We start from the raw sequence: 144,179 nt of genomic DNA on the forward strand, positions 1-144,179 counted from the left end.
ACTAAGTACATGGAGGAGTAAGCTGTCTCATCTGTGCAGAACGCTCCTGTCGACGACCCTCAGGCTGGCCTGAGCTCTTCCCCGGTCCTAACTGAATATAACGATCAAACCGCTAGCCCTGCATCTGTGGTGGGAAACTACCTACTAACCGAGGTGGATATCGATGGAGTGGGGGCCTAAAATCAACTCGTGGCTCCCTATAAGACCCCATAGTACGAGCCCTCTTACTCTGCTCCCTATCCCTGCAAGTATCACGAATCCGACGGGAAAGGTCCTCTGTAGTCTGAGCGAAATCATGTATGCGGGAAATATCTACATCATCCGATAGGGATGCAACCCTACAGTCTCTAATCAGATAATCCCCCAAACCATCCACATAATGATGAACTCTAGCCCTCATGGTACGTACTATATCTGGTGCATACCTTGCCAAAGAATTAAACTTATGGCTATAATCCCTCACACTCATATCCCCCTGCTTTAGGCTAAGAAACTGGTCAAGACGGGCCTCCCGAACCTCCCGTGGCAAATAATGGGCTAAAAAGCCTCAGAGAAGTCCTCCCACTCTGCTGGCGGAGCATCAGGTCCTCTAGATCTCTCTCATGCCTCATACCATAGGACGGCTACATCACGTAGTCGAAAAGAAGCCAACTCTACAGCCTCGGTGACGGAGGCATGCATCACCCTCAATACTCTATACATATGGTCTATAAAGTCCTGGGGATCCTCAGTGGAACTAGATCTTGTAAATAATGGCGGGGCCAAGTGAAGAAATTCTCGTACCGTCGAGCTTCCTATCCGATCTCTCCGGGCATCTGCTCCTGACTCTAGCTGTCGCTCATGAATAGAAACCATCCTAGTCAGCAACTGAACAGCCTCCCTCATCCCCTGCTCCCCAGTCTCTGATGGGGGAACAATAGGTGCTGGAGGTCCTGTGTCTCTAGCTGCCTCAGGTACCAATGGAACTGGTGAGGCTGGGGGTACTGCATCTCCCTGGGCTACAACAAGTGCTGGGGAAGCTGAAACTAGGGGTACTGGAGACTCACTGTGAGCCTCTAAGGGAAATCTATCCCTCTGACCCGGTGGGGAACGACTGGTACCTTCTCCCGGATCCATACCTATCTCTCGTTGTGCCATCTCCTGAGCGTAGGTAGCATGTTAGATAGGAAACACAAAGCACGATTTAGATTTCATATGTTCTTATAACTTCGCTCTATAGCACGATCTATTAATTGAAAGAAATGTACCCATTCCTAAATGCCTCATAGCCTCCTGATTATAAGTGTGGTGCACAACACACCCATAAGCAAGACTCTACTAGACACGATTTGTGGACTCCTTGGGATACGACCTGCTCTGATACCAAGTTTGTCACGCCCCAAACTAGGGGAGGCACGACTGGCACTCGATACTGTATTCGATCGAGTTAGCCACTAAACATACTAGCTAACTAGACTGGGAGCCCAACAGATCGGGCAGCACAACATCTGAAATACTAAGCCTGGACCGTAAGGTTATGACATGAATAACAATAAGCCATATAAACATAGGTAGACAAGCCAAAATAATAAAATACTAGTTGGCTGACGAGGCCGCGACTGAAGACATACATGCCTACACACCTATATATACATGCCAAGCCTATGGGCTGGAGACTGAAAGCAGTGAAAAGAAACCCAGAATATTGTGTCCACAATAGCCTCTAAGAGTGTCATAAGCACTGTCGGGATAAGGCCCCAACTATACCCAAACTGTACAACAAAAGTAACCATCCTATGAAAGCTCCAGGAAGAGGTGGAGCTTACCAACTCACAGCTGAACCCCGAAATCCTAGCGGAGGGGTCGATCAGAGTCCCTACCTGGACCTGCACGCACGAAATAAAAATGCAGTTTCCCCAGGCAACGGGATATTAGTACGAATAAAAATGTACTGGTATGTAAGGCAGAAAGTAGAATCATACATAGCTGATGTAAAAAGGTAATAAAGATACCACCTGACACTGAAACTCTGATAGCCTCCATGGCCGACATCCGACCTCATAGTAATAAAATATGCATGGTATGCTCGTGTAATCGTATGTCGTGAATACATATATATTGATGTAAATGCATGACATACCCAACCAAATGCTAGCAATGGCGGTCTCTCCCGGTAGCTAACTGGTATCATATTGCCAACCTGTGGCCATCTGTACAATATATATAGTCTTTCGGGCAAATAGGCCCCTTACCTCCGATTATAGCTCGAAGTCCATGCATAATATGTCATGTATGATATGAACTTTGAATGCACATAATAGGCCATAACAAGAACTTAGCCAACCTTGGCTCATTGGTACTCTTATTCTCATAATCTCATAATCACCTTCGTATCGCATACAAATGTCTCGTGGAACCTCATATCTTTTTTAATAAGTTTGAAAACTTAACTCGACTTTTAGAAAGATAACTTAACTCTGAATATGTTCATAAAAAGCTTAAGGTGCTTCACTTAGTCCTTATACCTGATTTCTTGATAATTAGTAAAAGAAAGTATTTCAAAAAAAATCAATTATTTTAGTAGTTTAAACATAAAAATTATATTTGAGAATTTTGAAATCGACGTGTCACTTTAGAAATTTTAAAATACACTTTAACAAGGAAGAAGGACTGATCGCAAATACTAAATGCCTTTATTTTTCAGTCACACAACCCAAAGACGAATAAGAATTCATATATATGGACATATATTTAAGAAAAGCGACAAAATGACATATATAGATGTCGAATACCCTTTTTAATCGAACGAGTGGAATATCAACCTAATAGCATCATGAAAATACTTCAGCTACGATACCAATGCCTTTCACAGAAGGTCTTTCTAGCAACAGAATAATAAAATATCACATTTGGCGTCTTAGGAATTTCCCAAAATTCGTGCTAAAAGGAAGGACGAAGCTTTGCCTTAACATACCTCTCCAACGAACGTCCGAATGCCTGTAGTTCCTTCATGAAAGTTGTTCCTTACATCCTAAGCTTCGAAACCATTATATATATGCAGCTTATACGCACATATAAACAGTTCATAAATGAGTTTAAATCGGTAGATTTGCCATATGACCCTAACTTGACGAAACGCCCGTAGAACTTTGTAAAAACGATCATAAAAGAGTCCCAAGATGATTACCTTGGCAAACCAAGTATAAATCCTGAAGAACCAGCAAGAACAACAATTTCCTATCTTCCAAAAATAGCTCCAAACACAGCTAATAGAAGGGGAAAACGATTGCAAAGCGTAGAGATTGCGCTTCTAGGCACGGGGGCAAACTTTAACGATAGAAATCGTTAAAAATGCACCTTAATCACTCAAGAACACCATGAAACCCTCTCTTAAGATTTCTCACTGTTTTGGGACGAAGATGAAATGTTTTAGGGTCTTAAAAGTCGGATTTTCCGACTTATACCACTTGTTTGACCCGACCCGGTTTCCGACCCGATTTCAGCCCGGACAGTCTGCGGTAAAATAGTTATAACTTTTTACTCCAATGTCGGTTTGATGTGAGATTTCTTTGGTTACAAACTAGACTCATATACCTTCGATTTGGTAGGTTGTGGGTCCCATAACTGTTTATATATTGGGAGAAATAATCTGATATATTTGACCCAAAGTTTAGAAACTTTATTAGAGAAAATTACAATAACTTTTGCCGACCTTTATTTCGCAACTTGCTTGACTCCAAAACTTAACATGTGACCAGTGTGATATTATAATACCTCATAGCACATTATTCTTAGCATATTATACACTCTTAGTCTTATCCCACATGTGCAAGTTAACTTAAACCTTCCGAACGCGCGGGGTGCTACTCGAGCCATTTCTTTAACCATGAACATTTATTTAAGGGATTCCTTTGACTTAAAGCTTTAGTTTAGTTCCTTGATATTACCACACATTTTCAGTCTTATTCTCCCAATGTGTTATACCCAATCATATATACCTAATATAACCACGCTACGTTACGTATATTACATAAGAGAAGAGAGAAACACCTGGGGTCTCACAGTCTCCCCCCCTTAAGAACATTCGTCCGCGAATGGGTCAAGTCAATTCTTTGGTTTCATTTCTTGTCCGCTAATACGTTATTTGCGAGGCTATATTTGTTACATTTGCAAATCATAAATCAAATTCTGAAGATTCCAACTACTAGGCTTCGTATAGCTATCTCGCAATAAGAAATTTAAATTGCACTTTCAAGTCATTTAAAATTCAATTAAGTTGCTGTAAAGAAATAATTGGCAATTATTTAAATGCGACTCACCTTAAGTCATAAATAGGTGGGGGTACTTCTTCCTCATTTCCTCCTCAGCTTCCCAGGTCATTTCCTCGATGTTGTTATTTCGCCATAACACTTTCACGAAAACCACTTCTTTAGTTCGAAGCTTCCTACCTGCCGATCTAAAATAACTACTGGTACCTCTGCATAAGATAAGTCTTCAGCAATGTGAATATCCTCAATGGGCGTAATACGTGAAGGATCTCCAATGCACTTCCGCAACATAGATACATGAAACATAGGATGGACTGCTTCCAATTCTAAAGGCAAATCAAGCTCGTACGCCACCCTACCAATCCTCCGAATAATCTTATACGGTCCAACATACCTGGGGCTGAGCTTCCCCTTCTTTCCAAATCGTATGACGCCCTTCATAGGCGATACTTTCAGGAAAACCCAATCTTCTACATCAAACTCTAAGTCTCGTCGTCGAACATCTGCATAAGACTTTTGCTGACTTTGTGCTGTACGCAGCCGGTCTCTAATAAGTTTTACCTTTTCCATTGCTTGCTGGACTAAGTTAGGACCTAGAAACTCTGCTTCCCCGACCTTGAACCAACCGATCGGCGACCTACACTTCCGCCCGTATAGTGCTTCGTAAGGAGCCATCTGAATACTAGCTTGGAAGCTGTTATTATAAGCGAACTCAATAAGAGGTAGATGATCATCCCAACTTCCTTTAAAATATAGCACGCAGGCACGTAACATATCCTCAACTGTCCGAATAGTACGCTCTGCCTGTCCATCAGTTTGCGGATGAAAAGCGGTGCTAAGATTTACCTGCGTGCCTAGACCCTTCTGAAGGATTTCCAAAAATATGCTGTAAATTGAGCCCCTCGATCAGAGATAATAGATAATGGCACTCCGTGAAGGCGAACAATCTCTCGAATGTAAAGCTTGGCATAATCCTCGACTGAATATGTTGTCCTGACTGCAGGAAACGAGCAGATTTTGTAAGCCTATCAATAAATACCCAAATAGAATCATACCTCCGTGGAGTGCGAGGCAAACCAGTGATGAAGTCCATATTTATCATGTCCCATTTCCATAATGGAAGCTCAATACACTGAGTTAGGCCTCCAGGCCTCTGATGTTCGGCTTTAACTTGCTAGCAGTTGGGACATTGGGCAACCATCTCCGCGATATCTTTTTTCCATTCCATTCCACCAATAGATCTGTCGAAGGTACCGATACATCTTTGTCGCTCTGGGATGAACTGCATATCTAGAATAATGGGCCTCCGAAAGATTCTTGGCACGGAGTTCTCCTACTGACGGTACACATAAGCGGCCCTGGTATCTAAGGACTCCATCTCCAGTTAGCTCAAATAAAGGTTGTCGCTGCTGTGGAATACTTTCCTCAGTTTTATAAGCTCAGGATCCTCGTGTTGTCGCTCTTTCACTTCAGTAACAAAAGAAGATTTTGCCGTATTCTGAACGAGAATGCGTCCACCCTCTGCATCTACCAAACGCACCTACAAACTAGCTAGCTGGCATAGATATTTGGTCATCTTGACCTTATCAGCTTCAACATGGCTTAGACTGCCCATGGACTTCCGGCTAAGGGCATCAGCAACAATATTAGCTTTGCCGGGATGATATAAAATATCAACATCATAGTCCTTTAGTAATTCTAGCCATCTTCTTTGTCGTAGGTTCAGCTCCCTCTGTTTAAATAAATACTGAAGGCTCTGGTGGTCGGTGAAAACATCAATATGAACCCCATATAGATAATGCCGCCAAATCTTTAGGGCAAATACAACTGCGGCAAACTCAAGATCGTGTGTAGGATAGTTCTGTTCATGTTTTCGCAATTGTCTGGAGGCGTACGCGAAAACCTTACCATGCTGCATAAGAACACAACCTAGGCCAATTCTCGAGGCATCACAATATACACCATAACCCTCGGTTCCATCCGGAAGAGTCAAGACAGGTTCCGTAGTAAGCCTTTTCTTTAGTTCCTGAAAACTTTGTTCACATGCCTCAGTCCACTGAAACTTAGCTCCCTTATGTGTCAGTTTCGTCAATGGTGCAGAGATAGAGGAAAATCCCTCCATAAACCTTCGGTAATACCCTGCCAAGACTAAAAATCTACGAACCTCTGTCGGATTCAAGGGCCTCGGCCAAGTCATCACAGCTTCAATCTTTTGGCCATCAACCTTGATACCATTGCCGGTAATAACATGACCAAGAAAAGCTACAGAAGTTAGCCAAAATTTACATTTAGAGAATTTAGCATATAACCTGTAGTCCTGGAGAGTCTGCAATACAGCTCGCAAGTGGTCCGCATGCTCGGCTTCTGATCGTGAATATATCAGGATGTCGTCAATAAACACAATCACAAATTCATCCAAGAATGGTTTGAATACCCGGTTCATAAGATCCATAAAGGCTGCTGGGGCATTTGTAAGCCCGAAAGACATGACAAGGAATTCAAAATGGCCATACCTCATCCTAAATGCTGTTTTTGGGATATCAATATCCCTGACTCGTAGCTGATGATAACCGGATCGCAAGTCGATCTTCGAAAAGCATTTGGCACCTTGTAACTAGTCGAACAAGTCATCAATCCGTGGAAGAGGATACTTATTCTTGATAGTGACTTTATTTAGTTGCCTGTAGTCAATGCACATCCGCAAGGACCCATCTTTCTTTCGAACAAAGAGCACCGGAGCACCCCATGGGGATGTACTTGGCCTAATAAAGCCTTTATCGAGCAAGTCCTTCAGTTGTTCCTTCAATTCCCTTAGCTCTGCGGAGCCATTCTATAGGGAGGAATGGATATAGGTTGCGCATCAGGAAGCAAATCTATAGCGAAATCGATTTCCCTTTCGGGGGAATTCCTGGAAGCTCGTCAGGGAATACCGTCGGGAATTCATTCACAATAGGAACCGACTGAAGAGTCGCTGGCTCCTTATCTATATCCCTAACATGAACCAGATGGTATATACAACCTTTAGCAATAAACTTCCGATCCCTAAGGTATGAAATAAACTTACCCTTGGGCGTGGCTGCATTACCTTTCCATTCAAGGACAGGCTCACCAGGAAAATAAAATCGGACCAACTTTGCACGACAATCAATATTAGCATAACAAGCTGCCAACCAATCCATACCCATAATGACATCGAAGTCTAGCATAACCAATTCAACTAAATCAACAGAGGTTGGACGGTCATTAATTAACACTGTACAATCTCGATAGACATGATTAGCTACAATAGAGTCGCCAACTGGCGTAGACACCTCAACTGGCTGTGGCAACAACTCAGATCTCATGTCAAGCTTACCAGCAATAAATGGAGTAATATATGAAAATGTAGAGCCGGGATCCATCAATGCATAAATGGCATGAGAATGTATTGTCAATATACCTGTGACAACATCTGGGGATGCCTCTAAATCCTGTCGGCCTGTGAGTGCATAAAAGCGGTTCTGGCCACCACTAGAACCTGAGGTGTCTCCTCCACCTCTCCCCCTACCACGGCCCTGAGTAGACTGTGGACCTGGTCGGGGAGCACGGACTGAGGGTGAAGAGGCTGTTGTGAATCCTGAAGGCTGAGCTGGTGTACCTCTGCCTAACCCCGGGCACCGGCTAATATAATGTCATGTCTGCCCACAATGAAAACATGCACTCGAACCCTGTCTACATTGCCCGGTGTGCAGCTTACCACACTGAGTACATGGAGGATTAAGCTGTCTCATCTGTGCAGAATGCTCCTGTCGACGACCCTCAGGCTGGCCTGAGCTCTGCCCCGGTCCTGACTGAATATAACGATCAAACCGCTAGCCCTGCATCTGTGGTGGGAAACTACCTACTGACCGAGGTGGATATCGATGGAGTGGGGGCCTAAAATCAACTCGTGGCTCCCTATAAGACCCCATAGTACGAGCCCTCTTACTCTGCTCCCTATCCTTGCGACTATCACGAATCCGACGGGAATGGTCCTCTGTAGTCTGAGCGAAATCCTGTATGCAGGAAATATCAACATCATCCGATAGGGATGCAACCCTACAGTCTCTAATTAGATGATCCCCCAAACCATCCACATAATGATGAACTCTAGCCCTCATGGTACGTACTATATCTGGTGCATACCTTGCCAAAGAATTAAACTTATGGCTATAATCCCTCACACTTATATCCCCCTGCTTTAGGCTAAGAAACTGGTCAAGACGGGCCTCCCGAACCTCCCGTGGCAAATAATGGGCTAAAAAAGCCTCAGAGAAGTCCTCCCACTCTGCTGGCGGAGCATCAGGTCCTCTAGATCTCTCTCATGCCTCATACCATAGGACGGCTACATCATGTAGTCGAAAAGAAGCCAACTCCACAACCTCAGTGACGGAGGCATGCATCACCCTCAATACTCTATACATATGGTCTATAAAGTCCTGGGGATCCTCAGTGGAACTAGATCCTATAAATAATGGAGGGGCCAAGTGAAGAAACTCTCGTACCGTCGAGCTTTCTATCCGATCTCTCCGGGCATCTGCTCTTGACTCTAGCTGTCGCTCATGAATAGAAACCATCCTAGTCAGCAACTGAACAGCCTCCCTCATCCCCTGCTCCCCAGTCTCTGATGGGGGAACAATAGGTGCTGGAGGTCCTGTGTCTCTAGCTGCCTCAGGTACCAATGGAACTGGTGAGGCTGGGGGTACTGCATCTCTCTGGGCTCCAACAAGTGTTGGGGAAGCTGAAACTAGGGGTACTGGAGACTCACTGTAAGCCTCTAAGGGAAATCTATCCCTCTGACCCGGTGGGGAACGACTAGTACCTTCTCCCGGATCCATACCTATCTCTCGTTGTGCCATCTCCTGAGCGTAGGTAGCATGTTAGATAGGAAACACAAAGCACGATTTAGATTTCATATGTTCTTATAACTTCGCTCTATAGCACGATCTATTAATTGAAAGAAATGTAACCATTCCTAAATGCCTCATAGCCTCCTGATTATAAGTGTGGTGCACAACACACCCATAAGCAAGACTCTACTAGACACGGCTTGTGGACTCCCTGGGATACGACCTGCTCTGATACCAAGTTTGTCACGTCCCAAACTAGGGGAGGCACGACTGGCACTCGATACTGTATTCGATCGAGTTAGCCACTAAACATACTAGCTAACTAGACTGGGGGCCCAACAGATCGGGCAGCACAACATCTGAAATACTAAGCCTGGACCGTAAGGTTATGACATGAATAACAATAAGCCATATAAACATAGGTAGACAAGCCAAAATAATAAAATACTAGTTGGCTGACGAGGCCGCGACTGAAGACATACATGCCTACACACCTATATATACATGCCAAGCCTATGGGCTGGAGACTGAAAGCAGCGAAAAGAAACCCAGAATATTGTGTCCACAATAGCCTCTAAGAGTGTCATAAGCACTGTCGGGATAAGGCCCCAACTATACCCAAACTGTACAACAAAAGTAACCATCCTATGAAAGCTCCAGGAAGAGGTGGAGCTTACCAACTCACAGCTGAACCCCGAAATCCTAGCGGAGGGGTCGATCAGAGTCCCTACCTGGACCTGCACGCATGAAACAAAAATGCAGTGTCCCCAGGCAACGGGACATTAGTACGAATAAAAATGTACTGGTATGTAAGGCAGAAAGTAGAATCATACATAGTTGATGTAAAAAGGTAATAAAGATACCACCTGACACTGAAACTCTGATAGCCTCCATGGCCGACATCCGACCTCATAGTAATAAAATATGCATGGTATGCTCGTGTAATCGTATGTCGTGAATACATATATATTGATGTAAATGCATTACATACCCAACCAAATGCTAGCAATGGCGGTCTCTCCCGGTAGCTAACCGGTATCATATTGCCAACCTGTGGCCATCTGTACAATATATATAGTCTTTCGGGCAAATAGGCCCCTTACCTCCGATTATAGCTCGAAGTCCATGCATAATATGTCATGTATGATATGAACTTTGAATGCACATAATAGGCCATAACAAGAACTTAGCCAACCTTGGCTCATTGGTACTCTTATTCTCATAATCTCATAATCACCTTCGTATCGCATACAAATGTCTCGTGGAACCTCATATCTTTTTTAATAAGTTTGAAAACTTAACTCGACTTTTAGAAAGATAACTTAACTCTGAATATGTTCATAAAAAGCTTAAGGTGCTTCACTTAGTCCTTATACCTGATTTCTTGATAATTAGTAAAAGAAAGTATTTCAAAAAAAATCAATTATTTTAGTAGTTTAAACATAAAAATTATATTTGAGAATTTTGAAATCGACGTGTCACTTTAGAAATTTTAAAATACACTTTAACAAGGAAGAAGGACTGATCGCAAATACTAAATGCCTTTATTTTTCAGTCACACAACCCAAAGACGAATAAGAATTCATATATATGGACATATATTTAAGAAAAGCGACAAAATGACATATATAGATGTCGAATACCCTTTTTAATCGAACGAGTGGAATATCAACCTAATAGCATCATGAAAATACTTCAGCTACGATACCAATGCCTTTCACAGAAGGTCTTTCTAGCAACAGAATAATAAAATATCACATTTGGCGTCTTAGGAATTTCCCAAAATTCGTGCTAAAAGGAAGGACGAAGCTTTGCCTTAACATACCTCTCCAACGAACGTTTGAATGCCTGTAGTTCCTTCACGAAAGTTGTTCCTTACGTCCTAAGCTTCGAAACCACTATATATATGCAGCTTATACGCACCTATAAACAGTTCATAAATGAGTTTAAATCGGTAGATTTGCCATATGACCCTAACTTGACGAAACGCCCGTAGAACTTTGTAAAAACGATCATAAAAGAGTCCCAAGATAATTACCTTGGCAAACCAAGTATAAATCCTGAAGAACCAGTAAGAATAACAATTTCCTATCTTCCAAAAATAGCTCCAAACACAGTTAATAGAAGGGGAAAACGATTGCAAAGCGTAGAGATTGCGCTTCTAGGCACGGAGGCAAACTTTAACCATAGAAATCGTTAAAAACGTACCTTAATCACTCAAGAACACCATGAAACCCTCTCTTAAGCTTTCTCACTGTTTTGGGACGAATATGAAATATTTTGGGGTCTTAAAAGTCGGATTTTCCGACTTATACCACTTGTTTGACCCGACCCAGTTCGCGACCCGATTTCAGCCCAGACAGTCCGCGGTAAAATAGTCTTAACGTTTTACTCCAATGTAGGTTTGATGTGCGATTTCTTTGGTTACAAACTAGACTCATATACCTTCGATTTGGTAGGTTGTGGGTCCCATAACTCTTTATATATTGGGAGAAATGATCTGATACATTTGACCCAAAGTTTAGAAAATTTATTAGAGAAAATTACAATAACTTTTACCGACCTTTATTTCGCAACTTGCTTGACTCCAAAACTTAACATGTGACCAGTGTGATATTATAATACCTCATAGCACATTATTCTTAGAATATTATACTCTCTTAGTCTTATCCCACAGGTGCAAGTTAACTTAAACCTTCCGAACGCGCGGGGTGCTACCCGAGCCATTTCTTTAACCATGAACCTTTGTTTAAGGGATTCCTTTGACTTAAAGCTTTAGTTTAGTTCCTTGATATTACCACACATTTTCAGTCTTATTCTCCCAATGTGCTATACCCAATCATATATACCTAATATAACCACGCCACGTTACGTATATTACGTAAGAGAAGAGAGAAACACCTGGGGTCTCACATAAACATTTGGGCCTGCTGAATCCCTAAGGAATTCAGGCCCAAACCAGCTTTGCTGCATCTTTGGAAAATCCAGTCTTGCCATAGCCACACCTCTCAGATTGTTGGGCCTACCTTATTGAGGCCCAATCTTTAGAGTCTAGTCTTCTCCCTTACTCCTTTCATTACTGCCTATTATTTCCATAGCTTAGTTTACTACCTTAATTATTTTCGCTTGTTGCCTTTGCTATCTTATTGCATTTTTATTATCATGTATTAACACTCATATATTAGAATATGTGTTTTCTTTTATGCTCTAGTATTACATAAAACTTAGGCAAACCTTAATTAATATAAGATTTAAACGGAAATAGCTAGTAATTGATTCTCCGCCTCCGTTTAATTTCAATCTGTTACACTCACTCTTCTTTAAGGTTTTGAAGCTCAGGCCTTTAATTAGAATGGCCGCCAGTTTTCAAAGAAAAATAGGAAAAGAATCACTGATTTTTTACCAACTGGGAATGAAATCAGATTTTTCATAAAAAAGGGAAACGACAGTAACGAACAGTCTCAAATGAATTTCCAAAGACTCGCTTCTTCCAATTTTTGAAAACCTAGGTACATTTAAGAATCATCTTTCTTAAGAACAACTCTTAAGATTACTCTAGCATCTATTCTTAAAAAATAATCACTTTTCCTAATTTTTTAATTCAAACTTTAAAATATAAACTACTTTCAAAAATTCTCAGAGCCTCCAATAACTCTTTTGTAATCCCATCCCCTTCTTAAGTCTTACACACGCATTTCCTTTAGTATATAACGAGCCCTACCTTAGTAATAATCAAATCATTGTGTAAATAACTATGTCCTTTAAAATTAGTCTAAATCTTATGGAGCTACCTCAAGTAGATTTTAAGGAGTGCCTAACACCTTCCCCTTAGAAGATCAAAAACCCTTACTCATAATCTCACCGGTTTGTAGACTTGTAATGGATATAACTTAGTAAATAAATAGATACCCTAGTATACCTTTAAATATTAGGTGGCTACTCTCTTTCATCAACAACAGAGAAATCACAAGTTGAATCCTGTCTTGACTAGTGCAAAATAGGGTGCAACAACATGGTGACTCCGCTGGGGAAACCCCTTAAGTCACCTTATCAGACTTAGACTAATTTGGCATCTAGATTTATTTGTACCTTACTTTGATTATAATTGAAATTGCAATTACATGCTTACATGCTTTATTTGCTCTTTATAATTATTTGCTCTTTATGATCACCGTGCTTATTGTTGCTACACCCTTGTCTGTTACTGCTTTATATACACCGTCATCAATATCTTCCAATCGAGTCTTGGACGTACACTATCACACACAATGGCATGTGAGGGTTGTCTTTTACACCCCTCCGAACCTTCTTTTCAAAACTATCTACTTTCAAAGAATGGCTTTGTCAGGTCAACTGACATAACTTCTCGCATCTTTCAGTCCATTTCAAAAGTAGGAAACACTCTACTCTAGTAAAATAGGTCATACTGCATAAATCTTAGGTGAGTTGGTCCCTGGCACCAACACACAATTAGGAAAGCCACCCTGATGTCAACGGGTCATGCACCCAACGACATAATTTATGTGGAAAGACAAACAAACATGACAAGACACTTAAGGATCTGAAGCTAATACCTACCCAAATATTTTTATTTTACCCACCTCAGCAAATGGAAATCAACCAAAACATCCCTGAAATTAGCATGGTAATGGGAGCACCACATAAGCTGAAACAGTGGTGGAAGAATATTCATCGGGAACACGGAGACGAGGTTCAGACACACGTAGGGGCATTAACTGCATTGATGAACATCCGAGCAAATATGGAGCTCACTCGCATGTTGATAGAATTTTGGGATCCAGCTAAGGTGATGTTTAAATTTGTTGACTGTGAGCTGGTACCGATATTGCAAGAAGTCACAAGTTTTACGGAGCTTCTGTTCAACAGAAGAAAGCCAGTATTGCCAGTTGCTATGTCCAGTTATCGGTTCTAAAGACGGCATTCAGGACTCGCTACGGTCACTATTAGTTCCTTGTGATGTCTTTTGGGCTGATCATTGCCCCAACAGTATTCATGCATCTAATGAACAGTATATTCCATCCATATCTTGATTCATTTGTTATAGTATTTATTGATGATATCCTGGTGTACTCACGTATCCAGGAGGAGCATGCACAACATCTGAGGATTGTACTACAGAGGTTGAGAGAGGAGAAACTTTATGCCAAGTTCTCCAAGTATAAGCTTTGGCTCAGTTTGGTGGCGGTCTTGGGGCATGTGGTGTCCAGTGAGGGGATCAAGGTGTATCCAAAGAAGATAAAGGCGGTTTAGAGTTGGCCCATACCGTCTTCATCTACTGAGATTCAGAGTTTTCTCAGCTTGGTCGGATATTATCATCACTTCGTGGAGGGTTTCTCGTCCATTGCAACGCTTTTGACCAGGTTGACCCAGAAGGGTGCTCCATTCAGGTTGTCGGATGAGTGTGAGGAGAGATTTCAGAAGCTCAAGACTGCCTTGACCACAACTCCAGTTCTAGTTTTGCCTTCAGCAATGGGTTCATGTACAATATATTATGATGCTTCTCCGATTGGTATTGGGTGTGTCATGATGTAGGAGGGTAGAGTGATTGCTTATGCTTCACGCCATTTGAAGCCTCATGAGATGTCACGACTCCAAATTCCCTCCGTAGGATGTCGTGATGGCACCTAGTCTCTAAGACTAGGTAAGCCTATCAATGCAGAATAATAATAAATATCTGAAATAAGTAAACTATAATTCAAACAATTTCAACTCCCAAAACCCGGTAGAAATAAGTCACAAGCTTCTAAGAATTTATCCTCGAAGTCTCTATATAACAGAGTCTAAAGAAAATAAGGAAGCAACATAACAAGAATAGAAGTGGACTCCGGAGTCTGCGGGCGTTGGCAGATATACCTCGAAGTCTCCTCGTACAGCTAGTTTACTGATGCGTGGTCTGATAAGATGTACCTGGATCTGCACAAAAAGATGTGTAGAAGCATAGTATGAGTACACCACAGCGGTACCCAGTAAGTGCCAAGCCTAACCTCGGTAGAGTAGTGACGAGGTCAGGTCAGACCCTACTAGAAAATAAATAATGGCATGGTAAAATATTTAAATAAAATTATAAGATAAAATGACAATGAAAATGAATCAAGTAGTATGTCACATTTAATGACACCAAATAATTGCAAATAATATCTCGTGGAATCAAAATAGAATTTTCTTCAACTTTATGAAAATTACAACAATTAATCGAAGGCAACTATGGCCATAAACCAATATCAACAAGGGAACTACCGAGGTACCGCCTCGTAGTCCCAAATTATAAATAATTTCACAATATCAAATTTAATTATCTCACCGCGGGAGCCTTCACAATTTATTTTAAAGAAAATATTTTTTCCGAAATAGCATCCCGCGTTTTAGCCACCCTTATCACACCGCATGACTTCTAGTAGTCACCCCTACTAGCCACGCTTATCAAGCCACCCTTATCTCACCACATGCGTTTCAATACCCTGACCTTATACCACTACATGCGTATTAATATCACAATATATCATAATTTGCACCTCAAGTGCCTAATATTTCAATTTTCCACAATAAATTAACAACAATATTTTTCAATAATAAAGAGCTCACGGCTCATGCCAGAATAATCCAACAATAATATTATTTCCACAATAAAGAGCTCTCGGCTCCATCACAATGAGTACCAAAAACAAATCTTACGAAAATATTCAAGAATAAATAATTCAGGAAAATAATATTTCAAAATTTTAATACGTTGTCTCAATATCAAATTTAAAAATGTCAAATAATTCATATTAATAATATTTAATTTAAAGAAAATCAACCTTCAAATAATGCACAGTATAAAAGAAACCAAGTTTCAATTAAACAGGTAAAACAATTAGCAAGAAAAGGTCAAACAAATTTAAAATATATATCACAGATTAATGATGAAGAATATAACAAGATAAAATAATTTAATAAATACGCAACAATGATCTACACAATTTAAAAATATAATCTTTCACATTTAGCCTGTGTACACACTCGTCACCTTATGTACACGACTTTCAACACATTTCAATAATCACATTAATATCAATTCTAGGCCCACACAAAGTTAGACAAGTCACTTACCTCGACTTGCTCCAATTTAACCAAGTATTATGCTTTTTCCTCGATTTTTCGACTCCGATCGACTCGTATCTAGTCATAATTAATTCGATATAGTCAACAAAAATTATTGTAATCAATTTCATAAGAAAATATTATATTTTTCAATAAAATCCGAAATTAGCTCAAAATTTGTCCGTGGGGCCCACATCTCGGAATCCGGCGAAAGTTACGAAATATGAACGCTCATTCAACCACGAGTCTAACCATACCCAAAATGACTAAATTCCAATAACGATTTGACCCTCAAATCCTCAAATCTATCTAAGAGGGCTTTCAAATTTTTCCAACTTAAATCACCAATTAAATGTTAAAAACAGTGATGGATTCGGGTAATCTAACCAAGATTGAGTTAAGAACACTTACCCCCAATGTTTTTCCTTGAAAATATATCAAAACTTCGCCTCTGCTCAAGCTCCAAGTTGTTAAAAATGGCGAATAGGACGAAGCCCCCCTGTTTTTATAACTTACGGATCTGTCCAGGCTGATCTCGATCGTGGAGTCCGATCCTGGACCTCGATCATGGGAGTCCTATCATGGCCCTCGACCCTGGGGCTCGATCACAACCGTCGATCCTGGCTATCGATCATGGCTTCGATCTTTATAGCCTTCGATCACTGGCCTTGGTCATAGCCCTCGATCCTGGGGCTTCGATTAGTGGATCTCGAACCTGCCTTCGATCCTCGGCTCGATTTCCTTTTTTTCAGGAAGTTCAATTTTGACTGCATTTCCAACAGAAAAATTGCAGCAGCTAAGTCCCACTTTTGATCCGTTAACCATCCGAAACTCACCTGAGGCCCTCGGGACCTCAACCCAATACACCAACAAATCCTAAAATATCATACGAACTTATTTGAAACCTCAAATCACATCAAACAACGCTAAAATCACGAATCACACATAGATTCAAGCCTAATGAACTTTGAAACTTTCAATTTCTACAAATAACACCGGAACCTATCAAATCAAGTCCGATTGACCTTAAATTTTGTACGCAAGTCATAAATGTCATAATGGAGCTATGAAAATTTTCAGAATCGGATTTCGACCCAGATATCAAAAAGTCAACCCCTCGGTCAAACTTCCCAAAAATTCAACTTTCGGCATTTCAAGTCTAATTCCACTACGGACTTCCAAATAAAATTCTGATCACGCTCCTAAGTCCAAAATCACCATACGGAGCTGTTGGAATCATCAAAATTCTATTCCGGGGTCATTTGCATATAATTCGACATCCGGTCACTATTTGAACTTAAACTTTAAATTTTTCATCAAAATTTCATATCTCGGGCTAGGGACCTCGGAATTTGATTCCGGGCATACGCCCAAGTCCCAATTCACGATACGGACCTACCGGAACTGTCAAAACATTGATCCGAGTCCGTTTGCTCAAAATGTTGACCAAAGTCAACTCAATTGTGTTTTAAACATCTAATTCGCATTGTAATCCATTTTTTCACCTGAAAACTTTCCGGAAAATTTTTTACGGACTGCACACGCAAGTCGAGTAATGGTAAATAGTGTTTAGATCACATAATTAATCATTAAATTTAAAGATGACATTTTGGGTCATCACATTCTCCACCTCTAAAACAAACGTTCGTCCTCGAACGGAGTTAGAAAAAGTACCTGAGCTGGTGAATAAGTGTGGATAACAGCTGCGTATATCATGCTCGGCCTCCCAAGTCGCATCCTCGACCGGATGAGCCCTCCACTGAACCTTCACGGAAGCAATGTTCTTTGACCTCAACTTTCGTACCTGTCTATCTAAAATAGCCACTGGTTCCTCAACATAAGATAGATCATTGTCCAACTGAACCGAACTGAAGTCTAACACATGAGACGGATCACTGTGATATTTCCGAAGCATAGAAACATGGAATACCGGATGAACCGCAGAAAGGCTAGGTGGTAGTGCAAGTTTGTAAGCCACCTCTCCAACTCTCTCAAGAATCTCAAAAGGCCCAATATACCTAGGGCTCAACTTGCCCTTCTTCTCGAACCTCATCACACCCTTCATAGGCGAAACCCGGAGCAATACCCGCTCACCAACCATGAATGCAACATCGCGAACCTTCCGATACGCATAACTCTTCTGTCTAGATTGGGCTGTACGAAGTCGATCTTGAATCATCTTAACCTTTTCCAGGGCATCCTGAACCAAGTCTATACCCAAGAGCCTAGCCTCGCCCGGTTCGAACCAACCCACTGGGGACCGGCACCACCTACCATACAAGGCCTCATACGGAGCCATCTGAATGCTTGACTGGCAACTGTTGTTGTAAGCAAACTACGCAAGTGGTAAGAACTTATCCCAAGCACCCCCAAAATCTATCACACACGCACGAAGCATATCCTCCAGTATCTGAATAGTGCGTTCGGACTGCCCGTCCGTCTGAGGGTGAAATGTTGGACTCAACTCTACCCGAGTACCCAACTCACATTGTACTGCCCTCTAGAACCGTGATGTAAACTGCGTACCCCGGTCAGAGATGATAGATATCGGTATGCCGTGAAATCTGACAATCTCGCGAATATAGATTCGAGCCAACTGCTCGGAAGAGTAGGTAGTCATCATAGGATTGCAATGAGCTGACTTGGTCAATCTATCCACAATCACCCAAGCTGCATTGAACTTCCTCTGAGTCCGTGGGAGCCCAACAATGAAATCCATAGTGATCCTCTCCCATTTCCATTCTGGAATCTCTAACTTCTGAAGCAATCCACTCGGTCGTTGATACTCATATTTCACTTGTTGACAATTTAGACACCAAGCTACATACTCCACTATGTCTTTCTTCATCTTCCTCCACCAATAATGTTGCCTCAAGTCCTGCTACATCTTCGCAGCACCCGGATGTATGGAGTACCGTGAACTGTGAGCCTCTTAGAGAATCAATTCACGAAAACCATCTACATTAGGCACACATAGTCTGCCCTGCATCCGTAATACACCGTCATCTCCAATTGCGACTTTTTTGGCATCACCGTGCTGAACTGTATCCTTAAGGACAAGCAAATGGGGATCATCATACTGACGCTCCCTGATACGATCATAAAGAAAAGACTGAGAAACCACACAAGCCAAAACTCGACTCGGTTCAGAAACATCCAATCTGACAAACTGGTTGGCCAAGGCCTGAATATCCAAGGCCAAAGGCCACTCTGCTACCGGTAAATATGCTAAGCTGCCCAAACTCTCCGCCTTACGACTCAAGGCATCGGCCACTACATTGGCCTTCCCAGGATGATAGAGAATGTTGATATCATAATCCTTAAGCAACTCCAACCATCTCCGTTGCCGCAAATTAAGATCCTTCTGTTTAAACAGATGTTGTAGACTTCGGTGATCGGTGTAGACCTCACAATGGACACCATACAAATAATGCCGCCAAATTCTTCAAGGCACGAACAATAGCTGTTAACTCAAGGTCGTGGACCGAATTTTTTTGTTTTTTTTTTCTCATGTACCTTTAACTGTCTGGATGCATAGGCAATCACCCTACCATCTTGCATCAACATCACGCCGAGACCAATACGCGACACGTCACAATACACAGTATAAGACCTTGAACATGTAAGTAATACCAACGCTTGTGTCGGAGTCAAAGTGATCTTGAGCTTCTGAAAGCTCAACTCACACTCGTCTGACCCTGTAAATGGGGCACCCTCTTGGATCAATTTGGTCTTAATAGTTGTTCATAATCAATTACAGAATTGTCATTTAACCTCATGTTAACAAAAATCTCGTTGCAAACCTTCACAATACCGATAACTAGATGCGAGGTATGAAGACCTCATAATTATTTACCCGAATTAACGAGTCACATTTAACGCCACCTAGGCGTGCACCTACCTCGTAGGTTAAAAATTAATAATTACAACACGAATTTGACAACTATGCACAGAGAATTTCATATAAGAATTTTCAAATAAGCCTAATAGGCATGACTCCATATTAGTACTATAGTACAAATTTAATTTCACAAGGGAGAACTTAAACACAAGAATTTTCCTCACAAGGATCTCGTCCTTATATAACTTCCACTGCAGCTCGTAGCCCGGTTTAAACATATCAATTTATATAAAAATGTGAGGATCTCGTCCTCAGTTCTGATTCACAAGTAATATGCAAATCGTGCCAATTGAAAATTTCCATTTTCTCCTTTTAAATAATTTCGGTTACACCAAATCACAACACATAATGAACCCCTCATCGGTAGGGCATATAATTCACAATTTGCAATTAATTATTCGAAATTTACATAAAAATTTACCGAAATGAGTAACAGAAAGCCACATTTAGCCTCGCAACTCTTATTAGTGACCAACACAAAATGATAGGCATAGTTATCTCCATAAAATCACCCAACAGGGGTAAACACATAAGTAGATTATAGAATTATGAAGCTCACTCATAAGTGGAGCACAATAGGAGGACTCTTTTCGATATTGAGAACCGAATCAAGTTAAGGAAATTATTCCTTTATATTAAATCGAGGTCCTACCTGTAACGACACCATCTGATGTAGCGACCTCCGCCATATCGTAAAACAAATATATCAATGGTTGGGTCTCCACCTCTAGGACGCCTTCTACCCGTCTGTACTCCACCCCTAACTAGTCGTGTGGGTGGTGTAGTAACCGTAATGGGGTATGTAGCCTTAGTGCTTTGATGAAATAAGTCTCTCCCAAGTTTGGGATAATTTTCTCACGATGTGCCTAGTATCACCGTATTCATAACAACCCCTTTGCGGGTTAGGCTGCTCATATTGAGTCTGTGCCAGATAACTGGAATAACCATTGTAGGAACTCATGTCTGTGGTGCATTAAAAGAACTTACTGGAGCACCCCGAGTAAACCGATGTGCGGACTAGGCTGCCCGACTACCCGAGCCCCCTCCATAATGATTTATACTTGCAGAGTAGAATCTACTAAATCCCCCAGAACCTCGAGACATCTTGGTCTCCTTAGTTTCCTTTATTCCTCACCCCGAACATATTCTAATATCTTGGTAATTTGTACAACTAGCAGAAATGAAGTATGACGGGCTAACTTATTGAACTTGATGGCATATTCTGACACCATCAATGGTGATCTGACGCAACCGTTCAAACCATATATGCCACGCATTACGGAGAGTCCGGGAAACAAACTCTTTCAAAAGCGTTTCTGAGAACTGAGCCAAGTGGGCGGTTTTCAATTGGTTAGTCTGCCCTCTTCATAGTCTTGCCATGAATACTGGTGGAGAATTATCTCTCCCAAGGCAAATTTCTTCTTTGTTATGCTGACTCAATACTGTTGAGCTGACCAATTTCTTAACATACTCTTCGATTCTTCTTTGGGGTAACCCTTACTCCTATTTATATACAACGATCACAAAAGTAGAGCTCCATACAGACAAATATTGTCACGAACCACATAGTCCAGACTCTCGTCAACAAGTGTACTTCCTCCGAAGCACCCCAAAATCCGCAACAGTGACGTCCACGCTGAGTAGACCTTCTACAAATTTAGAGTTATTTCTATAACTCTTTTGGTATTGAAGTATAGGATTATTAAGGAGGCGGACATACCGCAAGTCCCAACCTTATCCTCTACAAAATCTCATGTCTTAAACATGTGTAAATTTTAGGGAACCTTTCAGTACCACATATATACATTTCTTGCCAAAACTAATATAATACATGACCCCGTAATCCACCTATTGGTAGTGGACCCCCCTCCCCCCCAACTCGGCGCGAAGTCATAGGTCACAACGTCCGATGATCCACAATAATAAGCTTCACAGCTTGTATAAATCAACCAGACGCCAACGTCCGTTGCACCCCCACATGATTCACTAGGTGATCTCTCAATACGCCCGCATCTTCAGTCGGAACCACACGTTGAGGCAATGTTTGAGCATCTTTGGCCCCCTCATAGTCCATCTACGGCATCACGAACCATCGACGCACAACTAATACCGAGTGCGCAATGTCATACACGAGTGGATACAAAGGAATATAAGATATATGTTTCAAGCTAAATCAATGCCGCACGATAAGGAGTCAAAGAAGTGAATATTTCCTAACAGTTCCATATATTCTCGAAGATAAGTACAGACGTCTCTGTACCGATCCGCAAGATTCTACTAAACCTGCTTGTGACTTATGACACCTATGAACCTAGAGCTCTGATACCAACTTGTCACGATCCCAAATTCCCTCCGTAGGATGTCGTGATGGCTCCTAGTCTCTAAGACTAGGTAAGCCTATCAATGCGGAATAATAATAAATATCTGAAATAATTAAACTACAATTCAAACAATTTCAACTCCCAAAACCTGTTAGAAATAAGTCACAAGCTTCTAAGAATTTATCCTCGATGTCTCTATATAACAGAGTCTAAAGAAAATAAGGAAGCAACATAACAAGAATAGAAGGGGACTCCGGAGTCTGCGGGCGTTGGCAGATATACCTCGAAGTCTCCTCGTACAACTAGTTTACTGATGCGTGGTCTGATAAGATGTACCTGGATCTGCACAAAAAGATGTACATAAGCGTAGTATAAGTACACCACAGCGGTACCCAGTAAGTGCCAAGCCTAACCTCGGTAGAGTAGTGACGAGGTTAGGTCAGGCCCTACTGGAGAATAAATAATGGCATGGTAAAATGTTTAAACGATATTATAAGATAAAATGACAATGAAAATGAATCAAGTAGTATGTCACATTTAATGACACAAAATAATTGCAAATAATATCTCGTGGAATCAAAATAGAATTTCCTTCAACTTTATGAAAATCACAACAATTAATCGAAGGCAACTATGACCATAAATCAATATCAACAAGGGCACTACAGAGGTACCGCCTCGTAGTCCCAAATTATAAATAATTTCACAATATCACATTTTCTTATCTCACCGCGGGAGCCTTCACAATTTATTTAAAGAAAATATTTTTTCCGAAATAGCATCTCGCATTTTAGCCACCCTTATCACACCGCATGACTTCTAGTAGTCACCCCTACTAGCCACGCGTATCAAGCCACCCTTATCTCACTGCATGCGTTTCAATACACAGACCTTATACCACCGCATGCGTATTAATATCATAATATATCATAATTTGTACCTCAAGTGCCTAATATTTTAATTTTTCACAATAAATCAACAATAATATTTTTCAATAATAAACAGCTCACGGCTCATGCCAGAATAATCCAACAATAATATTATTTCCACAATAAAGAGCTCACGGCTCCATCACAATGAGTACCAAAAAAAAAATCTTACGAAAATATTCAAGAATAAATAATTCAAGAAAATAATATTTCAAATTTTTAATACGTTGTCTCAAAAATCAAATTTAAAAATGTCAAATACTTCATATTAATAATATTTAATTTAAAGAAAATCAACCTTCAAATAATGCACAGTATAAAAGAAACCAAGTTTCAATTAAACAGGTAAAATAATTAGCAGAAAAAAGTCAAACAAATTTAAAATATATATCACAGATCAATGATGAATAATATAACAAGATAAAATAATTTAATAAATGCGAAACAATGATCTACACAATTTAAAAATATAATCTTTCACATTTAGCCCGTGTACACACTCGTCACCTCGTGTACACGACCTTCAACACTTTTCAATAATCACATTAATATCAATTCTAGGGGAAATTTCCCCCATACAAGGTTAGACAAGTCACTTACCTCAACTTGCTCCAATTTAACCAAGTATTATGTTTTTTCCTCGATTTTTCGACTCCGATCGACTCGTATCTAGTCATAATTAATTCGATACACTCAACAAAAATTATAGTAATCAATTTTATAAGAAAATATTATATTTTTCAATAAAATCCGAAATTAGCTCAAAATTTGCCCGTGGGGCCCACATCTCGGAATCCGGCGAAAGTTACAAAATATGAACGCACATTCAACCACGAGTCTAACCATACCCAAAATGACTAAATTCCAATAACGATTTGACCCTCATAAACTCAAATCTATCCAAGAGGGCTTTCAAATTTTTTCTACTTAAATCACCAATTAAATGTTAAAAACAGTGATGGATTCGGGTAATCTAACCAAGATTGAGTTAAGAACACTTACCCCAATGTTTTTTCTTGAAAATATATCAAAAATTCGCCTCTGCTCAAGCTCCAACTTGTTAAAAATGGCGAATGGGACGAAGCCCCCCTATTTTTATAACTTACGGATCTGTCCAGGCTGACCTCGATCGTGGAGTCCGATCCTGGACCTCGATCATGGGAGTCCGATCATGGGGAGTACGATCATGGCCCTCGACCCTGGGGCTCGATCACAGCCGTCGATCCTGGCTATCGATCATGGCTTCGATCTTTATGGCCTTCGATCACTGGCCTTGGTCATAGCCCTCGATCCTGGGGCTTCGATCAGTGGCCTTCGATCATGGCTCTCGAGCCTGCTATAGATCATGGATCTCGAGCCTGCCTTCGATCCTCGTCTCAATTTGTTTTTTCCAGGAAGTTCGATTTTGACAGCATTTCCAACAGAAAAATTGTAGTAGCTTTTGGAGCAGCTAAGTCTCACTTTTGATCCGTTAACCATTCGAAACTCACCCGAGGCCCTCGGGACCTCAACCCAATATACCAACAAGTCCTAAAACATCATACGAACTTATTTGAAACCTTAAATCACATCAAACAACGCTAAAATCATGAATCACACATAGATTCAAGCCTAATGAACTTTGAAACTTTCAATTTCTACAAACAACACCGGAACCTACCAAATCAAGTCCGATTGACCTCAAATTTTGTACGCAAGTCATAAATGACATAACGGAGCTATGAAAATTTTCAGAATCAGATTTTGACCCCGATATCAAAAAGTCAACCCCTCGGTCAAACTTTCCAAAAATTCAACTTTCAGCATTTCAAGCCTAATTCCACTACGGACTTCCAAATAACATTCTGATCACGCTCCTAATTACAAAATCACCATACGGCGCTGTTGGAATCATCAAAATTCTATTTCGGGGTCATTTGCACATAATTCGACATCCGGTCACTATTTGAACTTAAACTTTAAATTTTTCATCAAAATTCCATATCTCGGGCTAGGGACCTCGGAATTTGATTCCGGACATACTCCCAAGTCCCAATTCACGATACAGACCTACCGAAACTGTCAAAATACTGATCCAAGTCCGTTTGCTCAAAATGTTGACAAAGTCAACTCAGTTGTGTTTTAAACATCTAATTCACATTTTAATCTATTTTTTCACCTGAAAACTTTCCGATTTTTTTTTACGGACTGCACATGCAAGTCGAGTAATGGTAAATAGTGCTTAGATCACATAATTAATTATTAAATTTAAAGATGACATTTTGGGTCATCACATGAGAAGAACTACCTCGTTCATGATTTGGAGTTGGCAGCCATCGTTCATGCATTGAAGATTTGGAGGCATTATCTCTACGGTGTGTCTTGTGAGGTATTTACGGATCATCAAAGTCTTCAGCACTTGTTCAGGCAAAAGGATATAAATTTGAGGTAGCAGAGATGGTTGGAGCTGCTAAAGGACTATGATATCACCATTTTGTATCATCTTGGTAAGGCCAATGTGGTGGCTGATGCCTTGAGTAGGAAGGAGGTGAGTATGGGTAACCTCGCAAACATTCTTGTTAGTGATAGACTGCTTGCATCAGATGTCCAGGCCTTGGCCAATCAGTTCATGAGGTTAGATGTTTTGGAGCCTAGTCGGGTTCTGGCTTATGTGATTTATCGGTCTTCCTTAAATGATCACATCAGAGAGTGTCAGTATGACGGCCCCCATTTGCTTGTCCTTAAGGACACGGTTCAGCACAGTGATGCCAAGAAGGGTTCTATTGGGGATGATGGGGTGTTGCGGATGTAAGGTCGTATTTGTGTGCCCAATATAGATAGATTACATGAGTTAATTCTTGAGGAGGCCCACAGTTCGCGATATTCCATTCATCCGGGTGCCGCGAAGATATATCAGGACTTGAGGCAGCACTATTGGTGGAGGAAGATGAAGAAAGACATCGTGGAGTTGTAGCTCGGTGCTTGAATTTTCAGCAGGTGAAGTATGAGCATCAGAGGCCGGGTGGTTTGCTTCAGTGGCTTGAGATTCCGGAGTGCAAATGGGAGCATATAACCACAGACTTTGGCTCCCACGGACTTCGAGGAAGTTTGAAGTTATTTGGGTGATTGTGGATCAGTTGACCAAATCCGCGCATTTCATTCCAGTTGGGACTACCTATTCATCAGAGCGGGTTGCTGAGATCTATATCTGCGAGATTGTTTGCCTTCACGGTGTACCAGTGTCCATCATTTCAGATCGGGGCACACAGTTCACATCACAGTTTTTGGAGAGCAGTGCAGCGAGAGTTAGGCACACGGGTTGAGTTGAGTACAACATTCCACCCTCAGACTGACGGACAATCCGAGCGCACCATTAAGATATTGGAGGATATGCTACATGCTTGCGTCATGGATTTCAGGGGGGTTCTTGGGATCAGTTTCTGCTGCTTGTAGAGTTTGCCTACAACAACAACTACCAATCGATTATTCAGATGGCTCCGTATGAGGCCTTGTATGGGAGGCGGTGTCGGTCTCCAGTTGGTTGGTTTGAGCCGGGTGAGGCTAGGCTATTGGGTATTGACTTGGTTCAGGATGCTTTGGACAAGGTTAAGTTGATTCAGGATCGGCTTCGCACTGCACAGTCTAGATAGAAGAGCTACGCCGGTCGGAAGGTTCGTGATGTTACTTACATGGTGAGGAAGAAGGTATTGCTCAGAGTGTCGCCCATGAAGGGTGTTATGAGGTTCGGGAGGAAGGGAAGTTGAGCCCTCGGTATATTGGGCCTTTTGAGGTGCTTGAGAGGATTGGAGAGGTGGCTTACAAGCTTGCATTGCCACCTAGTCTATCGAGTGTTCATCCAGTGTTTTGTATTTCCATGCTCCGGAAGTATTTCGGTGACCCGTCTCATGTTTTGGATTTCAGCACGGTTCAGTTAGATGGGGATTTGACTTATGATGTGGAGTCGGTGGCCATTTTGGATCGACAGGTTCGAAAATTGAGGTCAAAGAACATAACTTTAGTGAAAGTATAGTGAAGAGGTCAGCCAGTCTAGTAGGCTACAATCTTTCTTATAATGGCCCATTTTACCGCAAGTATAACACATCCCCTTCTTATTATTAGAAGAATTTTCCTTTGGAGCAGCCTCAAACTTTCTCTTCTTTCTAGACTTATTTCCAGAATTGTTTGCCTTACTAGACTCAACATAATTCACCTTTGAACCAGTTTCTGCAGCATATTTATTTTTACATTTTCCGTGTCTCTTCTTCAATTCGAATATGCTTTGTCAAGTGTTCCACATTAAAGTCTTCGGAAGAATGTAATAATTTCTTACTATAGTCATTCCAAGTGGTTGATAGTTTTCCAAGTACAACAACCACTTCAAGAGATTCAGAAACATCGATTTAAAATCTTTGAGTTTAGAAATCTAGACAAGCAACTCATCAACCTGTTCCATAACAGATTTTCCATCTACTATTTGAAATTCAAAATAAATCATTCCAAGGAATCTGTCTGTTCCTTGTTTCGCAGTAGTATATTTATGCTCCAAGGCTTTCCATATTTCTTGTGGTGATTTGCGAGGACGAAACAAATTATATAAACGATCAGAAAGTGAGTTTAAAATAAAACCTCTACAACGCACCTCATCATTTTCACGTTTTTTGCGTGCCACTTTAATTTCGTCAGAATCTTGAGCAGCAGGTTCTGGTATTGCAGGAAGATCATAACTCAACATATATGCTCTTCCCAACTCCGTGAGAAATAACAACAATTTGTCTTTCCAGCGGGTGAAATTCGAACCATCAAATCGATCCAGTTTTAACACTTCGAACACCTTATGAAACCAGAATCACTACCAGAAGCCTCCATTGCAGTATTGATTAAATTTTCTTAAGATTGTTAGAAAAATAACGGGATGAAATAATCTTGCTTCGATAGTCTAATCACCGTCCTTAAAAAATTTAAGCTTCATACTTTGTCGCTGCAGGAATAATAGCAGAATTCTTCCAAGATTTTACAAAGCCTCTGAAATTCGAGTTTCAACAATTAACTCGAATTTTTCACAAGAACATAATATTTATGAGTTGAAAAATAAAATAAGTAGAAGAGAAAGAGATATAAATTTTCATATATTTTTTTCGTTTTGGAGGTGATATGGATATTATAATACCTCTAGGAGTCTGTTGGAGTTAACATGCTCATCTCTTCATAACAGACACCTTTTATAACTAATAGTCACCTATTTTGAATTTAAAAAAAAAAACTAGTAAAAAAATATTTTCCTGAAATTAATTTAAAAATGTTGTTAATTAATAAAATAATAGGTGACTGAAATAATAATTTCGGGCTACATAATTGGCCCAAAGCCCAATCTTAATTATTAATAATAATATAGTAAAATTCTAATTTCCCTCCAAAACATCATTTAAAAAATTCAAACTATATAAGACAAAGAAGTGCTTTTAAACGCTTCTTCCTTTCTTTCTTTTTCCAATGAGGGTCAAAACAACCTCTTTTCAAATACTCCTATCAAACACTAATTAATCCAACACCCCTCTATTCGACCCTACCTCATCAGTCCTGTTAATAGCCTGTTTGGCCAAGTTTCTTCAAACCCAGAAGCATTTTTTTTCTTCAAAAACAATGTTTTTTTTCAAAAAAATATTTTTTTTTTCAAAGTTGAAATGTTTGGCCAAACTTTTGGAAGAAAAAAAGGTACTTTTGAGGAGAAGCAGAAGCAGTTTTGGAGAAGCAGAAAAAAGTAGCGTCTCTCCAAAAAGACTTTTTTTTAAAAACATTTTTGAGAAAATATACATTTAGAATCACTCTTTAAAAGCTTGGCCAAACACTAATTGCTGCTCAAAAGTGTTTTTCAAATTAGTTAGTCAAACATAAATTGTTTTTCATCAAAAATACTTTTGACAAAATTATTTTAAATTATTATTTTTTTTAAAAATAAACTGATTTTAGAAACTTGGCCAAATAGGCTATAAGAGCCGTGGCGGTCCGGACATGAGCCAACCCAGCCCAATTGAGAGGCTTAACTGGATGCTATTATTCTAAATAAATAATAATTCCTAAATTACGTAAAGTATAATTTGTCAGCCTACAAGCATCGAATTAATTGACATGTACTATGAGAGCCTTTATCCACTCCTTGTGTTGCACGTCAATCATTTTTCCCGCCGCCAAGAGGTCTGCTTTCTACGTGGCAGCTTCTTATTAGATGTCAGAAATGCCTTCGTGCATACAAGAAACGTGTAGTAGTTTCCCACAAATATTTCTCCTTCCCCTAATTTATCCCTAACCTTTCCCTTAATTCCATTCATATCCTCTTTCCCCCATCGAAAACCCACCCCCAAATACAACACCAATTTTCAGAATCTCTCTCATCTCTCTCTCTACATCTCTCTTCTTCCTAACCCACCCACCCCTCAGTCCTACCCCTATTACTCTTTCCCTTCGTTCGTGTGATCGGACGGTAGTTCTATCACCAAGCATGACCATGCTGAATTCTCAACCGTTGGATGTGAGTCTTTCTTTCTCCTACATTACTAACTCTCAATTTTCATTTTTTACTATCGTTATGTATGTGTTTGTTGGCCGTGAAAATATTAATTGCTGCTGGTATTTTGCTTGATTGCGTGTACATGATGGGGGAGGGGGGAGGGGGGAGGGAGAAGGCTGAGGGGTAAAGTGTAGGGGTGGGTGGTGTGTGATCCTTTTTGGTTTTGGTTGTGAAATTATGGGTTTTGGAGTGAATTGAATTGAACCACTGTGGATAGAGAAAAATGTAGGTTTTCTTTTCTTTAAAATAAATGAATTGAATACTGTAGGGCTCTTGAATCAGGGTAAGAGGGTTAGGGTTTTAAAGGATCATAGATTTTTGAATTCATTAATCATTATATGCTTTTGTGAGGTTTTTGATTTTCTTGTCCATATGTTTTTTTTTCTTGCTTTTTGTTTAATTATTTTAGCAGTTAATGAAATTCCAAAATGCAGCATCAAGAAGAGGAGGAGATGCTGGTGCCACGTGCAGACATGGTTGAAGGTCCTCAACCCTTAGTTGAAGGTCCTCAGCCCATGGAAGGTTGGGTCATCTTGACCATTTAGCTGTCTTGGTTTATCATTATGATTATTGTTTTGATAATGCAAGTTATTTCCTTCATTAATAAGCACCAATTCGGTGTAAAAAAATTAACTACAAGTAATTTTCGCCAAGTTTGAAGAACTGTCCACACACCATGGTTTCTTCTCCTTGTACCAAAAATACAACTGAAACAAAGAGCTTTCTTAATGCTTTCTGCACTGTTCTCACTAGTATAATATAATCTCCTTTTTAGTTTGCTCCATATACCGCAAAACGGACGAGGTGGCACCGTCTTCCATGCTACCTTCCTTTCATTTCCAATCCTCTCCAATCTCTAACTTGCGATTGCTTTCTCCACTGTCGTTGGCAACATCCACGACTATTTGTCATTGTCAATCAAGTTTTGATAGTTGTGAAGCCTACTTGCAATGCAAAAAGAGATGATTAGTATTTTCTCCCGATTCTTTGAATATGCAACACCAACTCACAACTATCCTCCTCTTTCTTGAGTTATATGCCGTTAAAATAGCATCTCACACAGAACGCTAAACAAACTAAGCTACTTTCTAGGAGATTTGGTGCTCCAAACTTTTTCCTACACATCTCTCTTATTGCCCCTTTTTGACAACTTCAGATATTTAAGATTTAATTATAAAAGGTTTTGCTCCCACCTCCTTGTATTATTTTAGCTCTGCCTGCATCCCTATTACAAAGAATATTATAGGTTTGAGTTGATCAGGGTTATGCTTAGAATTGCCATGTTTATATTGGTCAATGTGATTTTCAGTGACGCCGACTGAGAATGCTAGTGCAGTGGAGAATCAAGCCGTGGATGAGCCGCAGGCTTCGCGGTTTACTTGGACAATTGATAATTTCTCTCGGCTATCAGTGAAGAAGTTATATTCTGAGGTTTTCAATGTTGGTAGTTATAAATGGTTAGTGAAAAATTATCACTTATCTGAGACTTCCCTTAAAAAAAGGGAAGTATATCAGTTATCTTGGTCGTTAAGTTTTGTAATAAAGTGTTATAATTGGTGTCCGTATGTCATTGGTTTTTTTCAGGAGAGTGCTAATATTTCCAAAAGGAAATAATGTGGATTGTTTGTCGATGTACTTAGATGTAGCAGATTCAGCTGCACTTCCATATGGGTGGAGTAGGTATGCCCAGTTCAGCTTAGCTGTTGTGAATCAAGTAAATCCCAAGTATACTGTGAAAAAAGGTATTATCTTGTGCAGTTCAAGTTTGAATTCCAGATCTATTTATGTTATTAATGTGGTATTTCAGTGTGCTTTGCTCTTCATTGCCGTTTTATATATTAGGAAGCCTTCTTGTTTGAAGCACTTACTGGGATTTATTTTGGAAGAAAGTATGAAATCTCACTTTTTAACTGTAACTCATTCTCAGTTGTACCTTTATGTTTGTATGCTATACGCCTATCTTAAACTTTCTTTAAAAAAAGGTTTCTTTATCATTTCTCGCATTTTCTTAGGGTTGTCAAAGGACATGTCTTTTAAGTATACCTTCATTTAGAGCTTATGGATATGATGCTTGGTGAAATTTACTATCTTTTTCTCATTGTCGAGGTTTTTTGTGTCATTTTATCATTGAATAAAGTTGGTTCCTTATCTCTCTCAGAGAATGTAAGTTTACATCTACTAATTCGATCATACTATGCTGCCCATTTTCTGTAGTATCTTGTCTGGAGACTACATATATTATGCTTTTGACGAGTAATGTTGGGGCCAAACGCACACGCAAGTATACGCGGTCGACAAGTAATAAAGTAGTAAGTAGAGTATCATTCCCACAAAGACTTATGACTAACCATTAACTAAATTAAACTCAAACTAATTATCTATTCAAGTGGTTTTACTCAAAGTGTGTTGGTGATTAATTAACTACAAAAGAAACTGTACAGCAATCAAGTAAACTAGAGATCGAATGAAGCACGTGGGCAACTTGGGATAAAAATCAATGAGAGAAGATATTCCAGGGTTATAGGCTAACTAACAATCCTGTATGCGTTCTCTGCTTAAACTGACTAATTGATTTATCTGGTTTGTTGATGTTACTCGTAAGAATCCGTCGAGTTCTTACTCGCCTATTCAAGTTAACCTAATGCCTATATGTCTATTAAATTAGGACTAACAAGAACACATTTATAATTCCTGTATATCAACCAAGCAAGACAATTAGGTATATGTCGATCCTAACCGCGAATCCATTCCCCGATGTCCAGGTTCAAGAACTTGCTCTATTTAATCCTATATGCAATTTAGAATTCTCATTTTCGAGTTCAACTCTAGAATCGTAGATAGTATTTCACGGTTAGCTACGCAACAAATAATTAAGTGCATGATTAAATAAACAAACCAATATGATAAAATCAAAATTGTCAATGCAAACTTCAAACATCAACATTCATGTAGCACTCGTAACCCAGAACATAAAGAACTAGCCACTCATAGTCATGCTAATCATCATAAAGAATGTTTGAAAGCATAAAACTACAAGTAGTAAGAGAAAGGAAGAAAAACTCTATGATTTTCGGCTCCTAAATTGCCCGACAACATTTCTCCTTTGCTAGGGTCACTTCCCTAAAAAATTGAGTTTAAAGACTATTTATATGTGTAGGAAAAGTCCTAGACGAGTCCAAGCAAAATAGGAACAACTTGGCCTCCGAAATGCCCGGGGCGCGCCACACGGATGGTAGCACTGAAATTGAGTGCTATGGTGACTGCTGGGCATTGGGGATAGCACTGGAATTCAGTGCTATAGTGGGTGCGAGGCACTGGCTATGTCACTGCTTTATTCTTTTCTCCACTCTTCTTCCAACCACTCCTACACAATCAAATAACATGATAAAGCTCAAGACTTCATAATGCACATTAACTATCACTATTATTACACAAGATGTGAGGCAATTATCATCGTATTTTTTACTTCTCTTGAGCCGAGGGTCTTTCGGAAGCAACCTCTCTATCGTCATAAGGTAGGGGTAAGGTCTGCGTACACTTTACCCTCCCCAGACCCCACTTGTGAGATTTCACTGGGCTTGTTGTTGTTATCAAGTAAACTTAGATACTTTCTTTAATTTTCCTACCTATCGAGGTATCTATTTCTGCTCAATATAAAAAATTACACGTCACAAATCAGCTTAATTTAGAAAAATTTATCATCCAATCAGCTTCGTCTCATCCAGAAACTGCATAAGAGCAAAATGATTAGCCGGAATACTCTTTATTCTCCATGGTCAAGAGAATCGACACAATTGAATAATTAAATCTGCTCAAACCATCTTTATTGTGACCTTTTATTTCGTTTTAAAAAATCTGTTCAGTATTACCATGATATCAAGTTCTCTATCTTGAATTTTCCTTGTTTCTCCATCTTTTTGTTCGGACTTGGTAGATGCTCCAGTGTTATGAAAGGCGAAAAGCGCAAAAAAGCTCTAAGGTCCGTTGGGGCTTTAAGCGCAAATAATGTGTGGGCTTTAATGAAGAAAGGCGCAAATGGAAAAAAAATACAAATATGTATGTGTAGTGAAGTCCAAGACTAATAGTTTTTTTTTTTGATAAGTAGTCCAAGACTAATAGTTATAAGTTTGAATAACAAATATATGGACAAAGAAATTGAAAAAGAATTACGATAGTGAAATATCAATTGTTTAGTGTCGCTTCTTTAGAATCACGCTCAATTGCAAGGAAAAGTATGCCTTAAAGCCTTGATGACAACGCTGAAGCACCCGCAAAGCGAGGCGAAGCGCTCAACATGTTTTGAGCCTCGCTTCAGGGCTTAAGCGCGCCTTTGACAACACTGAGATGCTCAACTCGTTTTTTGGGTAAATTAGTGCATAGACACAATAAAGAATATAGAGTTTTCTTGAGAAAGTACGACATAGTTTTATTAATGTAAAAGCACCAAGAGGGTGCCATATACAATATAAGAGTTTAAAATAGATTTCATCTATTTATAGAGTTAAAGAGTTTGTATTTATCAAAAAGAGTTAAAAAGTTACTCCCCCTGTCCTAATTTTTGTATCATATTTTCCTTTTTAGTCAATCCCAAAAATAATGCCATACTTCCTTATTTAGAAATAATTTCTTTAAAATTTCTACTTTACCCTTAATGAAATGATTTACAGCCACACAATATCTATGACTTATTTTAAACCACAAATTTCAGAAGTCTTCCTTTCTTTCATAAACTTTGTGCCGAATCAAACACCACATGATTAGGAATGAGGTTATTAGGGACAAGGTAGGAGTGGCATCTGTGGAGGACAAGTTGCGGGAATCGAGGCTGAGATGGTTCAGGCATGTGAAGAGAAGAGACATTGATGCTCCGGGTCTGAGGAAGGGAAGGGGTAGGCCTAAGATGTATTTGGGAGAGGTAATTAGGCAGGACATGTCATTGCTTCAGCTTACCGAGGACATGACCCACGATAGGAAGGTGTAGAGGTCGAGGATTAGGGTTGTAGGTTGACAGATAGTAGTGTGTTCCTCCTAGGCCATTCAGTAGTACTAGGACTATTTTTTGTAAATTTCCTATTTATGGTTCTTTATTATGCATGCTGTGGCATTCACGCCCGTTACCATGTTGCATTATTGCTAATATTCTCTACTACTTGGTTGCTTTATCTTCATTGTTCCTTGAGCCGAGGGTCTATCGGAAACATCCTCTCTATCTCTATGAGGTAGGGGTAAGGTCTGTGTACACATTACCCTCCCCATACCCCATTTATGGGATCAAACTGGGTTTGTTGTTGTTGTTGTTGTTCCCATCATTTAGTTAACACCAACAATTTAAAGGATGTATACAGTAATATTTTAGTTGAGTAATATTTTAGTTGATGAAGTGATCTGCTTTTGCCTTAAAAACATCTGGTGTTTCTCTCTCCCCATATGGTCCACGGGATGCACATATTATGGTTTCCCTGATGGCTTTTATATCCCTTTTCTGCTTTTTAACTTCCCAAAGCTTTAGAAATATTGACATTTGAATGTGCGCATCACCCATTAAACTTACAAAATGTTCAAGAACATTTTGCAGAGTTCTGATATTATTCTGAAGTGCAGAAATAACTGATCTACATCTTCTGTTTCCATGTTGCACATGAAGCATCTGCTGCACAAATAAATCTCACTATTCATAAGATTCTGAGTTATACATGCTTCCTTTAAAACAATCCAACCAAAGCATGACACTCTAGGGGATGCATTACATTTCCAAATTTTCTCCAAGGCCATCCTTATTCCCAGTAATAAAGATATTTGTTTAAATCTCTGTGCGGATATAGTCAAGAGGAAGACTCTTTATAGAGAAGTACCACAAAGAAGTATGGAAAAAGTGATAGCTGGTGCATTAGCAGAGTTGGATCCCACATGGTCATGGATTGTGGAGATATATTAGTAGTCTACGGCATGGGTTTCAAATTAATAATTCTCTGAAAGTTGTGGATGAGCAGAAGAGTAGATTCTAGAAGGATATTTGGTTGGCCAAACTTTCTGAAGAATGATTATCCTGATATTGTTACATCGAAAGTTTATCCTAATGCTACTATTTATCAAAAACAAGTTCATCCTAATGCCCAAAAAAGAACAAGTTCATCCTAAAAATATGTTCATCCTAATGCGACTACAGCTCAGTGTAGGCTGGACAAGTTGGAGCATCTTCCTTAGAAGGAGTTTCCAAGATTGGGAGTTAAAGAGCTTGATTCAGGTTATCACAAAATTAAAGAATAGCAACTGGGTGATCAATGGAGAAGACTTTGAGATGGGCTCATGATCGAAAGGGGTTGTACTCCGTTAAATTGGGGTGTGGAATTCTTTCCCTAAATGGTGACAGAAGGATAGAACTCTGGCGATACTTTTTGAGTGTGGGGGTGGAATGTGCATCCTCTTCTTTTGCTACTGTAGGATCAACAAATTAGATTAGAGTGGAAAACAGAATTAAGAGGGAACAGTAACATTAGTTTAACCTTCTTCTGCCAGACCAAGGCCAAAGGTATTGCAAGTGTTTCTGTTTATTGCATAAAACTTGCAAAAATTTTGTGTTCTTAAATTAAAGATGTGATGCTTAATCTTGCTACATTAATTTGTGTTTTTTCTAAATAAATAAAGTACTTCCGCTGTCCTATTTTATGTGACACTCTTTCTTGTTTAGTCTGTCAAAAAAGAATGACATCTTTTTACATTTAGAAACAATTTTACTTTAAATTTTTTATTTTACCGTTGATGAGATGATATATAGCCATACGAAGTCTATGACTTGTTTAACACCACTTAAACTCCGTGCCCAATCAAACACCGTACATAAATTAGGACGGAGGGAGTAATAAGTTTATTGTTGTTGTGAGCAAGTGCTAATATACAAATGGCATTCCAAAATAATGGAGGACCTATAAAAAGATATAGTTCTCTACACAGTGACACCAATTATCTACACTAACAAGGACCTTGTCGGCTCACCAAGTATGCACCAAAAAGAAGAGACAACCACTAATACAAGAGATCATTTTTTCCGAATGCCCCTTTGTATTCTTCTATCTCCAATGTACCCACATAAGAGCTACAGGGGCTATGTTCCATGCTCGACATCTCCTTCTAGGTTTGGTTGTCCAGCTATGAGCTATGTATCGTATCCTGAATTATACTCCGCATTGACCACTATACTCTAAACAGGTTCAACATTGTCCACTAGAACTAATTTTAGACCTGGCCATCCACAATTCTCACTTAACTGTTAAAATCTTTTTTTTTTTCTCCTTCACATTTTCAACTATCCGAACCATCACTCTTCTTGCTAGCCACGAGAACATGCCTTTGCATCATGGGAATTCAAACTGAAAACTGTGGGAAACATAATCTGGTAACATTTGTTGCGATAGTTTTGTGTTAGCTCTCCAATATTTTGTATACCATGTGTGTACCAGTGTTTGCCCGCCGTCAAAAAGTTGTTATTTTGTCCAATATATATTGCACAATTAATACACACACACACACACACACACACACATTTATTTATATTTATACTATACTAAAAGTGGGAAGGCCTTAAGTCAAAAGTTGAATTACAAAAATATGCTTCAAATTTTATTGATCTTTTTGGCCTTCACCAAAATAAAAATTACCTCATACTCAATGTTTAAGTTAATTAATATACATTAAAGCAAACTAAATCATACCAACATGACTTTTCGTAAATTTGAAGAATTGGCGGCTCAACAGTATTTGTGGCCTAAAGCCAACATTGATGAGAGGCGTTAAGCTTTATTTTAAACAAAATCATATATATATATATATATATATATATATATATATATATATATATATATATATGTATATATATGCACACACACACACACTTAATTGGATTCTATTTTCCTAACATTTTGAGATGCAAAATTATTAATAACTTTTTATAATCGATTTCTCCTAATAATCTTTTTTGGGACTATATTACAATTTTAACTCTATTCTTTTGGTTTTGAACAAATTGATTCATATTGTTTAGTTGACATATTTAAATTCCAATAAATGATTAAAAAGACTATATATAACTATCAACTATGAGGTAAAAATAACAAAAATAACAAATATGAGATAATAATAACATCTGAAGTTTAGAATAATAGAATTTAATTCAAAAAGAATTGATGACTTGATTCTAAAATATCTTATTGCTCCTTCAATAACTCGCAAGGCTTGAAACGCGGGGAAAAAAAGAGTGGCGCAATATATTTTATCAATAGTACTCTTAAGCTATGATTTTTCTAAGAATAATACTACTAACTTATCATACAAGAATTCGGAAAAAGCAAGAAAGAGAATATAGAAGAGTATAAATGTTATGTGAGAGATTGACTCTTGGACAAACCAAGAAAGAGAGTGAAGATTATAAAAATATAATTTTGTACTACATATTTTCTGATGAAAAAAATAAAGGTAAGAAGTTGAATATAGTGATTTCACTTGTTAGATTTTTTATCCACCGAAAAAGTTTGGATAAGTGATTCACATTTACCAAACTTTTACTCAAATCTACTCCTTCCTTTTATAAAAATATCTACTTTTCTATTTAAAAGTACTCATTATTTTCCAAAAATATTAACCTATTAGCCTATGTTTGGTAAAAATGGCCCCCCCTCAAATTTGGGGGCCTCAAGCATATGCTTTAGTTGCTTGATCCTATTGCCAGCCCTGTAAAGATCAAATTCATCTACCAAATGCAACTTATAATGTATTTCCCATCCAGGTTTATCTTTTCGTTTCTCATTTTCAAAAACCACACTATATATCTTTCTGCAAAAATACTTGTTTTAGAGGTGTGAAATAAACCAGCTAAGTTGTCCGGCGTAAAAGTTTGAAGCACTTTAGATTTTCGTGTGATTGGTTGAAAAACTTGCCGCTTCATACTCTGTACCAAAAGTCACAATCATTTATTGCAAACCTATCTTCTTCTTAACTTTGAGATTGAATTGCCACTCCCATTTTTAACCAGCAGGGGCAAAACTACGTTAAGGGAGGGGGTGCAATTGACAATCCGCTTTGCAAAAAAATATTTCAATTTATATGTATAAAAATATACTGCAAAAAAAAGACAAAACTCCTTATATATAGTAACTAATGAACATGCTTGACATCTACAATAGTTGTGGAGCAATGGTTGATCGGGTTCAAAATTTCCATAAAGTTGTGCTTTTTAATTTGTGCTGATTCATTTTTCCTCCCCTTTTCCCAATTATCAAGTTTCTTTTTTATACATATAAATTATTGATATTTACCTTGTTGAATTTTGAACTTTTGTTTATTTGAGAAAAATAAAAATTATAAGCCCGCGTATATGGTTTACTAATCCGTTACTGACCTATATATTTCCTTGGATAGATTATATAATAATGTATATATTTCCCGCCAGCAAAACTTTCTTTCTTCTATAGTTCTATTGCACTTTCTTAGTTGTATTTACTTTATAGCTCTCTTTTTGTTTTGTGTTACTTTAGTTTATTATTTATGCTCTTCGAATTTACTTTAGAATTTTTTAGTACGTTATAATTTAACAAATTTAAAGTAAAAAAACTAGAGTAATGTTTTTAAAGAAATATGTATCAAAATGCACTTTGTTTGCCAAAAAGGACTACTTTACATTTTTATAGTGGTTATAGATCATAATTTTAATTTTTAACGTAGTTTTCAGTTTTAGTATAGAAAATTAAAATTTGTACTTTGTGTTTTCTTAAATCAGGTTCTACTTTCTTAAGTTCACTTATTATTTTCTTATCTATTACTACTTCATGTGACTTTTGATAAAGTTCAACCTCTATAAATAATAGGGTAGACAATCACTAAAGTGACGATCTCAAGATATTTAACTGAACATACATCTGTGTTATGATTACGATAATATATGTTTAAAAGTTGTTATTATTATTTCTTTGTCATAATGCAAATTAGTTGACGTACATATAAAATACATGCATGAAATCATATAAAAATCACTTTCAAGTAATAGAATTATATGCATGGATGGTATTATTCGGAAAGATCATATCTCATACTTGAAAGTTGCTATGTCATTTGAGATTACAACAACAAGAACAACAACAACAACAACATAACTAGTGTGATCCCACAAGTGGGATTTGGTAAGGGTGGGGTGTACGCAAACCTTATCCCTATCTTGTGTGAAATAGAGAGGTTGTTTCCCATAGACCATCAACTCATTGATATAATATATAATACTCAGCAAGTTGTAGAGTTCTCAAAAGGGACGGGACTAAAGTCTCACAATAAGTAATTACTTACTGTGGCAACCAACCTTTTTAATACGTGATCCCAAAATCACATGTATCTAATTAAACTTTAATTATTTATTTTGTAGGTTTAGACAATATTCAATCATCTTGATCTTGACAAAAAAAGTCGTCATATGATGATCCATTGATCATTAAGAAAAGCTTCTATTTTATCTTTTCATGTATAGTTATTTATCAATTTTATTTTAATAATATTTAATATTATTTTACCAAAGCGTGTACTATATGACTCGGCATACACGTGCGTTTATATTATTTTACAAAAGCGTGTACTATTATATTCTTATTCAAAAGCGTGTACTATATGACTCCGCATACACGTGCAACGCACGTGCTGAGAAACTAATAATATATATATAAATTTGTGTGTGTATATATATATACACACACACACATACATACACACACTTACATAACATATGGAGAACTTTGTGTGTGGACCTAACCTTTGAAGTAGAGAATTTCTGCTTCTTGATTCAAGATCTTATAAATTTGTAAACAATGCACTTTAAACGGAAATTTGCAAGAAAAAGGCTCTTGAGCATTTGACTGTATCCAAGCAATTGCATTGTCTAGTGAAACTTATGTCGGATTAGTGTTTACGATTTTGTATAAAAGATTGGCCTGATTGTGAGAATGCAAACCAAGAACATCCTGCTCATTTTGCTCTCGGGGAAGCCTAAAATGGCAGTTAATGTAGAATGATCGTGTCTTTTTCATCCTCATTTCATTTGGACTCTTTTTGGTTTGCAGAGACACAACACCAGTTTAACCAAAGAGAGAGTGACTGGGGCTTCACATCTTTCATGCTTCTAAGTGAGCTTTATGATACCAACAAGGGATATCTCGTAAATGATAGAGTTGTTATTGAAGCTGATGTTGCTGTACGTAAGGTCATTGATTACTGGACATATGACTCGAAGAAGGAGACTGGATATGTTGGGCTTAAAAATCAGGGAGCTACTTGTTACATGAACTCTCTCCTACAAACCCAATACCATATTCCCTACTTTAGAAAGGTTGGATTGTGTTTTAAGTTAGTTAGAAATTGTAGATTCTTGGCATTGGTTTTCTTGAATGAAGTGATTCTCACCCTGATTATAATTCATCAGGCTGTGTACCATATGCCGACTACAGAGAATGATATGCCTTCAGGGAGCATTCCATTAGCTCTGCAGAGTTTATTCTATAAGCTCCAGTACAGTGATACGAGTGTGGCGACAAAAGAATTAACAAAATCCTTTGGCTGGGACACTTATGATTCATTTATGCAGCATGATGTGCAAGAACTAAATAGAGTTTTGTGTGAAAAGCTTGAAGACAAGATGAAGGTATAATTCAAAAAATATGACTTGCTCATTCTCGACATCTTGTTAGATCTTCTAATAATTGCTTTGGTCAGGGCACGGTTGTGGAAGGGACAATTCAGAAGTTATTTGAGGGCCACCACATGAATTACATCGAATGTATTAATGTGGACTTTAAATCGACGAGAAAAGAGTCATTTTATGGTATCTATATATACTTGTGTTTTCTGTAGAATCATAACTGGCCTGTTCATAGACTTACCTTTACTCATTTTATGCACTTCTGCAGATCTTCAACTTGATGTCAAAGGCTGTCACGATGTTTATGCCTCTTTTGACAAGTATGTAGAAGTTGAACGTCTAGAAGGCGATAACAAGTACCATGCTGAAGAACATGGTTTGCAGGTCTTGTACTCCTACTATTAGCATTTAATTGCGCTTTATTTGGTGGGGATGTCCCTAGCTTTAATCTTAACTATGGTGACCATTTATTTTCTCCAGAAATACGGTATTGTAAAGTAGAAGCTTAAGGTGGTGGTTGGATACTTCAAATCCAAAACCCCTGAACTTGAGCTCATGATTTATTAATAACCTTACACATGTGATATCTTTGTGAGAAAGCAATAGAACTTTCAATCTGCTAGACTGGATAGGCATAAAATTTTGGAGCCTGATTCCTCCCTTCCTTTTCCTTTCAGTCGTTTGGGGGATGGTGGGGGTGCAGTTGTACGGGGTATCACATGTAACTGAAGATTGCAAAATGCATGGGGAATAATATGTTTAGTCTAAGGGGAGACATCTTATTTGAGGGGACTGAGGTGGAGGCTAAGGTTGGGGGACTGAGGTGGAGGCTAAGGTTGGGTCTAAAATGCAATTGTGAAAGATATCACCAGTACGAGAAGGATTAGGGTGCCGATGTGTTGAACCTCTAAGAGCTTTCTGCATTTAATTCATAAGAAATTCAGAGACTAAGATGGAGTGTCTCAAAGGACTTCTTTAAGCCAGAAACTGTGTCGTATTTGTTGGCTTGTTTCTGTTACAAAAGTGGATTCTTGTTTTTATTTCAGGATGCTAAGAAGGGTGTACTGTTTATTGACTTTCCTCCAGTTCTCCAGCTTCAGTTAAAGCGGTTTGAATATGATTTCATGCGAGATACAATGGTTAAGGTTAGTACTTGCAAGTTTGTTGGCTTCTGATTCCTATTCTTTCTAGATGACTTTATACTTTTACTTTTTTCTATTGCCAGTTTGGTTAGGCTCATGGTGGTTTCGTATTTTCCCTACAGGGAATGGTGTCATTTCTTATTTTTTGCTTCAAGCATTTATAGTATGCTTCTTCAGGGACCGCACTTGGCTTGCTAATGAGAAAATGTAGAAAGAGAAAGCATTAAAAAATCAGAAATTACAAAGTAAGAAAATCAAGGTGGACATGCGTCAGTCACAAAGGGTTTTTCTTGGGTTCATTATCTGTCAGAAGTCCAGAACCACAGTATTTACTTTTTCAATGTGATGTTTCCCTTTTCTCCCATCTGTGAGGTCCTATATTTGGAGGTCAGGGGGGCGGGGGTATTTTCGATGATAGAGTTTCTTATTTTTAGGACTACAGTTAGCTAATGTGGGTGCTGTTCTGTCTATGTTCATATATCTTTTCTACCAGTGAAAGGATATCACTGGAACTTTTACTATGAATATCTGTTATATGATGTCTTTCTAACTATCAAAAAATGTAATATGTAAGGTAATTTCACTATTACTCCTTGTTATATAATGTGTCGATTGACCCCTAATAGTTCTTGTGATTGACTATTACCTTTATGAAGCAACAACCCAGATGACACCTCTTACTAGTATGCAACTAATAATTTGCCATTTCTGTTTGAACTTCGGAAACTGAGAACTTTAGTTTTCACTGTTAAACATCATTCACTGTGAAATGTCCTATATTATGTGGATTCTTAATGTGCCTCGACATACCTGTGTTAGGTGGCTGCAACAAAGTATGGATACTTCATTCATATCCTTCAAAATAAAACATGCTTAAAATTGATTTATCTATGTCAGATACTTGTCCTCACTCTTTCTACATTTATTCCCATACTGGAGTCCATGTAATGCAGGAAATATCTTGCGTCTGAAACGTTGCTTAAGTATTCCCCTAATATAAATGAAAGAGTATTTAGTCTTGTAATTATGGTGTCCAGGTTCTATCTATGGCACCTTGATAATGTTTCCTTCTATGGCACACAGATAAATGACCGCTACGAATTTCCTCTGGAACTTGACCTTGATAGGGAGAATGGCAAATATTTATCTCCCGATGCAGACAGGAGTGTTCGAAACCTCTATACACTTCATAGGTAAACTTAACTCTCTCTCTCTCTCTCTCTCTAAGTTTACTCTCTCTTCCCATTGCATGTACACCCCAACAATGACTAACACGCAATGACAAATAAACAGTGTTCCCTTTGATTTTTTTACTTTTTGTGCATAACATAGTTGCTGCAAACATACCTGCAGTTTGATGTCTGAATTATTTGTGCTTTTAACCAAATAGGTATCATCTAAACATGCTTTTGGCTATAAAGCATTCATTATTTTAATAAATTACTCTATCCCATCTTGGTTGACACTATTCAATGTCCCACGAAGTTTAATATAATGATTTGACTTGTCTAATAGTGGGAGAAATTATTAAAAGTAATGGATTAAATGTTGGTTTTATTTTTGATATCGATGGTGTCTGAGCCAACTTGCATGCACCTACCTTGCTATCTCCCACTAGCACAAGTGCCGGGCAACTTTGCCCACCAAGGTTTAGGCAGATAAGAAGAAATCACTTAGTGTATTAATCTCTATTGGGATTTGAACCTTGGTCTCAAAGATTTGCACCCACTTCATTAATCACTCAAAGTTGTATGAAATTATACTATTAGTGAAATGGTGTCTAATGTTTTGGAACGTTTGGAAATGGAAATGTATCATATAAAATTGGATAAAGGGAGTATATGTTAATCTAGTAGTGTCTCAACCATACTGCTAGTTTTATGTTTAAGACATAACGATAAATGGTATCTCATTGTTCTGAGAGGTCGGATCTGCATTTGGTTTTGTATTATTTGGATTCGGTCTTCTTGGTTTTGTTAAATGTAATCTAATCCAAATTGAACTGGCTTAGTTCTGTTTTTCTCTTTATGGTTCGGTTTCTTATATTTCTCTCTTTACGGTTTGGTTTTTCTGCTTTTTTTGGGATTTAGAAAGTACAACTTTTCTATTTTTAAGTGCTATCATTATTAATGCTTATTTAGCTATGAGATTGAGTAAAATAATGTATAGCTCAAATTTTGAGCATACCACATCGATGTACTGAATGGATTTAGTAACTACAAACTAGATGGGGTCATAAACTTATTGTAATTTAAATGCTTTCTGGAAAAAGAGAAAATTTCATGAAACAACAAAATGTGGATTGTCTTAAGGAGTTTTTTGATGGAAGAGAGATACTTAAACAAATATTTTATCAAGCAAACTAATAAAATTTTATCTTATATTTTGAAAACCGCCCTTTTAATTTTCACTATGACCAAGAAACATAGGAAAATAAAACCATCAGGAAATCACTATGACCAAGAAATAATGGAAAATGAAACCACCATCCAGATGCTTAAGTTAAGCATTCCATATTTCACACTATCAAAAATGACAAACTATAGCAAACAAATAAAGAAAGATAGAATCTTAGTACTTAATACAAAATTACAAATAAATTAAGTAAGTATTATTTGAATATACATTTATATTAGTTTTTCTCTAAGTTCCATACTTCCGAGCCAACCATTAAGTAGCTCACAATTGCAGAAGTAAGGAAATGAGAAAAACAAAAAAAGACTGGAACTCAGAAAAAAATGTTCAGGTTTAAGCAAATTTATTAATCCTAACTCTGTAAGCATAAGATATTTAAATTCGATAGTTAGATAGTAGGTAAGTACTCTGTTTTTTTTCAGTTTTTATTTTGAGAAATCCGAAGCTATATGGAAAACCAAAAATCTTAATTTTATTAATCCAAACCACACCCAAAAACCATAATATTCTTTTTGGTCTGGTTTATCGGTTTAATCCAAATTAGTGCACACTCCTGTTGAGAGGTTTGGCTAACTCCTTAATAGATTGTTTATCACAATTTTGTTAAATGGATGTGGATGCTTCTCATATTCTGATGTTTTAGACATAATCTGTTGATAGATGCCAGGTACTCAAAATGTTGTTCTTTTCTCTTTAATGAAATGAGATAAACTACAGTTTCTAGCCACCATATTTTGTGCTTATGGACTTACCTAGATGAATCCGACCTTGGTTAGTATATGATAATGTTATGGTGGCATTAGTTTTATTTTTAGGCTAACTGCGCTTTCTGGCTCTTTTCTCTGTCTCAGTGTTTTGGTTCATAGTGGTGGGGTGCATGGTGGACATTATTATGCTTTCATCAGGCCGACGTTATCAGATCAATGGTATGCTTTCCTTCGTCTCTGTTTATATTTCTTTTAATCCCCCACTTAGACTCGCTGACAGGCACATAACCCCGTGACACGACTTTGCACATGCATTCAGAAATCATTGATGTATGTAATATTATATACTAAAAGAATGTTGAGCTCTAGGAGAATCCAAAAATACCTTCGTCACCTCTATTTCTAAGATTCTGTTGTTGTAACAGCTCACTTTCGTCTAGTTTAGTATGATTACAAGACACACCTCCTCTCCTGTTCATAGAAACTCAAACTGACACCATTTTACTAAAAAGGACCATTGATGGTTGCTAGAATATCAGAACGACAATTATATCCTTCCTTGATTACTTGTATTTGTTTTCTCCTTCTCCTTCTGTAGTGCAACCTTCACTTTTTTCTTCCAAATTCCTAACAAAATTGTATACTTAAATCTCTTTTTTTGTATTTCTCTCGTTGAAGAGCAAACACTTTTTAGCACTTCTCTCGAGTCAGAAATAAATAATTTTATATTCTGAATTCTATCTAAGGAAGACAGTCTGGAATTAGTTAAATTATACAGCAAGTAGAGAAATATTTCTTTATCATGATGTCTTGCTTCTGTTAGCTGGGTGGAAAGGCATTTTGAGAATTTTAAATTGGTATTTTCAGCACGTGTTCCTGTATATTATTACTTAATAAGAATATAATTGGAAACTATTTTTAAAGATAAATTAGGATTTTACACGGAATAATAACAAATTAAAGTTAAGGCTAATGTTATACCAAGAAGAATGATATTGATCAAGTGGGAGAAGGGAAGTTTTGGCAATATGTCATTAATTTCAACTGAAATCATATTTTCTTGGTCGACCTTTTACCAAGAAACAAGTGTAGTGGAGGTCTTTATAATGGAAGTTTTAAAAAATGGATGCTGCCGTGATATTTTAACATAAGATTTTGGCGGCTTAATATTCATAAACTAGAGGAGAGGTAGCCGTAAGGTAAAAAAGAGCTGAGTTGGTTTGGGTGGGGTGATGAGAAGAGGGGCTGCATCTACATGTATAGCTTTGTTGTGGGGTCAGATATCATGAAGAGACTGTTACTAGGTAGTTCTTATATGTGAAAAGGCACGCTTTTGTGGGTAAGACAATTAAGTCAATGTCATTTGAGTTTTCAGTAGACAGCTATATTTAGCCAATGCTGGTAAACTCTGTTCAATCTGATCTGTTGTTCTATGATAGGTACAAGTTTGATGATGAACGGGTGACAAAAGAAGACATGAAGAGGGCTTTAGAGGAACAGTATGGTGGTGAGGAGGAGGTATGTCTCAATGATTCTATAACTTTGTGTTTCTGTGTCCATACTTTGGTTTGGATTCACTTTTGCTTTTGTGCAACAGTTGCCACAGACAAATCCAGGTTTCAATAACGCTCCCTTTAAGTTTACAAAATACTCAAATGCTTACATGCTGGTTTACATACGTGAGAGCGACAAGGATAAAATAATATGTGATGTGGATGAGAAGGACATTGCAGAACATCTGAGAGTAAGTTTTAAGTTTTGCCTGGTCTAGAAATATATTGTCTACACCGTTTACTTGGTTTACATATATATAAATGCCTTTTTGATCATCTTAGATAAGGTTAAAGAAAGAACAAGAAGAGAAAGAGGACAAGAGAAGATACAAAGCGCAGGCCCATCTTTATACAATTATCAAGGTCATTTTGAGAAGTTAAATTTCTCATTAAAAATTGATCTGTCTCCTACGAAATGTTGTGTTGAATCCACTCGTGTTTGTAGGTTGCACGCGATGAGGATCTTAAGGAACAGATTGGAAGGGAGATATATTTTGATCTTGTGGATCATGACAAAGTTCATAGCTTTCGGATTCAGAAACAGATGCCTTTTAACCTTTTCAAGGTACTGATTACTTTCTGTTTGTCATTGCTAACTCAGGTGAAATGAAGCATTAGTAGTGTTTTGGAGAGCGAGAAGCGGAAAAAAGCGAGGAGGCCTCGCTTCACCGAAGCGAGAAGCGTGAAGCGAAGCGCGCGCTTTTTTTTCATGTGAAGCGCAATTTATACATAAATAAAAAAATATTAAATTGGCAAAGATAAATGACCAAGAACTCAATAAAAATAACATATTAAGCAAATGTTTCAATTCTTAAATTAAGAAGTAAATAATAGATACTAAAACTAGGTAGTCACTAATCCTCAAAAGTCATAACATATTAAGCAAATGCAAAACCAAATCACAAAAGGAGCAACATCCTATTCTTCAACAACCAAAAAAAACACCAGAATTGCTAAAACAGGGCAGAACAGGGAACAACAGAAAAACAGAGCAGAAGCATAGTGAACAGCAGAAATTAAAAAAAAAAATAGAGCACTTGCTTTTAATAGAAAACAGGGCAGAACAAAGAACTGAAAAAATTAGAAAAGAGAAGAGAAAGAGAAGAAAAGAGGAGAGGAGTCGAACAGTGAACAGCCGAAAGTTAAAAAAAAGACAGCTGAATCCTAAAATAGAAAACAAGGCAGGATAGAAAAGAAGAACTGAAAAAAATAGAAAGGAAGAAGAGAAAGAGAAGAAGGGAAAAGATGAGAGGAGTCGAACAGTAGCAGAGAAAATCAGAAGAGGAAGAGAAGAGAAGAAAGAGAAGGAGAAGGAGAAGGAGAAGAAGAGAAACTTACCTGAGAGGAGACAAGAACTCGAAGGCTTGCAGCAGTTGAGAGAAGAAGAGAGTCGTCGCAGTAGAGAAGCAGATGTTTTGGAAGAAATGTCTCAAGTGTATTTGCAATTTTTTTTTTTAAAACCCTACGCAGCCGCTAGATCTCGCTTAAGCGAGCTTTTCTTTCTTTTTTCCATCGCCTCGCTTCTCGCTTTTTTGCCTGAAGCGTGCGCTTATTTACAGATGCTGCGCTTCAGGGCAGAAAAGCGTAGACCCCTCGCCTCGCCTCGCTTCTGTGCTTTAAGCGAGAAGCGCTCGCTTTTAATAACACTGAGCATTACATCCAGTGATTGACCTGGACCTCATCTATACCTTTTCTGCAAACATAAATGAAACAAGGATATATTTTCTTCATGATGTGTGAATTTCTTCATGATGTATCCTTCATGATGTGTGAATTTCTTCATTCTTCCAACTGACGGGAGATTTAAAGCGGTTGTAATGATAGAAATATGAGAGTTGAAAATTTAGTTTCAGTAAATTGGAACATATGTTTCTTTAAACCATTAGATTTCCATAAGCATAATTTGCTTAACCTAATTAATGAAGCTTGCATCAATGAAGCATTTCTCCTCCTCCTAGTTTCTGCTGGCTTAGGAAAACTGTACTAATTTCTCCTTCTGAACGCCTTACTCTTATTATGTTACTTTTGGCCATTTGTATTACTATTATATCTGTAAATATCTTATGTATGTTAAATTTTTGTTCCACTTCCCTTGAAATACGGATACCTAACCAAACTATTGGTTGTTGCAGGAGGAAGTTGCAAAGGAATTGGGTATACCTGTTCCATTTCAGCGTTTCTGGATTTGGGCAAAGCGGCAAAATCACACTTATCGGCCTAATCGTCCGTTGAGTCCACAGGAGGAACTACAAACAGTAAGTTCTAGTTTTAATACCATGTTAAGACAATGGAGCCAGCATTGGGTAAACTGGGGATGCAAATAGGTCTGGTTCTGATACCATGTTAATACAATGGAACTTGGATCTAACTCAATCCCAAATGTTAGCTCATGAGGCAAGGGTTGTCCAACACCATATAAGAAGACAACAACTTCCCTCAAACAATATTTGACACTCTAACATGCTCAGTGGAAATGCTTGTGTGATTTGTCACTTGGTGTCAGTTGTATGTTAGTATCTGCTGGTGAGAGTATAAGAGATTCATTTGGTTGCCCCGATGTTAAATTGACTACCTCCGGCAAGGCAATAAATTTTTTGGTCCTTTTTTGAGTTGGTGTGTTGTAAGGGAAATACATGTAATGATGTTGTATTGCCTTCTTGGTAAAGTAAATTTAATTAAAACAGAGATCTCTAGCGACCTATTTTGAGTTATGTTAGAGTTTGCATTGATGTCGAAGCTTAAACTTTCCATCGAAGTGCTTCAGTTTTTTTGGTTGATAAGCTCGCTGTAAAGTTGCTTCATCTCGGAATTGACCTTGTGATTTGAGGGAAATAGATCTCGTGTAGGAAAAAACTTATTAAAGCTGTTAGGGTTAGTTTAGAAAGTAAGGTTTAGAACAACTCCGGAAAGCTTATTCTGCTTCATTTTAGTGATTTTTTTTTTTGAAAAGGTAAAGATTTATGAAATGAGTACCAAGATGGTAGCAGAAAGAAATACAAACTGATGGGAATATCCATGCAGTTAATTATAGCATTTTCTTATTAACTCCATAAAGTCCATGTAATGATCAATACCGTCTACCATACTACTATTACACCAAGGAAATAGATTATGCAAACACTTAATTTTTATTCTAAAGATGTGATATTTCTGCCCATCAAAGCAAGCGCTATTTCACTCTAGCCAAATAGTCCAGAATATGCACAGAGGTATGGTTCTTCTGATGCTGCCAACTATTCATAGGGCCTGACATCCAAGAAATCCCACATATATTGAAAAAAAGCTCCCAGCACTGTCTAGCATATCTACAATGCAAAAGAAGGTGATTAGTAGTCTCCCGTTCTTCTTCAGACAAATAGCATCTGCTACAAAGAACAAAGCCACTCTTCTGAAGATTATTTTGGGTAAGACAAGCTTCCCAAGCAGCAGTCCAACCAAAACACGCAGCCTTTACAGGAGCTTTATTCCTTCAAATCACTTTCCAAGGCCAATTAAGTTCCCAGTGACTTGCATTTTTCCTTAGCAAATTATAACAGCTTTTGACCGAGAACTTTCTGTCATTACTAGCATTCCATATTAATGAATCCTTCTTACTAAGATCAGTGTGGGTAGAACTCAACTGAAGGAGCAACTGACAGAAGTTTTCTATCTCCCAGTCATTCAAATTCCTTCTGAAGTTTATCCGCCAGCCAGAATCTGAATAGAAATCAGCCATCGCTCCATCCCTATTATTGCAGCAGTTAAATAAAACAGGGAATTTATTTCTCAAACATTCCTCACCATTCCATAAATCAATCCAAAATTTAATCTTTCTTCCATTGCCCACCTCCAGGCTAGTAAACTACTTGAACTCCTCCCATAGTTTGCAAACCTCTTTCCAGATTCCCCTCTAGTATACATGCTACTGAAAGGGGGATTCCATCCTTGTCGACTACTATAAATAGATTCAATTATTTTAACCCAATCTGCTTCTTCATCCCTATGAAATCTCCACAACCACTTGAACATCGTACTTTTATTATGAAGTCTCAAGTTCCTGACCCCTAGACCCCCCCCCCCTCCCCCTTGATCACTGAGAACTGTCTGCCATTTGATTAAGTGAATCTTTTTATTTTCATTATTTCCATCCCATAGAAACTTATTCCTCGTGGAGTTCAACTTCTTTTCAATTGCAGTAGGCATAGGAAATAAAGACATTAAGTAGCAAGGCTTCCCATCCACAATATATTTATCAGAGTTAGTCTGCCTCCTAATGATAGATACTGCTTCTTCCATGGAGTCATTTTCTTAGCATGTGTATCCAAAATCCCTTGCCCAATACTTTGGTCATTTCTTCTCACACCGAGGGGGAATCTTAGATAAACTGTAGGGAGTTTATCCATCTGTCACCCTAGAATATTTTCTAGTTCTTCTATATTGTCATCAGCATTAAAGCTATAAATATTGCTCTTCCCCAGATTAATTTTCAACCCAGAAACTGCTTCAAAAGTCAGTAAAATTCCTCTGAGATATAAACATTGTTCCTTCCTCCATCCATAAAAAGGAAGGGGTTCACTAAACCAATATTTACTGGATTGTGCTTTCTTCCCTGCGGTGACGAAGAAAAATGTTTTGAGTCTCTTTCTCGTAGAGCTGCACTAGCATTTTCATGCATGTCACTTCGGTAGAATGAGAAATATTAAACGAAATAATAGGCAGGGGTAGATCTAGTGGAGGAGCTATGTTTTCATCTGAGCCCAATAGCTTTGGCCTAGATACCATATATATGTTAAAAGACCTACTAAATAAGTACAAATAATAGACTTTGAACCCAATAAATTAGATTGGATGTAGTGGAATTTCGAATATAAACTGAAAGTTCAAATCCTGGATCCGCTTATGATATTAGGAAATCGAAATTGTGGAAGAATTGTTAGGGCGGCTCTTTGATGTTAATATTCAATTTTCTGCAAAGTTCTCTAAGGTTATTCTATTTGTTTTATATCCTTGTGCAAATAATTTTTTTCGATAACTGTGGTGTTCGGGCAGCTTGCGTGCACCTCGACTAATTCCACGGGATTCCTGCTACCTTCCACTAGCAACAGGTACCAAGTAACTCTATCCACCAAGGGTTGGACATATGAGAATTAATCACCTAGTGTTTTTGACTCCGCTTGGATTTGACCAGGTTCTCAGCCCACTTCATTGACCACTAGGCCAGTATCATCAAAAGCGGAAAGCGCAAAAAAGCTATAATGTCTATTGGAGCGTTAAGCGCAAAACGCAAATAAAGCGTGGGCTTTAATGATGATAGACACAAATGTGTAGTCCAAAACTAATATCTATAAGCATGAATACCAAATATAAGAAAAATTATTATAAAGTGAAATCAATTGTTTAATGTCGCCTCTTCAGGATTACTCTCATTGGCAAGGAAAAGTATACCTTAGAGCCTTGATGACAACATTGAAGCGTCCCCTAAGCGAGGCGAAGCGCTTAACATGTTTTGAGCCTCGCTTCATAAGCGCGCCTTTGATAACACTGCACTAGGCCACACCCTTGGGTGCATCCTTGTCCAACTAATCATGAAGTAGTTATTGGAATACTATTTTCTGCAGGCTTGCCCATTCAGCTTTCTTGAGTTATTTAAGGATGTACTTTCATAACTCCTTGGCGTAACTATAATCCAATACTCTCAACTAGTTGAGAATTTATTGGAGGTGTGAGCGTTGTTTTCCCAATATATGTTTTAGACTAACTAGTAATATGTATTGATCCTTTACAAAAGTTTGATCCTCCCGCAGTGGTTTCATAGCTAGTTTTGGTTACTTATTTTCTTCTAACAACCTAATCAAAATCTTTGAAAAGTAAATTGCACCGGGCAGTCCTAAACATGCGAACTGTACATTATAATCAGAGTATCAAGTGAGTCTGATTATGTTGTTAGTCAGAATACAGGAATGCTTGCTAATTCTGTCTGATACTTTTAATTCGAAGGATTTTCTTTAATGTCAATCACTTGCTTCCTCTATTTCTAATTAATCAATTCCATTATATTGTTAAACAGTGACTAAGATTTTTGTTTGACTAAACTTGTGGATTTAAAAGCTAAATGAGTAGTATCACTTTCAATTTCAAATTTTATCTTTTAATACTCTTAGTGTCTTACTTTCCTTTTTAGTCTATATTTGGTAACTCTCTATTTCAATATTCTACATGACTTGTTTAAGACCACAAGAATTAAAGGGCATTTTGGTACATTACACACCTTTAGTTTAGACCACAAGATTCAAAAGTCTCCTTTATTTTCTTGAACTTCGTGCCTAATCAAACTAAGACACTTAAATTGAATCGGAGGGAGTAGAAAATATTTCAAAAACTTTATGGTTTGGAGGTAATATATTTTTGACTATCTGACTAGTCACTAGGTCAAACAAAGCAGACACAATGAGAATGGTAGGTACTAGGTAATAAAATATTTTTCAAGTATATAATTAAGTTTTTTAATAGTATAATTCTATGAAATACAGAGTTTATCTTGATCATGTAAATTAATGCTTATTCATATTTCTGATGATCTTTAAATTGTCTGGATCATGCAAATAATATTTTCACTTGTGTTGTGTAGAACGAATTTCAGTATATCCTTGTTTATCACCTAGTGATTCTTACTTTATACAAACATATCGATAATTGCATTGTTGAACTATATTCTTGTTAATGGTTCTATTTTCCTTACCAATTGTTTGCTTAATTGTTCTTCAATGCTTTTATGACAACCCTCACCATTTGCCTTGTTGAGCTTGATGCTCCAGTGCATTAAGAATTTGCCTTTACCTTTTCATTAATCTGTGAATATTATCATATAAGAGAACCGTTTGCACGTGCAGGTTGGGCAGTTAAGAGAAGTTTCTAACAAAACCAACACTGCGGAACTGAAGTTATTTTTGGAAGTGAACCATGGGCTGGTATCTGCTTAGATATCCTAAAGATTATATTTCCAATTGCTTAGTTTTAGTTCTCGCTGTTGACAGGTATTTTTTGAGTCTGCTATTTCTGACGACGTACATGGAAAAATATCAGGATCTGCTTCCTATTCCTCTACTTGAAAAAAGTAAAGATGATATACTCCTTTTCTTCAAACTTTATGATCCTGAGAAAGAAGAACTACGGTAAGTGTGTTTTTATTAGAGAATACATGCTACATATTTTCTTGTGGAGGTTTAGCAGCTCAGTTTCTTTTCAAATTTGGAATTCCAGTTATATTGGTAGGCTGTTTGTGAAGAGTTCCAGTAAGGCAACTGATATACTTGGAAAGCTGAATGAATTGGCTGGATTTTCTCCCGACCAAGAAATTGAGCTTTTTGAGGTGTGTTAATGCTGCCTTCTTTCTGTTATTGATGTCATGATGATTACATATCTAATGTTATTGATCCACTACAGGAAATAAAATTTGAACCTTCTGTCATGTGTGAACGCCTAGACAAGAAGGCTTCTTTTCGATTTAGCCAGGTTTTTGCTCATCCTGTCCCCCCCCCCCCCCCCCATACACACACACTCTAATGCTAATTGTTTATCTTTCGTTGTTCAGATTAGCTTTACTGACTTTCCTATTTCTGACAGATTGAAGATGGAGACATTATTTGCTTTCAGAAGAAACCTTCTCCTGAAGTTGAAGAACAAGTCCGATACCCGGATGTTTCTTCATTTTTGGAATATGTGAAAAATCGCCAGGTGAATCGCAACTTTCGATTATGGCTCCCGTTCTCGCGACTGTACCTTTCTATTTTAGTTGGATATATCTTCTTCCATTTATGCTTTGGTTACGGGTGCCTGTGTGTTGAGGAGGGGAATACTAATGTTCAACGCTAATTTTCTCTGGATGCCTGTGTATGGTGCAGCAGGTTCTTTATAGTGTCTCCATTGTGGACATCAATTTTGATTGCTTATATTTGAAAAAAATTGATTACAGATTGTCCATTTTAGAGCTCTGGAGAAACCAAAGGAAGTTGATTTCTGTCTGGAGTTGTGAGTATATTTGATGTTTTCATGGCTTGCCGGCAGTAGTACAAAGCACTTGCTTCTAATGATTCATCCATCTTTCATGAATTTCAGAGCAAAAAGCAACACATATGATGAAGTAGTGGACAAAGTAGCTCAGCGTCTTGGAGTGGATGATCCTTCAAAAATTAGGCTGACTCCTCATAACTGCTACTCACAGCAACCAAAGCCCAACCCCATTAAGTATCGGTCTGTCGATCATCTGGTTGACATGCTTATCCACTACAATCAGGTTCGTAGACATGGATTGACTTCAATAGGGAAGTGTATAGGTGCTTTTTGTATGCTTTAATTAACATGACAAAGTAGCACAGTATTTTGTTTCAATGATGCATGTGGCTATGGACTAACTCTGTTCAGATTTTCTTTTCTTGTTCTTTCTGATTTGTTATTTTTATTTACAGATCTCTGATATTCTGTATTATGAAGTTCTGGACATCCCTCTGCCAGAGCTGCAATGTCTGAAGACACTCAAGGTCGCCTTTCATCATTCCACAAAGGATGAGGTGCGTCTGAGATGATCAAGTTTGTTCTTTCTTCTTTAATTAGTGCTTTCTCTAATTGAGTTTTACATTGCTTTCAGATTGAAATTCTGAACATAAGATTGCCTAAGCAGAGTACTGTGGGTGATGTGCTTAATGAAATCAAATCAAAGGTAAGTACCGGGGTTTTACTATCTTGAATTCTGCATTGAATATATGAAAGGGATTAGCAGTTTCCTCAGTTAAAAAAAAATATTTCACAGAAGAGTGCCATCCCTTGGTAAAATCTTGTTGTCAGGTGGGAGGGTTTGTATCTGTCACCAATTACATTTCAGAAGATAATAGACATTTGTTGGCTACTTGTCTCGCTGTGTCCATGTTTTAGATCTTGGAAATCGTGTTCCAAATGTGTGATATAATAGGACGTTTTAATTTGTTTTCCCCCATGTTCTTTCAACTCATTGGTTGGGGTATGTTTTTCTTAATCACCCTCCTGGTTTACCCATAACTTAGGAGTTTAAAGCTGGATTCTTTATCCATGCACTTAGTCAATGGGGAGATACGATGACAGGTCCCAGGAAACCTTGCTTTTCTGATTTTCCTTTTTCAGCCAGATCAGGGGTAAGTTATTTTTTATTTTAGAAGTTATAGAGAAGTGCATAAAAGACGAGGAGCGTAGAGTGCTGATGGAGGAGGCATAGATTAGGCGGAGGTGGCAGTCATACTTCCATAAACTCTTGAATGATGGGAAGTTAGGCGCATAAGTGTGGGGGAAGTCAAGGGGGCGATGCGTAAGATGAGCAGGGGTAGAGCGACCAGGCCAGATGAGAACCCGGTAGAATTCTGGAAGAGCGCGGTAAGGCAGGCTTGAAATGACTCTCTAGGTTCAACGTCATTTTTAGGACAAAGAGGATGCCTGAAGAATGGAGGTGGAGTACTACAAGAACAAGGGTGATATCCAGAATTGCAATAACTATAGGGGTATTAAGCTGCTAAGTCATACGATGGAAGTTGTGAGAGAGTGGTGAAAGGGCCGTGAGGAGGAGTGTGTCTATTTTCGAGAACCAATTCGGTTTCATGCCGGGTCGTTCGACTACGAAAGCCATTCACTTGGTGAGGAGACTGATGGAGCAGTATAGGACAATGAAGAAGGACTTGCATATGGTGTTCATTGACCTAGAGAAAGCATACGACAAAGTCCCGAGATAGGTTCTATGGAGGTGTTTAGAGGCTAAAGGTGTGCCTATAGCCTACATTAGAGTGATTAAGGACATGTATAATGGAGCTAAGATACGGGTGAGGACAGCGGGAGAAGACTCAGAACATTTCCTGGGTGTGATGGAGTTGCATCAGGGATCAACCCTTGCTCGTTTTTGTTTTGTTTGGCGATGGACGCATTAACGCGGCACATTCAAGGGGAGGTGTTGTGGTGTATGTTATTTGCGGATGATATAGTTCTGATTGACGAGACAAGAGGAGGTGTTGACGACAGACTGGAGTTTCGGAGACAGACTCTTAAGTCTAAAGGTTTCAAGCTGAGCAGGACCAAGACGAAATATTTGGAGTGCAAGTTCAGCGAAGTTACCCAGGAAGCGGACATGGGTATGAGGCTTGATACACAAGTCATCCCCAGGAGAGACAGTTTCAAGTACCTTGGATCTATAATACAAGGTAACGGGGAGATTGATGAGGATATCACGCACCGTATCGAAGCAGGATGGATGAAGTGGAGGCTCGCTTCTGGTGTCTTGCAGGACCAAGACGAAGTATTTGGAGTGCAAGTTCAGCGAAGTTACCTAGGAAGCGGACATGGGTATGAGGCTTGATACACAAGTCATCCCCAGGAGAGACAGTTTCAATTACCTTGGATCAGTGTTATTAAAAGCGAGCGCTTCTCGCTTAAAGCGCAGAGGCGAGGCGAGGGGTCTACGTTTTTCTGCCCTGAAGCGCAACATCTGTAAATAAGCACACGCTTCAGGCAAAAAAGCGAGAAGCGAGGCGATGGAAAAAAGAAAGAAATGCTCGCTTAAGCGAGATCCAGCGGTTGCCTAGGGTTTAAAAAAAATAAATTGCAAATACACTTGAGACATTTCTTCCAACACATCTGCTTCTCTACTGCGACGACTCTCTTCTTCTCTCAACTGCTGCAAGCCTTCGAGTTCTTGTCTCCTCTCAGGTAAGTTTCTCTTCTTCTCCTTCTCCTTCTCCTTCTCTTTCTTCTCTTCTCTTCCTCTTCTGATTTTCTTTGCTACTGTTCGACTCCTCTCATCTTTTCCCTTCTTCTCTTTCTCTTCTTCCTTTCTATTTTTTTCAGTTCTTCTTTTCTATCCTGCCTTGTTTTCTATTTTAGGGTTCAGCTCTGTCTTTTTTTTAACTTTCGGCTGTTCACTGTTCGACTCCTCTCCTCTTTTCTTCTCTTTCTCTTCTCTTTTCTAATTTTTTCAGTTCTTTGTTCTGCCCTGTTTTCTATTAAAAGCGAGTGCTCTATTTTTTTTTTAAATTTCTGCTGTTCACTATGCTTCTGCTCTGTTTTTCTGTTGTTCCCTGTTCTGCCCTGTTTAAGCAATTCTGGTGTTTTTTTTGGTTGTTGAAGAATAGGATGTTGCTCCTTTTGTGATTTGGTTTTGCATTTGCTTAATATGTTATGACTTTTGAGGATTAGTGACTACCTAGTTTTAGTATCTATTATTTACTTCTTAATTTAAGAATTGAAACATTTGCTTAATATGTTATTTTTATTGAGTTCTTGGTCATTTATCTTTGCTTATTTAATATTTTTTTATTTATGTATAAATTGCGCTTCACATGAAAAAAGCGCGCGCTTCGCTTCACGTTTCTCGCTTCGGTGAAGCGAGGCCTCCTCGCTTTTTTCCGCTTCTCGCTCTCCAAAACACTGCCTTGGATCTATAATACAAGGTAACGGGGAGATTGATGAGGATATCACGCACCGTATCGGAGCAGGATGGATGAAGTGGAGGCTCGCTTCTGGTGTCTTGTGTGATAAGAATGTGCCGCTGAAACTTAAAGGTAAGTTCTACAAGGTAGTAGTTAGACTGACTATGTTGTATGGAGCAGAGTGTTGGCCTGTCAAGAACTCTCATGTTCAGAAGATGACAGTAGTTGAGATGAGGATGTTAAGGTGGATGTGTGGGCATACCAGGTTAGATAAGATTAGGAATGAAGTTATTCGGGATAAGGTGGGATTGGCCCCAGTGGAGGATAAGATGCGGGAGGCGAGATTGAGATGGTTCGGGTATGTTAAGAGGAGAAGTATAGAAGCCCCAATTAGAAGGTGTGAGAGGTTAGTCCTGGTGGGTATCAGGAGGGGTAGAGGTAGGCCTAAGAAGTCTTGGGGATAGGTGATTAGGCGGGACATAGCGTAACTGGAGCTGACTGAGGACATGGCCCTAGATAGGAGGGTATGGAGGTCGAAAATTAGGGTAGAAGGTTAGTAGGTTTTCGCGCGTTTCTCTTTGTCTTACTCGGTTCGCTAGCGTTAGTGTTAATATGATATCCTTTTATTAATAGATTGCTATTACTACCTAGAGTTTAACTGCTTTTTTGTCTTCGGTCTTTTTTATCTTCTTGTTGTTGTTCCTACTTGTTGCCATTACTTTTCTTTTTATCCTTTTTCCAGCCGTGGGTCTATCTGAAACCACCTCTCTTCTTCCAGGGTAGGGATAAGGCTGTGTACATCTTACCCTCTCCAGACCCCACTTGTGAAAAATCACTGGATTTTTTGTTGTTGTTGTTATTGTAATAGTTATAGAGAAGACACTACGATTAAGAAGAGGAATATTTTTAAGAAATAGTTACTTTTTGTGATGTTGCCCCAGGGCTTTGGTTCAATGGCCAAGGCAGTAGAGCACGGGGTGTGTGGTAGTCGCACATCACGAGGTAAAAACCTGGCTGTTGCTTTAAGTATGGTATTTTAGGTGGAGAAGGGTAGAGGAATGGTATTTTAGGTGGAGAAGGGTAGAGGAGGGATACCCATTATCTCAGAGTCTTGATGCTGAAACGAGGATTTCTCTGTGGTAAAAGAAATTATTGTCCGTAATATTGAGAATCTTTGAAACTGACAGTATCAGCATGTAATCCTTTTTGATTCTGCTGCAAATGCTCTTCCAAGGTTGTTGGATACCCGTTTAATCAGAATAATCCTATTATTAAATTCTGATCAGTAATCAGGTAGTCGATTATCATTTTTGGTTTTCCGTATTAATAATACTCATTTTTGCTATGTGGTAATTCCTGTAACATGGAATAACAATATTGCCTGCATAAGAGTATGTGTTAATAACAAAAGATGTCTCAATATTATTACTTGTTTAGTTCCATCTGTTGTTATGTCTTATTTGTTTGCAGTATTGATTCAAATTATTATAAGATGTTTAAATACAATTTTAATCTTTACTAGATGAATAATATTGATTTTATTTATCTCATATTTTAGCATATCTTACCTTAAAATTGCTGAAAATGTTTTATATTTGAGATAATTAACATTAATGATAGTAAATTTTGTATTTATTCTTAAATTATATTTAGCTAATAATTTTTAATCAATTTTACAAGAGTACCTTAGCAAAAAGGATCACTTTTAGAAGAGTAATGTTTTAGTTATATTTATTTAATCATTTATACTATGATTTAGTATCCCCTCATCTTAAAGTTCGTCCTATGGTGGTCTTTATTTGAGATGATTAAAAGATAGGTAATTAAAATATATTTTGATTTTTAATTATGTTAGACAATTTTTCAATCAGAATAACTGAAATATTAATTTGATAAAGTATGTAAGCAGGTCAAGAGTATTATTGGAGAACCTTTTTTTTTTTTTATCTTACTTAAAAATAAAACATGATTTTTGACTATACACCGTGTATCCAAATTTTATTATGATTAACCAACAATAATCCAGTGATTTATTTGTTAATCGGAGTATAACCTGTCTGGGAACAAGATGACTCCTTAATCTATTCAGGTTATTTTTAAACCGCATTTAGAAAGTACAGTCTTGTCTATCTCCTATTCTTTTCAAGATTTTACAGTGTTCAATTTTTTTTCCTCTCGATGAGTTGTTCAAATATATATCTATCCTACACAAGACTATTGTCTGCTTTGATTCCCCTTCTTTCTCAGTTTGATTGGGGGATATTTCTTCTGAACGGTCTACTTGACCTTCTCTTTGAGTGGGATTGGCTCTGCTCAAATTACTTTTGAGAATGAAGATTACAAACTATAGTTTAGTCATAAAACTGCAAATGTTTGCATTCATCTGTTAGACCACTGGAAAAAGCGATAATTTTAGGGGGAGAGAGTATTCTGATTATCTTGTTTAGCAACCATTGCTTGATCAATGTTCAGTCTAATCTAGAGATGGTCTCTTGTTGGTTATTTGGTCGAGAGGACATCTCTACCTCCTCCTTTTGCAGGAGTTCTACCTGCCCAGTGTTGTGAAGAGCGTGAAGCGAGGAAAAGCGACAAGCCCCTTTTTGCTTAAAGCGAGAAGCGAAGCGCTCGCTTTTTTGAAGTGAAGCGGAATTTTAAAAAAAAAATATTAAAATAAATACTGCATAGACAACACATGTAACTGTAAGCAAATGTTCAATACTTCAATGTAAAAACTAAAGTGTAGCATCAATTAAAGCACAAAATGAGCATCCTATTCTTCTACAAGATTGTCAAATTCTTATATTCCACTATCATTATTATATTGCTCGTCATCTTGTTCAACTTCTTCTTCTTCATCAACTACGAAAAAGGGCAGTATAACTGAAACGAAAAAATGGGCAGCATTTCAGCATTTTTATCACTGAAACAGCGCAAGAAAATGAAGAAGAAGAAGAGGAGACGAATGAGAAGGAAGAACTGAAGGGGAAAAAAATATTTCGCCAGCATTTCGCTGCTATTTGGACACTGAAACAGTGAAAGAAAAAGGAGGAGGTTGAGGAGAAATCACATACCCGGGACCAAACTTGATGATCTTGAAGTTGAAAAGTATAGAAAACTTGAACCCTAGGTTGCCTCTGTTGCTGCTGGCTCGATGGTAAGAGAAGCGCCGGATGCTTCGCCTCGCTTAGCTTCTCGCTTTAAGCGACGAAGCGCTCGCTTTTTACAACACTGTACCTGCCTATGGACTTAGTTCCCATCTAGAAACGAAAGTGGAAAAGAATCATTCAGAAATTTACTTATAGTATGAGATTAAATCTATCATCCATCCATTTTATGCATGCAATTGGTTAGGGGCAATTCTGACATCTAGTTATTGCATGTGAAATAATTACTAACTGTTGCTGCTGAAACAGGTTGACTTGTCTCGTCAAGATGCAGAACTTAGATTACTTGAAGTCTTCTATCACAAGATCTATAAGGTTAGGATTCTGGGACAAGTACAATCCTTCTGTATTAATTCTACTTTATGCTTAAATTTTAGTTCTGCACGTTTAATAGCATAGGTGATCTTTCAAAGAATGTTTAAACTTTAATCTTTGTGTGTGTCTGCGCATCTCATCCTTGCTATTGTTGATGTGCAGATCTTTCCACTCACTGAAAAAATTGAGAATATAAATGACCAGTACTGGACATTGCGGGCAGAGGAGGTGAGTTCTCTTGGTTTTATATGCTTGCTTTTCTCTCTCCCTCGTATCCTCGTCTGTTTTTTCTTAAAAAAGAAGAAAAAACCTCCTTAAAATGGCGGGAGTTTTGGAAAGTTATGCAGAGAAATTAAGTTTCTCCCTCCCTCCAACTCCACAAGCCCCCAAACTTTCAATATAGGGAATCTAGGACCCATCCTATAACTCAATTCAGTGCTTTCCCCCATGTCAGCTTTAATTGTTGAACGTGCGTTCACAAAAGTAAAGTAGTTCGGAAATTAACTTTTTATGTTGTAATTTTTCTCATACACCCACCTTTATTGCAATTGAGAGCTTCTGGGGCATATAATGATGATACTGTTCAGCACTTATAATCGTTCTTTACTTGCTAACCATAGCGTTGTTTGTTACTAGATACCAGAAGAAGAGAAAAATCTTGGTCCCCATGATCGTTTAATTCATGTTTACCATTTCACGAAAGAGACTCCACAGAATCAAATGGTATTTTACTTTTCGTCTATGTTTACTGTCTTTTTGTCCCTTTTTGTCCCTTTTGTCTTTTTGTTTTTTTGAGCCGAGGGTCTTTCGGAAACAGCCTCTCTACTCCTTCGGGGTAGGGGTAAGGTCTGCGTACACACTACTCTCCCCAGACCCCATTAGTGGGATTTTACTGGGTTGTTGTTGTTGTTGTTGTTGTTGTCTATGTTTACTGTATCAATACTGAATTCTGCTGCATTAGCAATAGATATTACTAATTGGATTGGTTTTCAACAGCAAGTGCAGAATTTCGGGGAACCTTTCTTTCTGGTTATCCATGAAGGTGAAACGTTAGCTGAGATTAAAGTGCGCATTCAAAAGAAATTGCAGGTTCCAGATGAGGAGTTCTCTAAGGTACATTGCTCAGGCAGCAAAATGTTTTGCAGTCAAGTATACATGCTTGACACCCATGCTTCGTGCTTCTAGCCGTTGCTGTTAACTGTTAAGAGTCTTATGACTGACTGTGTGCTCTTTTTGTGACTAGTGGAAGTTTGCATTTTTGTCATTGGGGCGCCCAGATTACCTTCAGGACTCTGACATTGTATCCAGTCGTTTCCAGGTTAAAGTTCATTTTTGGTTTCCTTCTTCCCCTAGAAATTGATCGCAAGTTTTTACGGGTTCAATTAGGTTTCTGTTTTCATTGTTTCTTCTTCCTGCCCAAACCGAAAATGCTTAAATATTCCCGCGTGCAGAGAAGAGATGTTTATGGTGCTTGGGAACAGTATCTTGGGTTGGAGCATGCAGATAATACACCTAAGAGAGCTTACTCAGTTAGCCAGGTAAACTTTCTATTACTTAAAGCTGACTTGTGATCTCTAATAACTGGAGAGCACTTCTATGTCAGCAGTATAAATGGCACCTAAGTAACTGATTAGGAGACGGACAATAAAAAACCAAAAAATAAATAAATAAAAAAACAACAAACTCATGTGCCTTAGATTTAGCCTTCGCTAAAGAGAGGTAAATCTTTAACTCGAGAAAAATGCGTTCGTTGTATGGGAACTTCGTTGTTGGTATCTCATAAAAATATTTCTGCAGATGTTGAGTCTAACAGGCACCTATGCTTGGCAAAAGTCAAAATCAGTTCATTCAGAAACTCCCCGTCCCAACATTTTTTCTTAGATGAGTAACTCCCCATCCCAACTTTTTCATCCTAATTACATGAATAAGAGTAAATAATGCAAAAAGATGAATGACAATGTGTGACATGCTTCCATCTTTGATGGAAAATGAGGAACCAAAAGAAAACCAGTAGTTATTCACTTATAATGCAAAATCCAGAAGTGAAAAAAAGCCAAAATGTTGAATTGCAACATAATCTGCTACTCGTGTTTTTTTTCTTTTCCTTTTTAACATTTTAACAAGTTACTCTCTTTTCTAGAATGAAACTAGTTTCTTTTCCCCTGGATTTCGTGGAGATTTAGGTATAGAGATTAAATACATATTTGTACTAGACCTAGATTGCGGAATATTTGAATACTAGTAGGAATATGAAAGGTGAATAGTTTATGAAACAATATGGTGACATTAAAATGGAAGTGCTCATGTATGCATGTTCAAGCTTTTCGGAGAGGAATTTTGTCATATAGAGAAAGGGTTTTAGTGATCAGGGCCTATTTAGGTTTACTATGAGATAAGAATTCAGTTGACAGCAGGGGCGGATCTATGTATGCGGTTGGGGGTGACACGCCACCCGGTCGCTCGGATAAAATCTTATATATATGCTAGTATATTCCTAAAAAATCCTACATAGACAACGAGTGGCACCCCTGGTCACAAAATGACTGTAGGTGCCACGGCTGAAGTGCTAAAATTCCATATGCAAGACTCAAGATCGACTCTTTGGATTATGATGGTCCTAGTTGTTCCTTTGTTACCTTTCCTTTCTTTTCTTTATGCTCCTTTTCTTAATTTCTTTTCTTTTCTTCATCTTTGTTTTCACTTTTTTTTGTACAATGCCATTTTTATTATTAAAATAGCACGGGCTAGTCAGTTTTCGGATTGATCATTCAAAAATAGCCGGCGTTTGCCAAGTCATTGAAAAATAGCCACTATTTTACTGCAACAGAAACCAATCCAGCATAATATACTGGAGTTCGGTGCACATGTGTATGAACTTCCAGTATATTATGCTGGACCGGTATACTTTGATGGCTCCAGTATAATATACTGGAGTTCCAGTAAATTATGCTGGAGTATTTTCCGGATTTTGAACAGTGTTTTCGTTCAGATTTATCTTTACATGAAAAGTGGCTAAATTTCGATGACTTTTAAAACTGTGACTATTTTTGAATGACCACTTGTAAATCTGGCTATTTTTGAATTTCTCCCATTTTTATTGCTTATTTAAATTGTGCTTCCTTGGTTTTTTTCTCGATCTTCAATTTTTATTTAGCTCTAATTTTAATCATTCTCTTTTTATCCATCTGATGTTATTTTATTAATTTCAGAAAATATTTAGAGTGATGCATCAAAGACATAATATTAACCAGCTACATGTAGATTGAAGGGGCGTATCCCATATTCATTTATGCATAAAAGATCTTAATTAATTCAAAATGGATCGAAACGAACCGAATTAATCTAAAGCGGATCGAGTTGACTGAATGTACATCCTAATTCAATCTCCTTCACTAGTGGTCGATTTGCATTAATATTGTGGCACCCGTAGCTATCATATTCGGAATCCGCCTCTGTTTGACAGCCTTCATCAAGTATTAGACAAGGATTCAGTGTGTGTAATCTCCAAAAAGAAAAAAAGAAAAAGTATTCATGTTTAATCTTCAATTATAATTGCAGAACCGACACACCTTTGAAAAGCCTGTCAAGATATACAACTGAAAGGTCTTGTAATTCACTGCCCGTGCAATGGAGCTAGCGAATGACCCTCTCATTATAGAAGGGACACATAAAAGTTTTGAGATCTGTGGAAGGCAGAGAAGTGGCATCAAGTTCATTCAGTTACATAAAGGGTACTTGCCGCCGCTGTTTTCTCAAGGTGATTTCTTCAGTTTAGGCTATTATTCTTCCTTTGATTTGGTTGGGGAAGCGAATGTTGTACTCGCTCCTTTCTTTGTGGTTAGGATGTGGCTTTAGTTATCGTCGTCAATCTTCAGAGTTATTGCTCTATTCAGGGCTGCCCCCCCCCCCCCCCTTCAAATCTTTTTTCTTTTTCACGTCTTTTGCATTATTTCTCCTGCATAGAAGATTTTGAAGGGAATGTATAGTTGATAGTCCGGCACATTCTAGATTTGTGATATCTGTTAATCCTTTTCTCCCGTCCCCTCTTCCAGCTGTATGTAATATTGTGTCAATTGGCAATGGGTTGTAAAATTTTGTCTTTTTATAGTAGTAATATATAGTTAAATATTTGTTTCTTGGTTTCCTTTGTTTTGTTCGTCTCTGTTTTGTCATCTTTGAAAGCACGAGTGCCTCTTTGTCCGTAAGTTGCATAAAGACGTTTGTATGCTGCAGCTGACTTGGTGAATGATGCTCTTTTCTAACATGTATTTCTTTTATCTTTTTTCTTTCTTTTTTGGAGCGCCGTTAATCCAGAATTGGGATTTACCCAAAAAAAAAGAAGGAACAATCCATAATTAGGAGATTTTCAATGCATCTCTGAGGCAAATATTATGACAATTGGTCATGATGACCTGTTTAAATAGTCAACTATGACTGGTTGCATGACTTGTGATTTTCTTTTAGATATAGATGGTTCAAAATAATGGCAACTTGTTGCTTGATTGTTACAGCTGAAGTAGCTGTGTTGAGTAAATTGCTGTTGCGGCAAACTACTTTTTCACTCTTCGGTAATATACATTCCTATAGACTTCTCCAAGAGTTAGGTTTCAGAAGAAAAAAAGAGAGTCAATTTGAGGGTGGAGTAAATATACCTGGAAGATGTACTATTTTCTTTATCCTCTCTTCTTCAAGTCCACTCAAAATACTGCTGTAGACGTCAGGAAAATGAGATGCGGTTAATTTCAGGGTAACTTTCATCTTCGATAAAGGTATTTCTGACCTAAGCCGCACCCTTATTGATGGGATTGGACTTGACAAGGCGGACCCAAAATTTGAGCATAACGGGAGAAAGAGGGGAAAAAAAAAAAAAAAAACGAGAGCAAAATGCAAAATGCTGATGTTGGGTCTGTCTTGGTCTTGGGTCAGCAATTCACGGAAAGTAGCTTATTCTCCGTGCTAAACCATCCAGCTTTCATGTTTAAGGGACAATCAAATTATATAATGGGATATATATATATATATATATATATATATATACATATATATATATATATATGGTATTTGTCGAGGCAAACAGGTTCCGGTGACCCCTCTGCCACCAACGTAGATCCACCGCTGGGGCTCGGCCTCCAAATTGTATGTGGTACAAGTTTTTGCCTCATATAGCTCGAACCAAAAACCGGGAAAGTTTAGAAGAAATAGAAAAACCTAACAGATCGGGAGCACCCGATCTGGTTGTCAAGAAAATGGAATGCAGTTAGTTTCATTAATGCCTATGCATACAATGGTAACTTTCATCTTCGGTAAAAGCCTTTCTAAATTACTTTGTCGTGGGGGAGAGTGAGCACTTTCAAAATTCGGATAAACTCTAGTGAATTGCAGGAGATAAAAGCATCACACATCAAGTTCATTAACTAAATTGATAATACTTTCGTTTATTTGATATTTAGTAAATGATATGGAGCCTGGAGGTGTCAGTGGTTAGTGAAGCAATTTTCCCTCAATTCTTTAATATGCATAGCAGTTCTTCCACAGAGAGTCCACAGGAAAATTAAACCCTACGGACACGAATACGGAAAGGACTTGTACCAAATATACTGGTGGATAACAGCCTGAGAGTGGAGTTAATGTGTTGTACACCTCACTTCATTGTATTTTACGTCAAAAGAGACTCTATAATCATCAACAATCTAAAGGACAATAGGAACAAAAAAATGATTCTTTAAAAGCTTTTATGACATGAACTATCTACATATTCTACAACAGAGAGAAGGGGGAGGAAGCACTTCCTTTACTTTTTACCTTATTGCACAATGCACATCCTATATTTACAACAACTTCTTATACTTAAACTTGCATCAACTCCTTGGTTGGCTTCACAATAAGCATAGGGCATTTCGCATGGTGGGCACAGTAGTCGCTTACGCTTCCCAGAAACGCCCTGCAACATAGAAAAAATTTATCTTTATCATGAGCTCTCGAAATGGATAGTTGGTTGTAAGAGTTTGAAATTTTTGTCAAAAGTTTTTTTTTGTTCTTTAACGAGAGAGTTTGCTTCTTGAATGTAACGACCCGGCCAGTTGTTTTATGTATTAAGACCCCATTCCCCTATTTTATGCTTGCCGTATGTTTGTTTGATGTTTGATGACTTGCGGGGATAATTTGTTTAGTTTTGGGAAGGCTCAGAAGTGAATTGGAACACTTTGTCGCATTTTGGAAGCTTAAGTTGTAAGAGTTGACCTAGGTTTGACTTTTGAGTAGACGACCTCAGATTGGTGATTCGATGGTTCTAATAGGTTCATATGGTGATTAGAGACGTATGTTCAGATTCGAATTTGGAAGTTCCTAGAAGGTTTTGGCTCTGTTTGCCGAAAGTTGGCAATTTGAAGGATTGAAAAGTTCATATGTTTGACCGGAAGTTGACTTTGGTGTCATCAGATTCCGACTGTTGTTTCGTGACCTTGGATTGGTTCAGTTAGTCGATTGGAATTTGTGTGCAAAGTTCTGTTGAAATCCGAAATGTTTAGGCATGGTTCGGACTTCGGACGCATTTAGCGAAGTTGGAATGTTTAAAAGTTAAAAGATGAATAATCTTCGATTCTTGGATTTGTTGTTATTTGTGATGTTTTGAGTCTTTGGATAAGTTTGAATTGGGTATGGGATCTTGTTGGTATGGTTGGACGAGATCGTGAAAGGCTCGTATGTGTCTAGGGACGGTTTCAGACCATTTGGGAGTGGTTTAGCATTGTTGGCACTGGTGCACATCACACCTACTATTAAGGTGTGTTGCGATGCATTTGTGTGCACATGCGCTTGGGCTTTAATCCTGTGGTTGGCCGCATTTGCGAGGCGGCTGCGCTGATGTGGAGTCGCAAAAGCAGAGTTGGTCGCGCACCTGCGATGCCGCAGAAGCGGGAGGTGAGTCATAGGTGCGAGGGCAGGCTGACGGGAAGCAGCTCGTAGAAGCGAGATTTTGGCCGCAAATGCGACCTTACAGATGCAAGGATTTTAGTTGCAGATGCGAGATTGCCTGTCAAACTACATATTTTGAGGGTTTGCTCATTTTTCATTATTTTAAGTTTTGGAGCACAGAAAGAGACGATTTTGAAGGAGATTTTTATTACTACTTTGAGGTTAAATACTTTATTCTTGAATTTGATTATATATCTTGATTCCCATAGATTCATAAACTTAGAACATGGAATTTTAAAAAGAAATTTGAAATTTTTGTCTACACTTTAAAAGAATGTATTTTAGGGATTTTAGGGTCAATTTGGACTCGATTTTGTAATCTAATCATATATTTGAATTCGTGGGCCCGGGTTGAATTTTGTTTGACTTTTGGAGGATTTGATAAAGGATTGAAGCTTTGTTGTTTGGAATTGATTTCTATAGCATTATTTGACGTTATTGAATTATATTTGACTAAACTCGAGTCGTTTAAAGTTAAATTTGGACGGAAGGCAGTTGTTGATTGTGTAAAGCTCACCGGACGAAGGTAGGACGAAGGTAAGTCTCTTGTCTATCCTTATAAGGGGAAATTTTCCCATAGGTGATCTATTTGCTACTTCACTTAATTTAGGAGCCACGTATATGCGAGGTGACGAGCACATATGCCTAGCTAGGTTATGATCGTATCAAGTATGCCTTGTTTGGATTGTGTAAATTACTTATCCTTATTTTTTTGATTCTATGACTATGTGATAACTCGTAATTATGACTTAAAAGCATGCTTAAGGTTATGACTTATTGAATTGGGTATAGAGAATTATTTTGCCATATTGAGCTTTATTATTAATCTGTAGCTATACACTTGCCTTAATTGATTTATGATTTGGTGGTTATATGACTTAATTTACTCATGTTAAATAATAAAATTAAGACTTATGCTCGTTGAACTAGCTCATTGAGTCGTCTTGATAACTTGAATCACATGATTAGCCATAGCCATGTGAACTTTTATCTGCATCCTTATTGTTATGTCCGATGCTCTTTTATTAATATTATTTCACACACATATGCATGAGTTGGAGAGTTGATTATTGTGAAAAGTTAAGAATTTTGGCACTACGGACTATAAGCGGATATTGATTTTGACTATTGATCATTGATTGTAAAGTGATCAACGCTTGGATATGGATCTATCCCTCAGAAGTTAGGTGATTACTCATGTTACTTTGGGCTCTATGAGCGTAGGCACCCAAATTTTTAGTGCTTGGTTTGGACACGTGGCATGTGTGGGGCGCATGAATTTTGTGCTGTGAGGTGTTGAGAAAGGATCCTGAGCATGATATGACTCATGTAGTAACTTTTATATCGCTATTGGTTGATATACATCATGTTTCTACGTGAGAATTGAAGTATTTGATATCTGATTCGATCTCTTTATCTGCAAAGTATGTCTAATTTTACATGTATAGTATTTCTAGCTTTTGTGCATATTTGGTAATATCATGCTTTATTCCGTATCTTATTTATGTTTTCACCTGATTAATAGACTGTTAGTAAGTGTTTATGTTGACCGCTCCACTATTTCTTCGAGGTTAGACTTGATACTTACTGAGTACTGTAATTTTCTACTCATACTACACTTCCGCACATTTTGTGCAGGATCTAAGGCAGGTATTAGAGGTACCCACTTGGCTGAGTAGGAGTTTAATGTGGAGACTTTGTGGTGAGCTATTTTACTTGATCCGTTTGTTGTCCTCTTTCCCTTATTTTCTCTCCCTATCTATGTATTTTCGTTCTAGACAAGTGTTGTTATTCAGTTGAGGTTGTTTACTCTTATTAGATGCTCATCGTGATGTGACACCGAATTTTGGGTGTTGTTAGACAGATATGACCCTGTCTTGAATTTTGTATTTATGATATTGATCTTTGAGGCATATTCCGAATTGTTATTTATATCATGAATATATTTAAGACTTAATAATTTGTTTCTATTATTGTTGTTGTGTGTTAGCATGCCTAGGGAGCAAGTAGGCACCATCACGACCTTTGATTGAATTTTGGGTTGTGAAATTGAATTTGGGATCTCCAACTAAAATCACTCAAGTATTTGTGTACTCTATGCATCTTAACAAGTCACCTTTTACCTCATGTTTAAATCAGACATAGCAAAAAGTATCATAATGTTATTTGGCCAAAGTAAAAAAATGTATATGAACACGCATTTTGTCTGGAATATTTATTTTGTGAAGAGAGAGAAGCCATTTAGAAACTTACAAAAACCTAAATCTCGAATAAAATGAATTATTAATCTCAACCATACACTCCCAACTTGATTCGTTTATACGTTATCTCCGCATAAATTGAAAATTAGCAACAATAAATTACTTTGTAGAGATTCATAATATGGCAGTACCTCCGCATATAAACAAGTACTAGCTTATTTGAGATTGAGCTTTTTATGGATTAGATAAATATCCATTTTGCATGAATCATAACACAAACTCATATCAATAGTTTCCTTCATATATTGCATCATATGCTTGATATCGTTTCAGATTTTGGATGCAGAATTATATCATGCTAGTAGATTAACAGAAAATGCTATATTAGACCTTGTATCAATAGTATGATATATAAGTGTACAAATTGCACATAGATAATATGGTACTTTATGACTAAGGAGTTCCTCGTTTTCTTCTTGAGGTCAAAGTGGATCCTTGTTCACTTCAAGTGATCGAACAATCATTGAAGTACTTACTGGATGAGTTTTATCCATGTGAAATCGTTTTAAGACATTTTTTGTAGGCAGATAAATGGATAAAAATCTTATATGTTAAATGTTAAATTAGTTTGAAACATAAACAAGAAGTATAACAATTTCTGATGTTGTTCTCTTTCTAAAATTACATAGACAAATAGCATCATTTATGTACCCTTCCTTCAGAAGTATAACTAAGATTATATTACATGCGCCCTGATTATTTTAAATCGTACAAAGATCTGTAATTTGATCGAATGCATTTCTTGAGATATTGAACTATTTGCTTTAAGCATTTTAAATTTTTCAGGAATTTTCATTACCAATTGAGCTATAGAGGCAGGTTGTAATCGCATCGATCAAATGTATGTCAACGCTTTCACGTACAATTAAACTGATGCGATATTAAAATGTTATTGCATCCATAACGGATGAATATATTTCTTCATAGTCAACGTTGAGTCTCTGCAAGTGAAACAAGACGTGCCTTATATCTTACACTTTTGTTTTTCTTATTCCTTTTCCCCACAAAGATCCATTTATGGCCAATTGATTTTACATTATTAGGTGTTTTGACTATTGGTCCCAAAACTACATGTTTAGCAAGTGAAGTCAACTCTAGTTAAATTGGCTCTTGTCATTTTGGCTAGTCACATCTTTGTTGACATCTTCAACAAATTGAGATTCAAAATTCTCATTATCTTGAATAATGTTAAGCATAATATTATATGCAAAAATATTATCTACAACTATTTCAAATCGGTTCAAATTTATTTCATCACCACTACAACTTAGTAATAACTCCCCACTAATTTGAGTCTCAGGTTTACTTATTTCTTCATAGCAGATAGCTCTTCTGCATCATTAACCCGAATTGGAACATTCTCTGAAGAAGCTTACAAGTAACTTTGCAACAACTTCCTGAAGTAACTTATATGTAACTTAAAAGTAACTATGTAAGCAGCTTCTTATAGAAGCTAAAAAGCTTACAACTAGCTTTGCAAGCAGCTTCAAGGTAATAAATAGCTCTACAAATAGCTTTTTGAAGTAGTTTACAAGCAAAGCTTCTGGTGTATAAATAGAGAGCTAAATCTATTTAGTTTGTGCTTCAATTTAAAGTGAAATAATATGTTCGTCTTGCCCTATACTTTTCAATGATTTACTTCTTCGTAATTTTATTTTAAACATGCTATCAACACGAGTATCTGCCATCTTGAACAAATACTTCGACAAAATGTAAGATATGCATTTTTTTCTTTTTACATCATGATAGTTCTGACTAAATTTGAATTCGTAACCCTAGACATTTCAGGCAAAAATTATTTGTCATGAGTATGAAATTATTAAATTCATTTTGATGCTATGGGTTTTGGAGACACCATCAAAAATAAAAATCAGGCATCAAATCAAAATCATGCTTAATATTCCTAGTCACCACGTTGACGGAGGTTTAAAAGTAGAATATCTTATTGTAAAAGATCCACTTATGTTATGAAATATTGAAAGAAAGGTATGACCCGAGAAGATAGTTGTTCTTTCACAAGCACGCTATGATTAGAACCATTTATGGCGGCAAGATTTTAAATCAATTAGCAATTATAATCTAGCTATAATTAAAATTATTTCTCAATTCAATTATATGGAAAAAAAATATCATTGATATGATATGCTAGAGAAAATATTCCCTACTTTTTATGTCTCGAGTATGCTTCTGCGGCAGCAATATCAAGAGCTGAGATTCAAAACATATTCTAAACTAATTTCACATCCTCTCATAGCTTAATAATATAATAAAATATTAATGAAAATAATGAAAGTCGATCTACTAATTCTATTTCATTCCGTAAAGTAATGAGATGAAATTACACTAATCTAAACGTGAAAAGGGTCGTGGTACCAATCGTGATCGATAAAAAAATTCTTATCATAATGGTAAGTACCAATACTTTTCACCACCAGCAATAAAAAAAAGAAAGCATAAAACGGTGCAAACAAAAATTAAAAAGTATATCATATCGTTTAGAAGGAAAAGGACGATCACGTACATTTTTTTACATCAAAGCACGTGATTGGGTTTTATGAAGTAAAGAAGAGAAAATAATGCTCAAACAAATTTTATTTCTGAAAATTTTGTTGACTTCATGTACTTAGTCGTAGCAGATTTCTTTGAACACTTTAAAAAAGAAAAATAGATCATATATATGATGGATCTGTAGCTGAAAACTTAAATATATTGATGTTAGCTTCTGTTGTTTGATCTAACTAATATGACCATGACTCCTGTATGTATACGGTCAAAACCGAGTTTGCCCTTCGTGTGATTAGTCAAGATTGGAGCATGACGGTCCAAGTGTCGTCGTTATAATATCGAGCTATGATGTGAAGTTGGGTTATCGAGCTCGAGATCCAGAGACCGATCGAGTTCGAGTCAAGGTCGAGCTCGAGATCCAGAGACCGATCGAGTTCGAGTCAAGGTCGAGCTCGAGATCCAGAGACCGATCAATACTGAGCTCAAGTCAAGATCGAGCTCGAGTCAAGATCGATCTCGAGACCCAGAGACCGACCAATAACGAGTCCTACCAAAATCAAGATCGAGCCAAGAGACAAAGAGCCGTTCTAGCCGCACTAGGGAAGAGAATCTCGGCGGAAATCAAGGAAAAGCTAATTAACTATTCTATCATGGGATCCCCACTATGTATTTTTAATTGTATCCAAAGTAGGATTCCTCCACTATAAAAGAGTGACTATCATTTGTGTAAGAGGACAGATTGGAGATATACATTCATACACTCTCACATTCCAGAGATTATTGAGATTCACACATATAGTAAATATTATATCTTTTTTTGGGCTTTGGACGTTGGTTCATCTTGTTCATTTATAAATCATTCTCTACCCAATTTGGGTTTGTATTCATTCCTTTTTTACAGTCAATATTCGATATATTTCTATTTATTTTTCTAATTTGTACCAAGTTATATCACGTATCCTTAGAATTACGTATAAATTCAATTCTATCCTTTTTTCGGGTAAATAGTTTGGCGCGTACCGTGGGGCTAAGGATAACAGTGATTATTTGGTACGAATCTCTACAAAACACACCATTTTACACTTACTCTTGGAAGTGTCTTTGATTTCAGGTTAAAAACGACGAACTCTCAATTAATGGCCCTACCTATCGTCAACGAAGCTGGCCTTCAAGATGAGAACAAAAACCTGGCGACCAGGGATGAAAGGCCACCCGTCGATCCCGTTGGAGCTCGGACCGTAGATCCAATTAACGTTAATTCACATGTGGCCATCGAGGCAAACCAACTTTCCGACCCCGAAAATAACATTTATGGTGGAACTCGATCTGTAGTTCGAAATACCCAAAATGCTGAAGAAGACGGGATCATCCTTCGTATGATTTTCGAAATGTTGCAAGCTCAACAGGTAGCGATAGCTCAGTTGTAGAGCCAAACCCAGGCACCGAGCAGGGCCGAGCCCGGTCCACCCCGAGAAGTCACCCACGAAACAGGGCCAGCCGTAGTAAGATCAAATGAACAAGAATCGGGGACTAATCCCGAAGTTATTAAGATGTTATAGGAACTGACAAAACGAATTGAGTCAGGAGAAAAGAGGATTGAAGCAAACGACAAAAAAGTAGAAACTTATAACTCCAGGGTTGATCAGATCCCGGGGGCACTACCGGTATTGAAGGGCTTGGATTCTAAAAAATTCGTACAAAAGCCTTTCCCCCCGAGCGCGGTTCCTAAATCGATCCCCAAGAAGTTTCGCATGCCCAAAATTCCTAAATATAATGGAACGACCGACCCCAACGAATATGTGACCTCTTACACATGTGCCATTAAAGGGAACGATCTAGAAGACGACGAGTCGAATCCGTACTATTGAAGAAGTTCGGGGAAACCCTGTCAAATGAGGCAATGATATGGTATCATAATTTACCGCCTAACTCTATCGATTCTTTTTCTATGCTTGCAAATTCTTTCGTAAAAGCACACGCTGGAGCCATAAAGGTCGAGACCAAGAAGTCGGACCTTTTCAAGGTAAGGCAAAAAGATAACGAGATGCTAAGAGAGTTCGTATCTCGTTTCCAAATGGAACAAATGGATCTACCACCAGTCACGGACGATTAGGCTGTACAAGCTTTCACTCAAGGACTGAACGAACGAAGCTCGATAGCTTCACGACAGTTGAAGTAGAATTTGATCGAGTACCCGGCTGTTACCTGGGCCGATGTGCACAACCAATATCAATCGAAGATCAGAGTTGAAGATGACCAGTTGGGTTCTGGGTCCATTATTAAAAGGGACATCGACCGAGAACCAAGGTCGAACAACGACCGATATCGGCCGTATAACGGAGATAGTATGGGTAGACCTACACGCAACTCCGTACGAGGCGAAAGGAGAAGTGATCGAGGCCAAGGGTCTCAGGGGCTGATGAACAGAAATGGGTTCGACAGGAATACTGAACCTACGGAAGCACCACGGTTATCAGAATATAACTTCAACATCGATGCATCCGCCATCGTGTCGGCTATCGAACGCATCAAAGATACTAAGTGGCCTCGACCTCTGCAGTCCGATCCAGCCCAGAGAAATCCCAATCAAATGTGCAAGTATCATGGCATCCATGGTCACAGAACGAAGACTGCAGGCAGTTGAGAGAGGAGGCGGCCCGTTTATTCAATGAAGGGCACCTTCGAGAATTTTTAAGTGACCGGGCCAAAAGCCATTTCAAAAGCAGAGATTTCAATAGACAAAACGAACAAGAAGAGACACAACACATCATCCACATGATCATCGGAAGGATCGATGTCCCCCAGGGGCCGGTGCTTAAACGCACTAAGATGTCTATTGTAAGAGAGAAGCGATCTCGGACTCAGGATTACACACCTAAAGGAACCTTGTCCTTTAGTGACGAAGACGCGGAAGGAATCATGCAACCCTATAACGATGCACTGGTAATATCTGTATTTATGAATAAAACTCAAGTTAAGCGTGTGTTAATTGATCCAGGTAGTTCGGCCAACATCATTCGATCAATGGTCGTAGAGCAACTCGGTCCACAGAACCAGGTCGTGCCCGCTGCCCTGGTACTGAACGGATTTAATATGGCATGTGAAACTACTAAGGGCGAGATAATCTTGCCAGTAAACGTGGCCGAGATCATCCAAGAAACGAAGTTCCACATAATCGAGGGCGATATGAGATATAACGCTCTGTTCGGGAGGCCATGGATCCACAACATGAGAGTAGTTCCCTCGACCCTTCACCAGGTTATGAAATTCCCAACATCGGAGGGAATCAAAATGGTCTACAGCAACCAGCTGCAAAAGAAATGTTTGTCGTCGTTGAAGTTATTCCTATATTTTCACTATCATCGACAAAGGGATCAGATTCGAAGGAGGAACGGGATACTAAATAGCAACCACAAACGTCAGCCTCGACCCAACTAAAGAATCAGAAGACTGACGAAGATGATGACTATGGGGTCCCTCGATCCTTTATGGTCCCCAATGATTCCGACGCTACCCAATCAACAGTCGAAGAACTGGAGAAAATCACGCTAATCGAACATCTTCCCGAGCGAAAGGTATACCTGGGCACGGGGTTAGATCCCAAGCTCAGGAAAATGCTTATTCAATTTCTTATAGCTAACATAAACTGTTTCGCTTGGTCCTATCTTGACATGACAGGGACCCCACCAAAAATAACCACTCATAGACTGAGCTTGGATCCGAAATTCCATCCGGTAAAGCAAAGAAGAAGGCCTCAGTCCGAGGTCAAACATGCCTTCATCAAGGACTAGGTAACCAAACTTATTAAAATAAGATCCATTAGAGAAGTAAAATACCCCGAATGGCTAGCAAATGTGGTGGTAGTCCTTAAGAAGGGAAACAAACTTAGAATGTGTATAGATTATAAAGACCTGAACTAAGCATGCCCTAAGGATTCCTTTCCTTTGCCTAGCATCGATCGTATGATCGATGCCACGGCCGGCCACGAGACTCTCAGTTTTCTCGATGCCTACTCTGGGTACAACCAGATACAGATAAACCCGGAGAATTAGGAAAAGACCTTGTTTATCACTAAGTACGATACCTACTGTTATAACGTAATGCCATTCGGTCTAAATAATGCTGGTGCAACTTATCAACGCCTAGTAAATCGAATGTTCGAAAAACAAATAGGAAAATCAATGGAAGTTTATACTGATGACATGTTAGTTAAGTCCCTGCGAGTAGAGGACCATTTAAAGCATTTGCAGGAAACTTTCAACGTACTAAAGAAGTACAATATGAAGCTCAACCCCAAAAAATGTGCATTCGGGGTTGGCTCGGGCAAGTTTCTTGGTTTCATGGTGTCCAACCGAGGAATCGAGATCAACCCCGATAAAATCAAAGCTATCGAGGACATCACGGTAGTAGATAATGTAAAGGCTGTGCAAAGGTTAACGGGGAGGATAGCCGCCCTGGGACGATTCATTCGAGATCCTCAGATAGGAGCCACCAATTTTTCTCACTGCTTAAGAAGAGAAGCAACTTTGCATGGACTTCGGAATGCCAATAGGCTTTGGAAGAACTAAAGCGGTATTTATCGAGCCCGCCGCTGCTTCATACCATGAAAATGGACAAGCAACTTTACCTGTACTTAGCTGTCTCGGAGATAGCGGTAAGTTGAGTTCTGGTTCGAGAAGAACGAGGTACGCAATTCCCTATTTATTATGTCAGTCGGACCTTAGGCGAGGCCGAAACTAAATATCCACACTTAAAAAGATTAGTGCTTGCTTTAATAAGTGCCTCTAGGAAACTAAAACCATATTTCCAATGTCATCTGATACATGTTGTGACAACTTATCCTCTTCGAAACATTTTGTACAAATCTGAGCTTTCGGGTCAATTGGCCAAATGGGCCATAGAAATCGGTGGATACGATATCGAGTATCGACCCCGAACCGCTATCAAATCTCAAATCTTGGCGGACTTCGTGGCTGACTTTTCACTGGCCCTCGTACCCGAGATTGAAAAAGAGCTACTGATAAAATCGGGTACCTCTTTGGGAGTCTGGACCCTTTTCACGGACGGTGCCTCGAATGCGAAGGGGTCCGGATTAGGCATTGTACTAAAATCAACCATAGGTAATGTAGTTAGACAGTCTATCAGAACTACAAAATTGACTAACAATGAGGCCGAGTATGAGGCCATGATTACAGGTCTCGAACTAGCTAGAAGCTTGGGAGCGGAGGTTGTAGAGGCTAAGTGTGATTCCCTCCTCATGGTAAATCAAGTTAACGGGACTTTTGAAGTCCGAGAAAATCGAATGCAGAGGTACTTGGATAAATTACAGGTGACTCTACATCAATTTAAAGAATGGACTTTGCAACATGTACCCCGAGAACAGAACAGCGAGGCCGACGCTCTTGCAAACTTAGGTTCATCGGTCGAAGATGACGAACTCAACTCGGGGAATGTCGTACAACTCATAAGATCAGTGATCGAAAAAGGTCACGCCGAGATAAACTCCACAAGTCTAACTTGGGATTGGAGAAACAAATATATAGAGTACTTCTAGAACGAGAAGCTTCCATCAGATCCAAAGGAATTGAGAGCTTTGCGCATAAAGGCAACACATTTCACCCTGTCCGAAGACGGAACGCTGTTTAGAAGGACGTTCGATGGACCATTGGCAATATGTTTGGGACCAGAAGATACCGATTACATCTTATGGGAAATTCACGAGGGCACTTGTGGAAACCATTCCGGTGCCGATTTGCTGGTCCACAAAGTAATCAGAGCAAGGTATTATTGGACCGATATGGGAAAAGATGCGGGGGAGTTTGTTCGAAAATGTGACAAATGCCAAAGACATGCGCCCATGATTCATCAACCCGGGAAGCTACTCCACCCGGTCCTATCTCCATGGCCTTTCATAAAATGGGGAATGGACATCGTCGTCCCCCTCCCATCGGTCCCAGCTAAAGCTCAGTTTATTTTGTTTATGACTGATTATTTCTCTAAATGGGTTGAAGCACATGCTTTCAAGAAATTCAGAGAAAAAGAAGTGATAGACTTCATTTGGGACCACATCATATGTCGATTCGGGATGCCAGCCGAGATTGTATGTGATAATGGAAAACAATTCATTGGCAAAAAAATAACTAAATTTCTCGAGGATCACAAGATCAAAAGGATCCTATCAACACCATATCATCCCAGCGGGAACGGACAAGCTGAATCGACCAACAAAACCATTATCCAAAATCTTAAGAAGAGATTGACCGACGCCAAAGGAAAATGGAGAGAAATACTACCCGAGGTCCTATGGGCATATCGCACAACACCGAAATCCAGTACCGAAGCAACTTCATTCTCGTTGGTTTATGGCATCGAAGCTCTGATCCCGGTTGAGGTCGAAGAACCTAGCATCAGGTTTTGATATGCAACAAAGGATTCAAATAATGAGACCATGAACACGAGCCTAGAATTATTGGATGAAAGACGAGAGGCCGTTCTCGTCCGATTGGCTTCCCAAAAGTAGCGGATCGAAAGATACTACAATCGAAGAACCAATTTTTGACATTTTAAAATCGGGGACTTGGTGCTAAGGAAAGTCACCCTCAACACCTGAAATCCGAATGAAGGGAAACTGGGTCCAAACTGGGAAGGACCATATCTGGTTCTCGAAATGTCGGAAAAGGATCCTACAAGCTCGGTGTGATAAACGGAAAACAACTACCGAGCAATTGGAACGTATTGAACCTAAAACGATACTACTGCTAAGGTACAACCCTTGCATGTTCATTTGTATTTCGAAATTAACCATTGCAGGTGTTTCGACCAGAAACAGGGATGAATTCTTCAACTCGAAGCCTTCAGGTCTGAAAGCACGTGTTGCACTCTTTTTTCCTTAGACCGGTTTTGTCCCAAATGGGTTTTTCGGCAAGGTTTTTAGTGAGACAACCATTGATCGTGCTAACTTAGAACAATTCAACAGTATCTGATGCCTCTTTATAATCAACCTCGAATACTGGGGGGCATTGCCATCGAATATATCAAGTTCGATGCAAGAAATTTACTTCATGGCAACAGGGTCTCGATAGGAAAAATTGTAAGGGCCAAATGGTCAAACAAACCATGCCCGCGTAGTTTGCTCGAGCCCTGGCCAAACACTCACTCGACCATAAAGCCTAAGGGCTACATTAAATCGAGTTCGAGCAAACACTCACTCGACCATAAATCCTAAAGGCTACATTGCTTCGAGTTCGAGCAAACCCTCACTCGACCATTAAGCCTAAGGACTACATTGCTTCGAGTTCGAGCAAACACTCACTTGAGCACAAAGCCTAAGGGCTAAATTGCTTCGAGTTCGAGTAAACACTTACTCGACCTTTAAGCTTAAGGGCTACTCTTACTTCGAGTTCGAGCAAACCCTCACTCGACCATAAAGCCTAAGGGCTATTTTTTACTTCGAGTTCGAGCAAACACTCACTCGACCATAAAAGACTAAGGGCTATTTCATTTCGAGTTCAAGCAAACACTCACTCGACCATTAAGCCTAAGGGCTACTCTTACTTCGATTTCGAACAAACATTCACTCAACCATAAAGCCTAAGGGTTATTTTTATTTCGAGTTCGAGCAAACACTCACTTGACCATAAAAGCCTAAGGGTCGTTTTTCACTTCGAGTTCGAGAAATCATTCTCATTCAACCACAAAGCCCAAGGGCCACATTGATACAAGTTCGAACTATTTTAAATAGAAAATTAAGTATATGAGGTTTCCATCTTTTACTATCTTTCCCTAACAATTTACAATATATTACAAATAATTTAATTAAATAAAGAATACAACTTCACTTTATGTATTATGACTTCTGTGTATGGTCGATTATGATCTATGAGAAGTTCAAAGTTGGTTTGGGAGAATAATCATCAATTCAAAAGATTTAAGTTGGAACAGTTAACCAAGTCTAGACTTTTCAAGAATGCATGTCCAATTGTCCACATTGGTTGTTTGACAATTTTTGTTGATTTCTCACTAAGTGTTAACAACCGATGGCAATCGGCACGTACTGAGCTTAGCCCCATGCGCACGGCACCTTGCGGCGCTACTTGCACGAGGCCTCGCCGTTCCGTTGCCAAGAACCGGGGACTACGTGTCAAGCTTAAAAATCTGCTTCAAGTTTGAGCAAATCATTTCATTTGACAATATCAAGCCTAAGGGCCACCTCAGTTTGAGTTCGAACATTTACTCGGGGACTACCTATAAGAAATGGTAGAGTGTAGTACTTACTATCGGTCCTTACTATCTTAATCTTGGACCTTCGAATAATTATTCAATGCTAAGGCACTTTTGACCTTTGTATAAGTTAACAAAAAGGCAAAAGATTCAGAAGCCATAAAAGGGAAAAGTTTTATATATATAAATCTTTTACAAAGTCAACTCGGCCCGAAGGAAGTTCTTTACAAAGGCCGAAAGCAACCTCAATAGAAATAACAAAAACTACCTAACATCCTAAATTGCTTGGTCTTCATCGGAGGCCGCGTCCTCAGGATCTTCCCCACCTTCAGATTCGCTCGAGCTATCGGAGTCTTCCTCAGGGAAGGCCAGCCTTCGAGCCCTGTTTTCCTCCGCCTTGGAAATTTCAATCTCGGCCTCAACATCAAAGCCCTGAGCACTGACCTCCTCGAGAGATTCCCTCCGAGCCTGCCATTTAGCATCTTCGACCATGCTCTTGGCCTTGGCCTGGTTGACCTCAACATCGATCCTGAACTGGGCCACTTTAGCATAAGCTCTTTTATTAGCCTCATGATGCAACACCGAAGCCTATATACATGACAAAAAAATGTTAGAACTATCTACAATTCTAAGTATAAAAGAAACAGCAGAGATGCCATAGGAGTTACACGATTCAGAGCATGCTGGGCCTCGTTGAAAAGGCAGGCGGGTCCTACCTCATTCATCGCTGATTTATCCTATTCTGTCACCAAGGACCGAAGGAAACTAGCAACCCCCAGGGGGGGGGGGGGGGAGGGAGAGAAAATTCGGGTATCCTCCGGGATGGAGGGCACTACATTCCGCCTACGATCGGGATCAACACTCGGGGCAGGCAATCGGTCCACCAGTTTTAGAACTGATGAAGACCCGCCAGAGCCCGACCATGATGCTTTCTTTGGTATCGGTAATCCACCAAACCCGATAACCTCATCCGAGGCAGCTGACTCGATCCCATCCAGAAAACCGTGGATATCGGTCGGCTCCTCAATGCCCTCGTAGGATCGACCTTCCAACATGCTGGCCTCACGGATCATAGCATCCGAAATCTGAGGGGATCTGCTAATATCAACTATTCCGAGCTCATCCCTCGAGATATCTTCTACTGGCCAAGAAATCCTACTCTCGGTATCTCCTTCAATCACCTCAGCTCGAGACGGAATAGTCTCGGATTTTTCTTGTTCTGGGATTATGGCTAGGGTTCCTTTATTTACTTCCGCCGATTCGGAAGATTGTTGTATCACAACATTAGCCCGTACACAGGCTATTTTCTCTTCTCCTTCTTCGGACTCGTCCCTTAATCGGCGGATCGATTCCGAAGGCATGGCACCAGAGCCCCCCTTTGGCTTGCGAGATTTCTTAGCCGGTTTTTTCTTTTCCGAGACCGGAGAACTTGGTGCGTCTTTTTTCTTCTTTTCTTTAACCTGGTTCGGGGCAGGAACCTCTTCATCACCAGATGGAGGGCTCATGACAACATCCTTCTCGAGCCCTACAAAGGGAAAATGGGGGATAAGTAACTAAAGATGAACAAATGACAAACAAATTAAGAAGAGAGACTTACCATGACTACGAGCCTCCCATAGACCCTTTGATAATTCCACCCAAGCACGCTCAGAGTACGGTCTCTGCAACACCAGACCTTCAACCCATTGTTTAAGACCCGGAATCGGTTCCGGCATCCGAACCACGACTGTGACAAGAAAGGAAAAATGGATCAAGAAAATGAAAGACAGTCACAACATTAAAACGAACGAAGGGAAATAAGCACTCACGGTTCATATTCTATTTTTCAGGAAATGGCATGTCATCGGCAGGGATCAGGTCCGAGGTTTTGACTCGAACAAAACGGTCCATCCAACCTCGGTCACGAGTCTCGTCTATACTCGAGAACGTCGCTTTGGTGGCTCGGCGAGCAAGCTTGATTAACCCTCCTCGATAAAGTCGGGGACTATAAAAGCGCACAAGGTGACCGAGGGTGAAAAGACACCCCTCGATTTTGCTCGAGAAAAATCGGAGAAGAATCACTATTCTCCAAAAAGAAGGATGGATCTGGCTGAAGGTCACGTCGTATCTCTTGCAAAAGGCGATGATGAAAAGGTCTAAGGGACCCAACGTGAAAGGATAAGTGTAAACACTTAGAAACCCTTCCACGTGAGTAGTAATTGATTCATCAGGCGTTGGGACTACCACGTGCTTATCATCCCAGTTGCATTCTTGTTTGACTTTCTCGAGAATTTTCTCGGTGATTATACACTGGTACCTCGACATCGGCTCACATCAGCCCGGTACCGAAGAAGGTTTTTCAACTTTAAAGTCACCGACAGTTGAACACCCTACCGGAACGAATTCCTCAGGGCGAGGTTCCGTCGCATCCTCACCGCCGGCGGGTCGTGATGAAGAAGCGGCCTCTTTTTGCGGAACAGTTTTAGACGTTTTGGCCATCTAAATTTCTGTGAACAAAATAGAGGGGAGATTGAAGTATTTGATGTTTTGAGAAGAACAAGAAACTTGGAAATAGGAAGTTTTGGGAGAAGGCGAAGGATTGTGAAGATTGGAATGAAAAAGGCTTAAAAGTTTGAAATGATGAAGAAGGGGGATATTTATAGATGTCACATTAACGATTCAAAATTGGCAGTGGCCGACCATCGACTGACGCGCATTTAATGCCTTGGTAACTGGACCGACAGGACATTTGTCACATACGTCACGATCGGACTCGACGCAGACGTCAGTATGTATCTAGTTAGAGATTGAAAAATCATATCGTTCCTCGTCACCTTCTTTCTGAGAAACGAGGGGACTAACTGTATACGGTCAAAACCGAGTTTGCCCTTTGTGTGATTAGTCAAGATTGGAGCATGACGGTCCGAGTGTCGTCGTTATAATATCGAGCTATGATGTGAAGTTGGGTTTTTGAGCTTGAGATCCACAGACCGATCGAGCTCGAGTCAAGGTCGAGCTCGAGATCCAGAGATCGATCAATACCGAGCTCAAGTCAAGATCGAGCTCGAGTCAAGGTCGAGCTTGAGACCCAGAGACCGACCAATATCGAGTCCGATCAAAATCAAGATCGAGCCAAGAGACAAAGAGCCGTTGTAGCCGCACTAGGGAAGATGATCTCAGCGAAAATCAAGGAATAGCTAATTAACTATTATATCATGGATCCCCAATATTTATTTTTAATTGTATCCAAAGTACGATTCATCCACTATATAAAGAGTGGTTATCATTTGTGTAAGAGGACAGATTGAAGATATACATTCATACACTCTCGCATTCCAAAGATTATTGAGATTTACACACATATAGTAAATATTATCCTTTTTTGGGTTTTGAACATTGGTTCATCTTGTTCATTTATAAATCATTCTCTACCCAATTTGGGTTTGTATTCATTCCTTTTTTACAGTCAATATTCGATATATTTCTACTTATTTTTTCAATTTGTACCAAGTTATATCACGTATCCTTAGAACTACATATAAATTTAACTCTTTCCGTTTTTCGGATAAATACTGTAAATATAGTACAAGTCATATTTTATTTTAGTAATGACATTTACTATAATATTTACTTTATCTATGTCGTTTCATTTTAAAGAATATATGGATCGTTTTTAAGTTTTGTTTAGTCAAACATAAATCACGAAGACATTTATTTAGTTGATAATGGAAAACACACATGTTATATGTAAAGGTTAGAAATACTTTTCTTATTTCGGAAAGACAAACGTCACCACAATTTCTGTAATACAAATTTATTGAAGATTCCAAAGAGCCAATATATTTTTGCCTTATAGAACCAAACTTATCATAGACTATGATGCATTATTCTCTTCTGTCTTGAAAAAAAAACTTATTAAATTTTAAATATAACTGCCAAAATAGTAATCAAGTTGAGAGAATAAATGAAATAAATGTTGAATATCTCTATAATACTAAGAATATCTTCGGTCAGAAATATGTTTCAGAAAAAGTTATCAACTTTGTCTGCTGACTTAAATTGTACATAAATTAGCACAATGATGTACACTTTGTCATAAACTAGATACTAACCAATTCAAATACATTTGTACATTGAAATTAATATGGACAACCATTAAACAACTTGAAGAATCTTACAAGTATTAATTTTATTGTGCTGGTTCTTGCCAAGACAAGTTGATCACTAGACCACTCCAACGAAAATTGAAATTCTTAAAACATATACATGGGAATATATATATATATATATATATATATATATATATATATATATATATATATATATATATATATGGATCTATTCACCAATTCAGTGGATTGTAAGATATGTTATGATCCTAATAGATGCATCTTTTAGACCAGATTTAAATTTCAGTGGAGGCAAAAAATAACTAGGTGACATATTTTTATTTGTCAAAATCTTGGCGGGCAGAAACACTCGATACCTATGTTGGTCGGAGACAACACCTTCCATTTAAAATTAGTCGAATTTTGCCCAAATTGACACGAGCACCACATCATAAGAAAATTAAATGCATATTCAAGATGATCTCATGTGTGCCATCATCGCAACTTGGCGTTTGCGAAACCGTTAGCACATGTAGTTCGATTAGGGGCCCAAATTTTGAATTATCCCATTAAGGGTATTCCCCTTGATAACGTTGGAGAATTCTCATCTCAAACTTTTGATGATTATTTTCTATTAATTGGGATAAAATTTAAACATCATGCGGTTCCTGTTCATAGTAAAAAATACCTTATAGAGTCATTTATCAAACACTTCCAACTAATGTTAAGACCCCTACTTATAATCATGTTGTTTTATATGCAACATCACTTGTTGATTGCATACCAACAAATTATCATAAATTCTCCTGACACAATTTATTTTTCGTCATGAACCAAATATTTCTCATCCATGAATTCTTGAATATGCTTTATATGTGCAAGAAAAACCATCACAACACATTAAGACGTGCTCCACATTAATTTTGTTTTTGAATTTTTTATTTGCATTGCTTCATGATTTCGTCATTTTTCACTACTGGTGGTGAAAGGTATTCTTCGGTGCTTAACGACCATCTTGATAAGAATTTCTTTCTCGATCACAACTGGTACATACCACCCTTTTTCATGCACTTTAAGGAATAAAATAGAATCAGTAAATCGACTTTCATGATTTTCATTAATATTTCATTATGAAGTTTCGCCATGAAAGATGTGAAATTAGTTTATAATATTTTCTGAATCTCAACTCTCGATATTGCGGCTACAGGAGCATTATTGAAGCATGAAAAGTGAAGAATATTTTCTCCAACGTATCGTACCAATGACATTTTGTCCATATAATTTCAATTCTGAAATAATTCTAAATATATTAGAATTATACTCACTAATTGATATAAAATCTTGTTGGCGTAGATGGACCCAATCACAACGTACTTACGAAAGAATGACTATCTTCTCCGGCCATATCTTTCTTTTAGGCATTCCACAATATAAGTGGTTCCTTCACAATTAGATATCCTATTTTTAAACCTCCGTCAAGGTGGGAACCAGGAATATCATTGCTTTGGAATATTTTTGATTTGATATATGATTTTTATCTTTGATGAGATCTCCAACACACATATCATTAATATGAATTTCAAAATCTAATATCCATGACAAATAACTTTTACCTGAAATATCCAGAGTTAAGCATTCAAGTTTAGTCAGATTTTCACGATGTACAAAGAAGAAAATTCATGTCTTAAATTTTTTCGAAGTATTTGTCCAAGATGACATAGTCGTATTTATAACAGTAGTGAATTCTAAGTCTTTGGATGTTCAAATGATGAACAAAATTTTGAACTTCAAAAATGTAAAGCAAACTATTCTAAACGTGTTTAGCAACAGAACCTTAGTGATAAAATCGAAGTGGCCGGCTTTACGGGAAAAGAAAATTATCCATACGAGTGAAAATAAATTTCGGTACAAAATTTATTTAATTATAGACTAAGACACAACATAATATTTCTCAGTGTACTCTACATTCGAAGCATTAGGTCTAAATGCCATCCCATTTAACAAGTAGGAAATTACAAAACCCATTTGCAAGTTTTGTAGAACTAGGGAAAAACACTAAGCTATAAAATACAAAATATTTAACTAGTTTAACAACCCATTTAATCTTATTTAAAATAAAAGACCTTATTCATTATAAACCACTCGAAATAAATTTTTACTTTTTGGCCGCCTCTATCTTTCTCTTTTTCTCTTCATCTATACATTTTCGGCTTCTCTTTCTCTTTTCTCTTTCTACAACCTTTCTCTCTTTCTATTCTACTTTTCTTTCCTCTCTTTTGTTATGTCCATTTGGATTCTATTTTTTGTGGGTTTCTTATTCTGTTAACTTTTTAAGCAAAAATTTCTCTTTATTTTCTTTGGAGTGGTTGCTTTGGTACCTATCCACTACTGTCTTTGTACAATATAATTGAAATGTTTGTTGAGGTACTTTCATTATTTTCCTTCTATTTTGCTGGGTTTGACACAAACTCTGCTTCTCTTCTTCTGGGTTACTGTCATTAGATTATAATCTCTGCATACTCGATTGTAATCGATGTCTAACCCGTGTATAATATACAAACACTAATTATATATCGATTATACAGAGTATATATGAAGATTTACTTCAACTATACACTAAAAACTAGTACTATATTTTTAGTATTTTAAGTGTATAACTAGTATATTCTTCATCTCTTCCTCTTTGGATCTTATTTTTAGTAGTTGAATTTTAGGGCCTTTCGTGGCAAAAGCACTGGTGCTAGGGTAAAGAGAAGGATTGATGGTGTTGGAGGATAAAAGGTGGGTGTTTCCATGGGATTAGAGTTTTTAGAATTGTTGTTGAGCTGAAGGTTTGCGTAAAAGAAATAGCTACTGGGTTTCGAATCTACATTTAGTTGACATTTAAATTAGGGAAAATGGTCAAATATACCCCTCTACTTTAGTATATTGGTCATATCTATCTTCCGTTATATTATCGGGTCATATCTATCATTACCGTTAGTCAAGCTTTTTAAAAATATCCTCCACCCAATAAAAAGTCACCAAATTAATAAAATAATCATTTTTAAAAAAAATTATTAACCCATAACCCATTAAACCTATCATTTAAAAATACAGAACCTAAATTTCTGAGACGTCTTAACACATTTTATTTATTTAAAGAGAGACCGAGAATGATGGTGAAAGTAGCATTAGTAAGAACTTAAATTTTTGGTTATTAGTTGTTCATGGTGGCATTAGGATGTCATGTTATCACTTTCGTTTTTATTTTTGTGTGGTTATAATATGACATCCTTTGTCTAATGTAATGCACACTTGACAGTTTGTTTGTATGTTGGTAACAACTGATATATACTTTAATACTACTATTATTTGATTAATATATGAAGCTAGTGTACTTATGTTGTTAAGTAGCTTTTCAACTTGTTGGTGTACTTTCTTTCATTCTTGATGATTCCTTAGACTGTAGCTTGATATTAAATTGAATATTCTCTAATTATTTTCTAATTTTTGTTCATTATAAGTTAAGTTGTTACTAAGTATTATGAGTATCTCATCCCATAGCTTAGAATCTAACTTTGGTATTTAAGGCGTGATTTGACGATAATTACTTATTGCCCAAATGCTTAAAGTAGAATAAGAAAATCATGGTGTGTGAATACTCATCAACAAAGGCTTACCGTTGGAGGAAGAACTACTTTGGTAACACTGCCCTAAGAATTCAGAACTGTTAACCTAATAAGATGCTATAAACATTCAAGTCATGGTGAAAAGAAAATCATGATGAATACTCGGTACTGTTCGACATGGTGAAAAAAAATAAAGAGAGAAGCTAGAAGAAAAAAAAAGAAATTAGAAAAGTTAGAATATAATAAACATACAATAAGGATACTAAAAGAATTGGGACTCAATATATTAATGAATATATGGTTGTCGGTATTTTTATGTCTTTCACTTCTTGAGTTCAATAAGTGACTACGAAGGAAATGACTAATATATGATCAGGAAGAAGTTTAGTAAATGAATGGGGTTTAACGTGTTATTATTGGGTTAAAAAAATAGGTATTTTTTTTAATTTGATGGATTTTCATTAGGTGGAGGGTATTTTTAAAAAGTTTGGCTAACGGTTAAAGTAGATATGTCCCGATACTATAAACGAAGGGTAAATGTGAACAATATACCAAAGTAGATGGGTATATTTGACCCTTTTCCCTTTAAATTAATGATGTGATTAAATATTAACTGCTAAAATCGAATTGAAATTTGGAAGTTCCGGGCCGGGAACTCAATTGCTAAGATTTCTGTTGTTCGGTTGAACACGCGAGTATTTTGAGTTAATAAATACTTACGGCGAGGTAGCAGTAATAAATATAAACCAACCAGCTAATTCTGTTTTTTTCCCCAACAAAAAAGCATTATCGGAAAATATATTATGATATCACCTTTTTATTTGGCCCAGTCCACGGCTACCAACTGCAAGAAGATCGATGTTCATTTTTTCTGTCGCTTCACACAGCATGTTCTTTGGATCACCCTCAAGAATTAGAGTTTCTGCTTTGACCTAAACACGAAATATATAAATTTACTAAACAAAATGAATCAAAATTGTGAAAAAGGAACAAAAAGGGAACCTTCCAACAAATTGTGGATGCAGATATTGTTTACCCGTAAAACGGTACAGTTGAATTTATACGTGATTTCTAGACAAACGAATTAATTCGATCCTGAAATAACAAGATAATTGAAGAAATATATAACACTTAGCCTTGATAGGAACACAAAATGACAGAAATAAAGACTCTGGTAGTGAAGCCTCCGGACGCAATAGTAATACGAACAGAAAATAAGAAGATAAAATTGATTAGAGCTTTGAGTAGATTGTAGTATTAGTTTGTCAGAAAATTCATCCCCTGTCAATGATAACAGAGCTCACTATTTATAGCTACGTCTAGGAAAGGAGGTCCTAGGATCGTGCCCTTCTTTAATGTCAATTATGAGGGCCATTGATGAAAATGTAACGGTGAGTATAAATGCCAAATTCCTTATAACGGGCAACGTACTTAATGTTGTGGAATATTCTCCATTAAATACTATCGGACGAAGAGTATTTATTGCATCCCTATGAGCGTTATTCTTTCCGGTGGCAGACGGATCCGTTGCCTTCGGTTTTGGCTATCCCCCGTCTTAGGTTCCACGTGTCCCTCTTTTGGGCGGCCACGTAGCATAGCATATTTTACCCTATACAGATAGTCCCCTTACTTTCCGGTGACATAACTTTAGGTCACCGGAAAGTTAGTAGAAACACTCTTTTGGCGGTAATTACTATGATCCCCTCTGAAGGCTTCTGATGGTTGATTAAACGCACGTCTCTCTGCATTTAATGCCCCGAACACGCGTCATCCCATGATTCAGCACAGCTTTTGCCGATTATCAAGGTAATCATGGACATGAATTTAGCCGCCAAAATTTTTACTTATACGCATCAACCTTCTCCCCTTATACTCCATAATCTTCCAAGTTTTCTAAAGCCTTTCTTGTTGTTAATAAACCTTTCTTTAACTCCCTTCAAACAAAAAAGTTTTTCTTTCATCCAAATGGCTTCTTCTTCAAAGAACGTTAGCTCTTCAAAAGGCAAGAACAAAGCCGAGGATGCTGCTCCTCCAACGGTGGATTCCATCATTCCTAGAAGTCTTGTTACAACAAAAGACTTCGAAGAGATATTCCCTTCGGCTCTCCCTCGCTCATGGGCTATTGGCAGATCATTCTTCCATCCGTTCTTCCAGTGTTCCAGTTGTGAAGGAAGATTGCCGCTGCCATGATTTGAATATTTTTGCTCCTGATCAATCAAAGCGAGTGACCCTTCCCAAAGAGAGTTTTACATATTTTTACACGTATCCATTTACTTTGGGTGTGTTCTCTTTGAGTGGAGAGCTTGACTCTGTTATTGCGGAGTTCTGCCTCCGTTATCAGGTATGTTTGGCACAAGTAAGTCCTTCTGTGTGGAGGACGATTGCCTGTCTTCGGCGCTTGTGCCAAGAGACGGGAGAGGATTTATCTTTAGCTCATGTGATGAGTCTTTATTACCCCAAAATCTTCCACAGGGGAATGATAAATTTCAGCAAACGTGGCCACCATGCTCTGTTATCTAGCATGGATGATGACAACGACCGTGGGTGGATGGAACAGTTTATTGCAGTTGCCACCAACGACATCATTCCGGCAACGGCTTCATCCTTTCCGAAAGCATGGAACCGCACTCGTAAGCTCCTTGTTTAATATTTCTTTTATAAGGTACTTTTCTATACCCGTATTAATCCTCCATCTTTTGCCTGTTTCAGCAACTCGATGGGTCCCACCGACAGTTGAAGTCTTGGACCAGTGGGTCCATAAGATCTTGGATGCCACTACACACGAAACCCGCACGTGAAAAGAACTGGCCCTTAAATATGGGTGGAAGGCCAAAAACCATGGTAACTCAAACTCACCTTGTTTCAGTTTTTTATGTGAAGGAATTGATTGACCCCTTCTATCTTTTCTATGAAATCAGGTCTACCCGCGGGTTCTGTTGTTGTCCCCGAGGAAGATGTTTTGGCCGATCCTGCTGACGCGGCGAGGATGCTTCAGGAGGCGCTTACTCGAACAGGTGTCTCCGGGCCTGCTTCGGGTACAAGTGTTTTTTTACGGAGCCCCCGGCCAGAGGACAAACAACTAAAAAGAAGACGCTCCTCCGTGGCCAGGGAAAAGAATAAGAGGGCGAAGACCGTTGCCCCCGAGTCATCTTCGGTAGTTGTGGTGACTAGCCCTCCTCCCCGGCCGGTCATAGACACTGTGATGATCGACGATGATGGAGAAGCTAGTGATGGGGAAACTTCTCTACATAGAAGGCGACGATCCTTATCAACTCAACAGAATGCTCAACCTGTCGATTTAGTTACACCATCCGAGGACGATGTCTCGGTGCTCTGGGGGGAATATGATATGGTGGAAAATGCTAACTCCCGCTTCCATGTCCCAGTCTCCGCGCCCGGTATTTTGGGGCCGAGTACCGGGTCCCTTCCGTCCTCGGTTGATGAGCAACTAACAACTAGCACTGCGTTTGCTGTAGCTGCTTCTCACTCTTCAACTCCATCAGCTTCATCTCCATCTTCACCAACACCAGCAACTGCTACATCATTTCCACCTTCATCCACTCTTCCACCAGCAACTGCTACATCATCTCCACCTGTCGCACCTGACCACGAAGAAGGTGTTCCTTTTACCCAGTCCCCAGTTCATGGGAATTTGGGGCAAAATTATGCTGCCCCTTCTGAAGATCCACAAAGGAGGAAGAATGTTACTCTTTCGGTCTCTACTGGATGCAACTTGCTATCTCGGCCGGTGGAGCTTGCTAATTATCTGAAGCCTTTGGCTTCAGAGAAAGATTGGGAAAATATTCAGGCATTCTCGGGAGAGTGTTTGTTGAACAACGCCATGCACAACGCCACAACGATACATTCCTTTCTTCATTTGTTATTTCTTCTATTTTTGCCTGAACATCCTGAGTTTTGCCTTTCTTGCTTTGTAGGTCAACTTTCTTTCTTCCGAGGGCCTTCAGAGGTTGATTCGTGAAAAGGAAGAAATTACCTCCGCACGAGATCAGCTTTTGGTAGAGCGAGAGTAAAGTGTCGCTCGCCTCTCAGAACTGGAAGCCAAAGCCACTGAGGCTGTTGTATCGGAGGCTCGTTTACAGCAAAGCGAGCAAGAAGTGGATACCCTTAGCCAAGAGATTGCCCCGCTGAGGGTTCAATTTGAAGAGGCGAAGGCCAAAATGTTGAGCCATTGGCGGATCTATCCACTTCCCCTGGGGGCGCGGACACTTCTCTTCCTCCGGGTTCTAGAGATGCTACAGTTTAGCTTTTCTTTTCTTTTTCCAATTCTTGTATATGTGACATTTTGGCATGTTGTTGTAAATAAAAACATCTTTTTGCTCAAGTATTGTTTGAGTCTTTCTTTCGTTTGAACATTTATGCAAGTTTTAATCTTTGCATTCTCTTCTTTTTGCTTAAGAGTTTTGCGCAAGTTTTACTGTTTGCGTCTTATTATGTGAAGCCTTGGGTGTATTTTTCCCGAAATCATTATGATTCCGGGCATGAGTTCTTCCGAAATCAACCCTTTAACGTGAGGGTTTTTATAAGAGAGGGCCCTCTTATGTTTACGATCCTCTTGAAGAGGACGCCTCATGTTCATTACGGCACTAGCATTTAAAGTACTTGTTTAACTTTCAAATGACAAAGTTAATTCATCGTTCAGACAAGAAACAAGATAAAAACAAAAGGACTTCGTTTTATTCCTTCTATTTTCAAAAAGTACATAAGCATTTGTTATGCTAAAAAACGAAATTGCCATTACTTGTGGCTAACTTGTACAACTTGTTTCTACGGGGCTGGTCGCGCAGTCCCCGGTCCCGATGATACAACTATGTTTCCGGTTTTTGCTTCCCGGTTGATGTGGCAGTCATTGTGTTTGTATCCTCATGTTGTCCCCCCCCAGTGTTCAAATGCGAAGAATGCGAATTGGAACACTGGAAGCCTTGTACCTTCGAGGATCCAACTAATGAATTGCTAGATAATCCTTAACTCGGTAACACACTTTACTTCCCCTCAGGAATTCATGCTATCGAGCGAAGGACTATATAACAACCCTCTAGTGGTTTGAACAGTTGGGTAACCTTTGCTCGATAGCAAACTTAGCTTCCCGGTGGGAATTTTGCTATAGAGCAAAAGATTATCTAACCATCCTAGAGTGGATCTTTGCTTGTGTGCCTTGCTATTAAAGGTCTTATTGCTGCTGTTGAAGCTTTCTTCGTAGTATGCTTTCTGTTGCTGCCTCGTTAAAAACCTTGCCAGAAAAATCCAACTGGGATAAAAACTGGACGAAGGGAAAAATAGTGCAGCACATACTTTCAGTTCAGGTGATGTTCATCAGCAATAATATCTTTTGAGGTGAGCCACGTTCCAATTGCTGGGTAACTTTTCTCCATCTTGGTTTTCTAATTCATATGAGCCTTTCCCGGTGATAGCTGAAACCCGGTAGAGGCCTTCCCATGTTGGACCTCGCTTCCCTGCGTTGAGCTCCCGGGTGTTTTGAGTTACTTTCCTTAAGACCAAGTCTCCTACTTTGAAATAACGGAGGTTGGCTCTTCGATTATAATACCGCTCCATTCTCTGCTTTTGGGTTGCCACTCTTAGATGCGCCAAGTCCCTGCGCTCATCGAGTAGCTCAAGTTGACTAACATTGCTTCATTATTTGATTTTTCATCTGCTTGGAAATATCTCAAGGTGGGTTCCCCTACTTCCACCGAGATTAAAGATTCTGCCCCGTACACAAGGGAAAAGGGAGTTTCTCCTATGCTCGATTTGGCCGTTGTTCGGTATGCCCATAAAACTCTGGGTAATTCCTCGGGCTAATTACCTTTAGCCGCTTCTAACCTTTTCTTGAGGTTTTGTATAATCACTTTGTTCGTTGACTCCACTTGACCATTTACACTCGGATGGTAGGGTGAAGATGTGATCCTCTTTATTTTTAAATCTTCGAGGAACTTTGTGATTTTTGCACCGATAAATTGTGGCCCATTATCGTATGCTATCTCTTTTGGTATTCCGAACCTGCAAATTATATTTTCACACAAGAAATCCACCACTTCGTGCTCGCCGATCTTCTGATAAGGACCTACTTCTACCCACTTAGAAAAAAAATAGTGAGTCAAAATCAAAAGAAATCTTACCTTTTGGGGGGCTAGCGGCAATGGCCCGATGATTTCCATCCCCCATTTTGTGAACGGCCACGGGGACAGAACGGAATGCAACTGTTTTTGCCGGTTGATGTACCAATGGTGCGTAGCGTTGGCATTTATCACACTTTCGTACGAAGTCTTTGGCATCTTGTTCCATGCGGGGCCAATAATATCATGCCCTTACCAATTTCAGCACTAAGGAATCTGCGCCCGAATGATTGCTGCATATTTCTTCGTGGACTTCTAGCATAACATAGTTAGCTTCGGATGCCCCCAAGCATCGGGTCAGCGGCCTTGGAAATATTTTCTATACAGTTGGCCTCTCTGAAGCTATATCGCGCTGCTTTGGCGCACAGCGCCCGTGACTCTTTGGAGTCTTCGGGCAACTTCCCATGCTCGAGATAATCGATGATTTCATTCCTCCAGTCCCAGACCAAATTAGTTGCATTTACCTCATAGTAGTTGTCTGTATCCAAGTCTGAGTTCATCAAATGTACTACCGTCCTGGACTCCGATCCCTTTATTTTTGTCGATGATCCAAGGTTAGCCAATGCGTCCGATTGTGCATTATCTTCCCTCGAGATATGAGTAATCGACCACTCCCGAAATCGTGCCAACAAAGCCTGGACCTTTACAACATATTGTTGCATGCGCTCCTCTTTGGTTTCGAAGATCCCGTAAACCTGATTTACCACTAACTGTGAGTCGCATTTGATTTCGATAACCTCGAAATCAAGTCCCCGGTCCAGTTCGAGCCCTTCATTCAAAGCCTCCTACTCTGCTTCATTGTTAGTTAAAAAGACCGTTCTAATGTCTTGCCTTAGGGTTTTCCCCGAAGGCGTGATTAATAAAATACCAAGCCCGAACCCTTTTACGTTGGAAACTCCGTCCGTAAATAAGGTCCAAACCCCCGATGTCGATTCTGACACCATTACTGCCTTTATGGTTGCCAGAGGCAGTAATCAAGGACTGAAATCGGCCACAAAGTCAGCCAAGACTTGTGACTTAATTGCAGTCCTTGGTTTATATTCTATGTCGAACTCACTCATTTCAACGGCTCATTTGGCCAATCTACCCGAGAGCTCGGGTTTGTGAAGGATGTTCCGCAAAGGGAAAGTGGTCACCACGGCTATCGGGTGACATTGGAAGTAGGGTCTCAGCTTCTGAGCGGCAACTACGAGAGCTAAGGCCAGTTTCTCCAAATGAGGGTAGCGAGTTTCTGCCCCCGTTAAAATTTTACAAACGTAATAAATGAGAGATTGCGTACCTTCGTCCTCACGGACTAAAACTGCACTTATTGTGACTTCCGAGACCGCGAGGTAGACTAACAACGTTTCACGTTCTTTTGGTTTCGAAAGCAACGGAGGGCTTGACAAGTACTTTTTCAAATCTCTCAAAGCCTGCTAGCACACCGGGGTCCATTCAAAATTATTTTTCTTTTTGAGCAGTGCGAAGAAATGGTGACATTTTTCTGATGACCAGGAAATGAACCTGCTCAAAGCTTCCAATCTCCCCGTGAGCCTTTGGACTTCCTTCACGCTTGACAGTTGGTCTGGGATCTCTTCGATGGGCTTGATCTTATCGGGGTTTACCTCAATTCCCCTTTGCGATACCAGAAAACCCAGAAACTTACCAGAGCTAACCCCGAACGTGCATTTCTTGGGGTTAAGTTTCATATTATGCTTCCTTAGGATGTCAAAAGTTTCTTGCAGATGTTTAAGATGATCACCTGTATTTAAAGACTTAACGAGCATATCATCTATATAAACTTTCATAGTTTTTCCTATTTGTTTTTCAAACATCTTATTCACGAGCCGTTGGTAAGTGGCCCCGGCGTTTTCCAACCCGAAGGGCATCACATTATACCAATATGTACCGAAATTCCTTATGAACGAAGTCTTTTCCTGATCCCCCGGGTTCATATTAATTTGATTGTACCCGGAATAAGCATCGAGGAAACTCATTAACTCGTGCCCGGCCGTAGCATCAATCATTTGATCGATGTTTGGTAGTGGGAACGAGTATTTAGGGCACGCCATATTCAAATTTTTATAATCTACACACGTGCAAAATTTATTGTTCTTCTTAGGAACTACTACATTAGCTAGCCAGTCTGGATACTTTACCTCTCGGATCAAACCGATATTAAGTAAGCGAGTTACCTCTTCCTTGACGAATTTATTCCTGGCTTCGGCAATTGGGCATTTCTTTTGTCTTACCGGAGACACGTTTGGATCCAAACTTAACTTGTGTACGGCTACCTCCGTCGGGATACCTGAGCTCGGGATGCAGTCCTGTCCCCAAGTGGAATTTCCTTTCTAAGAATTCTTCGAACAATGCAACTTGCTCAAGCTCTTCCGCTGTGGATTTCGTTGCATCTGTCTCTTCTGGAACCTGGAAATATCTCGGCACCTGATAAAATTACAACGTTTCTGCCCCCAGGCTAACTTCATCTAGTTTGGGAGCGGGCGCCGGTTCCTATAATTGCTATGCCGCGTGTTCCTTTCCTTTGCTACTGGAGATCGAAATTACATTCATCTCCCTTGCTGTCGGTTGGTCACCCTTTATTTGTTTAACTCCATCAGGCGTTGGAAACTTCAGCAATTGATGATATGTTGATGGCACAGCTTTCATTTCGTGCAACCACGGCCTTCCCAGAATAATGTTATATCCCATATCACCATCTACCACTTCGAAAAGAGTTGTTTTCATTACTCATTCGGCATTTGTGGGTAACAAAATCTCTCATCAGGTTGTCACGCTCGAGAGGTTGAATCCAACGAGGAGTTTTGTGGCTGGAATGATGCTTCCGGTGAGTTTAGCTTGCTCCAATACTCTCCATTGTATGATATTGCCCAAACTTTCTAGATCCACTAGAACACGTTTAATATTAAAATCTAGCACATTTAAAGACATTACCAGTGCGTCGTTGTGCGGCAGCAGCAATCTCCGTGAAAGTGATAGTCTTCGGCGACTTCCCGGAGCCTTTTGCTATGGGTTATTGATACTTTTATCTTTTTTGCTGCCGAAAAAGGTGACCCCGTTGATCTCGTTCCCCCGAAGATCATGTTGATAGTTTGGTGCGGGGGATCTTCTCCTACTTTCGAGGGTTCCGCGTTGTCCCGGTTACGACCATACTTGTTCTTAGCTCGGTCACTCAAGAATTCTCTAAGATGACCATTCTTCAACAGTGTTGCCACTTCTTCCCGGAGGTGTCTGCAGTCCCCTATCCGGTGGCCATTCGTCCCGTGGTATTCACACCACAAGTTGGGATCCCTCTGGCTGGGATCAGATCTCATTGGTATCGGTAACCGTGCTTTTTTTTTGATGTTTCTCATGGTTGACACCAACTCCACTATACTGACGTTGAAATTGTATTCTGACAGCTTGGGGTAGGAAGGATCCCGCGCCCCTGGCTCTTCTTTATCCTGCAATGATCTATTGTTCCGACCGCGATCAGTCCTTCTGTCGATGGCAAACCTGTCTGCCGAACGGAAGCCTCTACTGCGGCCTTCGGTCCGTTCGTAAGGAAAGAACTGGCCCCTCGAAGACCGTCTGTCCGTGTCGAAATCGTCTTTTGATTTTTCTCTGTTCTTTTCCCGTCCTTTTGTCGATGATGGAAATCCAACCTGATCATCTTCGATCTTTATCTTTGATTCGTACCGGTTGTGGACATCCGCCCAAGTCGTTGCTTGAAACTCAAGCAGGCTTTCCTTCAATTTCCGGGAAGCTTCTGAACTTCTCGGATTTAGTCCTTTGGTGAATGCTTCAGCCGCCTATTCATTCGGGACAGCCGGGAGCAACATTCTCTCCTTTTGGAATCGGGTAACGAACTCTCGTAGCACTCGGACTCTCCTTGCACAATCCTGAATATGTCGGCCTTTCGGGCCTGTACTTTTCTGGCCCCGGCATGAGCCTTGATGAAAAAGTCTATGAGCATCTCAAAGGAGTCTATGGAATGCTCGGGTAACAGTGAATAACACGTCAAGGCTCCCCTCGTGAGAGTCTCTCCAAATTTCTTTAGCAAAACAGATTCAATTTCGTGAGGAGCTAAATCATTTACCTTCACCGTCGTTGTATAGGTGGTAATATGCTCTTGAGGGTCTGAATTTCCGTCATACTTTTGCACATCAGGCATTTTAAACCGCTTTGGGATTAATTTTGGTGTCGCACTTGGCTTGTATGGAAATTGAGTATACTTCTTTGAGTCCGGACCTTTCAGCACCGGCGGTGCGCCCGTGATTTAGTCCATGCGGGCGTTCACTTCCCTCATAAACCGTAAGAGTTCATTCTTGAAGGGATCATTTTTATTATTGGGGTCAGATCTGCTCTCCCCAGCCCCATCGGAGCCAACTTCGCCCCTCGGGGTGTTGTTGTCGACCCTCTGCGTTGTTTGATTTGCGGGAGTGCCGGGAGGGACCAGATCTCGTCTATTTGCATTATTCGAAGCCCCCGACAGCGTCTGCTTCAACTCCGTCATATCCTTATCATGTCGCGTGAGGTGGCCTAGAATGATCGCCTGTTGTTCTTGTAGGACCCTTACCGTGTCAACGACATGTTCCTCCTCAGGCATCATCAGGAGTTGTCTCCCGGACATGTCGAGGGTATTACCTGTCATGCACCGGCGTGGAATCATTCTCCTCGTTGTTGGTGTCACTGTTTGAGATCTCGAATTGAGGTTGATCCCCTCGAACCTCGGGATTGTGCGTGTTGTTAACACCGTTATCTGCCATTTCTTATGATTTCTTCTAAGACAACATAATCAAAGCACGTTAGTAAAAAGGGCAAGGATCAACTTAATTTCACGACTGTCTAGTCCCCATGGTGGGCGCCAAACTGTTTACCCGTAAAACGATACAGTTGAATTTATACGTGATTTTTAGACAAGTGAATTAATTCGATCCTAAAATAACAAGATAATTGAAGAAATATATAACACTTAGCCTTGATAGGAAGACGAAATGAAAGAAATAAAGACTCTGGTAGTGAAGCCTCCGGGCGTAATAGTAATAAGAACAGAAAATAAGAAGATAAAATTGATTAGAGCTTTGAGTAGATTGTAGTATTAGTTTGCCAGAAAATTCGTCCTCTTACAATGATAACAGAGCTCACTATTTATAGCTACGTCTAGGAAAGGAGGTCCTAGGATCGTGCCCTTCTTTAATGTCAATTATGAGGGTCATTGATGAAGATGTAACGGTGAACATAAATGTCAAATTCCTTATATCGGGCAACGTACTTAATGTTGTGGAATATTCTTCATTAAATGCTACCGGACGAAGAGTATTTATTGCATCCCTATGAGCGTTATTTTTTCCGGTGACAGACGGGTCCGTTGCCTACGGTTTTGGCTATCCCCTGTCTTAGGTTCCACGTGTCCCTCTTTTGGGCGGCCACATAGCATAGTATATTTTACCCTATACAGACATATGGTAGCCTAATATGGGTCATAACTCATACGTGAAATGTCATATATATATATATATACACATACATACTCTTTTCACCTGTGTTTGTCAAATTTTATTGAATAAAACTTTTTCTAAATTAAAAAATGCCATAATAACTAATGAAAATTTACAAGATAGATTAGAGAAACCAACCATTTTGTCTTTGCACATTTCAGAGGCACGCGCCAGTATTCGTGCTGCCTCTTGCGCTTGCGCCCGAGTTGCTGATTCTATCACTATGCCCAAAGACAAAAATACATCAAGAAGTTAGGAAGCCTACAATCGTCGTTTCATTCATGGCATGAAGCAACTTGCAGTATGGATCCAGCTTGTCAAATACGTTCGGAAAAAAACTCATTTGATTATTTTTCTATCGAGAAACCTACGCTCGAAAATTTAAATATTGTTTGTTAACGAATCTGTCTCTTTGTTATTTTCTCGAAATTAAAATAGCTAATCGTGGGTTTGAAGAAAGGGAGTACAGACCATGAGTACCAGGGTAGGCGTATTGAGGGAATGGCTCCATCACATGTACAAGACTGAGCTTTGTAGAAGGCTCCTTCTCCTCCTCCGTTGTATGAGATGGTTGCCTGAGGAAATAATCAAGGATCCATTTTAGAGCGTTGAAGCTCTCTTCACTATTGTCAATCGCCACTAGCACTCTCATCTTCTTCTTGTTTCTTAATTTTGGTTCGAGTGCATCAGTTTCTTTGGATATTGATTGACAACCTCTTGAAGTTATCTTGTAAGCTATTTTGGAATTTACCTTTAGGGTTTGCACTAGAGTGTTCTACGACTTCAAGGCTACCACTCCTGTTCACTCCGTTTGTTCCGAAAATATTACGCCTTCCATTCCATTTTATATGATTCAGGACCGATACTATCGTTGATAGTAAAGACGAAAATAAATTTTTATTGTTATATCAGGTAACATGATATATTTTCAAGCTTATAAATTTCATATTTTTTAGAGGCTTGCATGTAGATATTTGATGGTAATTTAATAGTAATATTTTTTATATTAACATATATAAAACTTAATAAATTCAAATTTAATTTATGTATCAAGAGTTTCTTTTATTTATTAACTAGATGAAGATTGCCCGTGCGGCTATAGCACGGACCAACATATTAAGCATTATGTTTTTTTTTTCTAAGTATTCTGCTGCCAATAGAATAGTATTCCATCTTTTTTTTTATCGGATGTCCATGAAGGGACAAAATAGTGTTCCATCGATAAGAAATTTGGCTATCATAGGCAGTACGCTTTTCGATATATCATACAAAATGATAAAGGGTACAATATCTACAAAAGAGAACATAAAAAAATCTACAATATTATTGTTATCCAGTCAACCACAAGTAACAAATACAACCACTTATTATTGTCAAGAGTAAGGAGACAAAAACTTTTGTATTTATTAGTGGGGAATCGGGGACAAGAAAACACACTTAAGAATTTATCCCTGTAATCACAAAGTGTTCATGTGACTTTATTTGTTACTTAATATTTTTCGTTTTCTGTTATAACCATCCAAATATGAGGAATGGTTCAATGTAACTTTCTATAATTGAATAAAAACACGGTTATTCATCACAATTATATTAACGAGTGAAAAACTAACAACTAAAATCTTTCTTATTTACAATGTAGTATATACATTGATATGTAGGCCAGGGATTTGGTATCAACAATGTGTTGGGGCGAATGAGAACGTACATGATGAAATCTTCTACTACAGATTACTCCAAAAATATCAAGATCTTTTATTTCTCTGTGCATATACACTTACCAGCTTCATAATTAACTCAAATATTTTTAGCAGATTACCTCTTCAGTCTGGAGACGGCCCAGTGTTTGACGAAACAGAAATCTTCTAGGTCCTGCAGGAAGAGGTCGTTTAGTTCAACACAGAGGATAGCTTCATATTAGTTACCAAACAATGTGTCATTATTTTAACTAATTGTCACCACCCAATTTCCCCTCCGTTGGGTATCGTGATGGCACCTAATCTTAGAGACTAGGTAAGCCTAACATTTACTGAATAACAACAATAATAAATAACATCTAACAACTTTTGAAATAGAAATCTCTATAAAATTTACAATTTCCAAAACCGGTAATACAAGTCATAAGCTCTACAGATTACAATTTCCTTTTTTATTTCTTTAATAACACTTTTAGGCTCCAAAGAGGGTAATTAAAGAAGAGTAACTGGCTCAAAGGGTTTACAAAAGGGTTAATGGTGTTTGGGCAGCGAGAGTGAAAGCCTTCATCATCCCAACCGGAGAACATTAATATTTTATGGAGGATCAAACATAGTACCTTTTGACTGCCCATGCATTGATAGTTACTCCCTTTTGCAGTACTCTCGTTACAATGTATGGACTAATTTGGAGCCAACTTTCCTTTAGTTTCTTCTTGAGGTGGGATGATATGTCTCAGAATGAATTGTCCTATTTTAAATTTCTTGGGCCGCACCTTCTTGTTGTAGACACAAGCCATTCTTTGTTGGTACAACCGCCCGTGGCAAACTGCGACCAATCATTTTCATCAATCAATATCAATTGTTCCAATCGGTTCTTGACCCAATCTTTATCCTCAATTTCGGCTTCAACAATGATCTGAAGAGAGGAAATCTCAACTTCGTTCCAATTTTTTATTTATTTTCTTACAAGCCTTGTCTTCAAAACATTCTGTTTCTTGATTCATTATTTCGGGGTCTGACAGCGTTTTAGGATCTGGCATGAAGTCCGCAAGCATGTCATATTATTAAAATCTGCATTAACAGAACTTAAAAGAGAAAAAGAAAAAGTGACAAAATTAAGAAAAGAGACATTCTTGGACAATGAAATATTAATTTCATTTGATTTTTTTTTTTTGAATTTTAAATATAGAAGGGTTTACATCGGAAAGTAAGACAATAAAGTAAAACATTCGGATCACACCCTGAGATAATCTGAACGCAGAAAAGATAGCAAGTCTGGCTACCGAAACTCCCATCTGATGGGGAACTTTCAGGCTTGGCGACCGTTTTTTGACTTTTCTTCTATCTCGGCAATGGCTGCAATGACCTTCAGTGCCGGATCAAATTCATCATCTCTCTAATTTCTGTTTATCAAACCCTCTGAACCACTCAGAACGACCTGTGATGTGGCCTTAAAGGCAACATGACTCAAGATTCGGCCCGTTTTAAAACTATTTTCTACCATCTTCCCAATTTTGATAGCCTCAGTGAACGATCTACCCATAGTAGACATCATGTTCTGGAAGTAGTCCGCCTCTTGGGCCTGTAGGAAAACCGTAACCATTTCTGCTTCGTCCATTGGAGGATTTACCATAGCGGCTTGCTCGCGACATTTGACAGCATATTCACAGAAACTTTCTGCGATTTTCGTTTTCAAATTGGACAAAGCTTTCTCTTTTTGGTTTTTTTTTGAATTTTTTTCTTTGTTATTTTTGTCACTCCTTTATTTCTTTTTCTGTCTTCTCTTCTTTTTTTCACTCGATTTATTTAATGGCTATGATCGAATCCGATGAGGATTGCCTACGTATCATGATGTCGCATGAATCAGATCTTGCGTAGTTCGGGAATACCAGAAACAAAGTAAATAAGCTAACTCTTTTTCTAATTTATTCATCAATCTTTTTTTTTTTAAAAATCGTAACACAAAAGCTCCTTATAAGGAAAATATTTTGGATTTAGAATTTTCTCTTTTTTTTTTATTCGAAATTTTCAAAAGAAAGACTTCTAAACAAGAAAGAAAATATTTTTGAATTTTTAGTTTTTTATTTATTTTTTATTTATTTATTTTTTGATAATTTTTTAAAGAAAGAAAATATTATTTTTTTTGAATTTTGATTTTTTTTAGACTTATAAAAAAAATTTATTTTTGGATTTTGATTTAATTTTGTTTTTCAAATGAGAGACTTCTAAAAAGAAAGAAAATATATTTTGGCTTTAAATCTTTTTCTTTTATTTGAGATTTTCGAAGTAAAGACTTCTAAAGAAGGAATTAAAGGAAAATATTTTTGAATTTTTGAAAATTTGGGTCCGGAACCGATAAGGTTTGTCTACGTATCTCACATCCGGTGAGAATCAGACCCGCGTAGTTCGGTCAATATTTCAGGAATGAGATGACACTTTTATTTTTGGGAAAAATTCAATCTTATTTTGTATTAATCGTTTTGGGGTAAAATTTTGACAGGGTTTTTGGATTTTCAAATAGTGAGATTTTTTAAAAACCGGGTAAATTTTCTCTCTCCTATTTTCTTTCTTCTAGTTTTCTCTCAATTCTTATTTTTATGTTTTAGAAGCCGGTCAACATGCACAAACCGAATCAAACATAATGTATGGTCTTGTAATTATCAGGTACACCTGTCCTAGACGGACTCAACCCCCATATTGAGTCCCCAAAGTTAAATGCACGTGATGCAAATAAACGTTCCTACTAGGGATTCGGCATGATGACATGTTATTCTAGGTTTAAAATCTTGGGGGGAGTGTTTTAGACCTGGCTTACCCAAGCGGATAGCTTGAGCCGAGGTGGGGGCAACGTACCGGGAGCACGAAAGTCTACCCGGCCTAGTTACTGATCCAGCCTTGTTCTATTTGGTATGACCTCTAACAGAAAAGTGGACCACGCGCACGTGTGCACCATAAATTCAGAAGACTGAGAAGGGAGACGTAAGAAGACAGTTTATACAGTTCAAATAATATCAATCCGGTAAATGAGAGGTAATTATCACAATATGCCCACAAATAGAGTAATATCAACAATCAAGAAAGCCAAGTATAGATCACAGTACAAGCTCGAATTCTGAACCCTAAACCAGAGATTCTAGGTTCTTGTCCTCAGCAGAGTCGCTAGAGCTGTCACACCTCCTTTTTACCCCCCAAAAGATATGTATTATGGATTCTTATGGGTTAAAGAGTTTTTTCAATTAAAGTGACAAATTTGAGTAGGGATTATTTTATTTACAGAGTCGCCACTTGGATTTGATTTTTTGGGTGTTCCAAGTCACCATTTATTTGAATCCCTGGTCAAAGGAAGGTTTGACTCTATTATTATTGGTCTACAAAAATAAAGTCTGGGTAAGAAATTCTGTTGACCGGAAAGAAGGTGTAAGGCATTCCCCGAGTCCCGTGGTTCTAGCTCGGTCGCTTTATTGACTACATTTGGCTTATATTATTTTTGGATAACCTGTGTTTTATTGGTTCTCATGTTTTACCTATGTCCGCTTTTATTGCTTGATTAGGTTTATGAAAATTATCTTGAAATTAGTCACGCGTACGTGTACTCATTTTTGTTTGGCGTCAAGAATCATATCACGCGTACGTGTACACAATCAATAACACATTTATTAATATTCGAAGTTGATTGGTCAAGTCTCATGAACGCACACTTGTATTATTTTCCTAAACTAATTTGAAATTATTGTAAGACCAAGAGTTTATGGATAGGAAATTATTTGAAAGTCGGGAAATATATTAGTTATTTAAAGTATTGCGAAGTCATCCACACTTAGAAATATTTACAACTTACTATGCTATCTTTGAAATTAGGAGACATTTATCCATTATGGAAGAATGAACTAATTATTAGTCTAGTGACAAAATTATTCGGCCTGACAGATTTATACTCAATCCAACCCATGTCTAATTCTTTCTTTCCTATTAAATGTGGTAACTCGTTTCTGGTTCACTTACTTGAACTCCAACGCATGGCCCATTAATATGGCAAGATCTTCATTCTTAATTCTAAATAGCAAATCTCATTAAGATGAAATCCTATTCAAATAATCTGTTGACAAATCGCTTGAAACATGTAAAAAGAAACTACAATATGATAATGTGTATAAATAAAATATCACATAAGATTATCACATGAACCTCTATAAGAACATCACACAAAATAATGAAATAATTAACAAAGGGAGGATAAGCAATGAACCTTTAAGCAAAAAATTTCCTTCACAACTTGATTAATGCCAAAATAATTCTGAGCCGAGCAAGTACACCAAACCAAGGGGAAATCGGCAGATGAGCAGAAAATCTAGCGACGAACCTTCTAAAATTCGAGCCTGGACCGAAACTCGATGGTACCTCGTGAGGCTGCTGGTTTTTGGCGTGAGAGAGATGACTATCAATGAGCTTCATAAGGTGTTTTTAGGCTTGAATTTGAGGCATTTTTGGGTCTTAAACAGGGTGATGAATTGCTTGAATTTTCGAAAGAAAGAGCAAGAAAAGAATGAAAGGAGTATAAATTCCCTTAGCGCAGAAAAATAAATTTATTTTTTCTCTCCATTCTCTCCTCTATTTTTTCCTTTTTTTTCTCCTTCTCCCCCTTTTATCCTCACATTCCTCTTCTATTTATAGGAAAAAAATTCAGAATTTTTTAGATTTATTTTTTTATTAAAAAGAATTCTCACTTCCCATTTTTCTTTTTTTTTTAAAATAAAATAATTCCCCACTTTCCTTTACTTTTATTTTTTAATTTATTATTTTTTAATTTATTATATTTAAATTTTCACTTTTTTTTACTTTTCTTTTTTTATTTTCCACTTATTTTACTTTACCTTTTTTTTAAATTTTCAGCTACCTTTACTTTATTTTTTAATTCCAACTTTCTTTTACTTTTTATTTTTTAAATTTCCACATTCTTTTACTTTTATTTTTAAATTTTTTTACTTTCTTTTACTTTTTTATTAAAAATTTCACCTACTTTTACTTTTACTTTTTAATTCTATTTTTTTAATTTTTTTATTATTTTATTCCCATCCGAAAATTTAAAAAAATTAATTTTTTCGGTTTTTTAAATTATTTTATTTTAAAATAAAGATAAAAAATAAAAAAATTACTAATAGTAATAATTGACCTTTTTAAATTATTTTTAATTTTTACCCTATATAAAAAAAAGTGTAACAAAGCTAAAAAATATATAGTAAATTTTTAAAAATATTTACATAGTAGAAGGTGAAAATAATTCAAGTATAATCAAAAATTAGGTATTCACAAGTATTACAAAATTAATAGTACCCTTGCCAATATTTTGTAATTGGCCTGAAATAGAAAGTTATATCACATGAAAAACCCACGTGTAGTCCACAACTGCTGGACTCTTTGGCACCAAGCTCAAGTTATAACGTGGAAAAACTCACACTTTTCAGCCGATGTGGGACAAGATGATATTCTAACTATTACTTATGTTCCCATGGAGTATTTATTTACTACTAATTTATCCTTTTTATTATTTTTTTTAAGAGCGCATCAAATAAAGATTCCATAAATTAAAAAACAAAAATTCAAGTAAAAACAAGTGAATAAAATTATGATTATATTTTTAATTTAAATATATTCTTAGTTATTTTTTCTAAAATTTTATTTATAATCCTGAAATAACACATTAAATTTTTAATATAAAAAATATACTAACTAACAAGAATTAAACATATCGTACATTGATTAAGCAATTGATAAGAATTTTTTTGTTAATTCCAACAACGTATGCAAGATTACGTTATTTCAATAATGTTAGAAATTAATCAAGAGTTGATGTTAGAAAATAGAATCATAAGATCACTTGACACTTAAGTTTCAATACCTTTTTTTACAAACTAATATCACTTAAGCAACATACTATAATTAAATTTCATCATTCTAACTGTACATGGGAGAAGATAATATATATATATATATATATATATATATATATATATATATATATATATATATATATATATATATATATCTGCTTAGAAATTAAACTTAAATTGTTCACTTATACGCAATTTAGTATTTTTTTTATGATATTAACTTTATTACATCCTTTATATCAATCATTTCATCGTAATTCTTAATATAACTAGAATTATGATAATTATTTTTTATGAATTTGTTCAAAAAATAATAACCAGTTATATTATGCTTAATAACTTGTAATATTCAATCCAGCATATATGATATAATTAGTTAGAGAGTTAATTTTACATATCATGTTTTTGTAACGTTTAAAAAAATATAACTTTTAAATTAAAAATTATTTTTTCTTGTATTAATATTTTTAAAGTGTATTGAAAGAATTTCAAAGTTAAATAAGTGGCTATAAAATTTTCAGATAAATTTTCAAGTTAGTATATATCCAACTAAATCAACATTTATAAAATTCCCATCTAAATTTCAAGAACAAATCCCCAATTAAAACCATATCAATGAAATACCCAGATAAATTCACAAAAATACGTTTTTAGCCAAACTCACACAAATAATCTTCAATTAATTTCTTAGGTAATAGATTTTCTAGGTAAATTCCAAAAACATATTTCCAGCTAAACTTGCAATAATAAAATTCAAGATAATAAAATTGTCAAGTAAATTTTTAAGAAATAATTCAAGCTAATATTGTAGCAACAAAGTTTCTAGGTAATTTTCTAACTAATAAAATACCCATATTGTTACACCTCATGTTTTCGTACGTAAAAGTATGCCATAAACAAATTGGTGAAAGCTCGAAAATGAGATGTTACGTCCCGCATTTTTGTACGTTAAAGTTTCGTCGTAAGTTCGGGAATGAGATTATTTTGGGATTATAAGTATTATGATATTTCAAACAGGGATAAGTAAATTCGTGAAGGTGAGAGGGTAAGCAAATCGAAGAAAATAAATTTCTTCGAAGTTTGGCATTTTGGATAAAATACGACCCGAGCTAAAATACCCGGTATTTATGGACTAGTACCATACAAGGTACCACATGATCATGATAGTAAGGTGTAAAAAGTGAGTGATATTTTAAGTAATTTGAGATAATTCCTAATTATATGGATAATTAAGTAATTATTAGTTAATGAGAGATTAACAAATTAATCAAGTGATTAGTGGATAATTAATTCAAATAATTGGGATAACAATTACATCTCCCATGTGGCAGCAAACCCATCCAAAAATGGTGACTCATTAGTCACTATATTATGTGGCAAGTCTTAAGAATGTTTGTCTTTTCCATTTAATAAAGGAAAGACACATATAACATGAGTCATATCCATTCTTAAGAGACATAAGTCACAAATCCATTCTGTTATGCATTCAAAACGTAATGTTTGTATGTTACAAACATAAGTCTCAAACGTAAGTCATATGCAAGATAGGATCTTTATCTTTCAAATAATGTGAGCTTGCATAAATAAATAACGTGAGCTTTCAAAAATTTAGTAACGTGATCTTTCATGGATCTTCAAGAATTCAAAAACGTAAGATTTAATACGAAGTTATACTACGTAATAGCAACGAAATTTATGATTCTAAGGGAGTAAGAATAGCATGCATATTTTTCTCTACTTCGATCTGTCGTTACGTGTATGTCGCAAAAGATATGTGTTGGAAGGATTGTCAAGACAATCGACTCAGATATGTTAAGGCTATTCCTTCTTTCTTTTGGCATGGTCCAAATGATACAAATGAAACGTGCAAAATACGTAACTTCCATAAGTGACTCTATTCATAGAAATATTAGGGGTGTCTATATTCTTGATTCCCCATGTGAATTATTATTATATCTTCTGTTCATGGGTCTCAGAAAAATACGTATTTGATAAAATTTATCCGACAGACATATTATTTTTATGACATTCCGAGAAAATTTTATTAACGTATTTCTTAAGGCATATTATTTTATGACATTCTGAGAAAATATTATTAACGTATTTCTTATGCATTTTATGCATTTATACATATACATTGACCCATGACCAGATGGCGTTATATACGCACCACCACCTGATCAACTGGTATACGTTGATGATTTGCCCACAGTGGCTGAAATGATATGATGGGATACCCTCAGAGGCTTGATGATGCTATGAACGCATATACCTATGCATGGTATGACATTTATACGCATATGCATGACATTATAAAAATGAAATGACTCACAGAGCTATGCACACGTACATGTCGAGTCTTTTACTCCATGTTTCTCTCATGTCTATTATTTACTGAGTTTCATTCCTTACATACTCGGTACATTATTTGTACTGACGTCCCCTTTGCTTGGGGACGCTGCGTTTCATGCCCGCAAGTCTCGATAGACAGGTCGAGAGTCCTCCAAGTAGGCGATCAGCTCATCAGAAGATATTGGTGCACTCCATTTGCTTCGGAGTTGCTTGTTTGGTCAGTATGATTTAGATGTGTATGGTTTGATATGGCGGGGCTCTGTCCCGACCTTTATGATAATTATGTACTCTTAGAGGTTCGTAGACATATGTCGTGTACGTAAAAGATTGTACGGCCTTGTCGGCCTATGTTTTGAGTTTATAAATGATGATGTTGGCCTATTAGGCCCGTATGTCACGTGTATATGATGATGTAATAAGAAAGATATGTTACGTTGGTACTCGATTGAGTAAGGTACCGGGTGCCCGTCGCGACCCATCGGTTTGGGTCGTGACACATGTAAATCCTCAAAAATAATTCCCAGCTAAAATTGCAGCGATAAAATCTCCAAGTTAGTCCCTAGGTAATAAATTCTTCAGGTAAATCCCCAAAAAATAATCCCCAACTAATATATCACAACAAAATTCTCAGGTAATCTCCTAGGTAATAACATCCCCAGGTAAATCCCCAAGAAATAATCCCCAGCTAAAATCGCAACAACAAATTTCCAGGTAATTCCCTAGGTAATATAATTCTCATGTAAATCTCCAAGAAATAATCCCTAACTAAATCCGCAAGTAACATTACCTAGGGAAGTTCCTACGAAATCACAAAGGAACTAATTTTTTTTATATTTTTCATTATGTACCTGCAAAATTACCCACGGAAATGATACTTGGGGATTATTTTCCCAAATAAATCTCCAGGTAATATTTTGGCGCTAAATGACGCCAAATACATTTGCGGATTTACCTGGAAAAATCGAATTGGCAGGTAAATATTTTAGAATCTAGGAATTATTAGATTTTCGCATCGAAAATTTGCAGGAATTATCAGTGGAAAAAATTCTCAAATAAAATTCCCATGTAATTTAAGGTTTTCTTGTAGTGTTTTATCAAACGGAAAATATTCAAAAGCTAAAACGCCGTAATAAGGTAACCAATTTTATACATTATTTTGCTAATTTTAGCTTATAAAAGATATTGTAAATATTCCTTTATTTCCACCCCCAAAACCTTTTAGTTTCACCAAGTCCTAAGAAGTTAGGGGTACGTAGTAGCCATCAAATTGTCTCAAGTAAATCCAAGGGGAGCGTAAATAGATGAAATTTCATACTCAAAAATTGCTTGTGATCATCTACTAATGGCACGTAATTATTATCATTTATTTTTCATATTATGTGTGTTAGTTTGACTAGACATAATTATTTAAGAATACATTTTCTTTTGAATTTTATGATTTTAACTTAAAAGGTATAACATACTAAAAATATTCTTTTAAATCTTATAATTTTAGGGATGCCATATCATTTTTATAAAAAAAGTTTCAAAAAGGATAACAATGAAAATATTGGTATTAAAACGAATTATTAAATATAGAGAGACAATCTTTTTAAAATAAATTACAAAGAAAAATAAACACACAAATTGAAACGGCTGAAATAAAACGTATTCTCTCTTTTTCATTTAGTTAGGCGCTACTTTCTTGCTAATTATTTTTAAAAATATTTTTACATTTAAAAGAAATTTAATTTTGTAATATAATTTTAAAACTAAAAAAGACGTAATTTAAAACCCTCCCTAGACCCTATTACATGGAAGTATATTGGGTATATTGTTGTTATAAAAGACTTAATTTAAAACGAGAAATTAATTTTGTTTTTCCACCGAAGCGGAGGGAGCAATACGGTGCGCGACAAAACCGAAAAAGACAAAAAGATCTACAAGGGGTATGTCAGCGTGAGACGACAAGTTGGGTTTATCGCAAGTGAGGATAAGAATTAAGAAGTTAGTCCACCGGAAAACAATGGTAGCATTTGACAGGTTTGAAGCTAACGTGGGGAGTTTTTGCTTCCTCACTACTGCATGTCGAGTTGGCGTTTTCCTTATTACTACTACTTTTTGCATGTCCGAATGGCTACTACTTGCGTGCATGGCAGCCACGTCTCTTCCTCAAAGTTATTGCTTTTTTTTTTTGTTTTCAATGAATACATATCTTAAGAAGTCGTTTGGTAGGGTGCATAAAAATAATGATGAATATGATGTATTAAAGTATTAGTTATGCTGATATATTTCTTATCAATTATTTGATTTGATGTATTAAAATATTACACAATTTTTTTAAAAATTATTTATTTATAAAAATATTCTCATAATCAGTTCATCACTTTATCTATTTTAAAAGAAATATATATTGGGGAATATTTTTATATAAAAAATATTTTTAAAAAATTATTTGATTTGTCTACATATATTAAAGTATAGAACTGAATATTTATTTATAAAAAAAGAAAATATGCTAAATATTTATTTATTTATTAGGTATATAATTTTATTTTTTACTTTTTAGGATTAATTTAAACTTGCATTAATATAATATCATATTTTAAAAATAATATCATATTTTAATCAAACATAAATTTTGAAGGACAATTTTATCTTTAACTAAGCTAATGCATACATTAAACTCATTGCATTGTTAATACCATGGTTTCCTATGCATTAGTTATGCATAAGATAATATCAAATATGGTGTATAACTAATATTTGTATAACTAATGCATAAGTTCAAAAAGTATATTAAACAAAGTATTATTAATATACAAAGCTAATACATGCATTATTTTATCTAATGCACCTTACCAAACCTAATCTGCTATCCGAAAGAAAAGGGGATGGCTCGACTATCCCATCTAGCCAAGCCAAAAAAATAGATTAGATATAAATTTGATAAATGAGTTGAAAAAAAAAATTACTTAGGTTGACCCCTAAGTTCTTAAAAAATTGAGCCTGTGTATGGACTGTTAACTCAACCGGAGATGTTTGAAAAATTGAATTGGATGTTAATAGAAAACACTGGAAGGTCCAGACAAAATAACGAGTAAAAGACGCTCTAAAGTACTTCCTTATGTGTGTTTTTTTTTTTTTTTTAATTTCTTTCAAAATAATTAATTTATATAGTATTTAATAACTCTTTAACTCTAATATTACACATGACATTAAAAAGACGATAATAAAGATATTTTGATATATGACACATAATTTTAATTTATGACCTCTAAACAAAGATTGAAGTAGCATTAGTGCAGGATGGATTTTCTCCCATATAGTTCTGGCTGAACTAAAAATCTTCCTTACTTTTGTTTTTTTAAATCCGTGTTCAATTAAATTAAGATTATAAATTAAAACGAAAAGAGTAGTATTTATTGATAAAATACCTATTTTTCGAGTTTAAGAAACTTGATATCTTATTTTAACGCTCAAATTTGGAAAGCATCTTAATTAAACCAAGGGATTGATCGAGCAACATATTTGTTACAGAAATCCCACTTAAAAGTTGCCGATGAGTAATTAGTCGACTTAAATTGGATTTAGTTTCTTTGACCTCCGGCCTAACCACGTACGTGTATAATTTTTTTATTGATTTTTTCTCACAAAATTAAATACTTAGAAAGGCATGATAAGCTCAAAAAACAGTAATTTAATTATGTCTTCAAACAATATTTTTAATATTGTAACCATATACTTAAACCTAAATCTGACGAAAATATGCAACAAAGTTTATTTTAAATGTAAATATATGAAAGTGTCCATATGCATAACTTCTTACTTTTATACCCTCATTTCAGTTTTATGCGAACCTTTTTAGAGTGTCAAGAGTTAAACTAATTGATTTTTAGATAAATATGAACATAGAATTTTATAATTTTAAAAAATAAAATTTATATATTTAAAAATAATATTCAAATATTATAAGTTATAATAATTAATAATTTAAAATAAAAATATTTATAAAAAGTATGATAAAAATTAACTTTGTTTGACTCCCGTAAAAAATAGTAAGTAGGTTCCTGTAAAGGAATACGGAACGAGTAATTATTTGTACTACTCCTGCATTGTTATTATTTCCTGGACCCTGGTATTGAGTGTTTTTGTGTTTTTCTATTTAAGCCAACCAAGCATTTTACGCTCGAACTCGGGACAAAGTTGTCTCAAAGCAGGATATATAAAAGCTACCAAAAAGAAGAATACATAAAAGCTACCAAAGAGAAAAGAAAAGACCAACCGAACGAGAGAGAGAGAGACAGACGGTAAAATGGACGCAACAGCGGCAGTGACAAGTGCAGCTCCGGCAAGTGTGACGGAGGAGCAGCCACCGCACATGGCAGCAGCGGGGGAGACGAAGAGGAAGATGATAATGGTGGCTATGGACGAGAGCGAAGAGAGTTTCTATGCTCTCAATTGGGCATTGGATCACTTGCTCAACAATTCTGAAGAAGAAACCACTATTATCACTTTGATTAATGTCCAACCTCCTTTTAGCCCCTTGGTTTATCCTGCTGGACCAGGTATTCTCTATTTAATTTGTCTCATAATTCTATATTTATACATGTCCCAAAATGGTGGCTTATTTGGACAGAAAAACACCACACTTCTCTAACAAAATAATTAGTACCTGAAAAAGGATACTGCTAAAGAGAAAATATTCCTCTTTCCTTAAATGAAAAAACAAATATGAAAGTGGGACGGAGACGATACTTGCGCTCGTACATTATTCATATGCTCTAAGAGGGCGCTTGGGTAAGTTTAAAAGCAGGTAAGATTATCTTTTAAATTTTTTTTATTTTTTTTTTGGATTTTCTTATATTTAATAAACAATAAACAGCAGAGGTGCTTTTAATCCTTTTCAGCTAATTAAAATGTGACATTCCAACCTCTCCTTTTGAATTGGTATGTTTGACCAAGCATGAGAGTTGATATAACTATCTATGATGTGATGAAAGTTGAGTTTTGGCGAGGTCCAGATTGAAGATTCTGTCTAACACAATATATAGTGCTGCGATCTGCTAAAGAAAGACATAAAAAGGAATCCGTGAATTCTAGTCATCCCAAGCATTCTCTGTCTATGCCAAAGAGTCTCAATGTAAGGAGCCACTACTCCTCTCCCTTTAATTTGCTACCTCCTAGATGGTCTTATGGTCACTTTTTATTCTACTTGTTGCAAGGTTTGTTTGGATGTCTTCTCATAAAGTCAACCTCAACCCACTCAATATCTGAAGAGGATAGGCTTTTGGCCGTCGCAAAAACATCGAATTGTAGACTTGTGATCTCAGCATGAAGGATTTTGGAAAAACAAATAATTGTGATAAGAAAACTATCACGGCAAAGGAGGACGTAGCATGCCATTGAGTGGGATTGGTACAGTAGTATAATCGCGAACGCATGACCGTATCCAAGTCTTACGTATGACTTCAGTAGTAGGGGGCTAGGCCAGCTTCAATTTTTCCGCTACCTTTGAGACCCAACCTGGCGATATGTCCATTTGTGTTGCCAAGAGTTTCGTGCATGGGCGGATTGTAAAGGGGAAGATAACATTAGTGCGTGAGACCCAAACAAATGGGTTCATTCGAATTAGTAACTTTGGCTCCTTGTATATCTGTTAAAAATGATTTCCAAGTACTTAATAAGTTAAATGATCAGTTGTGGTAGAAGTGAACCAAATCTTGGATTCGTGTCTAGTTTCGTGTGTGTATTAGAAAGGGTTTTGCTGAGGTCTCAAAGAGGTGGATTGAATTGCTTGTGCATAAGTTATGTTCATGCTTATACCAGAATTCTAGACTACCGGTATCTTCATCAAATAATAAGAATCACTTATGTAAGGAGAGAAGTTAACTTGCTCCAGCTGAATGTTACCCGTGAAATTCACACATGTCTCTTCCTCCGCGTGGATTTTAGTCAATCCTTAATTTTCCTGTAGCACATTAGCTCTACGTGTGCTAACAGAAGATTTAATTGGCCATGATCTTTAATTACAAAAATGATAAAAAATTAATTGAATTAAATATCTGTATCAATCAGCTAAAGTCGAAGAATCCAATTTGAAATTATGACGAAGAATATTTAAGGTATTTAATTGGCCATGATCTTTAATTACAAAAAGGATAAAAAGTTAATTGAATTAAATATCTGTATCAATCAGCTAAAGTCGAAGAATCCAATTTGAAATTATGAGGAAGAATATTTAAGGTATTTATTAAGCATAACTTCATTTATTATAGCAACAGATTGGAGACATATATATCATTAATCTCCCCCTCCCTTTAATTGAATTAAATTGAAAATGAGTTTCCTGTTTTGATAATTTTCTGCATGATCCGATCCATGCTTCATTTAATGGGAATTTGGGTACCTCAATCTGATCGTTACCCAATGATACTAACTCTGTTTATGTTCATAGTTGTTTTTGCAGCACCTACTATGGTAGAAGCCGTGAAAAAAGCACAACAAGAGAATGCAACTACAATACTGTCTCGGGCATTCCATATGTGCACACAAAAGAGGGTATCTTTAACGATTTCCTTGTCATTCTTAATTTCTTACTTAATTTTTTATAGGTTATTTATGTACATAAAAAAATAAACGAATTAGTCTGAACCAATATTTTGTAGAAAGCAAAATAAGTTGGAGGATGAGTCTAGTCTTTGAAACTAAAATTGTTTGAGGATGGGTCTAGCTAACTCATATTTTTGGAGATCGTTTGCTTTGCAGTATAAGAAAATGTAGCTCCTCAAAAACAAAAAAAAATAAAACAAAAAATTATACAACATTTGGTTTCAAGTGTGGAACTCTTCATTATTATTACACTATATTATTACCATTTATTAGATTTCATTTTAAGATTGTATACTTAACACTGTCCTAACTTGTACGAGAATTCATGTATATTTTATGACGGTTAGATGTAGAATTGGAATAGATGTGTTAATGTATCATCATGAAGCTAGTTCTTCATGTTGCTAATCACAATTTGGGTATTATAAGCCATGTCTTATTATATTATAACGATTTGCTATATTGTTATTGCTGTGTGGAAGATATATAAATATTTAATTTGTACACGTAGTTTGTGAATCATCACCTAATATGAATTGCACACTTATTGAGGAAATGCCATATATGTAATTCAAACGCAACCCTAGTGACCACAAAACACAATTGATTTGATAAGATAATAAACATATATACCAAATGTAATATATAGACCAAGCAATATCTGCTTATAATGACGTACAATTCATGGAGTAACAGAAAACTCAAGCTATATATCAGGTAAAAATATTGACTAGTATTTAGCATTAATTTTTGCCCGTACTTGTTGATGGATGAGGATTTGGAAATATTTTATGCCATATAAATTGGCTGGTTTGAAATTTGAGTTGTTCAGTTGGTATTTCTGTGACTCATCTTTAAATTAACCTTTGATTAAGTAAACACTTATGGTTGTTTCAGGTGAAGGCGGAGACTCTGATCCTTGAAGGGGACCCAAAAGATAAGATATGTCAAGCCGCTGATGAGTTGCACGTTGACCTTCTAGTGATGGGTAGCAGAGGGCTTGGCAAAATCAAAAGGTAATTTTTCTTTTTCCAAATAATAAATTATATTGTGAGACAAATAGCAGTGGCAGCACATAATTGAATATGCAGTTTCACTTGATTAGATATAGAGCGCTGCCTTTTACTGTCCGAAAGTCCTTGTCCAGTACGAAGAACAAATAAGGAAGACACAGAAAACGCAGGATATATATGTAGATTAATTCTTATTATTTACGAGGTGATTCTAAAGATACTTATATTATATAGCTTGACAAAATTTTAAATGAGGCAGACCCTGATACTAATGAAACATTCTTATTTCGTGATGTTTAAGTAAAAGGGTTGTATTCTTTTTGAATTGAACTGTGTAAGGTTAAACCTTTTACACAGTGCTTAAACTTGGCTTGCAGGGCTTTTCTGGGAAGTGTGAGTGACTATTGCGCTCATCATGTGCATTGCCCCATTCTCATTGTGAAGCCACCCAAGGCACCACACAAGTAGCTAATTAAGGATATATTGTATATAATGCATCAAGTCTTTTATTAGTTAAACAATGTTTTGTTGTGTTTGAATTACTTGTTCCACTTTAGACCATGAAAATGTGTGTGAAATTTGAGACTCTAAAGTGATGTAACTAATGGTAAGAAATTGGTATTGCAGACATGATCACATTATTGTCTAATTAACGAAAATATGTGTTCTCTTTATTCATGGATGAGTTTGGGTAGAAGAAAATCTAATAGGCTTGTTCGGCCGGGTTCACTTAGTTGAGCACCGGTTGCGCTCTCCGAGTTCGGGGCATGATAGTTAGTTTTTGACACAGCTGATATTCAATCTACATTAGCTGAGCTCTCTACCCTACTCTAGTTCTAAGGCCCGTGCCCATGCCTACAAGCCCACTTTCTTCTTTGCAAGTCTCCCATACATTGGCGAGTCTCAACAACTGGATGCAGGGTTACTTCAAAGCTGTCTAAGATATATTGTATTGTTATAGGGCAGTCATCCACAAAGGCACCGCAGGATTCTACTGAGCTTGATGAGAAGCTGCCCAAGATTCTAGAAAATCACAAGTTGATCATGGACACTCTGGCACAACATGGTTTAGTTATTGAGGACTTGACCAAAGAAGTGAAGAAGATGAGAAAGTCCCAAGCTAGCAAAAAGTTAGTGGATAATCTTAGGAGAGAGGTGACTTGGCTAGCTACAACTGGGGATTTACCATTTGATATACTACTTGACCCAGACCAGTACGCCCCAGGTCCATCTGCACAGGTTGCACCACCTGGCTAGTCTTATGAGCCATGCCTTGTTGCCGACACTGCTGGCAGCGATGTATGCCACTCCCGCCACTCCCAGATATGATGATGATGATATACAGTTGGCTGAGCCAACATGATTTGATGTTGCTGGTGACAATGAGATGTCCAAGGATACTTAGGGAGTTCCTTCGCCCTCTCACTTTTCACTCTTGGTTTGTTAAGCATTAGGGACAATGCTTACTTTTATTCCGAGGGGGTGGAGTTTATTTGATACATTTGACACATTTGGATACATTTGGAATGTAATAATTGGATAATTTTATTTCTTTTTAGTTTATCTATCTTTAGTTAGTTATTGTTTTCATTAACTTCTTTAGTTGTTTACTTTGATTTTGGTTTTGTTAGTAGCTTGTTTTGATGTTAGTAGTTTTCATGTTCTTCGTAGTAGTATGGATAATAAACATTTGGTTTTCTTAATGCCACGGTTCTTTCCAATGGTTGTCTTTTGTGTGAACCGGGTGACTCTTCCCGAGGATTGATGGTGTGACAACTTTCTTAAGGGAATGACTCCGTTTTTGTGTTTAGGTAATAATAATAGTAGGAGTAATGAATAAAATCTCTAATCAAGTCATTCTCTAAAAAGAGTTATTCATGCTTCATTTGGCACCAACATACTTAACTATGTGCTTATGGTTTGAAATAAAGTTTTTGAAAAAACAAATAGCTCTAGTTAGTGACTTTGAGACTATATCCAATTTTATGATCTAGTTGCATGAGGGGTGAGGTGATTTTTCATTGCTAGTCCAAGTATTTGTGTGAATGGTCTAGAAATTGCCCCAAATGTGCTTCAAGGCGAAATCCTAAGTTTGATTGGTTTGTAAGATTATTGTAGGTTTTCCTTGGTCTGTTCGAGCTTTCTCTTTCCAAACAATGCTTGTTATTCCTTGTCAACCCCTTTGAGCCTTTAGCCTTTCTTAATTGGTAGCCACGCTACAAGCCTTTACCCATTTTGTTGTAATCCTTTCTTGGTACCCGGACCTTCCTTAACACTCTTATGAACTAAGTGGCATAAGGCATAAGTTTGGGGGGAGAGTTGAGGAATTTGAAAGAGCTATCAAGGTACCAAAAAGAGAAAATAAATGATCTCTATGAAAAGAGAAGGCAAGAAAAGAAAAGAACAAAAAAAAATACGAAAAAGAGAATAAAAAGGAAGTTGAAATAAAAAAGAGACAACTATCTCTAGTATGAGCATCAAGGGAGAAAAAGAATGAAATGAACAAGAAAGAGTGATGTCAAGTCTCTCTTGCCCCCATGAAAATGGAAATGCCTCTAATAGTTAGTAAATGTGAGCCAAGAAATGAAAATGTGGAGTGCTTAAGGAAGGGTGTAACCACTTATCACATATGGTATCCTACCCCAATCCAAAAGCCTTCATTACAACCCGAAAGAAGTTCTACTTGATTTCGAACCGAGTAAACTTACATTAGTGGTGATCTACATGAGGGGCAAGCCTGTGGTACTTAAAGCCTTACTTGTGACATTCTTTTGTGAGAGAAGAGTGAACCTTTCATTGATCTATAAATTGAGCACGAACTCTTGAAGTAAGCTTGGCAAATGGAAGGTAGAGGAAGAATAAATTGGAGTACACCATGATCTACATGTTAGAGGAAGAGTCCTTGATGAGTTAAGTAAATTCTTGAAGCTCAAATGTCACATTAGAACTATATGTGCATAATATGTGATTTGTCACCTTGTTTAAAATGCATGAGTATTGTGGATAATTCTTGGTCCTAACTGAGTATGAATGCCTTATAATTGACTCTTTGTGAACTTTCACTTTGAGGAGGTGGGAAATAATCTATTTGCTTGAGGGCAAGCAAAGACTTAAGTTTAGGGGAGTTGATAAGTTATGGATTTTAACCATTTATTAATACCTTCTTGATTTAGTTTTAGTCCGAAAGTGTTGATTTTTGTTCCCAAAACTAATGAAATTGTGCAAAAAGCAGGAAGGATGGAGAATTGGACCTCAACGAAGAAATCTAACTCAAAAAGGAGTGTTCCGGCCCATAAGGCAAGAAGGAGTGCAACATGCCAAAAGTGCGATCCGCAGAAGTAATTCTACGGCCGCAGAAGAAAGTGCAGACCGCAAAATTACCTCTACGTTCGCAGATCTGGTGACTGAAGCTCAGAGGATGATTATAAAACTACGGACCGCACACAATTTGCGTGGCCGCAAAATATGGTTGCACTGACAAGAATTCAAAAGGTTTAGAGACTGTGCAAAACGACCAAGTGTGAAGCCTTGCCAAAAGTGCAGCCACAGAAGGAAACGTGTTGCCGCAGAAGCTGAAGTGTAGCCGTAGACCAAATTGTGTAGCTGCAGAAATTCCCCACTTGCAGAGCGAAAAGTGTGGACAACACTTGGAATTGTGTGCGGCCACTGAACCTCCCAAAGGGCATTTTTGTTAGTGAATTTCGGGCCACTTTAAATAGACGAGAAACACTTTTAGGGCAAGTTTTATAGGTTTTTGTGTTGTAGCCGTTATAGTTTACTACTTTTGGTAATTTGTCACCATTTTGGGTGAATAAACATTAGTTTTATCAATTTAATCTTGTATTATGGCTTTAATTAGTTCTTATTCTTTGTTTTCTTCAATTTCTATTACGAGTAGCTAGATTTTTTCTAGGGTTGTGACCCAACCCTAATATGTAAACCTTATGAGTAATTAATCTAATGCTTGTTTATGATTGGGTGTTTATTATTTTGCCTTGTTCATGCATTATTTCTAGAATTAATGGTTGCAAATATTGATTCATGCCTATTTGACTTGGTTCTTACTTGAGAAAGAGGAACTTAGTCTAGGAAACTTTGGCTAACAAGAAATTGGGCTAGTTAAGGTTTTGGCTAGCCTAATTAAAGGATTTGAACCAGTGAAAGGGAAAACCCAACTTGAGCTCATATCAACTATTTGAATTGATACCCAATTGGGCTTGAGAAAGCCAATTTGGGCAAAATCACTCAATAACCGAGAGGTATTGAGTGGGTAATTTAGAGTTGAGAGTTATAATATACCCCGATCACTAAAACAAGTATTAACGTAATTTACCCATTATCCTATCACCTAGGTGAAGGTTACATCCTTAGGCCTTTTTCCCATTTGATAAAAACAACCAAAATAATTACTCGTTTTCTAGTCTCTTTCCTTTTAGTTGATCATTGCTAGTATTAATTCTTAGAAGTAGGAAAAAAATCCTTTGTTTGGAAGAGTAATTGAGCTATTTCACCTACATTCATCAAGTGTACGCATTAATACTCACATTTAACTCCCTGTCGAAATCGATCCCGACTCTTGTTCGGTACTATTCTTCCAATGACCGTTTCCTCTCACTATTGAGTGTGGATTGGGCGAGGATCAATGGTAACATGCTTAATATCACAATCCGTCTGGTGTGATCACAGGCTCAATATCACAATCCGCCTAGCGTTGTCACATGCTCAATATCACAATCCACCTGGCGTGGTCGCATGCTCAATATCATAAATTGCACGGCGTAGTCACGTGCTACCTGTCCAAACCATATCACACAGAAAGTAAATATGCAAGAAAACATGTATATGATCAATGAATATATGAAATTTCATACTCCGGGACTAGTATAAGTGACAAGCTAAGGTGTAGGCATGTGCAAACTGTACTATCATACCTCAAATCAGGCAATTGCATCACAAAAGTAGCAATTATCATGTTCAATTAGGAGATTAACCTATATGTAACCTCATACATGATTCAAATAGCTCACAACATGACTACAAATATAAGACACGTCACAGCATAAAGCTTAGCAATCAATTAAAGACATAGCATAGCCTAAGCACTACCCTGAGCATGAATAAGACCCCGGTGCACGCACATAGGCTCAATAAAAGTCATAGGAAACGATTCCAAATAATAAAGTTTCGATCTTTAACTAAAATCAAAAAGTCAACTCAAAAGTCAACCCCGGGCCCGCACCTTGAAACCCTACCAAACTCACAAATTTCGAACACACATTCCGATACGAGTCAAAATATATGTGTTTCATCAAAATCCGACCTCAAATCGATCCTCAAATCATTAATGTATACTTTAGATAGGATTTTACTAGAAATGCTAAAATCAAAGTTGGAATCATGAATAATGAGCAAATCCGAATAAAAAACACTTACCTCGAACCAAATCGTGAAAATCCCCTCCAAAATTGCCCATATCCGAGCTCTTTAACTCAAATTATGTTAAAATGACTAAATCCCTCGAAAATAGAGTACTTGTGGTTTGCCAGGCATACCATTCGCGATCGCGGGACCAACTTCGCGATCGCGAAGCACAACCAAACACTGCCTCATAAAATCCTTTCGCAAACGCGAGCCATTGGTCATGAACGCGATGCACTCCACTGATGAGCCTACGCGAACACGGTCCTCCACCCGTGATTGCAAAGTCTAAAAGCTTGACGCCCCAACCAACATCTCCTTCTACGCGAACGCATCCTCCTCAACATGATCACGAAGACCATTGCGTCCCCAAGCTTCGCGAACACGATCACTCCTTCGCTAACGCGATGAACAAACTCGCATGCCATCACAAATACTCTCCACGAACGCGACTGCTTTACCGCGATCGTGATGAATAAAAAACCAGACATAAGAAATAGCAATTCAACGCATGGTGAAATGGTCTGAAACCCATCTGAAACATACCCGAGGGCTCGGGACCCCGCCCAATCACACCAACCAATCCCAAAATATAACACTAATTTACTCGAGGCCTCAAATAAAATAAAATAATATCAAAACCACGAATCACACCACAATTCAAGCCTGAGGAACTAAAACAAATTTCCAATTTCAAAACTTACGCAGAACAAGCCTAAACGACTCGGAATGACCTCAAATTTTGCATGCAAGTTCCGAATGAAATAATTGACCTATTCTAACTCCCAGAAGCAAAATTCATACCCGATATCATCAAAGTCAACTCTCGGTCAAACCTATCAACCTTTCAACTTTTTCAACTTTAGCCAAATAGAACCAAATCAACCTAGGGATCTCCAAATCCAAATTCGAACATACGCCTAAGTCCAAAATCACTATATGAAACTATTAGAACAATCAAAACACCACTCTGGTGTCGTCTACACAAAATACAAACTTCGATAAACTCTTATAACTCAAGTTTCCAACCTTGGGACTAAGTGTTCCAATTCACTCTAAAACTATTCATGATTTAGAGTTGATAATGGTATTCTCGTACTTTCGCATAGTAGCATGATCGATGCAGTAAGTTGTGTGGAATTGAGATTGAATGAACAAGGCTGTTGTTCAGTTTTGGAAGGAATGGTCATGAGTTCTAGACAACATGGGGATTTCAGATGTTTGAGAGAATGTTAGCACTATCTTATATTGCTTGAGTAGGGTGTGCGTTGTGGAAGGCGCATTGTGTTTTGATATACGGATTCTTGGCTAGTACTACGAAGATTGTGTTGATGGTAACTGATGATGTTCAGGTTTTTCTACATATACAGGAGACCTATGGGAGTGTTTCTCAAGAGGTGATTGTGCATGCACAACATATAAGTCATTTAAGAGGAAGAGTGGGAGATCATGTATGGAGTTTCCGGTACGCTTGAGGTTTAAAGACTGGATGTTCTCAGAGACAGACTATTATTTTGGCTGCGGACTATGAAAGTGTTTTAAGGGTTAGACTGCTGATTGTCTGTGTCATGGATAGGATCACTATGGACTTTAGGAAGGTTTTACCTATTTCAGAATGGTTGGGATCGGTTTGAGCACCTATTGGCAGCCCTAATGTGAATGTTTATTCTACACTGTTGGATTTGTTTACTCAATGCAACTTTTTCTATGGATGTATCCTCAGGTAGAATGTATCATATTCTTGCCCTGATCTATTTCATGTATTACCCTTTTATGCTAAGATGGGCTGTGAGGCTACTTGACTATTGACACACATGTTATGGTTTTGTTTAGGCCTCGTGGTGTTATATGAGCGAGATGGCTCTTAAGATGTTGATTTTCTTATTGCGCCTTAGTCATTCTTACCGTCTCCATAGCGTGTTATGCTATTTTTCTCCCCGTGCTTATGTTTATGCAACTTACGTACTTGTTGTTTCTACACCTGTGTTTGGTAAGTATGGGAATTATGGCTCAATAGGTATCTCCATGTGTATTGTTATGTTTGGATTATGTTGCACGCTGCAACGGTATGATGATGGATCGGGTTGCACGCCGCATCAGTGTTATGCTTGGATACAATTCCTGGTGTGTACTTTGTGTGTTTTGTTGTAAATAGGGGAAACATGGCTAAAATACTCAAAACGGCCGGCCTAGTCTTTACATTCTCCCCCTATTAAACAAACGTTCGTCCTCGAACGAGTCAAGAATCATACCTGAAGTCTCAAAATAGTGAGGATATCTACTCTGCATCTCTTGCTCAGTCTACCAGGTAGCCTCCTCGACCGGATGGCCTCTCCAGTTAACCTTTATCATTGTTATATTCTTCGACCTCAAATTTTGAACTTGCCGAACCAAAATAGCTACCGGCGCCACATCATAAGTCAAATCCTCATCCAACTGCACCGTGTTGAAGTCCAAAACATGTGATGGATTTCTATGATACTTCCAGAGCACGGAGACATGAAACACTAGGTGAACTCCTGAAAGACTAGGTGGAAAGGAAAGTCTATAGGCCACCTCTCCAACTCTCTCAAGCACCTCAAAAGGACCAATATACCAAGGGCTCAACTCCCCCTTCCTTCTGAAACTCATCACACCCTTCATGGGCGAAACTCTGAGTAAAACCTTCTCACTCACCATATATGCAACATCACGAGCCTTCCTGTTAGCATAACTCTTCTTCCTGGACTGTGTTGTATGAAGCCGCTCCTAAATCATCTTCACCTTCTCCAAAGTATCTCGGACCAAATCAGTGTCCAACAACCTAGCCTCCCTAGGCTCAAACCAACCAATCGGAGAACGACATCGAATCCCATATAAGGTCTCATAAGGAGCCATCTAGATACTCGACTGATAGTTGTTGTTGTTGTAGGAAAACTCTGCTAACAGAAGAAACTGATCCCATATTCCCCCAAAATCAATGACACATGCATGTAACATGTCCTCCAAAATCTGAATAGTGCGCTTGGACTGCCCGTCCATTTAGGGATGAAAGGCCGTACTCAGCTCGACATGCGTGCCCAACTCACGTTGCACTGCTCTAAAAAAATACAATATAAACTGCGTGCCTCGATCCGAGATAATATACACGGGCATACCATGAAGGCAAACAATTTCCCGGATATAAATCCGAGCCAACTGCTCTGAAGAGTATGTAGTCATGACTAGAATGAAGTGTGCAGACTTGGTTAGTATGTCCACAATGATCCACACTTCATCAAATCTCCTCAAGCTCTGTGGAAGCCCATCAACAAAATCCATAGTGATATACTCCCACTTCCACTTCTAAATATCAAGCCTATGAAGCAAACCACCGGCTCTCTGATGCTCATACTTCACCTACTGACAATTCAAACACCAAGAACATACTAAAAAATATCCTTCTTCATCCTTTGCCACCAATAGTGTTTCCTCAAATCATGGTACATCTTTACAGCCCCTGGATGATTGGAATACCGCGAAGTATGGCCGCCTCAAGAATCAAATCCCCCAACCCATCCATATTTGGAACATAGATCCGATCTTGTAGCCTCAATACCCCATCATCACCAATAGTAACCTCCTTAGAATCATCGTGATGTGTCATGTCCGTTGAAACAAACAAGTGGGATTCATCATACTGACGCGCCTTGATGTGCTCAAACAAGGACGACCAAGAAAGAACCCAAGCGAGAACTTTGCTGGACTCCAAAATGTCAAAACTCATGAACCGATTGGCCAAAGCATGAACATCCAATGCTAACGGTCTCTCTCCAACTTGAATATAAGCAAGACTCCCCATGCTTTCAGCCTTCATACTCAAAGCATCGCCCACCACATTAGCCTTCCCAGGATGATAAAGAATTGTGATATCATAGTCCTTTAGTAACTTTAACCAGCTCTGTTGCCTCAAGTTCAGATCATTTTGCTTGAATAAGTGCTGGAGACTCTTGTGATCCGTGAACACCTCACAAGACACGTCGTAAAGATAATGCCACCAAATCTTCAGTGCATAAACAATGGCTGCTAACTCCAAATCGTGTACTCGGTAGTTCTTCTCGTGGGGCTTCAACTGACGTGAAGAATAAGCAATCACTCTACCCTCCTACATCAACACACATTCAATGCCAATCCGTGAAATATCACAATAGAATGTATAAGAACCAATCACGATGGTAAAACCAGGACTGGAGTTGTAGTCAAAGAAGTCTTGAGCTTCTGAAATCTCTCCTCACACTCATCAGACCACCTGAATGGGGATCCTTTCTGCATCAACCTAGTCAATGCAGCTGCTATAGATAAATACCACTCCATAAAACGACGATAATACTCAGCCAACCCAAGGTGCCTCAATTTTCTTTGGATCACCAAGAATGCAACTAAGTCTAACCAAAACTTGCACTTGGAAAATTCAGCACATAGCTTCTTCTCTGTCAAATTCTAGAGCACGATCCTCAAGTGTTGCTCGTGATCCTCCTAGCTGTGAGAACAACAAAAACAACAACAACAACAACAATAACATACCCAGTATATTCCCATACTTGGGGTCTGGGAGGGTACTGTGTACGCACACCTTACCCCTACCTATGAAAGACGCTATTGATCAAGATAGAGCTGAAAGACTTTATTGATCAGGTGCATAAAAGCTGTTAGGGCATTGGTCAGCCCAAAAGACATCACCAAAAAATCTTAGTGATCATAGCGGGTCTTGAAAGTCGTCTTCAGAATATCTTAAGCCCGGATCATCAACTAATGGTACCCCGATCTTAGATCAATATTCGAGAATACCATAGATCCCTGAAGCTGATCAAACAAATCATCAATTCACGATAGTGGGTACTTGTTCTTGATAGTAACTTTGTTCAGGTGCCTTTAGTCAATGCACATCCTCATAGAACCATCTTTCTTCTTCACAAATAGTACCGGTGCACCCTAAGGTGACATGGTAGGCCTGATGAAACCCTTATCAAGCACGTCTTGTAACTGTTCCTTCAAATCCTTCAACTCTACTAGTGCCATGCGATATGGTGAAGTAGAGATGGGCTAAGTGCCCGACACCAAGTCAATACCAAAATCAATATCCTTGTCGAGTGGAATTCCCGATAAGTCTGTAGGAAACACATATGGGAACTTCCTCACTACTGGAACTTACTCAATAGTAGGAGTATCAGCACTAACATCTCCCACGAAGTCCAAATACGCCAAATACCCCTTTTCAACCATTTGTTATGTCTTCAACTATGAAATCACTCTATTGGAAACATGATCCAGGGAGCCTCTCCACTCCATCCTCGGCAACCCCCGCATAGCCAATGTCACGGTCTTAGCGTGACAATCAAGAGTAGTGTGATATGGTGACAACCAATCCATGCCCAAAATCACATCAAAATCTACCATGGTGAGCAATAAGAAATCAGCTCTAGTCTCATAAACCCTAATCGTCACAACACAAGATCAATATACATTGTCCACCACAATAGAATCACCCACCACTGTAGATACATGAACAAGCATATCTAAAGAATCATGAGGCATATCCATATAACGAGCAAAATACGATGACATATAAGAGTAAGTTGAACCAGGAGCAAATAACACTGAAGCATCCCTGTGGCACACTAAAAAAATACCTATGATCGTGGCGTTGGAAGCAACTTCCTTGGGCCTGGCGGAAAATGCATAGCATTGGGCCTGATCGCTACCTGAACAACCTCCCACTCTAGCGTGACCTCAAACTGACTGAGCCCCACCCATAGCTAGTTGTGCAGATGGTGTAACTGTTGGTGCTAAAATCGTAGGCTGCCAGCTCTATGGTGGAACGCTACTCAGAAGTCTGAGGAAATCCTTCTTGAGATGACCCAAGTCTCCACATTCGAAGCAACCCCTACTATAAGGCTACTGATCCTGATAACCCGAAGAACTGCCTGTGGAACCATCAGCAGATGGAGCACGGTAAGATCTCTATGCTGGCAGCGCACTGAATGTTGGCTAAACTAGGTGACCATTGTATGAACTATGGCTAACTGATGAACCACGAGGAATATGACGAGCTACTTGAGTAGGCCTAAAAGGATGACCTCTACTGTAATGTGGCTGGCCTCCAGATGAGGCACTAATAAAACCACATGAACCACGAGGCCTCTTGGCCTCCCGCTCCCCACGCTCAAGCCTGTGAACATACTCCAAACGTCTAGCAATCTCAACCACCTGGTTAATCCTAGCATCCGTGTCGGCTTCTCGAGCCAAACTGTAACGTAGGCCATATTGGAGGCCATCAATGAACCTCCTGATCTTCTCCCTCTCAGTGGGAACCAACCATATTGCATGATAGGCCAAATCTGCAAATCTCATGTTGTACTAGGTCACAGTCATACCCTCTTGATGTAGCTGCTCAAACTCCCTACGCAGCTCCTCTCTGCGAGTCTGTGGGACAAACTTCTCTAAGAAGAGAACTGAGAACTCATGTCATGTAAGTGGTGCTGCACTAGCTGGCCTGCCTGACTCATAAGCCGGCCACCACTAGTAGGCTGCCCCTGTCAGGTGAAAAGTAGTAAAGGTATCTCTACTGATGTCCACAATACCCGCTATCTGAAGAATCATATGACACTAGTCTAGAAACTGTGAGCATTTTGTGACTCTCCTCCACTGAACTCGGGTGGGTCAAGCCTCTTAAATCGCTCCAACCTCTTATATTCCTCGTTGATGTAGCAAGTGTAGCTGGTACCATACCCACTTGAGCCAAACTTGTGCACATGCTATAGATCTAAGCAAAAACTCTGTGAACATGACTGCTTTGCTGCGATCGTGATGAAGAAAAAACTAGACATCAGAAACAACAATTCAACACATGGTGAAATGGTCCGAAACCCATCCAAAATACACTTAAGGCTCATGGGACCCTGTCCAATCACACCAACCAATCACAAAACATAATACGGACATATTCGAGGCCTAAAATTAAAAAAACCAACATAATAACCATGGATCGCACCTCAATTCAAGCCCAAGGAACTAAACAAAATTTCCAAATTCAAAACTTATACCGAACAAGCATAAACAACTCGTAATGGCCTAAAATTTTGCATGCAAGTTCCAAAGGAAATAGTGGACCTATTCTAACTCCCAGAACTAAAATTCAAACCCGATATCATCAAAGTCAACTCTCAGTCAAACCTATCAACCTTGCAAACCTTTAACTTTTCCAACTTTCGCCAAATAGAACCAAATCAACCTAGGGACCTCCAAATCAAAATTCGGACATAAGCCTAACTCCAAAATCACCATACGAAGCTATTGGAACCATCAAAATACTATTCTGGGATCGTCTATACAAAAAGAAAACTCTGGTCAACTCTTATAACTTAAGCTTCGAACCTTGGGACTAAGTGTCCCAATTCACTCCAAAACTTCCCCAAAACCAAACCAACCACCCCAGAAAGTCACGTAACCTCAAATACACATAATTAATGCATAAAATAGGGGAAACTGGTCTAAAGTACTTAAAATGACCGGCCGGATCGTTATAACTTTGTCAAATAAGATGATCAAAAACATATATCAATGGATCAAAACTGCATATAAAGTTGGTGTGCAGCAAGAAATATTTATTGAAATACTTCCACATGAGTCTACAATGTCTATGCATGATAAAAGTTCAAATTTTACAACAATCTGACACCCTACAAATATCTAACAAACCCGCTAACAAGTCCTATGCATGTGTGAAGTACATCAAATAACATATGAAAATGATACGCATGAATATAGAATGTAAAAATTCTTTAATAGGTATAGAGAATTCACTTAAACAATAAAAAACTTTAACTTTTAAGCTCGAAGTCATCAACCGGTATGTAACGACCCGATCGGTCCTTTTGAGCATTTACATTCCGTTCAGCTATTTGAAGTCTTGAGTAGCTTCATATGCTGTATTATGATTTATGTCAATCAGCGACTTTGGTTTTCAGGTGATTCAGAATTGATTTGGAAGAATGATTCTCAAATAAGAAGCTTTAAGTTGGAAGAGTTGACCAAGTTTGAGTTTTGAGTATTGACCTCGAATCAGAGTTTTGATAAATTTGTTAGGTTAGGATAGTGATTTTGGACTTGGTCGTATGCCCGGATAGGCATTTGGATATTTCTAGAAGCTTTCGTAACTATTTGGCAAAAGTTGGAAATTTGAAGGTTTTGAATGTTCATAAGTTTGACCAAGAGTTGACTTTGATGTTATCGGTTCGTATTGTGGTTCTAGAGGTTTTAATAGCTTCGTTATGTCATTTGGATCCTATGTGCAAAATTTTAGGTCATTCCAGATTGATTTGATATGGTTCGACATGAGTTTTGGAAGTTTGAAAGTTCAAAAGTTCATTAAGTTTGATTTGAGGTGCAATTTGTTGTTTCGATATTGTTACATGTAATTTGAGGCCTCGAGTAGGTCCATGTTATGTTTTGGACCTTGTTGGCATGTTTGGACGGGGTTCCGAGGGGCTCGGGTGAGTTTCGACTCATTTTATCACTACTTTGTTTTGCTGATTTCTGGTGTTTGAGTTCTTTATCATGATCGCTTGCAAGAGACCGTGATCACATAGAGTATGTGCGTAGGTTGTGAGGATTGGCCTCCGCGGTCGCAGTGTATTAACGCGTTTGCATAGAATCACGAAGGTGAGCTGACAGCTGGTGGATCCATAATCGCATTGGCGTATGTTATATCGCGTTCGTGGAGCTTTCGTATGTTTAGGCGTCGCCTTTGCATGGTCTTTATCGCGAACGCTAATGCTATTTTTGGGCAGTAGAGTTTGTTCTTCGCGATTGTGAAGGATGTCCCGCAATCGCGATGGGTATGTATGTTCAGTGAATTATAAGTACTCTATTTAGGATGGTTTCAGACATTTTAGCATATTTTGAGCTATGCAGCTCAGATTGAGGTAATGTTTGAGGCAGTTTTCACCACATGGAATGGGATAAGTGTTTTCTACTCGATTTTGATTATATTTCATGAATCTATCTTCGTTTTGGCATTTGATTAATGATTTCAAAAGAGAAATTGAGAGTTTTTGTCTAAATTTTCCTAAAGTGAATTCTTGAGTTTTGAATATTGATTCGGAGTCAGATTTGAGTGAAATTAGTATGGTTGGAGTCGTAATTGAATGGGTTGTCGAATTTTGTGAGTTTGTTGGGTTCCGAGGTGCGGGCCCGGGTTTGACTTTTTGGTTTACTTTGGGATTTTGATTAAAGATTCAACTTTTATTGATTGGGATTGTTTCCTTCGGCATTATTTGATGTTTTTGAGTTGCTTTTGGTTAGTTTCGAGTCATTTGGAGGTTGTTACGCGCGAGATGGTATTTCTTGAGTATTGTTTGACTTGCTCAGTATTGGATTCGGCTTGTTCGAGATAAGTAAGATATCGAAACTTGGATTTGGGGGTATTTAACCCTGCGGACTATGTTATACGAGATGCATTTTAGCGTGTGGGCGTGCACCGGGGGAATCATGATGCTAGTTGACTATTTGACTGTGACCGGACTTGTTTGGTTGTTATATCTTGTTACCTAAATGTTCTCCCCACTTGTTTCATTATATGAGCTATGAATCATGTTAGAAATTGTGTTTAGGCTATATGCATACTCTGTTGGGACCCACTGAGGTCATCTCTGTTGTTGAGTTATTTGCTTAAATTACAATTACATACTCGGTCATATTCATTCATTTGCATATTATATCCCAGTCTCTGTTATCATTTGTTGTTGTATTATGTTATCATTGTTTGGGCTGATTGGCATGAGATTTATGAGCCCAATAGACTGGAGAGATTGTTTCTGAGTTGGGGCCTGAGGGCCGAGTTGTGAGTGATATTTATGGGATCGGGCTGCACGTTGTAGCAGTTGTTTATGGAATTGGGCTATACGCCGCAACAAGATTTATTGACTCATTATGGGATCGGGTTACACACCGCAGCATGCCATATTAGCTTATATTAGTACTTGGGCAGGATCTGCCCCTCCGGAGTCTGACATACCAGCAGTGAGCGCATGTACCATACAATGTCGAGTGATTGAGTGTGCCAAGTGATTGAGTGTGATGAGTGCGAGTGTGAGACAGTGAGATTGAGTACTATGAGAGTATGAGTACATGAGTTTATCACTGTGATGTGTTACATTTGACATGCATACTTGGCATGTAGGCATATAGATGCATTTCCTCATGCTATAATGTATTGTGACATTCATGACTTGACATACATATTGACATGTAGGCATATAGATGTATTTTCCTCATGCTATCTGATAATAAAATATCTCATCGGTTGTTGAAAGGTTTTGGGAAAAAACATAGTTTCCTGATATACTCACATTTTAGTAATTTCGGTGAATGATGAAAATCATGCATGTTTTCCATAACTGTGAACGAGCTGAACATAATATCTTTGAGTTATTACTTGCACTGTTTTTATCATATTGTTATGAGTTGTTCTTGGCCTTTGGTGTTGGACTCTGATCTTCTCTCGAGCTTGTCACTGCTTTCAACCTAAGGTTAGGTTTGTTACTTATTGAGTACATGGGGTCATTTCTTAGTCATATTACGCTTCTGCACCTTGCGTGCATATTTTGGAGCTGATGTTGCTGTTATGGCGGGAGCTGGCATTGAAGATGTATCTGCGTTCCAGCTATAGCTGCCTCTTGTTCTTGGTAGCTTTAGATTTATATATCTGTTTATGTATATTTCGAACGGATGATGTATTTATTTCATATTTCATCATTTATTTTTCTCAATAAATCTCATTTGAATTGGATTGTTGTTAATTGACTTACCTAGCGGGGTTGGGTTAGGTGCTATCACGACTAGTTGGATTTTGGATCGTGACACGGTATTACAATCAAATAAAAAAATTCGTTGGTCCCAAAACTTGTGCGTATGCCACCAAGAGAGAAATAGAGGGATGAATCCTTATCCATACACAAAATATGGACATGAATAGCACCCACCAATATGAACGTGAAATAATCATGCCCAAAATTGATACCTCAACAGGAATATGTGAAGACATGCCCAAAAATGATACCTCAACAGGAACGTGTGAAGATATGTCCAAAACTGATACCTCAACAAGAACATGTAAAGATATTCCCAAAAAGTGATACCTCAACAGGAACATATGGAGATATTCTCAAAAACTGATATCTTAATAGGAACATGCAAAGACGTGCCAAAAAACTCATACATCAATAGTAACATGTGAAGACATGCCAAAAATTGATACATCAACAGGAATTTGTGGACACATGCCCGAGAAATAATACCTCAACAAAAACATGTGGAGACATTTACGAAAACATGCAAAAAGTTAATACCTCAACAGGAACATGTGGAGACATGCCCAAACAGCTCAATGGCTCACAAAAGTCTCAAATAAGTAATGATAATATATATATATATATATATATATATATATATATATATATATTCTCACAAGGTGCATATATGAAATAGTATATGACTACGTAGTTCTACCATGTAAAACAATATCAAGACCTAAAATTCTACCAAGGTCGTGATGACACCTAGCAAAGCAACATACATAAACAAACATAATAAGGCAACATAAATGATGTTCAACTGACATAATATAGATAAAAGCAAAATTAAGTCTAAAATCACCTTGCCCCGAGAATCGATAGTACAAAGTCATGAGCTACTAGATAGAATACAAATATAAAGTACTATTTAAAACAAGAAAATAGTAAAACAGATAGGAAGGGCCTCCATAAGCTATGAATCCTAGTACAACATCTCACCAAGAAATCTCTAAGTCACGCTCCTAGACACCATCCTGAACACCGCTAGGACCAATGCTAGGATATGCAAAGAAAATATACATAAGTATAGTATGAGTATAAAAGGTAACTTGTACTCAATCAGTATCAAGTCTAACCCCAACGAAGTATTGAAGAGGTTTTTGACAAAAGATACTCACTTTTCATAACATGTTCAGTTTATAAGAATGAACAAAAGTAGAGAAATAACCAGTAACAACATATAAAAATAACACAGTCAAAGCAGGACATAATGGACATACTTTCTAGATAAAATGATCAAAAGCATAATTAAAGGTACTGAATCAACATATAAAGATGATATGCACTAGTTAGTATTTATATATATGCTTCTACATGAGTCTACAATGTCTATGCATGATAAAGACTCAAACTTTACAACAACCAACACTCCAGTGCACCAACAATCCCCGTATCGAACCAAATGTACGCCACCAAGAGATAAACATGAGAGGATGAATCTAGGAGCAAGGATCAGTATCCACATGTAGAATATGAACGTGACCAACACGCCCAACGCACAGACAACTCACGTGCCATAATCATCTCAATTCGCATGGACAATTCACGTGCCATAATAGTCTCAACCCGCATGGATAACTCACATGCCACAACCTCAGTCTATATAAGATAATCATATGCAGGGATGTATGCATTTGTACAAGAGACAAGAATATCTATATGTTGCATATGGACAAAAGAAATAAGCATGTAGGGGTGTATGCATGTGCAGCGTATGACTACGGCTACAACATGTAATCCAAAATACAATTAGTCCATCATGTCCAAATAAAATATCCAAATCCTAGACATGACGCATGAAAAAAATACTCAAATAGTCATGCAAAGAAATAAATCAAATTACAAGTAAAACGTGAATCAACAAGGCGTAAAGAAGCCTAAAATATACCCCAAAATATGGTTTAACCTTGGTGTTCGCATATACGCTCATCACCTTGCATATATGCCATCTCCAAATACGTAGCATGTTGCACATAATTCCACTTCAGAAAATATTGCCTCAAGTCAAGGTTAGCCAGGATACTTACCTTATCCGAAGTAGGCTTTAACCTTCCAAACTAACTCTTCCTATATCCTCTACCTCCAAATGCCTCAAATCTAGCCAAACAATACTCAACAAGATCAAATAAAGCTATATGAATCAACTCTAAAGGATAAAGCTTCGATCTTTAACAAAATTCTCAAAAGTCAACCCCGGGCCCACATGGTCAAAACTCGAGACTACAATGAATGAAGCGGTGTGGGGCCTATAAAATTATAAATAAGCTATTTATTTTCCATCCTTTTGAATAAAAAAACCTTCGAAATAATGGTAGAAGAGTAGTCGATCTGATCTCTCATGCGGGCGGATAGAAATGGCTATAGATGAGGTAGGCGAGGGTAGCTTGCCGGCAAAAGGCATGTATGGTGGTCTTTTGTTTGATGATAACGGGAAGGGCAATTGACTGCCACCTTTTTTGGCCTATTGGATATTGGGTGGGGGCAACTAGAGAAAGACAGCACAGGGCAAAGCAAAGGGCAGAGCTTCAAATGACTTGTTAGGGGTGTCGAAGAGCCAAGAAAAAAGTCACTTGAAGCTCCTCTCCTTAGAATCAAATGGCTTTCAGCTCCTCTGGCGGTCCCTAGCCGAGCGGTCCTCTCCTGCACAAGCAATCAGATTAGCTCCCTCATTCACTTATTGTACCAGTAGGCATGGGCGAACAAGGTCTCCTATTTAGCAGAAAGACGGATATTCCTTGCTCATTATCAGACAATCACTTATTCACAAATTTCGTGTGGGGAAAATAGTTTTCATTTTCCATCTCATGGAAAACCCTTTTCGCTCCTCTTAGCCTTATCCCCCTCTAGGGGTATTTTAGTGATAGGTTCTATTAGAATTGGATGATCCTATTTGGTCAAATATCTAGCGACAAACTCCTACGTTTCTTTTATTACGGTATTTCTGAACAAGTTCCTGGATAACAAGCCTAAAGGTTTTCTTCTTGATGAGATCGATATTGATGATAGTGATAATCTTGATGCTAGTGACGATCTTGATGCTAGTGACGATATCGATCGTGAGCTTGAGACAGAGCTGGAACTGCTAACTAGGATGAATGGGTTAACTATGGATAAGATGCCGGAAATAGATCGATTTTATCTTGTTATACCATAATCTTATGAGTCTAAATATGTGTATTAATTTTCAAATCTGGGTTCAAATCAGTATTCAAAACCCCAAAATATACTTTCTTAACTTTCAAGTAAAAAAAGTCCTCTTTTCCTCTTTTAGATTCCTTGATTTAGAGCCAAAATCGATGATAGTTCCAAGTATTAATCATAGATCTAGGTTATGATTCCTTACCCTAATGATTTAGATGAAATTTCCTTCAAAATCTCCCAAGTACATGTTGTGTAGCTCCCAAAATGATAAACTAAAGTCTATGTAAGAAATGGGTTTTAATAGAAGAATGCTGACATTTCAGTAAAGTGCCCACTGATTGGTGCCGAAGGGCAGGTGATGCCTCAAACCTCTTAGGAACACCTAAAAACTCAATCGAGCCCCCTCGGGACGCGTCCAATCATCCTAACTAGTCCATACACCATGTACGAACTTGTCCAAAGGCTCAAAACGCGTACTGAAGCATCACAACTAAGAATCAAGATCCAAACTAAATTATGAACTCTCTTAAGTTCTTTAAGTTCAAACTTTGACATGATACGTCTGAATCACACCCGATCCTCCCGAGTGCCGAAATGAACATAAGTACTATATAATCATATGAACCTACCATAACTTTCAAATCACCAATTTGAGATTGCGTACCTAAAAGTTTGAGTTTTGGTCAACTCTCTTAACATACGGCCTCTAGGTAGGAACTATGTGTTCCAAATCAATTCGAAACCTCTTGGGACCCCAACAACCCATACCACATGTCATAAAATACCAAATAAACACACGGAAAGTCTTAAATAGGAAATTATGATTCTAGAACTCAAAACAACCAGTTGGATTGTTACATTCTCCACTTCTTAAATAAATGTTCATCCTCAAACAAGTTTAGAAATATACCTCGACTGTCAAAAAGTGTTGGTATCTGCTCCATATATCTAACTCCGTCTCCTAAGTAGACTCCTCACACGATTGACATTTCTTAAGAACTTCACCGAAAAGATATCCTTTGTCGTCAGCTTCCAGACCCGTCTATAAAAAATTACCACTAGTTCTTCTTTTTAGGCCAAATTCTCATCTAAGTGCATTATGCTTAAGTGAAAAACATGTGATTATCTTCATGATACTTCCGAAGCATAGAAATATGAAATACTGAATGTAGCCCCGATAGGCTAGGAGGCAAAGCAAGCATATAAGCTACCTTACCAACTCTCTCCAACACCTCAGACGGGCCAATGAACCTCGAACTCAACTTGCTTTTCTTTCCAACCATCATCACACCTTTCATGGGTGAAACTTTCAAAAGTACCTTCTCATCCTCAATAAAATCCAAGTCACAAACATTTTTGTCAGCATAAATAATTTGCCTACCCTGAGCTATTCGGAGTCACTCATGAATCAACTTCACCTTCTTCAATGCATCTTGCATCATATTCGTACCGAACAACCTAGCATCATCAGGCACAAACCAACCAACATAAGAATGACATCGTCTACCATACAAAGTCTCATATAGATCCATCTGAATGCTAGACTGCTAACTGTTGTCGTAAGCAAACTCTGCCAAAGACAAGAACTGATCCCACTGACCTCCAAAGTGTCACGACCCAAACTGAAGGGTCATGACTAGCACTCGGGCCATACTTGCCGAGCACTAACGTACATTTTATCTAACCTTTCTTATTATCTTTAAGGGCCAACGAGATCAACATAAATGGAAGACATGAATCATGAACAACCAACAATGATAGATAATGACATGAACATACGTAACATGGGCCGACAAGGCTATCATGAAGCTATATATAAGGTACGAGCTGCCATGCTGCCATGAGAGACTATACAACAAAAATCAGCCGACAAGGCAATCCAAACTATACATGAGTCAACATCTATCTATGAGCCTCTAAAGGAACATAAGTGCTATAACATTGCCGTAACAGGGCCCCGATATACCCATAATATCTATAACAAAAGTGCATACCAAGACCACGGCAAGTCTGGAGAAGGGATCTCGCCAATAACCGTAGAACTGGGCAGCCTACTATGGTGGGGGAGTTCGCCTACCTGTCTATCAGGACTTGCAGCACCACATGCAACGTCCACAAATAAAAGGGACACCAGTACGAATAAAGTACTTAGTATGTAAGGCAGGAAAGCATAAATAAGAACAGTAATGTAGACAGGGACAAAAAATATACAACTTGTAACATCTTAGTACCTCTGAGGGCTACTGACATGAAATGCATGATACATATACATATATATATATATATATATATATATATATATATATATATATATATATATATATACATAAACTTTTAAAAATGTATGCCTCTGTGGTCATAATCATCATCATATCATACCCGGCCATAATAGGCTCGGTAAAAATATACCCGGCCATCATAAAGCTCGGTAGAGTCGTACCCGGCCACGTAGAGCTCGGTAAAACCCAATTGATAAGTGGTTGCAAAATAGGTGCCATACTCGGCCTACTATAGCGCGGCTCGATAGAGTAAAATAGATACATAAATATTATGCGTTCTGGACTCATTGGAATCACATTTTGAACCTTTTGGAGTGACGTAAAGTCGGTATCCTCCGTACACGTTATTAGGACTAACTCTTCATCAAGAATATTATAAGAATCAGGAAGTACCAACAACATTGATAATATAAGAATAAGAGAAGTAACATAAACATCAATCGTTCCATAAGAAGGGAAACAATGTAAGTACTACTAGCTTCTAAGAGTGGAATATCTTTAGAAGCTCGTTCATTACATTATGTAAAATCGGAGTCATGCAAAAGAAGGAAAGGGATAGCCTCACATACCTTGTATATACTGCCCAAGCTCAAGTAATGAAATTGTCACAACTCCTTAGTCTACAATAAGAGAAATGATACTATCATTATCGTTTAAGCATCGTAACTATTATACATCGACCGCAACCTATTTTACGATGAAACGGACAGCACCTCCCCTATTTATATGACTTCCCACAAGTTAAAACAATCACGAAAGCTGTTGGGGCATTTGTTAGCCCGAACGACATCACCAAGAACTCAAAGTTCCCATATCTGGTTCGGAAGGCCATCTTCGGAACTTCTCCTTAAACCTCACCTAATGATACCCTAAACGTAAGTCAATCTTGGAGAAATACTTGGCACCTTGGAGTTGGTCAAATAAGTCTTCAATCCTTGGAAGTGGATACTTGTTCTTTATAGTAACCTTATTAAACTGACGATAATCTATACACATCCTTAATGACCCATCTTTCTTCCGCACGAACAAGACTGGCGCACCCTAAGGTGAAGTGCTAGGCCTAATGAAGCCCTTATCCAGCAAGTCCTTCAACTGCGCCATCAACTCTCGCAACTCTATCGGGGCCATCCTGTATGGAGGGATAGAGATTGGTTGAGTGTCAGGCAACACATCAATGCTAAACTCAATCTCCCTTTCAGGAGGAAGGCCTGGGAGTTCATATGGGAAAACGTCTGGAAATTCATTGACCACGGGGATTAATTGTATAGTAGGCGGCTTCGCCTCCGCATACCTAACGCGAACGAGATGATAAGTGTAACATTTTAAGATCATCTTCCTTGCCTTAAGATAGGAAATAAACCTACCTTTCGACATAGCAATGTTCCCCTTCCATTCAATGACGGGTTCACCAAGAAACTGAAACCTAACCATCTTCGCATGACAATCAACATTTGCATAGCATGAGGCCAACCAGTCCATTCCCATTATCACATCGAAATCAACCATTTCTAACTCAAATAGATTCGTCGAGGTTTGATGACTACAAATCATCACTATGCAACCTCTATATACCCTTCTAGCAATCACAGAATCTCCTATCGGAGTGGATACCACAAGTGGTTTACTTATCAATTCAGGTTCAATGCCAAACTTATTAGCCACAAAGGGTGTAACGTATGATAATGTAGATCCCGGATCAATCAGCGCATATACATCATAAGAAAACACAGACAATATACTTGTAACAACACCTGGAGACAACTCAAGATCCTGTCGACCTACTAGAAGCTGTGAACTATGTCCTAGACCAGAATAGGTAAATCGATCATACAGGTGGCGCCGAGATCCTCGAAGACTAGGGCCTAATACTACCTATGAATTCATCAGAATACCCTGCAAATCTCGCCCTCTTATGTTGGCCCCTATCCTGATCCCTATCTACCCTTTGTTGGCACTTACGATCCTCTAGTGTCTAGGCATAAGCCTGAATACTGGAAATATCCAAGCCGTCCACCAAGGAGGCTGTCGTGCACTCATTTATCATATGTTGTCCCAACCCATTCATGAACAGGTGCACCCTATCGCTCATCTCGGCCACCATATGGGGAGCATACCTTGCTAAAAAATCAAACTGCATACTATACTCTTACACACTCATATTACCTTGTCAAAGGTTAAAGAACTTATCAGCTCTAGATCGTCGTATCTCAACTGGCATGTAGTGACGAAGAAAGGCCTCAGAAAATTCCCTCCACACAACTGGAGGAGCGTTCAGACCCCTGGATCTCTCCCAACTATCATACCAGAAAACTGTTAAATCCTGTAACCGATTAGAAACCAACTCTACTACCTCAGTATCACTAGTATGCATAACCCGCAGTGTACAATGAACCTGATCAATAAAAGTCTACGGGTCCTCCTTGGGGTCTGATCCGGTAAAGATTGGAGGGTCTAGATTAATAAAATTACAAACTCTCGCACTAACCGATTTATCAGCAGCACCGGTATTCTGCCTCTGAGCCTGACCAGCTACCAAGCTTGTCAACAACTGCATCACACTCCGCATATCCTGGTCTGTAGTGCTAGACAGAGGAACTGGAGGTGCTGGGTCCCTCCTAATATCCTCTGGAGGAGACGAAGTAGATGAGGTATGAGATGTCATCTCACTTTGAGCCTAACCTCCGCATTTCCTGGTCTACTAATTGCTTGCTTCATAGTCGAAGGCATCGCTGAAAGAAAATAAGGTGAATATTAGAGATGAACACTTACGACTAAACTCTACGCACAATCTAGATTGAGGAAAAAGGTAACAACCCTAGATGTCATGTAGCCTCCCGATTATAAATGGGGCGCGCTACACATCCATAATCAAGACTCTACTAGACACGGCTCATAGACAATCCCTAGGATAGACTTGCTCTGATACCAAGTTTGTCACGACCCAAACTGGAGGGTCATGACTACCACCCGGTCCATGTTTGCCGAGCACCAACGTACATTTTATCTAACCTTTCTTATTATCTTTAAGGGCCGACGAGATCAACATAAATGGTAGACATGAATCATGAACAACCAACAATGACAGATAATTCCATGAACATACGTAACATGGGCCGACAAGGCTGTAATGAAGCTATATATGAGGTACGAGCTGCCATGCTGCCATGAGAGACTATACAACAAAAATCAAACGATAAGGAAATCCAAGCTATACATGAGTTGACACCTATCTATGAGCCTTTTAAGGAACATTAGTGCTGCAACATTACCGGAACAGGGCCCCAACATACCCATAATATCTATAACAAAAGTGCATATCAAGACCACAGCAAGTCTGGAGAAGGGATCTCGACAATAACCACTGAACTGGGCAGC

At 38.1% G+C, this 144,179-nt stretch overlaps 3 protein-coding genes and 3 long non-coding RNA genes across 9 annotated transcripts; 4 read left to right on the top strand and 2 right to left on the bottom strand.

Moving 5' to 3' along the window:
• The first annotated feature begins 29,655 nt into the window (after positions 1 to 29,655).
• LOC104090514 (ubiquitin C-terminal hydrolase 12-like) lies at positions 29,656 to 66,436 on the top strand. Its single transcript, XM_009595619.4, has 32 exons — positions 29,656 to 29,872; positions 30,346 to 30,433; positions 31,221 to 31,368; positions 31,496 to 31,653; positions 41,005 to 41,270; positions 41,364 to 41,582; positions 41,654 to 41,762; positions 41,848 to 41,963; positions 42,626 to 42,724; positions 43,805 to 43,914; positions 45,988 to 46,062; positions 47,283 to 47,361; positions 47,441 to 47,587; positions 47,679 to 47,759; positions 47,842 to 47,961; positions 49,529 to 49,651; positions 54,266 to 54,343; positions 54,459 to 54,547; positions 54,636 to 54,744; positions 54,819 to 54,887; positions 54,999 to 55,109; positions 55,348 to 55,403; positions 55,491 to 55,668; positions 55,841 to 55,942; positions 56,020 to 56,091; positions 62,227 to 62,292; positions 62,455 to 62,520; positions 62,929 to 63,015; positions 63,289 to 63,405; positions 63,536 to 63,610; positions 63,744 to 63,830; positions 65,851 to 66,436. The coding sequence occupies exons 1-32, from the start codon at positions 29,843 to 29,845 to the stop codon at positions 65,890 to 65,892; spliced, it is 3,372 nt and encodes a 1,123-aa protein (XP_009593914.1). The 5' UTR covers positions 29,656 to 29,842; the 3' UTR covers positions 65,893 to 66,436.
• On the bottom strand, positions 61,487 to 65,769 carry LOC138903462 (uncharacterized). The gene is made up of 3 exons (XR_011412545.1): positions 65,626 to 65,769; positions 61,885 to 62,070; positions 61,487 to 61,693 (listed from the first exon to the last, which is right to left on the bottom strand). It is a non-coding gene; the product is annotated as an uncharacterized lncRNA (long non-coding RNA).
• Positions 66,437 to 67,995: 1,559 nt separating the features above from the next.
• Positions 67,996 to 102,388, bottom strand: LOC104090515 (uncharacterized). Of its 3 annotated transcripts, none has more exons than XM_018768896.2 (4): positions 102,029 to 102,385; positions 101,696 to 101,778; positions 90,763 to 90,881; positions 67,996 to 68,233 (listed from the first exon to the last, which is right to left on the bottom strand). In XM_018768896.2, the coding sequence occupies exons 1-4, from the start codon at positions 102,207 to 102,209 to the stop codon at positions 68,140 to 68,142; spliced, it is 477 nt and encodes a 158-aa protein (XP_018624412.1). In that variant the 5' UTR covers positions 102,210 to 102,385; the 3' UTR covers positions 67,996 to 68,139. The 3 variants fall into 3 exon arrangements, with proteins under 3 accessions (XP_018624412.1, XP_070047549.1, XP_070047548.1); XM_070191448.1 differs by lacking the exon at positions 67,996 to 68,233 and adding an exon at positions 82,481 to 82,838 and having other exon boundaries at positions 102,038 to 102,388; XM_070191447.1 differs by lacking the exon at positions 67,996 to 68,233 and adding an exon at positions 82,481 to 82,838 and having other exon boundaries at positions 102,029 to 102,387.
• LOC108944146 (uncharacterized) lies at positions 87,408 to 89,205 on the top strand. The gene is made up of 2 exons (XR_011412544.1): positions 87,408 to 88,832; positions 89,071 to 89,205. It is a non-coding gene; the product is annotated as an uncharacterized lncRNA (long non-coding RNA).
• A 13,272-nt stretch (positions 102,389 to 115,660) lies between the features above and the next one.
• LOC104085999 (uncharacterized) lies at positions 115,661 to 120,689 on the top strand. Of its 2 annotated transcripts, none has more exons than XM_009590132.3 (4): positions 115,661 to 116,038; positions 117,928 to 118,031; positions 118,980 to 119,098; positions 120,057 to 120,689. In XM_009590132.3, exons 1-4 carry the CDS (start codon positions 115,786 to 115,788, stop codon positions 120,091 to 120,093), a joined length of 513 nt encoding a protein of 170 aa, XP_009588427.1. In that variant the 5' UTR covers positions 115,661 to 115,785; the 3' UTR covers positions 120,094 to 120,689. The 2 variants fall into 2 exon arrangements, with proteins under 2 accessions (XP_009588427.1, XP_009588426.1); XM_009590131.3 differs by lacking the exon at positions 120,057 to 120,689 and adding an exon at positions 119,473 to 119,725 and having other exon boundaries at positions 115,662 to 116,038.
• Positions 116,045 to 117,399, top strand: LOC104085998 (uncharacterized). Its single transcript, XR_011412547.1, has 2 exons — positions 116,045 to 116,613; positions 116,696 to 117,399. It is a non-coding gene; the product is annotated as an uncharacterized lncRNA (long non-coding RNA).
• Positions 120,690 to 144,179: the final 23,490 nt, after the last annotated feature.

The sequence above is a fragment of the Nicotiana tomentosiformis genome, chromosome 1, assembly GCF_000390325.3.
Source record: "Nicotiana tomentosiformis chromosome 1, ASM39032v3, whole genome shotgun sequence".
NCBI lineage: Eukaryota > Viridiplantae > Streptophyta > Magnoliopsida > Solanales > Solanaceae > Nicotiana > Nicotiana tomentosiformis.

Coding starts and splice junctions, on each gene's coding strand:
- LOC104090514 (XM_009595619.4), top strand. CDS start 29,843: ATGACCATGCTGAATTCTCAACCGTTGGAT. Junction 30,434..31,220: donor AGGTCCTCAGCCCATGGAAG/GTTGGGTCATCT, acceptor TGTGATTTTCAG/TGACGCCGACTGAGAATGCT. Junction 41,763..41,847: donor GAGAAAAGAGTCATTTTATG/GTATCTATATAT, acceptor GCACTTCTGCAG/ATCTTCAACTTGATGTCAAA.
- LOC104090515 (XM_070191447.1), bottom strand. CDS start 102,209: ATGAGAGTGCTAGTGGCGATTGACAATAGTGAAGAGAGCTTCAACGCT. Junction 101,779..102,028: donor CGCCTACCCTGGTACTCATG/GTCTGTACTCCC, acceptor CTTTGGGCATAG/TGATAGAATCAGCAACTCGG. Junction 82,839..90,762: donor GGACTGGGCCAAATAAAAAG/GTGATATCATAA, acceptor TCATGTATATAG/GCTTCGGTGTTGCATCATGA.
- LOC104085999 (XM_009590131.3), top strand. CDS start 115,786: ATGGACGCAACAGCGGCAGTGACAAGTGCAGCTCCGGCAAGTGTGACG. Junction 116,039..117,927: donor GGTTTATCCTGCTGGACCAG/GTATTCTCTATT, acceptor TTATGTTCATAG/TTGTTTTTGCAGCACCTACT. Junction 119,099..119,472: donor GGGCTTGGCAAAATCAAAAG/GTAATTTTTCTT, acceptor CTTGGCTTGCAG/GGCTTTTCTGGGAAGTGTGA.